At 36.1% G+C, this 144,179-nt stretch overlaps 1 protein-coding gene and 1 pseudogene across 1 annotated transcript; one reads left to right on the top strand and one right to left on the bottom strand.

Annotated features, from left to right (window-relative positions):
* Positions 1-40,190: 40,190 nt before the first annotated feature.
* Positions 40,191-93,028, bottom strand: PRKX (protein kinase cAMP-dependent X-linked catalytic subunit). Its single transcript, XM_058186745.1, has 9 exons — positions 92,403-93,028; positions 68,157-68,325; positions 64,696-64,959; positions 53,665-53,784; positions 50,211-50,306; positions 44,785-44,842; positions 43,240-43,317; positions 41,791-41,941; positions 40,191-41,365 (listed from the first exon to the last, which is right to left on the bottom strand). The coding sequence occupies exons 1-8, from the start codon at positions 92,587-92,589 to the stop codon at positions 41,816-41,818; spliced, it is 1,098 nt and encodes a 365-aa protein (XP_058042728.1). The 5' UTR covers positions 92,590-93,028; the 3' UTR covers positions 40,191-41,365; positions 41,791-41,815.
* Positions 93,029-95,909: 2,881 nt separating this feature from the next.
* LOC131199954 (E3 ubiquitin-protein ligase RNF114-like) lies at positions 95,910-98,807 on the top strand (annotated as a pseudogene).
* Positions 98,808-144,179: the final 45,372 nt, after the last annotated feature.

Genomic DNA, 144,179 nt, shown 5'->3' with positions numbered 1-144,179 from the left:
CCCAGCATCTCAGTCAACCTAGTAGATAGTGGTGAATGTTGAGGGTTATTCTTCAGAAACATATGGGAGAAATATTTTGAGTCTTAATTTCAAAATGCTCAATCAAAATGGATATACATTCTATTTGGCTGCTCAGCCATGTGTCTTTTTAGTATATTAATATCTTGGTTTGCTTAACTGCTCATTTACCTTTTATTTCCAAAAGTCTGGAACTTTAGTGATGTGCGAAATGACTCTATGGAAACCGGAAGGTCTCTTAGGAAAATGCACGGCAGTTAAATTATTTCAAAATGTTTCTTACTTCTGCTATGTTCATGCCTTAAAGGACTGCGTTAGGTATAGCACTATGGATGCAGAAAAAAGTTCACATGTTTTGTACACGTGGATTTCTCTGATCCAGGTTCATCAACAGTTTAGCTTTCCACAGGAAATCACTGAGTTGACCTCTGTATTTTAGAAGGGAGCCATGCTGCCAGACAAAACTTCTGCTCTCACTAGGCAGTGTGTAAAATGTAGTCCTCCCCCTCCCCCCAAAAAATTCCTTTGTTTAGGCCTGGTGCACATCCAGGGAAAACAATGGAGCCATGTGCAAAACTAGAAAAAGGTCTGACTATTCCCTGCCAAGAGTCAAATCCTGATGGCTTCCACAGCTTCCAAGTGCAGCACAATAGAACAGAAATGCAGACAGAGAATTACAAACACAGCTCCATAGCTCATTTTTGTCATTTGAAGGTCATTTTATAAAACTTATCTATGTACTTTGTTGTAAGCTAGCTGATGAAATACTTCCAAGGACCAAAATATGATATCAACTAGAGTCCTTCCATAGTGCAGAAATGCAAACTGTACATTAATCAGGTTTGAAGAACTAATGGTAGGTAATCCCCCTCAAAAGAAAAGAAAAAGAGAAAAGAAAGGAGGCAAAGGAAACCATTTGGATTAATTTTAAAACCAAAACCACATCATTCACTCAATGAAGTTTTGGTGAAGCTCTACTTCAGTCTGCTACTCATCCCTTTCTGAAATTTTGCCAGGGAGTTCAATGAGAAAATATCTTCTAAAACTACATTATACTTGAATAAAGGCGGGTAATTATTGAGGGAATGAAGATGCACTTTCAGTCCTTTTTTCTTTTTTAATTGGAGAAGATAAAGATAGTGACAATTCCATACAAATACTCCAAAGACTTTATTATGTTTTTATTCTGTAACATCTTCTTTCCTTTTTTCCATTTTAAGCAAATTTGAGTAAGTAATATAGACTATATCATTAACTTTCAGAGTCCAAAGGGTAGATAGCAATAACATGGAGGAGGAGGAGGAGGAGGAGGAGGAGGAAGAAGGAAGGAAGGAAGGAAGGAAGGAAGGAAGGAAGGAAGGAAGGAAGGAAGGGAAGGGAAGGGAGAGGGAGGAGGAGGAGGAGGAGGAGGAGGAGGAGGAGGAGGAGGAGGAGGAGGAGGAGGAGGAGGAGAAACAGCAGCAGAAGCAGAAGCAGAAAAAGCAGAAGGAGAAGCATAAATCAATATATCTGGTTATTGAAATGTTGCTATCCACCCTTCAGTTGATTTAAAGTGAGACTTATATGGCTTAGCTACAAATCGTAATATAGAACATTCTACTGAACAAGTAACAAGTAGAACAAGTAACATTCTTACTAAACAAATAATGACTGTAATTGAGCCTGGAATTTGCATCGCAAATCATGATGGATGTAAGTCAAGACAACCATTTGACAGGACTTGACTTTATGACTTTTTTGCAGTGCCCGAGAAGTGAAACTTTTTTTTCAACCCGAATGCAAAAACAGATGCTGCAATGAGATTTGGGGTGGAATTTTATGCTCAAAAATGGTGCTGCACGCTGTTTTTAAAAGTCGAGCACTTTGGGTGTTTTGGGAATAAAATTCTTGATGCCGAGGGTCAGGGATGTGGGTGTCCAGTAGTCATTTTTTTTTACCTGAACACAAAAACCTGGGATGAGATTCGGGTTGGAATTTCATTTTTAAAAATGTTGCTCATTGCTGTTTCTAAAATTTAACTGTATCAGGTCCCAGGGGGAAAACCCTGAAGCAGGGGTCAGGGGTGCCAGGAGGCCTATTTTTTTCCCCCCAATCTGAATGCAAAAACGGGTGCCAGGATGAGATTCTGGGTGGAATTTTAGGCTTCAAAACAGCACAGGTTTTGGGGTGGTCAATCATAACTTTGAATGTTCACCAAGTCTCTGGTTGTTAAGCAAGAAGTATCTTAAACAACATATTGTATATGTGAATTATATTTGTACATAGAGAAATCTAGTGTTATTTCTGATTAGTCAATCTTTTTTTTTCTAACACTAGAAATTTATATTATATATTTCCAAATATATAAGTATGTATTCTACCATGCTTTCATTAGCTTTCAATAGCTGTTGTTGGGACGTAATTTAGAAATACATGTTTAACAATGTCACACTACTCTAATAAAGAAGTGAAAGTGAGGTCATTCCATTTGGGGACCAGGTGGGTCTATTTTAGGAGATCAGCTGTACAGTGTGACCAAATACACAAATCTTTAGGCTGAGAGAGAACCTTAGTTTTCCCTGAACAGAGCTCAAGACTGAATCTGGCAATAACCGGTTCATTCAGATACGAGGACATGATATTTGAATTGCTCTCTAATGCTGATACATTAGATACATCATGCATTGTGAAGTTTGGAAGGGGCTCCTTGTGTTATAAAGTAATTACACCTTGGCTGAATTGTTGCTAGGCACTCATCCAGAACAGCTGCAGGAATAGGCTTAGCAGATAATATTCTTTGATACCCTCAAAGGGACTGTTTGTGGGATGATGGCTCCTGTAATTCAGGGTTATGAGAAAAAATGGTCTGGACAAAACAGAAAAAAGAACGAGGTTGAATTGATTTCATTTATTGACAAAGGACTGTACAGGAATTGTTTGATTTATAATGTGAAGTTCTAAGGACTGTTTCAGGACTGGTGTAGACAGACAGGGTTGTTTTAAACAATATAGTTCAGAATGTAGTTTTCATAGAGTTTTAAAATCCTCTGTTCTCTGATGGGTTTCACCATCTGTCTAAAGAAGTAGCAAGGTTTCTTTGGGAAGGGCACCTGAATTTGAGAAAGTTAAGCAGTCTTTGGACCAGTCATTACTATCTGTGCTCAGAGCTAACTGAACCTCTGAGTGTTATTTGGAACTAGTTTAGGTGACTTGGCTCATGTTTTATAGTAGGCATGAGAAGCTGGATAAGGGAGTCACAAAAACCCATTTTAGGTTTTGAAAGGATATATTTTTTCTCTTAGCATGAGTGGGGTAGTTGAATTCAGTCAAGAATCTTAGAAGCTGGTTCATGGCTTCTGGCTTCTGGTCTTAGACTGATAGAAGCTGGTTTATGGCTTCTGCATATATGTGGAGGATTGGAATTCAGAGCACCTGGCATATAGAATGGTGGGTTTACAAGAAGTCCATCTATGTTGGTTAGTGATGCCGTTTCCAGCAATAAGTAAGAAGTTGTCGGTGCTTTCAAGTTGCCTTCTGATCTCACTTGCTTTATTGGAGCTGTAGCAGTTTTTCTTTAGCACTTTCTGCTCGTCCACTGTATTTTTAAAATCTAGTTTTTACAGCATTCTTTATGATATTCTTTCCCCCCCCCACATACTTATTATTGTCAGAAAACAGCTTTATTTCATTTTATTCCACTTTACTCTATTGTACATTTTACAATTAGAAGTTTCCGTCTAAAAAGCTCATTTCTGGACAATTTAGATGTGGGAGACAAAACTCAAATACCAGCCATCTGAGGCAGCCTTACAACTACTGAAAATTGACAAGTTAATACCAACCTAAATCTGAGAAAATGGGGACCAGTTATTTGCTTTAAATAACCATTTAGACCCCCTACATTTAATAGGAAACAAATGTGAAGATCTCCAAACAGCGACAAAAGGAGCCTCTCCCCGTCTTTGCAACTGGACTCACAGTCAGAATCTACTGAATAACTCAGGCACAGCAGCTTCCCTGTACCTGGCCTGCTGGCAAAACAGGGTTTTTAAATCGCTGATGGTGTCTTTGATATATCTGAATCTTAATGCCATGAATGAAAAATTTGATATTCTGTACAATCTTTAAATTACTCCTCTGACTGCTGGAGAATTGAAAGGCTATACTTTATATATGGGGAGGACCAATTTATTGCTCTTGGAAAAATAAACATTGTAAATGCCAAGCTTTTTCTTAGCTAAGTTAGTGTCGAGATCCACTCACAAGTTTCCCATGTAATCTGCATTTTTACCCTTTGAGGTATTTAATGTGTTTTGCAAGACTCTCAAGAGAAGTATTTCTCCATATATGCATGCACACACGCACATAGACACACAGGCTGCTTATAGACATGTCAGCAGATGTTCAAGAAACCAGAGAAAATGGTTGCATTAAAAACTTTACGAAAGATTCTCAATTTTCAATATACTTCTCTTCCTCTCTTTTAAGCTTTTTAAAAGTTCCTAAACATGAGACTTTTCCCCCATGAAGACATGAAGAACTACATGATTCAGCAGATGCAATTTATAGTTTCATTGAACAGTTTTTAGTATACTGTACTTTTAATTGTTCCAAATTACTCTTTCCTTCCTACCCTAGTTTTGTGTCTTGCTCTTAAACATGGTGATGATGAATACACCACAATGGCATAAGACTCATGACCCAAGATTGCTTTTAATTAAAATCTTCTTACAGCAACAAAAAAGTCTTTCCCCCAAATTAAATTGGATCCATTCAGCATGATTTATAAATTACCTATTATTTAAAAAAATCATGCTCTGTATAATATGGTACATAAATTTTGCTTCTTGCCTGTCTCAGATTAATTTGGGATTGAAGCCACTGGAGTGGTCTACTTTCAACAAGCCTAAAACTGAAATGTATGCATCAGAGTAAACTGGCCCAGTTCCTCACTCATTTTTAGATTTATCTGTTCTGCCACATAAAAGCCAATGGTCCACACATTATTATATTAAAGTCTGTTGTTCTCATCCATAATCCAACAATTCAGGTAGTCTCTGATTTCACTGCACATATCTGCACATTAGAGACCCAGTTTGGTGTAGCAATTAAGACATCAGGCTAGAAACTGGAAGTTCATGAGTTATAGTTCTTCTGTAGGGACAAAGCCAACTGGGTGATCTTGGGCCATTCACTCCCTTTCAGCCCTAGAAAGGAAGCAATGGTAACCACTTCTAAAAACCCTGCCAAGAGTACTGCAGGGACATATTAACTTGTCCAGGCAGTCTCTAAGAATCAGATAAACAATGGACGAGAAGAAAGAAAAATTACATGTACATTTTATTATATTATGGTTTATATTCTTACACATAGAGATCAATGAGATTATATAAAGAATGCTTATTCATCACGTCACTTATTATTAACATGTAATTAAAGCTTCTGTATTAATACCAGACATGACAGTTTATTAGTACAGCTGCGATAGTCTCATATTGGATATTCATGTCTAGAATTACCGTATTTTTCAGAGTATGACACACCGGAGTATAAGATGCACCTTAGCTTTTGGGGAGGAAAATAAGAAAAAAGCTTATTGGCAGGTGGATTGGCCTCCCGGAATACCCCCAATCAGCTGTTCCCAGAGCTGAAAAAAAGCCTCTGAAGCTCCGTTTGGGAGCTTCTTTTCTGAAGCTCCATTTGGAGCTTTGTTTCCTAAGCTTCATTTGGGGCTTTTTTCCTGAAGCTCCATTCGGAGTATAAGATGCACCCAGATTTTCACCCTCTTTTTTGGGGGGGGGGGGGAAAGGTGCTTATACTTCAAAAAATATAGTATGTTGTAGTTTGATAGACACTCTGAAGTGACAATATAAACATATTCAGCACTCTAAGCTACCTGAAAATGGATTAATTTGGGCCATGGAAAAATGTCTTAACCCTGACCCAAGTCAAAAAGGTCATTAAAACTGTAGCATTCAGATTCGACGTTTCATATAACTTAAGGGGGAACTGAATTCTATTACAGTATCTCCTGCCAGACATATTTTCTATTGGTTAGGACTTGAACTGCAAAGTTGTTACAAGCCCCAGACTGTGAATCAAAATGAAGATTAACAACAGTAATAATAATGATAATAATTAAAAAGTCTACCTATCATAATTGTTCTATAACAAACCTATCTTTGTTGAAAAGTTTAGACCAGGGGTGTCAAATGCAAGGCCCGGCAGCTGAATCCGGCCTCCAGGATGCTTAGATCTGGCCTGCAGGACTGCACGGAAACAGCAAAGGACTGGCCCAGAGTGCCTCTGCCAGCAAAAATTGTGTTTTTGCTGGCAGAGTATTGCAGGAGGCCATCACAGCTGGAAATGGAGCTCAGGAGCCTGTTTTCACTAACAGAGTGCTCAGGCCACCACAGTGACACGAGTGACATCGAGTTGGCCATGTTTACCTTGGCCATGCTTACTCTGGCCCCCCAAAGTCAAACACAATCCTAATGCGACCCTCAATGAAATCAAGTTTGACACCCCTGGTTTAGACACATTTTGGAGCATGCAGAGGACCTTAAATAATATCCGAAATATATCATCACTTACTTAGGATTTTTGCTCTTTCTGTACTCTTATGCATGTATGCCTATCTATATGAGAGATCCCAGATACAACTACAGAGGTTAGTTGCAAATTTATGAATGATCCCAGTTTTCAACAAATGAGCAAGGCTGGAAAATGTGATTAAATTTCAGTTGATCTGCAGCTCAGAGAAGACTAGTGAATTCTCAGACATTGCCTCAAGCTTCAGAGATGCACTGGTTTTCCTGCCATTTGTGTCTGTTCATTCTTGCTTAAATCCCATGTATATGTATCCAGTGAAATCTGATCAATTCCTCTGCTCTACTGAATATCACTCTGTTCTATGCACACCATATCAAACCTGGCTATTGCAGGTTCAAAACACTTGCAAGAAAGAAGCTGTGAATGAAAAGAGAGAGACGCTTTCTTATTTCAAGATCCTGATTTGTTGGCTTTGAAAACTTCTATAGCAAAGAGGACTTTTCAGCCTGCAAACACAACAGCTCAAAGCATCTTTTTAAAAACATCATCATCATCAGAGCCAATTTGTAGTTAAGGCATCAGGCTAGGAACCAGGAGACTATGAGTTCTAGTCCACCTTAGTCATGAAAGCCAGCTGGTGATCTTGAGTTAGTCATAATCACTCACAGGGGAAAAGAAGAGAAATGAGTACTATGTATGTCCACATCCTTGAGTTATTTATAAAAATAATAAAAGTGGGGTTAAAATAAGCAAATCATTATCATTATCAATAACAACATTTTTCTTTAAACATAACAAGCAGCCAGAATTGATCTGCATTGTTCCAGTCGATTATACAGCCTTGTTTCAAATCCGCATAGCGTATCCTTCAAAATATTTTTATTTCTTCTGAGGTTTTTGAAAATCTAAATTAGGCATGTCTTGCTTTAATACATATCCACATTAAAAGTACTTTATTTGTCATCTGCTGGTTTACCTTGTGCTTTCTTTGAAGAAACTATAAAACTAAAAATTGATAATCAAACAATAAATAATCATTGTCCTTCTGGAAATGCAGTATTCTTGTGGTCTCTTTGGACATAATTTCTCCACCATTTTAATTGCCGCTAAATCACAGACATTTTTTTCAGTTACTTAATAGTAGGAATGGGAAAACTTCTAGATCCAAATTAGCTCAAGGAGAACTTATTCTGAAATGAGTATATAAATGATGGTGGCATTGTTGGCTATAGTTACTGTGAATCAAGTAAATGAGACCAGTGATTCAAGTTATAGAAAAACTAAAAACAAGGAAAATGTAATTTTCATCTGTATTGGAAAAACATTTCATAAGATAAGAAAATTCGTTTGCTACATGTTGTATCTCCCTGGGATGCTGACATAGGAAACACGTTAGTAAACTGGAAAGCTGGGGAAATACAGGAATATAATAAGACATGCTAAAGAGTTTTGAAAGCATCACATCTGAACTGGATCACTAATTTACATTTATTTTGTAAATTAATCTGTATCCGAACCTATTCTCATTTAAAACTCAGGACAATATGTGTATACCTGACATTTAAAACTTTTTCAAATTGAGTTGCAAAGGATCATTCAAAGTTTATTAGGAATTTTTTTTAAATGAGAATATCAGCAATTGCAGATATTGTTTTGAAAAAAAGCTTATTCACTGTTGCCAACTTTCTTTGATAAGACAAAGATATAACAAATGCTGCACAGAGTCAGTTCCCTCTTACAGCCTATCTAGTTTATAACATAAAAAGTTTGTGTCCCCTTAATATCACCACTCCTTTGCAATCTTTGGAAATCAACAATATGGCTAGAGATAACAATCCCCAAGGCATACATAAGCATTCTGTGAAGGAGAAATAATTAAGCAGCTAGCACAAACTAGTATAAAACATAGACAAAAGATTCTTCTGCAAAGTGCTAGTATTATTTATTTATTTATTTGATTTCTGTAGCCACCCATCTCAACAAGTGATTCTGGGTGGCAGACATCATAAAATATTAAACAATGAAAACAGTACAAATAAATCTATATGGCACTGAGTAAAATATTTCCACAGTTGTGCAAAGTTACTGGATGCCAAGTCAACCTGAAAAAGTATTCAGAGGACAAAGAGCTTGAAAGGTTATTATTCTAAAGTTCCTAGATAGAATTTACTGTCTACCTAATTTGCCAAATCATGGCTAAATGAGATTTTATTTGTAGTTTGTGGACAACATATGAGCTTTTTCAATTACCTCTTTAATGGGGATCTTTGTGCTCTGTGTGCCCATGTGCAGTTTTGGTTTAATAAATTCAATCTACTCTGCCCTCTAGAATTATAACAACTGATTCAAAAATATCACACACTCACTTCTCAACACTGTTTCCAAAGGCTATTTTCCCCCCCTAAAAAAAAATAAGTGTATCATAAGCTTCCTAACAGACAGGAAGCAGCAGGTGAAGCTAAGCAGAATCAAATCAGATACCTATACAATTAGCATAGCCCCCCCCCCAAGACTGTGTGCTCTCCCCACTATTCTTCTCTCTATATACCAATGATTGCATCTCTAACGATCCATCAGTTAAACTACTGAAGTTTACAGATGACACAACAGTGATCTGTCTCATTCGAGACAATGATGAATCTGCATACAGATGGGAGGTTGAACAACTGACCTCATGGTGTGATCAGAACAATCTGGAACTGAACACACACAAAACCATAGAAATGGTGGTAGAGTTTAGGAGAAACCCTCCCATACTACCACCTCTCACAATACTAGACAACACAGTATCAACAGTAGAGACCTTCAAATTTCTAGGTTCTACCATATCTCAAGACCTAAAATGCACACCTAACATCAAAAATGTCATCAAAAAAGCACAACAAAGAATGTTCTTTCGGCGCCAACTCAGAAAACTCAAACTGCCCAAGAGCTGCTGATACAGTTCTACAAAGGAATTATTGAGTCTGTCATCTGCACTCTATAACTGCCTGGTTTGGTTCTGTAACCTAACAAGAAAGACACAGACTTAAGAGGATAATTAGAATTGCAGAAAAAACAATTGCTACCAACCTGCCTTCTATTGAGGACCTGTATATTGCACGAGTCAAAAAAAGTGCTGTGAAAATATTTCCAGTTTATGTCCAGAATTTGCATTCTGGACATAAACTGTTTCAACTCCTACCTCAAAATGACGCTATAGTGTACTGCACACCAGAACAACTAGAAACAAGAACATTTTTCCCCGAACGCCATCACTCTGCTAAACAAATAATTCCATCAACACTGTCAAACTATTCACTAAATCTGCATTACTATTAATCTTGTCATCATTCCTATCACCCATCTCCTCCCTCTTATGACTGTATGACTATAACCTTGTTGCTGGTATCCTTACGATTTATATTGACTGTTTCCTAATATGATTTGATTGCTTATTGAATGCTATGACTATCATTAAGTATTGTACCTTACGATTCTTGACAAATGTATCTTTTTTTTATGTACACTGAGAGCATATGCACCAAGACAATTTCCTTGTGTGACCAATCATACTTGGCCAATAAAGAATTCTATTCTATTCTATTCTATTCTATTCTATTCTATTCTATTCTATTCTATTCTATTCTATTCTATTCTATTCTAAAAACAATTTTTCAGTCTTTTAATAACCTGTTTTATTTTTTCCAGATTGATAGCTATGCTAAAGAAATTTGCTCATTTTTTTCAATGAAGAAAGATGAATCATTTTTATTGCATTTACTCTCTTCAGTAAATGTAGGAATTCATTATAATAGACCAATTTTGATTCTTCACTGAGACACTGAGCTTTTCAAGCTGTAAAGCTGAATTAAGGTAAAAGCAAAACATGATTAAGCATGTTTCTAATATGTGAACCCTCATGGTTGGATAGTGATAAAGGAGAAATAGTAAACAGTAAATTCAAGGAAAAATAAAATGACAAAATAGTGCTCAAATGTTTTCCCATTTTCAATAATTCTTCATATTGACATTCTGTGTATTTTAGAAAGGTCAGTATGCCATTCAATTTCCTCTTTGATTTTAGAATTATTTCTGCAGGGTTGAAATTTACTCTCAATAAAAGGATAAAATGTTCATACAAATGACATTGACTTCACCCAGGATTACATCATTGTAGATGAAGTGTTTTGTAGCTTAGATTCAACTTTGGCTTACGTTGTCAAAAATGTTTACAAGGGGATATGAAAATGTGGGGATTTATTACTCTTATGATGGTAAAGGTAAAGGAGTCACTGCAGATTCTACTTCGCTAGCCATTGCTGAATATAGGGGGCAGTGCTCATTTCCATTACGATGAAGGGTTTTCAAAATGCATTTAATTTTAAAATGGGGGGTTGGTTTTCATCTTTTTTTAACCCAAGCTTTTTTTTCTTTTGCATAAAAAGACAATTGTACTAATCTTGTCTGTGTTTACATCTCAGATTTAACACAATGGCCTGGAGATTCCACTGACTCTGTTTACTTTTAAATGCTACCTTAAAGTAATTACAGTTTAAGTATCTGTTGAAGGATTAATATTTAGTATAATCATAGGGGGATTGCACTTTAATTTGTAATCTGTAATAAACACAGCTTGCAAAAATAATACTAATTATTTCTCATACAGTTATGAAAAATAACTGAAGCCATTCCCAGCAAACCTCAAAAACATACACAGGACATTCCACTAAGATACCATAAACTAAGCAGCTGTTCTTAGCTGATGCAAAAACAATGTTGTTCTGGCAGCTGCTTTATAACTTTCACCTTAACAGGACCAGGTGAATTAAATATTTGCTCCAACATTTTAAATGCATGAGTAATTTGCGCAACGACATTTTGCCTATATACAAATTACTACACAGCAATCTTGTTCTTTGCATGTTAAACAAAAGGATGACAGAATTAAATGCAAAAGTGGAAGAAACAAGTAAAAAACAGTGAAAAGTCCAGCCTAATCAGAGCCGTTTTGTTTAAGTAATTGTTTGCAATATAACTTTTAACCAGAGTGTAGTCTTCTGTTGTTCTTAGTTTTTGAGAAAATCAAACTGAGGTTGCTTTACCAGCAGAGAGAAATAATTGCACAACTGTATAAACACAATGTTACTGTTACTTGATCACTTTACATTTCTTAGTTGGTTTTAAAGACAACATAGATCTTTGAGATTCATGGTGAATCTGTGTTGGGACTGGAATAAATATGCTTAGTTTTCTTCTCCACAAAATAATAAAACCATTGTGGAGATAGCAAGAGGTTATTCTTATTTCATAATGTTGATGAAATGGTTCAGAATGTGTGTGTTTCTGTGTATGTGTTTTAAAGTCCATCAAATTTATAGCTATGCTGGGTTTTTTGAAGAAGAATTTCTTTCCAACATTTTCTGTCTGGTTGTGTTACTATGCTTCTACTTTGCTGAGGCTCAAAGTGCAATAAGATCTTTAAGGGAAGAAGAGGAAAAATGAAAGTGAAAAACAAAACATTTTACCTCTCATATAATGCATATCAAATACATACAATTTTCATCTGTCCCAGGCCAATCTATGAACTTTCTTATTGAGTTTTGAATTAAAAACCAAATAAAAATTAGCAAGATCAGAAATCAGTTTCCATTCCCTACAGGGAAATCAGTTTCCCTGTAGACAGTGCCCCACAATGTGTTACTGTAATCCTGATACAATAATCTCTATAAGTGACAGTTCTAGCAACAAAAACAGGATGGCTTGCTAGGAGTTTAGTGATGGAAAACCACCTTACAATTCCACAAAGGCAACATTTTTCCACATACAGTATATCTAGAGGTTTATCATTCATTGGCATATCCATAAAAGGATAGAGCAGATTCGCCTGTAACTAAGCAACTTCTCGGTCCTAGCTTTCTCCAGGATTCATCTCTTCCTAATTCTGAAGAAATGTTTTTGTAGTAATATATAAATATGCATGATAAGAGTAGCAGTCTACTTTAATTCATTTGTATTTTATAGCAAATGATATATGTGTGTGCAAGTGGATATTTGTGTATGTGTGTGTTAAGTTCTAATGTATCTTTCTTTCTATACACACATATACACAGAATGCTACAGAACTTGGCTTCTATGAATGGAATTGGTTCAAGAATCCAAAAGGTATCATATAAATCACTACCTTTCAGGGAATACTGTATAAATGTATGACATAAAAGATAATATATGGCTTAAATGATGTCACCATTAAGCTATCAAAAACATTTGAATCGAGTTATTTGCTCTGAAAAGTTCCTGATATTTCCCATAAAAGAACTTCAGATGTTTGGCATTATTTTTATGACTTTTGCCAGAAACACATTTCTTATTTCGTGGAGAGTTATAAATTTTAAAATTATTGTTGACTTTTAATAAATTGAAGGACTTACTTCATATTTTAAACATAGACTGTTCATAGAGCAAGGATGTGAATTATCAGCATGGTGGATTAATGCCACTTCTTGTGAACCAAAACGTTACATAAACCACATGGAGAAAATAAAAAAGAAGCACCTAACATTTTAATCAAGTTTTATTCATAACAATTATGAATTCATGTTTAGTGTTTATATTTGCTATGAAGAAAATTTTAGAATTAAAAAAACCCGAGAGATGATGATAATGATGATAATGATAGAATGAAGATTTAGAAAGTAAACTTCACTAAATATCTGGGTTTGACAAGTAACTTTAATAATTACATAAAATTAGCTTAAACAGGAAACTTTCATTTGGTCTCAAATTTATCTTCCAGATTGATAAGAAAGAATGTTAGAACATTTCTATGAAAAAAGAAGCTTCACTTTCATATCAACTAAGTTGTGTTTACATTTTTTTTTTAGTTAGGATGTATACATGTACACAAGAAAAACGAATCTTGTGAGTTTACCAGTGGGATGGCATAGGGAATATCCCGCTGGTAAACTCACTATAGAATCTGGTAGTCCTGCTAGAAATACTTCAAAACTTCCTCCCAGAGGGGAGCAATAGAAACAGACCTTGAAGTGGGTGTGTGGGGTTTCTAACAATGCTTTGAGCTCTAAACACATAGCGCTTAGAAGCAGTATCCTGAATGACAGGAAACTACCTTCTTCTCTCAATGGACTTTCTCTCTGAGGTACTGTAGCCACCATCCGATGCAGGAAATGCAGGCACTGGTTTGCATAGTTCACTAAGGATGAAGTGTGGAGAGACCAGTTCAGATTGTTAGTTATCTGCATCCCCAGATACTTAATACTGTTGACCACCTCTATAGCTGCATCCTTGATACTGAATGGAGTATGACTATGCCGGCTCTTTCGAAAATCTATGATGACTTCCTTCGTTTTATTAACATTTAGAACCAGATTACTTTTATTGCACTAGTCCACCAGAACCTTCATCTCTTCAAGAGTGCTTTAACTTGGAGTGCTATATAGGTAGTCCTCGACTTACAACAGTTCATTTAGTGATCATTGAAAGTTACAACAGCAATGAAAAAACTGACATGACCATTTTTCATACTTATGACTGTTGCAGCATCCCCATGATTAAGTGATCAAAGTTCAGATGCTTGGCAACTGATTCATATTTATGACAGTTGCAGTATCCCGGGATCATGTGATCCCCTTTGCAATCTTCTGACAAGCAAAGTCAATGAGGAAACCAGATTAATTTAACAACCATACTACTAACTTAACTCAGTGATTCACTTAATAACTGTGGCAAGAAAGATCGTAAAATGAGGCAAAATTCATTTAACAAATGTTTCACTTAGGAACAGAAATTTTGGGCTCAATTCTGGTCATAAGTCAAGGACTACCTGTATGAGTTAGACTTGAAGCCTTAAATACCGTATTTTTCAGAGTATAAGACGCACCTTAGTTTTTGGGGAGGAAAATAGGGGAAAAAATTCTGCCTACCAGGTATCCATCTAGCTAGTCCTTAGCCTGGTTTGCTTCAGCACGCTAGTTCTCTTGCTGGTTTTGAGGTTGGGGCTAAAAAACAGGTTCTAAAGAACAGCTGACTGTCGGAGGGAGCAGCAATTAGAAAAGCAGGCAAAGCACGGAAGATCGCATTGGTGCTGAAAAACAGCTTCAAAAGCACAGAGGGTCTTCAGAGAGAGGTCCAGTGACTAAAGCAGGTGAAGGTGGAAGGGATAAGAGAAGGCAGCATCTGTTCTGGGTAGCCATTTTGGGCACCGTGCACACGGGGTTACATTCAGAGTATAAGATGCATCCGAATTTTCAGCCTCTTTTAGGAGGGAAAAAAGTGTGTCTTATACTCTGAAAAATATGGTAGTTCCTTCTAGCTTTATGTTTCTATATGGTCCTATGCTTCTCTTCCTGTGAAGATAATAAAAGTTAGTTTTTATATCTCTCTTTGTATCTTCCATTTGTTACACACACACTTTGGCCAACTTATACCAAAAAAATAAAATCCAGTTTTGTAATACAATCAACTTGAATGTTAGTGCAATCAGAGAATTCCATTTTCCAGATTGATTTCTCTGCTGTCAATCAAAAGCCAGTCCTATCTTAGTTCACACCAGAAAGCATCTGTATTAGAATTTCCTGTTGATTAAAGTATCACCTTCTGGTAATGCTTAGCGAAGACTGTGACTTCTTGGCTGTCATACCCAGTAATTACACAATTCAGAATTAACAGATGTTCCTGATTTCCTGAAAGTGATCTCATTCTGATACATAGCTTCCATTTTGCATTTTCCCTTTTGTTCCTTCTATAAGCAATGAAGTCAGCTCTAGATCTTCTGAGCAATGGAAAGACATGTTTAATGATGAGAAACTTACAAACTTACAAACTTACCCTGTTTTCATAGCATGATGGAGAGAGATAGAAAACTAGCCAAAAAACTCATTTTCTTTTTCCCAATAATGCATTTGATGAAAGGCTATAGAATTTTCACTTTGCATCTAAATATATCAAAAAGCTAATTATTATTTTATTTGAAATGATAACTGATGTTTAACTATCGTAGAATAATGCTCATGGAATGTACAGTTATGGCTTGAACTGAAGTCATTAAAATTGTTCAAAAATTATTATTTGAATCTGAAACTCTGACAAAGTCTTAGAAAAACATGCATTATTCATATATACCAGAAATACCTTCAGGTGGCTGCTAAATGTATTCTTGTAGTTCAACCACAGGATGCACATTTAATTTTAAATACAACTTCTATGTTCCAATATCACACTATTCCCAAACAACTAATCATATTACATCTTAACACAATGGCCTGATTCATTCAATATGGTAATATAATGTTTGTTCTTTACCATAGGCTGAAGCACAAATTAGTATTTTAATCTTGTTAATATGTTGTACAAAGCCAAGTCTATTGGGTCTTGAAAATGCTGGGAGTCTCATCTCAAACAATGTATCTGGGATATTGATTTTCAAAAAGTCTAAGTCTAGTATCCAACACCACCGTTCATGGATTTTTTTCAAGTGGGCATGAGACCTCAGATAATCTCTCTTCAATTTTACTTCTGAAATATCATTGAATCTTCACCTTGCTCAGGTTAGATGCCTTGTTCTCCATAGTCCTTTGGGGACATTACTTTTCAATGGATTTATCTCCATATGGACATAGCTCTGTGGAATCCCAGAGCCACATCCTCCTTTGTTGAACTCTTTACGGGGAATCTTGGAAGACATATCTATCTTATTTTTAATGAACTACTTTGGTAAGAGAGTACAGAGCTTATCTCTCACTTCTATCTTACCAGGATACTGTTATATTTTGTGCCTCCATTTGTCCTATCTGTCTAACTTACATCTAAATATTAGTTGAAATGTTGGTTATTGCCACTTTTATTTTATATTATTGTTACTATATTATGAATCTTTATGTTATTTTATTGCATTAGTTGTCTACTTTTTATTGTTATGCTTAATGTTAATTCATCTTTTTTTATTGTAAAAGGACATAGTAAATGTTTTCATTTTAAACAATGCCAAGCAATCAAAACAATTTGAGAAATCTAGGATCATCTGCAAAATTCAGACCGCCGTAATCTCTGTTTTAACCATTATTTGGCTGTTGAGAAATAAAATGACAGTGATCCAAAAAGAGGAATTGAAGATCTATTTGCATTCAAGATCGACATTCTGAATAAGAATATAAATCTCAAGTGGTTACTTAATGGATTTTTACATGCAGTTTTGGAAACCAGATGGCTAAAAATTAAGGTGGAAATTTCAAATAAAAAGAAATGCAATACATTTTTTAATTAAGAGCTGTGGTGGCATAGTGGTTAGAATGCAGTACCGCAGGCTACTACTGCTGACTGCCGGCTGCCTGCAGTTTAGCAATTCGATTCTCACCAGCGGAAGGTTTAGCATTCCATTTTTTCAAGGTCGGTCACTGTTGGGAGCAATATGCTGACTCTGTAAAATGCTTAGAGAGGACTGTAAAGCACTATGGAGCGGTATATAAGTCTAAGTGCTATTGCTAATCTTTTCTCAAATAGCTAAGCAATCCAATAATATAAGCTTAAATATCTCAGATGCATGTAAGTTTTCTTATGGACCAGAGTAAAATCTCCAGAGTGTGTTTGCTTACAAAAAATACAATCCTGGAAAGAATAGAGCCACTTTAATAATATTAGATTGACTGAGGTTTATAAACTGTAAAGATTCAATTGCCTTGAATCTTTAGGGGAAATGGGCAGTGTATACATAATGGTGGAAGTGAGAAAAAAAGGAAAGAAAGGAAAGCATCTTAATAAAACAAATGAAGTTATTAGGTTTTGACAATATATATAAATAGTTATTGCCAAATGACCAAAATTTTACAATTAGACAATAATTTTCTTTATTAATACACATGTGTAACTACTTCAATGTACTATCCTGTATCTTCACTGAACCACTGAGCTGAATTACTGTCAGTTTTCTGTGTCTTTAACAGTATTAAATAAATACACAAAATGTACCATATTCAGAAATCCCTTTGTGAGTACCTTATCCTTTAACTTCTTATAGCTTATCTTGGTGACAAAGGTACTCTCTATATGTGATCCATGTCCAGTTGGAAATGGCAGGGTTAATATGGCAGGCTTAATACAAGGCCTTGTTTCTGTGGGAAAAGCAAATGTTTACTTTTATACTGTTAACAGATAAGTCAAAATAATATTAGAATTAAGAAAATGCACAAATATGCTTAATGTATATATTTTGTACAGATTATAGTGTTCAGCTATCATTGTCATAGAATTAGATGTAGCCTTGCATAAACCAAACTAAGTCCTGTACATTCGTAAGAATTTGTAAGATAAATTACTTGCATTGCTCCCTTGTCTATTTCTTATTTCTCTCCATCTGTCTTAATGTTTCTCTCCATCTTTCCCCATATTTTGTATATTATGAACTTTAGATAATGCTCTCTGAACCATTGTTTGCATCTGTACATCACCTAAAAAAAAAACCTTTGGCACATGTGGATCTTTTTGTCAAGAATTCAGGGCCTCTTGCGTTTAAAGGCCTCTTGCCTTTAAAGCGCTCCATGGCATAGGGCCGGGTTATCTACGGGACTGCCTACTGCGACCAGATACCTCTCACCGACCCGTGCGCTCTCACAGGGAGGGACTCCTCAGGGTGCCGTCAGCTAGGCAGTGTCGTCTGGCGACGCCCAGGGGAAGGGCCTTCTCTGTGGGGGCTCCCGCCCTCTGGAACGAGCTCCCCCCAGGACTCCGTCAACTTCCGGACCTTCGAACCTTCCGTCGCGAGCTCAAGACACATTTATTCATCTGTGCAGGACTGGCTTAGATTTTAAATTTTACAGGGGTTTTAAATTGATTTTAATATTTATATTTCTATTTTTAATAATAGGGCATTGGAATAAGTTTTTTAAAGATTATTTTAATTTTGTATATTGATGTTTTATATGCCTGTGAACCGCCCTGAGTCCTTTGGGAGATAGGGCGGTATATAAATTTAAATAATAAATAAATAAATAAATAAATAAATAGTCTTGGAATGTAAATACATTTTAATTGATTGACTAATCTTTCAATTTAACTATAGTAAACTTACTTCAGTTTTGAGACTGAGTCTTTTTTCCCTAAGCAACCTATACACACTAAAGCTGAAGGATACGCAATTTCCATTACCACCAGTATTTTGATATCTTCCCAAACATTACAATCCAAAAGAAACTTTCAAAGTTTATGTGAAGTATTGTAAACCACTACGTTAGTATGATATTGTCCTGATTTACTATCTTGCAGTATTGCAATACAATTAGATAAGAGCAACATGACAGACAACTGATTGTCCAATCTTTTCTTAAAAACCTTCTATGTTGGAGCATCCATAACTTCTGGAGACAAGTTGTTCCACTGATTACCGTATATACTCGAGTATAAGCCGAGTTTTTCAGCACGTTTTTTGTGCTGAAAAACGTCCCCTCGGCTTATACTCGGGTCTATACGGCTTATACTCGAGTTTTTTTTTTTTTAAGCCCCTCGGCTTATACTCGAGTATATACGGCTTATACTCGAGTTTTTTTTTTTTCTTTTTTTCACATTTTACCGGACGGCGCGGGGAAGCCCTGCCGGTGCAGTGAGAGGGCGGGGCGGGGGAGCCGCCAGCCTTCTCAGCTGAGGGAGGGAGGGTTTCCCCAACCGGTAGGTGCCTCATTTCCCACCCTCGGCTTATACTCGAGTCCCCAGTATACCCAGTTGGGGTAAAATTGGGGACCTCGGCTTATACTTGGATCGGCTTATATTCGAGTATATACGGTAATTGTTCTAATTATTCAGGAAATTTCCCCTTAGTTCTAGGTTTGTTATCTTCTTGATTACTTTCCATCCATTGCTTTTTGTTCTGCCTTCAGTGCTTTGGAGAATAGGTTGACCCATTCTTCTTTGTGGCAACCCCTTAGATTCAAATTCCTGTAATTGTTCTTTATATTTTTAGCTTCCATTCCTCTAATCATCTTTGTTGGTCTTCTCTGCACTCTTTCTAGTATCAACATATTTTTTATATAGTGGCGACCAGAGGCAAAATCCACTTACCTTTGCTATTGGTTTGTAAGTGTGAGCACATGCCATTGTGCAGAGGATCAAAAATGGTGCTATGGTGCCACTGACGCTACTGGTTTGCCCAAGCTGGATAGAACCACCTGCATTTCACCACTGGTGGTGACCAAAACTGGATGCAATATTCCAAGTGTGGTTTCACTAAGACATTATAAAGTGTTACCACTTTAACACTTTATGTAATCTTGATTCTATCCCTATGTTAATGCAGCCTAGGACTAAGTTGGCTTTTTTGGCAGCTGCAACACACTGAAGGTTCATATTTAAATGATTGTCCATTAGGACTTAAAGATCCTTTTCACAGTTACTACTATTGACTCAGGTACCATGTAGTCCCATGATGGCAAACCTATGGCACACGTGCCAGAGGTGGCATGCAGACCCCTCTCTGTGGGCACGTGTGCTGTGGCCAGCTGTTCTCCTGGTTTCTGGCACATGCATGTGTGCCGGCTAGGTGACGTTTGTGCACACCGGAGCACTGTAAACCCGAAGACCAGCTGGCCATGCGTGTGCCAGCCACTTGGTCTTCGGGTTTCCGGCGCTCCAGTGCATGTGCACGTACGCGCACACACATTCTGGCTTGGGAACTCAGTGCTGAAAAGGTTCGTAATCACTGACCTAGTCTATATCTGTATATTTGGTTTTTCTTGCCTAAATGTAGAACCTCATTTTTCTCATCATTGAATTTCATTTTGTTAGATAGATCCCAGTGTTCAAGTTTGTTGAATTCCTTCTGTATCTTGAGCCTCTCTTCTGGAGTGTTGGCTATTCCCACCAGCCTGGTGTCATGTGCAAATTTGATGAGTTCCCCTTCTATCTCCTCATCTAAATCATTTATGAAAATATTGAAGAGTACTGGGCCTAAGACAAAGCCCCTGGGTACCCACTGCATATTTCCCTTCATGTGGATGTACCCTGTTTCTCCAAAATAACCATCACCTGATGATAAGCCCAATCGGGCTTTTGAGCGCATGGCAATAAGGCCAAGCGCTTATTTCAGGGTTCAAAAAAATATAAGACAGGATCTTATTTTCGGGAAAACATGGTAGTTCCATTAAGGACTACATGTTCTGAGTTTAACTCATAGAATCATCTATATACAATGTCCTTCCTGTTGAAGACTACTTCAGCTTCAATTGCAACAATACACGAGCACACAATAGATTTAAGCTTAATGTTAACTGCTCCAATCTTGATTGCAGAAAATATGACTTCAGTAACAGAGTTGTTAATGCTTGGAATACACTGTCTGATTCTGTGGTCTCTTCCCAAAATCCCCAAAGCTTCAACCAAAAACTATCTACCATTGATCTCACCCCATTCCTAAGAGGTCTGTAAGGGGCATGCATAAGAGCACAAATGTGCCTACTGTTCCTGTCCTATTGTTTCCTTTTGTTATATCCAATTAATAAAGTTATTACATACTCATACTCATATATATGCTTATATATTGTATAATTATTTCATGTATATGCTTATATATACTGTGTAATAAAATAAATAAATAAATAAATAAAAATAAATAAATATTGAGTGCAGTTGGTCAGCTAGTTGGTGATGATCTATCTTATCAAATAGTAAGTTTGGTCTACTTTATCAAATGCCTAACTGAAGTCCAAGTAAATTATATCCACAGCATTTTGTTGGTCCATAGAATTAACAATATCCAAAAAGAATCAGGACACTTTGATATTGCAAAATATGTTTACAACTTCAAAAATTAATTTCTGATTCTCAAAATGTCTTTGTTAGCACTTGCAAACTAAATGATTACATTAAATCTAAGAAAACTTACATTCAAATATTAATATAACTGTAAGACTCACTGCATATTTTTCATATAATCTACCAATTATTGAATATGTGATTTACAGCATTGGAAGTTAAATTCCAAAACAAGATTAGTTTATAACAATTACAAATTCATAAATAAATGGTTAGAACAAGACCTAGAAATTGATTTTATCTGTAAGTTAACATATGTGTAGTTACCCAAAGTCTAGTGAGTAGACAGTATACAAATTATTGTAAAATTAATAAATATATTGTAGTACTTACATTATATGGAAATTATGTAGAATTTAATAATAGAAATTACTATTTTTAATAATATAAAATGTTATTTATTTAATAATTTAAACATTATTAAGGAATAATAATAGGAATATATAGGCTGTTACTTCACTGTAATTTCAAACTGTTAATCAAAGTTCTTTTCTATAATTAAAAAAAAATCTGTCCAAAAGAGGGTGGAACTGATTCTCATATAATTTAGAAAGTTTTGTATTGAAATCAGATTTCTCAAGCAGTAATCAACTGCCAAGCACAGGTTTTAATGTGGCAGTAATTTTTTTTTAACCAGTCTGTGTTATAAAAGATTGGAAATTATAAGATATTGTCAGTTGCTCAATAAATGCTCAGTAAAGATTTGGGGAATAATTTTCCTTTTGAAAGTAGGGTTATGCTAATTTTGATTTTTTCAAATGTGACAATTGGTACTGAAATATATTAGTCTAGTTATGCTTGAATAATGCTTAAACAAAATGAACATTTGAAGTTTCCAAGTGCAAGTATAATTACAAAAGTGCATGCAGTTAGACTAAGTGAGGTGCAGATAAATTTGCAATCTAAAATGCTCTTAAAAATCTCGAACTGTGAATAACTATAATTTGTAACCTTAAGTAACTCAGAAAGCATCAAACTGATTTTTTAAGATACACTGATGATGTGGCATTACATCAACAAATATAGATAGTAAATGCATATGGTATAAGTAAAAATACTTTGCTAGAGATAAATGCCTTTTAAGACACTTTTTAAAGATATTAACTTTTCTTAATTTTAATGTTATTTTTCTATTTATGCAGAAACTATTCTCCATAATATAAGAAATAAATGAATAAAAATAGTAAAAGTCCTATAGTAAAAATCCTAAACATGGTATATAATTCAAAAGCCTTCTCTACCTACTTAATGGTGGTGGCTCAAGGCTATAAGAAGCCTGTTATTAAAACCAGCTGCCTGCAATTACTGCAGGTTCAAGCCCCACCAGGTCCAAGGTTGACTCAGCCTTCCATCCTTTATAAGGTAGGTAAAATGAGGACCCAGATTGTTGGGGGGGCAATAAGTTGACTTTGTAAATATACAAATAGAATGAGACTATTGCCTTACACACTGTAAGCCGCCCTGAGTCTTCGGAGAAGGGCGGGATATAAATGTAAAAAAAAAAAAAAAGACTTATAGCTCATATTCCTATTTTAATGTAGTCTTTGAGTATCAAACCACTTCCCACTACTGCTAAACAGTCTGTAAAATATATTAGTTCTTGGTATTTGATTATGGTATAATAAATATTAATGAACACTCAGAATATTAGATATGATCTGAGTGGCTTTAGTAGTCACTTGGTAATCTTAGAAAAACAATTACTTTATGCACAAAGATGTTGCAAATAAAAACAATTCCTAATACAAATCTTTTGCTCCAGTTGTTTAGGTGGACAAATTTTAACACTGCTTCAGAATTTAAACTGTTGCTACCATCAATCAGACAGAAATCTTCCAATGAAATACATTATATGTTTCTCAAATGGGTAGATTACAATATTTTGATCTTGTAACAGCAAACCACATAATGAAAAGCTGTTGAATTAATATGTTAAACAATGCCAATAGACTTATAGTAACTGATTCCATGAAGAATAACAAAGATGGAAGAAGTATACTGAAATTTTGTACTGTAGAGAGTCAACATCCAAGATACCTTAGAACAGCGGTTCTCAACCTGTGGGTCGGGACCCCATTGGGGGTCCAATGACAATTTGCCAGGGGTCGCCTAAGACCATCGGAAATATGGGAAGTATACTTGCGAGTCGAAGAATCGCGCTCCAATGGTTGACTCCACAAGCCAGCTACAGGCTCTTCAAATCGCTAGCCGAATTCGGCTTCAGGCGCGATGAATTAAAAAAGAGAGAAATCTTTTCTCTGATGTCTCCCTCTCAAGCCAGCTACAATCACTCCCAATTGCTAGCCTAATCTGGCTTCAGGCACAATAAACTTAACAGGGGAGGAGTCTCTGCTTTAATGCCTCCCTCGTCAAGGCAATCGCAAGCAGTTCAGATCGCTAGCCAATACGGCTTCAGGCGCGATAAATTCAAAACGAAAATAATTTTACGATTGGGGGTTGCCACATCGTGGGGAATTGTATTAAAGGGGTCGCAGCACTATGAAGGTTGAGAACCATTGCCTTAGAAAATCATCCTCATTTCTAGAACATCTAGTAGCAGAAAATAAAGATTGGCACTCCAGTTACAACCAATTTGGAAAGATGTCCAAATTGATGGGATAAGTACAGAAATATGGCAAGCGATAGATTAAGACTTAGCAAATGTTCTAACCAAATCAAAATCAGGAGAATGGTGTAGATTGGTAGGGGTTAATCTATACCGGTAGTCAACCTTTTTATACCTACCACCCATTTTTGTATCTCTGTTAGTAAAATTTTCTAGCCACCCACTGATTTCACAGTAATGGTGATTTATAAAGTAGGGAAGTAACTTTACTTTATAAAATTTATAAAGCAGACTTACAGCAAGTTAAAGCATATAATAATAATAATTACTTACCAAATACTTTATGTCAGACTTTCACTAAGTTTGGCAGAATAAAACTTTATAAAACAACTTACTGTAGTTAAAACTATCTTGTTATTTATACTTTGCATACATAGAAGCATGAAGTCTAATGAAATTACATTTAATTAATTAAATTATTAATGAGATCCCTGAGGCTGATGCTGTGAAACTAAATACTGGATATCTGGCTCAATTTTTGTAAGGAACAAACGAAAGTCTCCTCTTTCGGAAATATTCAGGCGGTTTCTTTCTTTGATCATAATATGATTAACAGCGCTAAAGCCTGATTCCACAAGATATGAGGCAGGGAAAGGTATCAATAAACTGAATATCATTTTCCACATATTTGGATATAAGACAGGCATTTTTTAATTTTGCCATAGGTTTTCCTATCCACCATTATCAAATTTATGTTTACTTTCTTCATCATATCTAATTTCTAACAGTTCTTCTTGGCAAGTTGTATCAGCCTTTTCAATATTTGCGGTAAAAGGATTTTTCATCCAATTTCAAAATATCTTCAAATCGTTTTTCCATGTCCAATTTAAGATCGTTGAGGTGGCTACTGAATCTGTCAATATCCTCTGGAGTTACATCATCTTTTATAGATGATAATTCAGGAAACTGATGAAATTCTCTCTTCAATAGATTATAATGAAGTAGTCAATAAATAATGACACAGTACTTTGGCACTTTTTCCTTCAAATAAGCAACAAATCCACAGTAGCAACCTACCATTGATGTTGCTCCATCAGTATTGCATGCAACAATATTATTCAAAGGAATATTATTTTTTGTAAAGTGTGATTTCACAGTATTAAATATAGATAATCCTCTTGTATCTGTAATGAGATTTATTGCAAATAGTGTTTCTTCTTGTAATGTATTGTTTTCATCAAAATAACGTACATATGCCATCAATAAAGCATTATTATCTGCAATGGTAGACTCGTCCAATTGCATGGAAAATGAAGAGTTTTGGAGAATACGTATAAGTTGTTTTTCAACATTAACTGTCATTTCTTCAATTTGTCGCTTTACTGTGCTATCGCTTAGGGGCAACGTTTTTAAAATTTCAGGTATATCCTGATGCATTACTATTGAGATAAATTCTTTTATAGAGGGTATTATTACAGTTTCTCCAATATTATAGCTTTTACCACTTTTTGCAATTAATTGTGAAATGTGTGATGTAATTCGCTGCATGTGGTTTCTTAAATGATTCAACGATTGTTGAATGATTTTGACATTTTTTATATATTTCCTGAAAATATTCAATGGGCTTGTCCTTATCATTTGGATGCTTTGTAGAAAGAAGTTCTCACAATCGACTTGGCTTCATTGCCTCATTGGATAATGTTTTATGACAAAATAAACACATTGGATGTTGTTTATTTACAACAGATTCTATGAAACCCATCTTCAGATACTCTGGCAAATAGCCATGAGCGTATTTCTTTTTTTGAGACATGGGATCACAATATTTCACAATATTTTGTCTGAAGCTGTAGGCACGTGCTCACAAATCTAACTGCACACTGACTACTGCGACTGCAAATAAAAGAGATGACGTGTATCGTCGTCTGTGCATGCCTCTTGCACATCGTGGATTGGGTTTGGGGGGGAGGCACCGGCTACCAGCTCTGCTTGTCTATTACAGCTGGGTGGTGTGGGGGGAGATGTGCGAGCTATTATGGGATGAGGTTCTTTTGTTTGCGGTCGCACTATAGCGCCATTTTAGTTTCACTTACGTAACGTGAACTAAACTTATGCGTGGGCGATACAAATAGTATATTTTCAGAAATTTAAATTGTCACGGGGAATTTTATGAAAACTTAATGAAAATGTTATTAAATAATGCTATGAATTTTTTTTAAAAAAGTCAATTAAATTAAAAAAAAGGAAAACCCCTACTGCCCACCATGAAAACTGGAATGCCCACTAGTGGGCAGTAGGGACCAGGTTGACTACCGATTTATACTAATGTCAATGAAATGTAATTTAAAGTGCAAATGATCATATCAGTCTTACTTTCAGGTACTTTCACAAGATGTGCAGACATACACAAAAAGGGAGATACAAGATATTTTCAGCTAGATACTTTATTCCTATGTTATATCATGCTTCAGTCCAGGAGTCCCCAACCTTGGCAACTTTAAGACTTGTGGACTTGGGAGGACGACTTCCGGTGTCCGGTGGCAACGGACGTCTGGAAGGCTTCTCCTGCCTCCAGTGTCCGAATCCGGCCGCCGCCGAGGCCCTTAGGGGCCAGGTGTTCCGAAAAGGACACCTGCCGCACGGACGGCTCGCCAGGGGTCTCCCAGCCGATATACAGGACTGGGGGGACCGATGCTGGCGCGTCCTAGGCTCGGCGGGGTTCGGAGGCTACAGGCCGCGGCCATTACTTTGGTCGTCGCCTGGGCCGCTGTGCCCGGTGACACCGGGGCTTTGGATTTATAATTGCAGCAGCCTGGTGGTGAACAGGGAACGGAGAAGAATTGAGGAATGAAGAAGGGAAGGGAATATCGGCAAACGTGAGTGGAGTATTCCGGAGTGCGGGGGGGTTTTTTCTCCCCTGCGACTGGAAGGAGTACGAATCACTTTGGAGAGAGGAGAACTTAAAATAACAAGATTACCGGTTTTGTGGAGCTCTGGAGAGAAGAGGTGATGGAGAAATTTAGGAGGGAGGGTTTGAGGCCCCCCCTCCCTCTGGGGAACAATGGTGGCGTCCAGCTTCCGCCTTCACTATGAGAATCTTGATGACATCACTTCCCTTCGGCTTCCTGGTTGATTAACTGTACTCTGGACTCGTTGCTCCTGTGAGTGCCCCCTGGTGGATCCGGAGGAAATTATAAGGATACTGTGCTTGCCTGAGGATTTTGAAAATTTTTTTAAATGGCAAAGGTCAGAGACCAACTGCTGGAGAAATGGAGAATTCTGGAAAAGTTATCTAATATGGACAAGAAACTGGATGAAATAAGAGCAGAAATTGTGACTATCCAAAAGGATTTAAAGGATACTCAACAAGTCTCAGCAGAAAATAAGCAGAAAGTGGAAGGTCTGAGGGTGAGATGCGGGCAGTGCAGAAAAGAGGGGAGACGACAAGCAATGCTGTGCTTGGACTACAGATGGATAAAATGTCTTATTTCCTTAGGTTTCAAAATTTGGAAGAAGTGGACCAAGAAGACTTGAGAGATGTTGTGACTAAACTGTTGGGAGAATTTCTTGGGAGAGGTGTTGATTTTATGAATTGGGATGTGGATCGAGTTTATAGAGTTAATTCACAATATGCACGCACGCATGCAGTTCCTAGAGAGGTTCATGTCAAATTTGTGAAAAGAGACGAGAGATGAAATTCTTAGAAAACATAGGAGTGGGGCACTGACTTATAGGGGCAGGGAGATAGCCATTCTGAGGCAGATTCCCAGACAGGTACGTGAAATGAGAAAGAAATATTACTTTTATCAAGCAAATTGTACCAGAAGGAGTGGGCTTCAGATGGCTGATGCCAGAGGGATTGATGATTTTCCGGGAGGGCATTACGAAAAAAATTAGTACAATTGCGGAGGCTGCGGCCTACGTGGAGGAACACAAAGCCCTCCTGGATTTAGATGACCCAGGAATTGAAGAAGGGGAGGTTATAGACCATGGGGCGGAGGCGGCTGCCGCTGTTGCGGCCCTGGAATTGGGTCAGGCTGAGCCCAGAGTTCTGAGATCCAAAACTAGGAAGTGACAAAGATATTTGGTATTGTGTTGGTTTTCCTTATTCTCTTTCGTATGATATTCTGATTATTCTTGACCCTTCCTTATTGTGTATGTAAGATTGAAACTTAGCTACTTCGTATCACCTGCTTGCCATATGGCTGTTGTATGTGTTTAAAATTTTGAGTAAAATTCTTATCATGTATAAGAAAAATGAAAATTTACCATACCTGATATGTATTTGCATAAATCTTTTTTGACCAATAAAAACTTTTTATATAAGACTTGTGGACTTCAACTCCCAGAGTTCCTCAGCCACCTTTTCTGATTGAGGAACTCTGGGAGTTGAAGTCCACAAGTCTTAAAGTTGCCAAGGTTGGAGACCCCTGCTCCAGACTACAAAACCCTTTAAAAAAATTATTCCGATGCCATGTTATTTCTATACCAACAAAGATCAGAATTTCATAGGCAAAAGCTTTCTTATAAAAGTTGTAAGTAGTGTTGCTTTTGAGGTTTGGTTATGGGGAAAAAAAAACCTCCTGACATAGGTTGAAAGCACAAATTATAAATTGGAATACATTATGTGAAGACCTAACTCTTTTGAAAAGTCTATATTCTGGGAAAAGTAGAAGGGAAGAAAAGAAGTATATGACCAACAGCAGGGCGAATGAATCAGATTACAAAGGCAATGGGTGCACTTTAAGAAGATTTGAAGGGCCAAGTCTGAAACATTTGATCCTAGATAAGATCTGAGATTTAGCACTGACTTATGGCACACAATCATAACAAAGAGAAACTGATTATATCTGTTGTAGCTGTAAAGGAAGGCAATCTGTGCTATGAAGCACAAAATTATTCGAGGAGTATCAGCAAATATTGATCATAAATGCATGAACGTTTATGCAGGGACAAAGTTTATCAGCATATTTCTTTGAGAATCCTATGTTGGTTTTATTGCCTTTTTGAAGCTTGGGGTTTTTTTTCCGGTTGTTTCAAAATGTACCAAGAAATGTTAGAATTGTTATTAACAGATTTCATTTTTATATTTTAATAGAAACCAAAATGGATAGTGGAAGTTTAATGGCAAAGATGCCATTTTTTAAAAAAATTCATATTTTTATAAACGTATGTAATATGTACAATGTGTAAAAAAACAATCCTGGCATATTTATCTGTAGACTAATACATATATGAAGAATAAATGGTTTTGTACAGCAATTGGGATAAAAAAATCTCAAGGAAATATTTTACTAGCTTCAAATAATATCTAGCCAGTAATTTATCATTTTGAAAGTTTCAAATAACTTCCTTATCCAAGGAAGTTTATATCCATTATAATGGATTATATCCATTATATCCATTAACATTTATGTATTATCACTCCCTCTTACAATTCAGCAAAATGGTTGAATTCTTCATGTTCTTTCAAATAACTTATTTATATTCCTTTTTTGTTTTTCATGTCAAAGATATGAATTATAATGGAAAACAGAAAAGGAATAAATCTCCATGAATCAAAAACAGCACACATTGATCCCAATGGAAATGTAAACTTAACTTATTTATAGCTGGGGTAGAATAAGAGATTGCCTCCTTCAAGTGCAAATACTATAGCTACTGAAGTCATCTGGGTCTACTTCATTATTTTGGACCCTGTGGGATGGATCGAGTAGGTTAAAAGTCAACAGTAACCCATATACAAAGAGCAGAGAAGGTGAAGTAAGATACCCAATTTTTAGCTGGATACAAGGAAGAGAGATGAGTAAAATAGTCTCCCCCCTTAATCTGAAAATGCCTGGTTTTTGAAAGGAAAGAAGCGATAAAGTTGAATATCAAACTGATAGTGAATGATCTGATATGATTAAACTTCTGTGTGAATCCCATTGCATGGTTGTTTTCGGGGTGTTAGTTGGACAATAAGCCAGAGGTATGGTTATTTTTGCAGAGTTTTAGCTTTTTAAAAAAAAAATAGCATAACAAAGTATTTTGCATTTAATATACATGGTTCTTGCAGTAATGATATAGCAAATTCCGAATTGTCTGAAACGCATAATTTTACAATAATCTACGAAAGTAACTCCTATTATTTCCCACACTGCAAATGTGTGTGGGTGGCTACAAGAAGGGTGAAGCTGAGAGTTGCTCATCCAAAATGATAGAGTTATATCTTAAGCTTTCACACAAGGAGTTTATAACTCAGTCTCATTGTTACAGAGCTAAAAAAATAATTCCTTAACAGTAAATAATGATAATTTTTTCCCTAACATTTGCACTCAGGGTAGTTACAGAATTATGTAACATCACAATTATTTGGTAATTTTTTAAATAATATTTTATTGAAGTTTAAAAATATAAAGATAAAAAAGTAATGCAAGCTAAGAAAAAAGAAATATACAAAGAGAGAAAAAGAAAATATATAAAAGAAAAAATACTCTTTTTTAAAAAATCCAAGATACTTGAACTAAATATGCTTTCAATGACAGAAAATTGAGTCTCTATTTAGAACTTTGCTATGTTCAGGAATGTACCATTTTTTAATTAGAATTTTCTTGTGAAGTGTAACAATAATTTCAAACATCTTTTCAGAGAGTTTGACCAAGAAAACTTTATTTGTAGCATCAAAGTGCCACCTTGTGGTCAATCCAAAATATATTTTATTTTGGTTTTTTTCATTTTTAACTAATTTGCCAGCTTTTGCATTACTATGATCTGGACAGTATTCTGCAAAATACTTTCTTCTACATTGAATGTTTGCAATTAATACACAAAACTAGTACTTTTTAAAAAAGAAAATGAAGTTGATATTTCTCTATGTTTGTAAGTGTGATTTATCTCACAAACTGGGGAATGAGGACTGAATAAGGACAGTAAAGTTGGCTGGGGAATTCTGGGAGTTGAAGTCCTCCAGGCTTAAAGTTACCAAGGTTGGAGACCCCTGCTTTAGTCCAGTGTCCCCCAAGCTTTTGTGCACCAGGGACTAGTTCCGTGGAGAGAGGTTTTTCCACAGACGGGAGGGGCCGTGGTTTTGTGTGCTGCTTGTATCCCACAGATGGGGCTTCCCTTGTTTGCATGGCTGGTTTCTGCCATGCTGTGGACCAGTGCTGGTCCACGGACCAGGAGTTAGGGACCCCTGCTCTAGTCAGTATACTACTACACTATAGGGACAGAAGGTAATACAATAAATATTATTTCAGTTTCTATGTTTCAATCCTTTAATTACTAGAAAGGCAGCATTGGATATGAAAGCCTTATATGTCTTCTAGTCTTTGGGGAACAAGAAGTTTGGGAAACACTGCTTTCTCCTCTCTGAGCTTCATCAATCTGCTATAATGATTTAACATAATTATTCCAAAACTAATAATTATATAAAACAATTCTGATTTTCCAATATTTAACTTGGGAGAAGCAATCAGTTTAGGTACTTGACTTACAACCACAACTGAGCCTGGCATGTGAAAAAGTCTTCCTGAAGAGGCCGCCTCCTGCCATTCTGCCAGCAGGTATCTTGCTCATGATTGTTTGCAAGGCTTCTTTTCCAAATTGTGGGATCAGGGCTCACCATAAACTAATGAAGTATTCCACAGTGATTATTTCTCCTTTCCCACTGCCAGTGATTAATATACTTAGGAGATGAATCACTATGAAACAATGTCCCTTTCACATAATCATTGCAGGCTGATCAAAAGAATGTTATGCCTGATGTTATTAAAGACTACTGAGATGTTGTCAAGATCCAGGAGGGCTGCAATCCCTCCACCCAGGTCCTGAGAAAATCTACCCATTATATCAACCAATGTCATTTTTCCTAAGACTCAGATCTGAAACAATTTCCTCTAGATTCTAGAGCAGAGGTCTTCAAACATAGCAGCTTTAAGACTTCTGGACTTCAACTCCCAGAATTTTCCAGCCAGCTATCTAGAATGTCTGTAACTGCAGTTCCACCAATCTTGTTGCATTCCCTAAAAAGGTAAAAGTTGGAGAGTGACTGAAGTTTAAATTCACCAGGTCAAGGAGGAGTCTTTTTAGGAAAGGGCAAGGAGCATACAGGAGGCAAGCCTTCCCCCAGTTTATTCCATTTAATGAGATTGAACCATGTGAAATGAATCCCAGTTAATGTTCCAAGATGATTTTCCACTCACCTTGTCCAATTCTGTTCATGCAAAGTCTACACTAGAACAAATACGAGCTATTTCAGCAGACGATTTTTCCTTTCCCTCTACTTCATAAAAGGGAGTGAATTGCTTTAAATTGGTCTATATAAAAGGACAGAGCTGTAAAAAAATTTCACTATTCTGCATAGGCTTGAAATTGAACTCTTACTCATGTCCAGCCTGATTCAAACTTGTACTCCTGCTGGTGACTCATCTGTTGCTTCATTTGCCAGGGTCCAGTAAATGAAAAATTTGCCCAAGTCTGTTTGGAAGCAATCTCATTTAGTATTCCAATTCTAGACAAACCAGACATCTGCCAGAGCTACCTACCAAATTGTGGAAAACACCCATATACTTGCAGGAGTCTAACTGCATCTATTAGCTACCTATGTCGGACCAGCCTTACATATGAAGACTAAAACACATGAAGAACGGTTGCAGGACGGTTGGGTTTGGCTAGTCTAGAGAAAAGAAGGAATAGGGGTGAAATCAGGGGTGAAATCCTACCGGCTTAGACCGGTTTGGGCAAACCTGTAATGATGATTGGCATAGGTTTGACGTACTGGTAGCAATCATCCCTGGTGGCTCGCCCCCGCCCGGTCGCCCACTCAAAAGGGGGACACCTTGCCCGCTGCCTCCATGTGCTGCACTTGGAAGGCACTGCCGCCGCTCTCGCTGCCCCCCTGCTGGCTGCGGATGTCCACCTGCCCTCCTGAACCACAACTGCAGCGGTGCCACTCACTTTCTTCCTTCTCCCGCCACAAAAGGAAAGCAAACAGTGGTGGTGATGCTTCAGGATGGCAAATGGACGTATTCATTATAGTTGTCACCTGCACCGTGGTGAACAAAACAACCCCATTGTGCTGAGCCTCCTGCAGCCAAATGCACTCAGCCGTGCGTGCCCTTTCCTAAAATGGGCTGTGCATGGGGCGCTTGGAAAGAGAGAGAGCAAGAAAGCTCTCCAATCTATGTTTGTGTGTGTGTGAGGAGAGAGAGGGAGGGAATGATCTGAAGCTGAGCACCCAAACTTCTGGCAGCAGTGGGGAAAGCTTCTGAGCAGCCCTGAGTCAGCCAGCTCCACCTGACCTATCCTTGAGTCTCACTGTTTTCCTTGACACCCCCCGCTACTCAACGCCCCATGCGCAGCATCGCCCAGCCGTCAATGGGGATGGAGCAGCCAGCCCAGCTTGGGCTTGGACTGGCTGGTTGGAGCAGTGCTGCAGCCGAGCTGGGCGTGTTTGGTTGCAGGAGGAGGCCCTGCGTAGAAGGCGGCCTTTTCTGCAGCATTCCCCTCCCCTCTTTGGATAGCCCTGCGGTGGGAGGATGGCTCTGCCTTTGCAGACATGGGGTGATATGGGGTTTGTACAGAGGTTGGCGGGGAATGTGCGGCCCTCTGGGATTAACAGTGGGACAAGAGAAGGCTCCGAGGTTCACTTGGGCAGTCAAGCCAGATGGCAGAGGAAAACTTAAAGCATTGGGGGCTTCAGAAGTGCAGAATGTGTTTCAGAATGTGCAACTCCTGGCTCTAACAGTGAGTGATGTCATGTTGGCCGTGCTAGATGACCACCAAGCCACACCCACAGAATCGGTAGCAAAAATTTTTAGATTTCACCACTGGGTGAAATGATAGCAGTATTCCACTATTTGAGGGGCTGCCACAAAGAAGAGGGTTTATTTTCCAAAGCAGCAGAGGGCAGGACAAAAAACAATCAAGGAGAGAAGCAACCTGGTATTAAGGAGAAACTTTCTAACAGTGAGAACAATTAACCAGTGGAACAGCTTGCTTTCAGAGGTTGTAGATGCTTCTTCACTGGAGGTTTTAAAGAAAAGACTGGACAGCCACATGTCTGAAATGGTAAAGCAGGGTTCTTGAGCAGGGGTTGGACAAGAAGACCTCCAAGGTCCCTTACAGCTCTAATCTATTCTATCTCTACCCATTCTGTAGAGATCCAAAGAATATAAGGAGTGACCTTATTATAGCAAAGAATTGACATCCTCAAAATTCAAATACTCTACACGGCTTGGAGGTGATTTGGAGTTAGCATATGGCCATCAGAATAAATTGGACTCAGCATAGCCTGAGATAAACTCATTCATTTTTGGCCGTGAATTCCTTACACTTTTCCTGACTTTTAATCTCCAAAGAACTGAGATTCCTATCTCCCAAGACAAGGCCGGTTTAGCTCACGCTGGTAAAAGCCTGTTATTAAGAACACAGTAGCCTGCAATTACTGCAGGTTCGAGCCCGGCCCAAGGTTGACTCAGCCTTCCATCCTTTATAAGGTAGGTAAAATGAGGACCCAGATTGTTGGGGGGGCAATAAGTTGACTTTGTAAAAAAAAAATATACAAATAGAATGAGACTATTGCCTTATACACTGTAAGCCGCCCTGAGTCTTCGGAGAAGGGCGGGGTATAAATGTAAACAAAAAAAAGAAAAAAAGAAAAGAAAACATTGTCCACCCAGAGACGGATATTGCCATGCAACAATATGAGCACTATACTAGCAGCATCCCATGCTTGGCTATATCATCCAGAGTCTCTAACGGCATCCATAGACTCTCACCTGTGAAGCACTATCACTATCTTAACATCACCTCCCTTACATTCCCTGAGATCATTGCTTATGGGAGGATCTGAAGCATAAGTATGTATATTTCAAAAAGGGGAACATGACTGTTTAATCCAGCTGCATTTCAGTAATATATGTAAAGTCTGCTCACTTCTCTATGACTAAATAATGGACAAATATGGTTTCATTGCCTAGGGGCCTAGTGTTCATCAATAGCTTAAAGCTGTGGTTTTTACAAATCTATCTCCTAGTCCCAGGAATAAGAACCAGAAGAGATTGATAAGCAACCGATTGCCAATTTGCCTTCCCCTGAAATAGCTTGCACAAGACAATTCCCACAGGTCCCCACAGAATCCATCCCTTATAGCTCCAATTCTACTGTTCTCAATCACTCTAAATATTCAGTTTGCCAGGGCACTATCTAATCAAGTCACTTTCACTGTTTTATATGCAGTCTTTGTTTACTGACTCCATCTGCTTAACTAACTCCCCAGTCCATTACTGCACACATGTATTTTGTTACTGTAATCTGCATTTATGTAAGCAGAAAGTTGTATATATTTAATATAATATTAATCATGTAATCATAATATAACACTAAACAGAAATATTTTTGGCTGAGTTTTATTTACAAATCACAGTGATTTTCATTGTGCAATGAGGACTGATTTATGTATTTGTACAGTACTTAAACACTTGAGACAGAATTTGCAGGAAATATCTGATATCAGTAAATCTTAAATATTTTATATTATCAGTTTGATTTTGTACATAGATGAAACTTATTCATTTAACTGTACATCAATATTTATGAAGCAGATGTTTGCCGTAGAAAAGTGCAAAACATAGTAAATCTGTACATAGTACAATATGATGGAATTATGCTACATTTCTTGAAAGCTGAAAAATTCTGCAGTAAAAGACTTAATGGATCTTAATTCTTACATATACCAGAATGATGGGTTTGCTATATTCATGCAGTTTTCAAGATCCAGTCCTTTAGCTAAACTTGGTTTAGTTCCTAATTTTGATAGATTAACATTACTTTTATACAGAATAACCTTGCTTTAACTCAGTCTCATGAACATTAAATAAAGGTACATATAGCCTATGAAAAATTATGATATATCCAGATAGGATTTTCTAAACAATGTATACATTTTTAATGGTTAGTTGTTTTGGTTTTACTATCATGTTTTTCTAATGTGATAAAACTTCTGTTTCAAGTATAAATAGCCATAAAGAATTTTAATTCTAATAAAATAAATCTTTCTAGGATGATTTAAAAGAGAGAATATTCATTCTGTTTTCATAAGTAGGATGTTTACTATCCAATTATTATAAGGCTTTTGTTGACTCCAGTGGAGCAGTGGCCTCATATGCAGATTATAAAATGCAGCCCTGATGTAAATTCAAATTAGCTTCATAATGAGTGGAAATACTGCTTATAGCAGCTGTCCATTTACAACTAATTGCTGTGTATTTAATGATAATTGCCTTGATCTATTACACTCTTTAAAAGTTCTAGACAGCTTCAGTGTTACCTAAGATCCTGCCTTTCCCATTTTGATTAAGATCTGTAGGAAAAGCCCTTTTGAGATACTATCACTCACAGAGAGTTATTTGTTAGCTTTATAATCATTCTGGAATTATGGAATGCTTGCACTTCAGAACTAAAAAAAAAAGGATTTGAAAAGGAATTTTAGATACCCACCAATTTGTGATATGGCCTTTAGCAGTTTTTATATTTTAATTCTTCAGTATGGTTTTGTGTTTTACATGAGTTTCTTTTATTGGCATGGTTATAATTATTGTTCACTACTTAGATAATGTTTGATGGTACAGAAATATCATTTCTTATTTTGAAGAAAAACACTGAGGGACCCCTTGGACATTAATTCTACTCCTTTTGAGAATGCAAGTGAAGCAAGCAATACATGCATACTGTAAGAATCCTGGAAAAGTCCTTGAACAGGGGTGTCAAACTCAAAGCCCAGGAGCCAGATCCAGCCTGCAGGGTGCTTAGATTTGCCCCTGGGGCCACCCTAGAAACATTGAAGGAATGGTCTTCCCAAACTCTATTTTTGCTGGCAGAAGATTGCAGGATGCTCCCAGAGCTTGGGAGCCTATGTTTTTTCACCGGAAAAAACAGAGATCGGGAGCCCATTTTCACTGGCAGAGTGTTTGGGCCACCACAGGCACCCTGGACATGAATGACATTGAGCTGGTCATGCCCACGCGGCCCATGCCCACCCCATCACCCCAAGGTTAAACACAACTCTGATGCAGCCCTCAATGTAATTGTTCTGACCCAGGCTCCCTTAAACAGCAGGAAACAGAGTCTCGGTCCCAGCAAAACCTCTTTTATTTAAACAACTGTGAATTACTTTCATCCAGTCAGCAAGGCTTGTCCAAACAGTTTTTCAAAGGAATAGTTATCACACACCTTATCTCGCTTGGCAAGCTGCCATGTAACTTGTTTCCAAACTAGGCAAAAGGCAAAACTTGGCAGTCTCTCAGAGTCATGGAACAAAATAATTGTTTCCTGCAAAAGCTCACTCCCTGTTCGCCCCTCTTTTGTTTCCTATGGGAGAGGCCAATCACCTCCAAGGTGTGGCTTTACGCCTAAGAAACTTCCTGCTTTCTGAATTGTTCATCCTCTGGCAGCTTTGCACATGCGCACAGTGGGAACAGGCTCCAGATGTTCCTCTGCCTCACCGTCTAGCTCCCTTTCTGCCTCTGACACAGAGCCCTCCTCTGAGCTTTCACCAGCCCCCAGGACTGGCCAAGTTCCTCCCCAACCCCCTCACTGTCTGACTCTGCTGCCAGCTCTGCTGGCGGGTAGCAGGCCACAACAGTAATCGAGTTTGACACCTCTGTCCTTGAATCAACCATGAGGAATGTTTTGGGTAAAATAGCTTCTTTGATGGTTTGAAGATGTACTCTTTGAATGTTGTGCACTGTTATATTTATGATACTGATTGTAAACACTATTTGGCATTTTTTTTAAAAAAAATGACAACTGAATTCATAACATAAAAATTTCTTGAAGACCAAATTATCCAGAAAAAAAAATGGCTTTATATATCAATTCTGTTGCTTACTGGCTCACCCACTTCAGCTTTTTCATTAAGACACACAAATGAAATATATTAGGAATCAGCAACATAACCAGCCAGTAGAATAAATTAATTTGCTAATGGGAAAATGACACGAAGTTGTGTAATGACTTGCTATGTACAAGACTATTAGGATATCAAAGATAGTCCATGTTTGGCAACCACAATAGGGTTGCTAAACAATAGTAACTCAGTTGTTAACCAAAGCAGTTGCTAAGTGAAATCTCAGCTATGCTTATCTTCAGTTTTCCTTTGCTTTATAGACCTGCGAATGTCATAAATATGAAGATTAGTTGTAAAGATATTGTTTAATCATCACCATAACTGGGAATAGTAGATAAACAAGGCTGTCGCTAAATGAGAACTATCAGTATAATCATTCCTTAGTCCTCATATTTTTTACAGTGCATTTTAAAAACATAGTGTCCACAAAAAGTGGCGCTAAGGGCCGCGGTGTGACTCAGGCTGTAAGAAGCCTGTTATTAAAAAACACAGCTGCCTGCAATTACTGCAGGTTCTAGTCCCACCAGGTCCAAGATTGACTCAGCCTTCCATCCTTTATAAGGTAGGTAAAATGAGGACTCAGATTGTTGGGGGGTCAATAAGTTGACTTTGTAAATATACAAATAGAATGAGACTATTGCCTTACACACTGTAAGCCGCCCTGAGTCTTCGGAGAAGGGCGGTATATAAATGTAAATAAAGTATTAAAGTATTAAAGGTTTTTGGAGTGTTTTGGCTAGCAACCAATGTGTTATCAAGCAAGTAAAGAAGAGTGACTAGTATAATAAGGTGTTGTGTCTTGTCCGCTCTCACCGCAGCCGGGGTCTGCTTATCTGCTCCCGAACACGGAGGAATGTATGCCTCCCGGCCCCAGTCCTGGCTCCATGCCCAGACAAGCTGCAGAGGAGGGGGCACCTCCCGGTCCCAGCCCTGGCTCCATGCCCAAGCAGGCTGCAGAGGAGGGAGCATCCCCCGGCCCCAGCCCTGGCTCCATGCCCAGGCAAACGGAGCAGCTAGACCCCTCCCCCTCCTCCACAGCATGTGAGCCTGAGGAAAGTTTACTTCCAACAACTGATTGGAGTGACCCTCGCATGAGAAGATTGGATAGGCGGAGGCAACAGACGGAAGGGAGGGGCAGGCCTTAATGAGTGCTGAGTCATGGAGCCACACCCCATGGCCTATATAAAGGATCTGCTTTCTGGCAGTCTCTGAGTCAGGCAAAGTCGAACTTATCTTGCTGAAGTCACTTACTGGTCTCCTGCCTGCTCTGAGGACTTTGCTAGGACTTTGGGCAGAGCTGCAGAGGCAAGCCTGATTCGGATTTCCCTGACCCGGCCGTCAGCGGAGGAGTGGGACACGACATCAGGATATTAAACAACTTCTAAACATACACAGGTAGATCATATGGAAGCTGGGTAAGCTCAAGCCCTAATAGTAGAATTAGCTTTGAACCATGAAAATTAACAATCCTTAGTTTAATATTAGTATCTCATAAATATATACTCTTACTCTGGAGTTTATATCTACATTTGTTTTTGTTTTTTCCCCAGCAGGTGAAATGGCATGACTTATTCTCACTTATAGAGATTTAAAAGGTAGAACATCCCATTTCAGAAGGGTTCACAGATATTCATGCCCTAAAAATTAATGTGATCATACAGAGGTTAGAAGATTTTTGATGCAAAAGTCTTCTTTGAATTTTTGAGGCGCATACTTTTACAACAACTTCTTCATAAACGAGCAAGTACTGGTAGTTAAACTTCCAAATAAAACACTGGGCTGCCACCATCCCATCTATTTTTAAATTCTAAGAACACTTTACAGATGTAAAATACCAAAAGGTCCCATATCTTGGATATAAATATTATTTTGGAATTCAGACTTTGCTTTAAAACGTAACAATTTCTACTCTATTTAATATAAATTTAATTTTTTTTCTTTATTTTAACTCACGCCTTTAATTTATTTTGCTTGCCACTTCTCACTCATTTTCTGAAGTTTTGGATAAAGTTGCTTAAAGCAAAAAGGAATTGTGTGATGGGTCTGTATATAGGCATTTAATTAAAAGAATTTTAAAATGTTAAATGTGGGTAGGATGCTTGCCAGGTGCCAATATAGATATCAGAGGGCAAATGAATGGTAAGGGACACTAAGTTTATTGCTGAGTTAAACCTACTTATATAAAGAACATATCAAAGGTGATGTCAGGTAACACGGTACATTCAATCGTGGCTCTTAAATTGTTTTATCTACTATAGTTTTCAATATTCAATAATGGACATGCAAGTACCGTATTTTTCAGAGTACAAGATGCACCTTTTTCCCCCCTAAAAGGGGGTGAAAATTTGGGTACGTCTTATACACCCCACCCACCCACCCACTGGCCCCCACCCTTTGGCCTCTGCCTCCCAGCAATGTACCTCCTTGCAGCAAGCAGCAAGAAGAAAGAGCCCATTTCAGCTTCAGCACAGCCTAATTAGCACAAGTTGATTGTCTCCGACTCTCAGCTGTTTCAGGCTGCAGGCATTGCCATTGCCTATTGCTGCGCCGGCCTCTACTGCTTGCTGCAAAGAGGTAAATTGTTGGGAGCAGATTTTTTTTCTTGTGCTAATCAAGCTATGCTGAAAATGAAAATGAAAGTAAATCAGTCTGTTTGCTGTTTGCTGCAACAAGGCAAAATTGCTGGGAGGCAGAGGCAGATTTCTTTTTCTTGTTTTCCTCACTAAAATAAGGTAGGTGAATCTTACAGTCCGGAGCGTATTATACTCCTAAAAATACAGTATACATCTGTGTTTAGATAGGTAACTTGGTTTTGATGACATTCAGGTACCTGAAAGGGTAACAAAACCTAATCCCATTAACAGTATTTTGTTTCACTACAGTATGCAATCATGAAGAATTAAGATATATAGTCATGGCATTTTAACGTAATTTTAAAAGAAAATCTAATGCACACTGAAAAGAAAAATAGCACAATAAGTTGTGCAAGGTTTTTATTTTTCAGCTTTCAAGATGTATGGCTGGAGGTGTAAAGCACTGGAAATTTACCGTTTTCTTGAAACCTATATATATATTTCTTTTTACAAAGAATTATAAAATGTATAGAAGATGCTGAAACATGTATCATTTCAAGATCTATTTTACTTCTTGCAGCATCTTGGAAAACATTTAAGAATAAAAACCATAGACTCTGTAAAATACAAAAATTTACATTTCTGCACAGTTTCTGTGCTTTAGATTTACTGATTTCTTTATATAAATATACACTAACTTGTGCTTTACAGGACAATTTTAGTATCAATTTATACAACTCGGGTATGAAATAAGTATGCAAATAAAATCTGGGGACAACAAAACTAAATTCAAATTTAGAAACCCTATATCCCTGTATCTACACATCAGAGTAGGTGCTTCAGTATCTTTTTAACTGAATGAATGCCAATTCTATACTACTTTTCTTTATAAAATCTATGCATAATGCAGTAATATCCATTTTCAAGATATTTTTGGAAGTATTTTCTGTTCTTCTTTTCCAGTTTTCACCTATCACACCAATCTTCTTTCAATTTCTAGCAAACAGATAAAAATAAATATTCAATGTACTGGTATTCCACTGTCGTAAATATTTAATTTTTTCATTGAAGTTCAGAAAATAATATTTTCTGAATAATTATCATGTGCAAAGAGTTACACTTATTTTTATACAATAAAAAATGCAAAATAAAAGCCATCTAATAGTTGCAATTGTGTCTATAGAAGAACTCTATCTAGTCTTCAGAGTAGCCAAAATAATTACAGAACATTGTATTAATATTATATTTTTATTAAAAGGCAGTCATGGAGTCTTAAGGCATTTCCTTATATTTTTAATTTAAAAATATCAATGTGTGATATTATAAATTAACTACATGCAACAACGTAAAGATTTTAACATTAAGACTGTAAAGACACTGGTTTATAAATATGGTGCTTTTGGAAGACTAGTATCTAATACCTTAATAATTTGACGTATCACACATTTAGAAGTTTTTGAAAATTTCTAAATCTTTAGGAGGTACTGGTGGTATTTTGTTCCAGTCATCTTCAGGGTAAGCTTCAAAATTAGATGTATCGCCATCATTTGATACTTTCGGCACTATAGGAGGCTGAATGAAACAATAACATAAGTTTTGAGTAAATGAATATAACCTTATGTGAAGCTTATGTGAATCTTAAAATTTATATTTTATCCTACTTTTTGACATTCTACGACACAGTAGCTGTCAATAGCATCTGGGATGAGTTTAAGATACCTACGAATAATATTATTTCTCTGAGTAGTTATAGAACTGTAGATCTTGATCCCTTCCAATCAAGTTTCACACCCAAGTGAGATGGACCTGCTTGTTTTTATGGATAATATTGGTACCTGGAGGAAGTTCAGACCTCTTGATCCTATAAGAAGTCTACATAATTTTTTTATACCATACCATCAAGAATTGTATGTAATTCCAACTTTTAAAGTTGGAAGAAGGAAACACTGTTCTGCAGTAATTTCATTACTTCTTGATTGGACAGTTCAAGGTGGTGGTCATAAGAAGAGCGATTAAATTTGGCCATACGTTTATGGTCAGTCCTCTTTCCCCTATGGATTTAATATAAAAGCTTGGACTTGCTGACCATCATTAAGCACAGTAATTATTTGATTTCAACTGCATGCTGTCATTAATCATAAAATAATTAAGTAGTGATGTGCCACACACTGATTGCATTCTTCTCCCGGCTTCTTCTATATTAATTTGGTAATTAAACATATCATCTATATGCAATATGCACATGTTATTTCCAGCTGTCGAAAATTACAGGATGAAACTATGATTCATGGTAATCTAATTCCAAGTGTAGCAATACTCTAAAAATAATCTCCCTCCTGTATTTGGACAAATTATTCCATCATGAATGGGTAGATTGGAAGCTGTGCCTTCTGGCTATTCAAAAGAAAAACCTGAAGTGCAAATGTAGATGGGACATCATAATGGCACCTATGTAAACATTTTATCTTCAAGTATGAGATAGAAAAAGGCCACACTAGGTCTTTCACATAAATTTTTAAATACAAACTCCTCCATAATAATTAAATGCAGTAAATATTTCTTGAATGTATATCTTGCCAAGCAGAATCCGTGGTGGCTCAGGCTGTAAGATAGCCTCTTATTAAAACACAGCTGCCTGCAATTACTGCAGGTTCTAGTCCCACCAGGCCCAAGGTTGACTCAGCCTTCCATCCTTTATAAGGTAGGTAAAATGAGGACCCAGATTGTTGTGGGGGGGCAATAAGTTGACTTTGTAAATATACAAATAGAATGAGACTATTGCCTTACACACTGTAAGCCACCCTGAGTGTTCGGAGAAGGGCGGGATATAAATGTAAATTAAAAAAAAATCTTTTTTCATGGTACTTCACCTTTAACTTCCTCTGTGGTACAGCATCCCAGTCTATAGATCTGAACCATCGGTGTCTCTTTACATCATCAGCTCCATTCTTTGGAAAAACAAAAGTTTATTTAATACAAGTTCCTAAAAATATCGTGGCATGAAGTGGATATACTGAAATGGGCACTGATTTCTATTATGTGTAGTCTGAAAACATATGTCTAATGCACACTGTAGTTGACCAATTTTTCTGGTACTGAAAAAAAATACTGGATTTCCAGGAATTTCTGTAGACAGTATAAATATCAACATTATCAGGATGGAAAATAGAATGTTGTGATGCAAGTACCGCACCTGCTTTGTATACACATCAACACTGCAAGCATAGTCAACAGGGCTTGCTTCACAATGTTTTGGTCTACTATCGTGCCAATTTTCATCCTTTTTTAGCAGATATCATGGATCGCAAATAAAACAGGCCCTTCGACACTGACCACATTCCAATTTTAGGTGTCACTGTTAGAGCTAAGGTGTTATCTTACACATAGAGAATACAGTTCTTCCTCCATCTATCTGTCCCAATTCTGTATTTAGAAATTGTTTCTATATCAGATTTCACAATATTTACTATTTAAATATTTATTTTATTTATTTCACATAAATCACATTAGGTGACTTTATCTACTTGAGTTTTTCTTGGGTCCAGAACCAAATGTAATGGATGAAAAAAAATACAGTGGGACATAATTCTGTCCTTAATTTTACAGGTTTACATGTTCTCTAATCTCTTTAGATAAAGAAAAATGAGCTAATGTGACTTTAAGGGGCATGCATAAGAGCACAAACATGCCTACCGTTCCTGTCCTATTGTTTCTTTTCGTTATATCCAATTAATATAGTCATTACATACTCATACTCATATATATGCTTATATATTGTACAATTATTTCATGCTTATGCTTATATATACTGTGTGACAAAATAAATAAATAAATAAATAAAATAAATAGTATTATACAAAGGAGATTTGCAAGCTTCAGTGCTCAGTAAGCTCAGTAGATTCCATCAAGCTATTACTATACTGCAATGGAGGATGCCTCAAGTGTGTCAATTAAATCTGCAATTATTTTGTGCCATGTTTTATCAGTATTAATTATATCTAAATTTAAGAATCAAGGCTTAAGGCAAAGGGCTTACATGGCTGAAATCCACAGTATTAATACTAATATTAAAATTTAGTTCTTCTGATTGGCTATGTAGTATACATTAAAAAATTATTTGAAGAAAAGAAGGGGGGGGGCTTACTAGAAATTCCATTCCAAGGTCACCACATGCCTCTGTACCATGAAAATTTGAAAACTTATTTCAATTTTATATTTAAAGTGAAAACATCACATTGTTAGATGCTTGTCAAATACAAAACAGTAATTCATTGGTTCAGAGATTCGTTGTTTTACTGTAATGAAAACATGATCCTCCTCCCACACCGTGTCATCTTAATTTGAAATTTGTTCTTGAGCATAGAAATGTTTCCTTAATGAACGGAGGTAGTGGAAGAGTCTTCATTAAAGCATACCTTCATGTTTCCTAGTCGTCTTGTTCTGTCAACCACAAGAAGCTTTTTAATAAGATCCCTGGACAAATAAGGAAAGATGAGATTTTTTTTAAAAAAAAAATAAAGTTTGTATGGTTATCTTTTCACAGAATAAATTATATCTATGGAATGTTTCCAATACTGAGCTGATCAGCAATAACTTTGAGAAGGTAGGAAAAAATAAATCCACCTAACTCTGGTAGAAACTTAAATTGAGTAAACCATGTGTGAAAGATAATATGTCTTATAAACTATAAGGTCTGATTAAATGGATATTTAAAGCTCCACAGACTATCTGTAGATGTTTTAATATATAATCTTTTTCCAGAGAGGACTTTCATTTTGTTAAATCTTTGCTTAGAAAGTTAAGCAAAAATATTTAAAAAATTGGTTTTGCTTCCTTCCTTTTAAAAAAATCAGATTATATCAATTCTACCTTTAAATTTTCAGGCTCTTTTCTTCCAAGTTCTGGCTATTAACTGGAACTGCACAAACTTCCCCAGAGGCTTTTTATAGTTCCAAACAACTGCAAAGTTCTTAAGCAATTAAGCTAGTTGCTTACCATGTCTTTCACGGTTTAGGAAAACAAGTATAATCTTGAGAAAGCTTCTTAACTGAACAAACTTGCAGTTTGGTAGGGGCCCTTCAGTAAGGCAACCTTTACGCCCTTTTTATGCATGCAAAGATGGTCATCTAGAAGCCTTTGGAAACGCTACAAATAATTCTGCCTAAGAATTTTATTCCTAGTGGAAAATTTTCCCACAATTGGTCAAAAAATAAGTCTTGGAATTCCATGCCTTTTAAATTTATACTTTGAACAACCTGTACCAAAATGCCTTAAAATACACAAAAATGTATTCCTGTTTAACAAGCTTCAGCTACAACTACTCCAGAACTTGGATGACATGATCAGACACACCCACACCCTTTTTTTTGCAATTCATTAGTCGTTATGTAAAATCCCTCCCCATTAAGCATGTAAATTCTAATATGAAAATAAGGCCTAATGAAAATCTGATTCTTCAATTAAAATAGAATATATACACGCTATCACTCTGAACTTGTTCCTCTGAATATTAACACCAATGCCTGAAATATGTATGCTTTTGTCCGCCTTAGTTTCCAAGATTTAATTTAAGTTACTTTGTATCTATATGCAATGGCTTCTTCACACATTGCTATGACAATATTACATAAACAGATTGCCTGCACTGATTTTCATTGTGAGACATCACTAGCAGCATACCATCTTCTTTTAGACCAGTGGTTGTCAACCTGGTCACTACCGCCCACTAGTGGGCATTTCAGCTTTCATGGTGGGTGGTAGGGGTTCTGTCCGATACTGAAGCACTTTCCTTTTTTTAAATTTAATTGACTTTTTGAAAAATTTTCATAGCATTATTTAAAAACATTTTTATTAGGTTTTCATAAAATTCCCCATGACAATTTAAATTTCAGAAAATATACTATTTAACTAAAGTAAGTTGTTTTATTAAGATTTATTCTGCCAAACTCACCGAAAGTTCGACATAAAATATTTGGTAAGTAATTATTATTATATGCTTTAACTTTCTGTAACTCTGCTTTATAAATTTTATAAAGTAAAGTTACTTCCCTACTTTATAAATAACCATTACTGTGGAACCGGTGGGCAGTTAGAAAATTTTACTACTAACAGAGATACAAAAGTGGGCGGTAGGTATAAAAAGGTTGACTACCCCTGTTTTAGATGGCTGTGACATAATACCAGTTGAAACTATGAACTGATACTGAGCATGAGACCAGTCAGCATCTTGATTGGACAATGTAACTGATTGTTTGTGGAAAGGGGTAACTTTCACTGTAAAATCAGGTGAAAACCCCACGAACTTTCAGAGTTGGTTTTCATCAGCTTGTGCAAATATGCTATCTCCAATAAAATTGTTCTTTGAGGAACTTGCCTACCTTGGAGTTCTGTTTTCTATGGAGTTATTACTTGGAACCCTGACACTTATATTCTCCATGAAACTTTAAATTCTCACAGATATTACAGACCAATCTCTCTATGCTGCGTCACCTGCAAAGTAATGGAATCTATCATCAATCAATCCATTACCCTCCACCTAGAAACAAACAACCTACTCTCTAATAAACAATTTGGTTTCAGAAAAAAATTATCATGCAGCTTACAACTTCTCCACTGCAAAAACATATGGACTACTAATCTTGATCAAGGCAAAGCAATAGATGCAATCTACATAGACTTCTGCAAAGCTTTTGACTCAATAGTACATGATAAACTTCTCCTAAAACTAAAATCCTACGGCATTTCAGGACCTCTTCACAATTGGATAACTGCCTTCCTGTCAAACAGACAACAAGTGGTCAAAATTGGCAATGCTCTATCAAACCCTGTTCCTGTCAAAAGTGGCGTTCCTCAAGGCAGCTTTCTTGGACCAACGCTCTTCATACTATACATAAATGATCTCTGTGACCTTATCTCAAGTTATTGTGTTCTCTTTGCTGATAATGTCAAACTATTTAACACCACCAATAAGACTACTACCCTTCAAAAAGACCTTGACTTTGTATCCGATTGGTCTAAAACTTGGCAACTCCAAATCTCAACCAGCAAATGCTCAATCTTACATATTGGAAAAAAGAACCAAAACACTAAGTACAAACTTGATGGACATTACCTTACAGATGACCCCCACCCTGTTAAAGACCTTGGAGTTTTCATATCAAATGATCTAAGTGCCAAAGCCCACTGCAACTACATAGCAAAAAAGGCTCTAAGAGTTGTAAACCTAATTTTGTGTAGCTTCTTTTCCAAAAACGCTACTAACCAGAGCATACAAAACATTTGCTAGACCTATTCTTGAATACAGCTCATCTGTCTGGAACCTATACCACATCTCTGACATTAATACATTTGAACGAGTCCAGAAATATTTTACAAGAAGAGTTCTCCGCTCCTCTGAAAACAACAAAATACCTTATACCACCAGACTTGAAATCCTGGGATTAGAAAACTTAGACTTCTGCCGACTCCGACAAGCCTGTGTTTAACACATAGAATCATCTATTGCAATGTCCTTCCTGTTAAAGACTACTTCAGCTTCAATCACAATAACACAAGAGAAAACAATAGATTCAAACTTAATGTTAACTGCTTCAATCTTGATTGCAGAAAATATGACTTCTGTAACAGAGTTCTTAATGCTTGGAACACACTACCTGACTCTGTGGTCTCTTCTCAAACTCCCAAAAGCTTTAACCAAAAACTGTCAACCATTGACCTCACCCCATTCCTAAGAGGACTATAAGGGGCGTGCATAAGTGCACAAAAGTGCCTACCGTTCCTGTCCTATTGTTTCCTTTCATTATATATACGCTTACATGTTGTACAGTTGTTTCATGCTTATGCTTACATATTCTGTTGTGACAAATAAATAAAATAAAAATAAATATACTTTTCCAATTTGCTGTTTTCTACATATGATGGGCCTAGATTTTTCTAAATTCAATCAACAAGCCAAAGCCCTCCTGACTGAAAATTCTGGGCATTAATGTTCAAAATCAACTATCTGGCTAAAAGCCAAAGAAAATCATTTGTCAGAAATCACAAGAGCTGTAGTACATTTAGCACAAATTTGATGAGAGATGCCAACTAATTTGTTTTGTTTATTCCAAAACTAGCACAAAAACAAGATGACTATGTCGGTGTCTTAAAGATTTAATTAAAATTTTAATTAAAGGGAACATATGATTGAAAAAAACACACACCCTAATTTATCCAGAGCTTCTTGTTTTGTTTAGAACAGGAAAGGTGTATACTCAGCTCTACAGAGCCTTATGTAGTAGACTTTTATAAATCATTTAGAAGGTTGATTTGCTTTTGAGTTAAAAAAAAAAAAACACCACTCAAAGCATTTTTTTCCAAACCTTAGAATTACTAACATTCTCCCAAAAACTTGGGATACATGCCTTGAGGCCTTCAAAGGAGATTTCTTCATCATACATGTAAAGTATTTCTGCCAGAACTGGTGGTGAAGCAAATAGATATTTATCATGGAATACTTGGAATGCAAGTTCTGACCTATAACCCCTCTGTAAGCCCATGAAGACTTGGCTTTCCTCTCAGATCTTTGGGCCAAGATTTTAATGAAGACCAAAACATGTGTCTTAATGTTTGATTTATTTGACAAATTTTTGGTGTGATGTGCCTTTATCATTTTATTAGGTTCATTTTTTGTTGGCTTTATATATATATATATTTGTACTGGCTATTAGCCACCAAGCTATTAGACACCAAGCCTCATAAACAAAGCTTGTTTATGATGCACAACCGTATAAAATATCAAAATAAATGAAGGTCACCTTCTCTGCACTTGTTGCTTTGGTTACCATGCTAACTCAGGTATATTTACAATGTAATTTATGCTTTTTTACAGGTGATATAGTAATACCAAAGTACGTAAAATATAATTAATAATGAAACAGAGTAAATTAAATTTGTGCACTGCACAAGATGAATAATTGTAGGAGAGATTTGATGTATGCAAAGATATTTAAGAAAATATGTAAGGAAAATCAGCTCAAGGGTCCCTACTACTGGGTCATGGCCAGTTTGGAACCAGGCCACACAAGTGGCGGGTGCTTGGGTTTGTGTAAATGGAGTTATGAGTGCACCTGCCACTCACATGGAACTATCCCCTTCCCGGGACAGTGGTGGCTCATGTGGTAAGATGCTGGGCCTACCCATCACTGAGGTCAGCAGCTCGATTCCCATGAGCGAATAAACTACGTAGGGACAAGAAGAGTCTCTCCCGATTGCCTACCGTCATTCAGGCACCCCGTGGGTAAAAGGTAACACCCCCCAAAAAATTCCTCTCAGAGAGGCAGCTAGCCACCTCGGTGATCCCTCCCAGACATGCTGGGCCGCTAAGCCAAAAAGGTTGGGGACTGCTGAATTTGCTGAAGTGGAAGAATCCATGATGTTGGTACAAAGAAATGCGCTTCTCTTTTCCATTTGTTGTAAAGTAACTGCTTGGAATTTGTTGTGATAGGTCAGAGCTATGACTATGGTTTAGATTTTACATTTCATATTCTTCATACTTGATAAGGTGGTGTCACCTGAACAGCTGAAGCCATGATGGTCAGGTTTTAGGGAAATTGAAATAGGATATAATTGCAAACTGCTGAAATAAGCCTTTCAGATGATCAACTCTGCTATTATTGGTGGTTTTTAAAAAAAATTAAAAACACTTTATGTTTCAAGGTTGAATGCTAAATTTAGCAATGCAATCTGACTGGGGAGAGGATTGGTATCTATATTCACCCTGCACAGTGTTGTCCACTCCCACTTTAAAAATAATGCTGAAATAAAAAATAAACAAAATTAAGTCATTTTTAAGCTCACTTACTTTACATATAAATCCAGGTGCCTGGGGAAATCTATTTTACCAGCTAGAATCTTCTGATATATTCCAAATGGGTTGTCATCAAAAAATGGGGGAAATCTGTTTTAAAAAAAGTAACAATGTCAGACAGTTGTTTCTGAATGTATGAAAAATGTAGCTAAAAACCACAATACAATAAACTACAGTAAAATCTCATTAGGTGCAACAATTTTTACAACTATGGAAAATAGTTATTCTGATTTCAATGACATTACTTATGTCTGCCCTTGTGCAGAAAACAAAAACACCTGAAATATATTAGTATATTTTTGGAAACCAGCTTTATAACTTCTTAACTATTGTACTTCTATGTGATATTCCTAGTTACATCGGTATCTGATGTGACAAGGTCTAGAAGTTGATTTGGCAAAAATTGTTTTGATACTTGGTATATCACACAGGCAATATGAATAGATATGAATAGTATGATATAAGCAAACACAAGAGCGTAAGTTAAAATTTTATTTAGGATTATTAAAAATAAAATTATATGGGTGCCTCTGTTTTCTGCATAAGAGTTTTATATAAATGCTTATTTAGGAAGCATTTAAGTAATACAAGAACACATCTCAGTCAGTTTTGTTTTTGCCATCTTAAAGGTAGTTTTAAAGGAAAGGCATAGTTAAGACTAAAGCCACAGGATCTCAGTTTAATTTAATATTCCAAGTTCTCATTTTATTTATGGTTTACAAATGTAATTACTTAAAAGTGTATGCATTTTTGTTATTGTAGCTATTATAATTAATATTTACTGAATGGAATGGATAGAATGAAGTAAATCCCTGAATTTAATAGCCTTTTAGTCACTTACTTGTAAGAAAATCTCTCCCTTGATATTAAATTAAGTATAGGACACAGTTCTATATTTAAAATGCCTAACTAGCTGCCTGTAAGGCATATTATTGAAGGGAAAAATCATAAATAAAGCAGTGAATATTCACAAAAACTGTCATTGAAATATATTTTGCTATTCTAAAGTGACATAATAAAAATTCTTTATACATATTATTTGATTAATTACTTCTCATTTGAGCAACTGATTAAATAGCATTTTCTTTGCTGCTTTTCAGAAAAGAAAAGCAATGGGTCAGGAGCTACATAGTATGTAATTATGGCACATTCTCTTTCTCCTGTTTTACATTTACAATACTTTTCAACAACAAAATATATACAATACACTTAGCGCATTGTAGTGCAATGATCCTTGAAATGTTTAACTGTAATTTATTGGATAATCTAAATTAACTAGGCTCACTTGTGAGATCAAAATAAAACTATATTATATGAAGATGAGAGTAATGAACTAAATCAGGAGAATGGCACCACTGGCTTTTAGAGGACATGTAAAAAGGCAGGATATAGTCACCTACATAGCCACCTATCCTGAGAGAGGAAGAATACACTCTATTAGCTAGTCACAGCAGCCAAATTAACCCCGGCAATCAATGAATGATAGATGTTGCAGCAGGACTGTCTTCACAACCAGGAAATCAATAGATTCAGTTTTCAGCTCTTGTGCCATGCTACAATGTTGAGTGGCCATATGGCAAGCTGTGCCTTATATACATGACAGCTAAAGATATATGCAAAGTTATCAAGCTAGCGACTATCATAAATTAAAATGCATGTTTATAGCACAGTTTTAAACAGAACTGTATGCTTGAAGAACTGTAAAATATGTACAAAAATTTTATAGTTATTCATTTTAACAATGTATATGCTTCTGTGAAATCTAATTAGATTTGAAAGAGCTTATAAATAATACTTTGAAACAAACAAAAGCATTTTAAAATCATATATAAGGAGATGCTGCAAAACACTGTAACTCTCAAGATTTTATAAAGTTCCTACAATAATGCCTTGATTTATGTGCTTGTTGCTTTGTGATAGAATTGATTCAATTGTAAAAGATACTTTCTTTTACAAGAATAATTTTAAATTCCATTAACTGGAAACTGATAAGATAAAATTCATTTTCCTACATCTTCTTTCAAAGATAGTGTGCAAATAATCTACTTCGTGTCATTGTCAAGAAACTGTAACAAGAAAAAAACATTCCGTTCTAAATCCCAACTAAGTATCTGGACTTTTGGCCCTGGAAATTTGCTGTAACTCTTAATTCTCACAATGCTTGCAATTAAGCAAGGAGATCATCTACATATTGCTCTCAGAATGCTACCACTTAATGAATTCAATGTATGGCTAGGATTATATAACTTTCAATTTCTCTTCTCTGTAACAGCCATAGGAAAAAAAAAACCAATTAAAATGCTAGAAACTAAAAGTGGTAGCATTCTCAACCCAACAGGCAAAACAAGCTAGCAATATTTTGTTCGTTGGTAAATATAAGTCCCCAAAACTCTGAAACAGAATATATAAGATTATCTTAATATACTGGGTACCTTATGTATTTAGGAATTTTTTTCCTGGAACTGGGGCCAGTCCTAAATACATTGTATATTTACTACATTTATGTGTTGTAATGTGTAATATTGTTGGTTTCTGTCATCTGCACCTCTTTAACTGTCTGGTTTGGTTCTGCAACCCAACAAGACAGACACAGACTTCAGATGATAACTGGAACTTCAGAAAAAACAATTGCTACCAACCTGCCTTCCATTGAGGACCTGTATACTGCACGAATCAAGAAGAGGGCCGTGAAAATATTTACAGACCCCTCACATCCTGGACATAAACTGTTTCAACTCCTACCCTCAAAACAATGGTACAGAGCACTGCACACCAGAACAACTAGACACAAGAACAGTTTCTTCCCGAACGCCATCACTCTGCTAAACAAATAATTCCTTCAATACTGTCAAACTATCTACTAAATCTGCACTACTATTAATCTTCTCATTGTTCCCATCGCCCATCTCCTTCCACTTATGACTGTATGACTGTAACTTTATTGCTTGTATCCTTATGATTTATATTGATATTGTTTTCTGAACGCTTATTTGTACCCTATGACTATCATTAAGTGTTGTAACTTAAAATTCTTGATGAACGGATCTTTTCTTTTATGTACACTGACAGCATATGTACCAAGACAAATTCCCTGTGTGTCCAATCACACTTGACCAATAAAAAATTCTATTCTATTCTATTCTATTCTATTCTATTCTATTCTATTCTATTCTATTCTATTCTATTCTTTTCTTTTCTTTTCTTTTCTTTTCTTTTCTTGGTATTTTCTGAGTTTTGTTCTTTTCCTGTAAATATTTCATTACCAGCTAGATAACTTCAGGAATGTTTAGAAGAGTGAGGTATGCTGGATTTTATATATAGTAGCTTGACTTGCCATTCTTGATCTGAGTGTAGTTTCTTTTAATCTTTGCCTCCAAAACTGTTTTTACATACAATATAAGATTAAAATTTGAGATATTTGCATTTTCTTAATTGCAGATTTCCTTACCCAGACAACATCTCAAATATCAGAATGCCCAGGGCCCACCAGTCTACTGCTCTTCCATGACCTTTACTTTGTATGACTTCTGGGGCAAGATATTCTGGTGTTCCACACAGTGTCCATGTCCTAAAGAAAAACAAAACAAAACAAATATTATTATAAATAAATTCTGTAATGCTCCATAGTAAAACAAAAACCAACGATTATAGGTATTTAACAAACCTGTATTTCCTACGCAAAAATGCTATATTACAGAAGTAATCACGCTGAAGAAATAATCAATGAATTTAAAAACCTATGACTCATACACTAAATATTGAGAAACTATAAAGAGTTTAAAAGGGAGCGATGCTTGTTATTATTTAATAAGGGATTTCAGCATTCCATGCTTATCTAATTTATTCTAGATAAAACTGACTTCAAATAAAAGCGAATATATCTTCTGTATAGATTATCAGTTGAGGTTTAAGTTACTGTTGCAAGTATTGTCATACTTCCTTTTCCCTTGTTCAACTTTTATATATTCAACTTTTATTTTTTCTCTATAAATGAAGAACAAATGACACAATTTTAAGTGAAGAAAAACCATTTAAATAAAAAAAAAGTTGTGTTCTGACTAGAAAAATGGAAATATTTTTTGCTTAGATTTTGTAAGTTTCCAGGCAACAGGCATCTGTCTTCACATTGTCTAGACTATTTTTTAGGGTAATTCAGTAAGGAGTATTTTGTTTAGTGGTATCTAAGTCATTCTGAAGTATGACCTGTTTTCATTTCAGCCTGATGTAGCCAATCAATTCCTACAGTATTTTAATTATGACTTGCCCATTTAAAGATAAAGGAAACCTCCCAAGTTTAAGGTATCACACTGTAAATTCCAATTTTGTATACTGTGTGAAGTAATGTTTCCTCTCACTAGCAGCAGAATTTCCTCTATTAGCATATTTGTAGTTTTTTGTATCTTAGCCATATGGAATTTTATCGCATCTACTGTCAAGAAATTGGGAAGAACTACAACCATATAATTATGTTTGCTTTGAACTACACTATCTATGGAAGAAAAGCAATGATATTTTCATTAGCCTGATTTATTCAAAAAGAATACAATGGAAAGAATATTAATTTATTGGGAGATTAGAGTGGACATTTTGGAAGATTAGGGTGGACATTTCTAGCCTCAAGAGACTGGCAATTAAGAAGTTACAGAAAATATTAATCAATTCTACCTCTTTATTTCCTTTTTTTCCTTCAGATGATCCACATAGGACTGGGAAGTACCATCTGCTGCTAATTCATATTCATCATGCATATTCTATTTGGAATATTTCTTAATAATACTTTATAATATTTATATTCTACCTTTCCTCTAAGAAAAAAAAAACCCAGCCCAATCACTATTTTATCTTCACCAGAAGACTTTGAGTTGAATTTGGATGACAGAGTGACCCAGATTTACCAAGAGTGTTTCTGTAGCTGATGGTGAACTTGAATCTAGGTCTGACTCATTCTCATGCAATACCTTAACCACTATATAATTTTATACACGTACAGACTTCCCATGATGTTGCCTTTGAGCTTTTTAATTCTATCCTTGTTTATCTTAATATCTCACAGAAAAAAGTCTTCCATAAGATAGTGGCAATATGAATAGATGAAAGATGAAGACAACTGTGAAGAAAGATTCATACTTTTTGTATATATTACAAGCCTTTTACATGTTATGTTGGATTTGAGTCTGTGTTTCAACCAACAATCCTAAATCTGTCAGTTACACACACACACACACACACACACACACACACACACACACACACACATCAGTGGTGAGTTTCAATTTTTTTTACTACCAGTTCTGTGGGTATGGCTTGGTAGGCGTGGTATGGCTTGATGGGTATGGCAGGGGAAGGATACTGTAAAATCTCCATTCCCTCCCTAATCCAGGGGAAGGTTACTGCAAAATCCCCATTTCCTCCCAATCAGCTGGGACTTGGGAGGTAGAGATGAAGGTGGGGCCAGTCAGAATTTTTACTACCGGTTTTCCGAACTACTCAAAATTTCTGCTACCAGCTCTCCAGAACTGGCCATAATCTGCTGAAACCCACCTCTGAGATACACACACACACACACACACACACACACACACACACACACACACACAAAATTTACAGAACAATCTTAGACTTGGTTACTTAGAAGATAGTCTTTTTGTTCAACAGAGTATATACCCAAGAAAATATGCATATAATTAAAACTTTAGTATGCAAGGTGACTTGAAAAAATCATACTGGCAAGTGCTGATTCACCCTGCAGAAAGAGAGAGACCAAGTTTGTCATGTCATTCATAACCTGAAGGATATCTGCTGGATAGCATTCCATAAACATGATAATAGAAAGTCTTCTTAAACATTGTTTATTCATATCCTTTAAAAACAAACATAGATGAATGCTACAGGATGTCAACAGCATGAATCAAGCATGAAGTGCTCTTTAGTCATTTACATTCCCACTTTATTCTCTTCCACTCCTCAGGACAATTACAGAAATCTGCAGTGACTATTTAGGGAGAATGAATACTTCACATAGCCTTTGTAGAACAGCCATTAACACAGTTAATGCATTGGAAGATGCATAAGAATGCATTGGAAGATAATTCTGAGGCTTCAACCTCATAATAAAGAATACAGTCAGAAGCTATTTGTTAGTTCTTTTGTCACACAAGGATTTCTCCTTTATATAATCTGAATTACAACAAATCTCCAGATAAATGATACTATGGAATACTGTTAATACTCATGGAATGCAATTTTGGTCATGTAAAACAAACACGAAATTGAATGTTAAAAAAATTAAAAATATTTTGCTAAATGTATCCCTGTGGAAAATGTGTTACTGTTGTTAGTCTGCTATCAACAACTTTACAATCTACACAATGACTGGATATGAAATCCAAAATTTATTGTACAGCTGTTAGCAAGTCAAAAATTGTGATTGTAAGAGCCCTAACTTGTCATTCTTTATGTTTCTGAGATCCTACTCTATATATAGTATATCTTTGCTGAGTGGCACAAAATTAGAAAGTATCTTAACATTTTCTACCTTCTAGGAACACTTTTCATATAATTTGGTGTGCTAAAGCATTCATGTATATTTCAGAGAATCCTGGAGTTGATTCTACAGTACAGAACAAGGTTTCATATGGCTCTATGTTGTTGAATGTTAAAGACAGAGGGGAAGTTATTTCAGATAACTTTGCCTTTTGCTAATGTGAAAGCAATCCATTCAACTACATGGTATGTTGGTACTCATTACTAATTGGTTTTGGGAGCTGCAATGAGTATGAAAAACAATGAATACCAAACAATTTTTCCCATTGGGAATAATGTAGTAGGCCACAAGGCAGCCAATATTGACAAGTTTGTGTGTTGAGTACTGGGATGATGATGAGTACTGGGATAAAATTTTCACATCAAAATGAGTTGAGTACCAAATTTGATAAATTTCATAGTTTCATGTCCTAAAGGTGCTCTTTTTCAAGAGGCAACTAGACTTTCTTGTTCTTCTTTGAAGATATTTTGCTTCTCATCCAAGAAATTTCTTTAGCTCTGACTGAATGGAAGGATTTATATTCCTTGCAGGCAGCTGGTCATTTGAATTCTTTTAGAGAATCACTGAGGCCATTTGGAGGTTTCTCTGTGTCCTCAGAGTCACCTGAACAGTGCAAATTCAAACATGGCTGAACTCATCTCTCCCTGACTCCATTATTTCAAACAAAGAATATCAAGTTTTTCGATCAGATCGTGAAAACCGCAGAGGTGGTGGAGTGGCTATCTTTTACAAAAAATCACTGAACCTAAAAAATATTCAAGTTGCACATAAACTTTCTCTTCCTGAAACTATTATATGCGACCTATCCATTAATACCACACTTCGATTCTTACTATGCTACAGAACCCCTGACTATGACATCGATCATGCAAATATGTTAACCACACTACTAACATGGGCTACCTCTTGCCCATATCCTCTCATCTTCCTGGGTGACCTAAATCTGCCTTTTATAAACTGGATAACAAATGAATGTACAACTGAACCAATCCATACTACACTATACAACGCCGTTACAAACCCAGGTCTTGAACAACTAGTAACTAACAATACAAGACTCAACAACTGCCTTGACTTCATCTTTTGCAATAACACAAACTCAATTTATGGACTACAAATAAAAGAACCCTTTTCCAACAGTGACCACTGTATGATAGACTTTTGTCTCAATATACACCCTCAAATAAATCGTCATAATAGTACTCCTAACTACAATTTCAAAAAAGCCAACTATGACTTTATAAATAACGACCTCTCATCTCTTGACTGGCAAAATCTGTTCTCAACCTGTATCACTGCCGAAGACTATTATAGAGTTTTCCTACTTGAAATCAATAGAATCATCAAACTATACGTTCCACAAATCACCACAAAAATCAAAATCACCACAAAAATCAAAAAAAGCAAATTACCCATATCAATAAAAAAGCTTAAATCAAAAAAAAAATCCCTCTGGAAAAACAAAAAAGGCTATGTAGCTAACTTCAAAAAACGCTACAGAAATATTAGCAACCAAATAAAACCTGAATGCACCATTTACTACACCAAGCAACAAGAAGACCTTCTGCGCACAAATTCAAATTGTGTTTTTTATAATTTTGTGAACAATAAACTTAAAGAATCAAGATCCATCCCACCACTAAAAGAATCTAATGGCAAAGAATGTAATGATGAAATAGTTAAAGCAAACCTCTTTAACACATTCTTTGGCTCAGTCATTCCCCAATGGTACCAACAATGAGTACAATGACTTAACATGTATAGACTTCACAGAAGATAATGTTGAAAAAGCTCTTTGCAAACTGAAACCATCTTTATCTATTGGGCCTGATGGACTATGTGCATACTTCTTAAAAAAACTTTCCACTAATATAGCAGAACCCCTAGGCATAATCTTTGATAAAGCTTTCATGACTAGTTCCCTTCCCAAACTTTGGTCTCTACCCACAGTCATCCTATCTTCAAAAAAAGGAGATCCCAGCCTAGTTGAAAATTACAGACCAATCTTTCTATGCTGCGTCACCTGCAAAGTAATGGAATCTATCATCAACCAATCCATTACCCTCCACCTAGAAACAAACAGCCTACTCTCTAATAAACAATTTGGTTTCAGAAAAAAATTATCATGCAACTTACAACTTCTCCACTGCAAAAACATATGGACTACTAATCTTGATCAAGGCAAAGCAATAGATGCAATCTACATAGACTTCTGCAAAGCTTTTGACTCAATAGTACATGATAAACTTCTCCTAAAACTAAAATCCTACAGCATTTCAGGACCTCTTCACAATTGGATAACTGCCTTCCTGTCAAACAGACAACAAGTGGTCAAAATTGGCAATGTTCTATCAAATCCTGTTCCTGTCAAAAGTGGCGTTCCTCAAGGCAGCGTTCTTGGACCAACACTCTTCATACTATACATAAATGATCTCTGTGACCTTATCTCAAGTTATTGTGTTCTCTTTGCTGATGATGTCAAACTATTTAACACCACCAACAAGACTACTACCCTTCAAAAAGACCTTGACTTTGTATCCGATTGGTCTAAAACTTGGCAACTCCAAATCTCAACCAGCAAATGCTCAGTCTTACATAGTGGAAAAAAGAACCCAAACACTAAGTACAAACTTGATGGACATTACCTTACAGATGACCCCCACCCTGTTAAAGACCTTGGAGTTTTCATATCAAATGATCTAAGTGCCAAAGCCCACTGCAACTACATAGCAAAAAAGGCTCTAAGAGTTGTAAACCTAATTTTGCGTAGCTTCTTTTCCAAAAACTCTACACTACTAACCAGAGCATACAAAACATTTGCTAGACCTATTCTTGAATACAGCTCACCTGTCTGGAACCTATACCACATCTCTGACATTAATACAATTGAACGAGTCCAGAAATATTTTACAAGAAGAGTTCTCCGCTCCTCTGAATACAACAAAATACCTTATACCACCAGATTTGAAATCCTGGGATTAGAAAATTTAGAACTCCGCCAACTCCGACAAGACCTGTGTTTAACACATAGAATCATCTATTGCAATGTCCTTCCTGTTAAAGACTACTTCAGCTTCAATCACAATAACACAAGAGAAAACAATAGATTCAAACTTAATGTTAACTGCTTCAATCTTGATTGCAGAAAATATGACTTTTGTAACAGAATTGTTAATGCTTGGAATGCACTACCTGACTCTGTGGTCTCTTCTCAAACTCCCAAAAGCTTTAACCAAAAACTGTCTACTATTGACCTCACCCCATTCTTAAGAGGACTATAAGGGGCATGCATAAGAGCACAAATGTGCCTACCATTCCTTTCCTATTGTTTCCTTTCATTATATCAAATTAATATAGTTATTGCATACTTTTGCTCATATATATGCTTATATGATGTGTTGTTGTTTTATGTTGATGCTTGTGTATACTGTTGTGACAAAATAAAAAAAATAGATCTGGAGCCTTCTTTGAACTGCTGTGTTGTAGACTGGATAGATGATGTTGTATCCCTCCCCCTCTGTTGAGAGAGGGTTGTTCAATTTTGACACAGATGTCATCTTTGACCTCTTTCAAACCAGTGGTCCTTTCTGTCCAAAATGTGAACTTTTCTGACTTCAAAAGAGCGGCCTTTGTCTTTTAAATGAAGATGGACTGCTGATGGGTTTGTTCTTCTATGTTCAGATATTCCTGTAACATATGAAATGACAGCATTGCTTTATTGTTTTCTTCCTTGTCTATTATGGAGGAGCTCGTACTGGATCCTTTTTGGGATTTGATGAAGGTCACTTGGGATAGCCACACATTCTGAGGGCTTCCTTGATGTGTTTTAGTTCTCTCCCCCCCATCTTTGCTAGTAGGCAGGTCTTCAGCTCGGTGATCTAGGGTTCTGATAACTCTTATTTTGTGCTTCAGTGGGTCATTTGCATTCTTTTAAGGGAATCACTGAGGCCATTTGGAGATTCATCTGTGTCCTCAGAATCACCTGAGCAGTGCAATGTAAATATTGATATCTATGTGTGGGTTTTCTATAAACTTCTGTAAACTACAGCTTCTATCTTAATGTGTAATGCACAGTCCAGGAAAGCTAGACTATTTTCCTTAACATCTTCCCACATGAATTTGATATATCTGTCCACAGAGTTCATATGTTTGGTGAATGCTTCCAATTCCTGTGTTTTGATCTTGACCCAAGTATCATCCACATACCTATACCAATGAGTGGGTGGAATTCCTCTGAAGGTGTTTAGGGCTTTGGTGGCCACATCTTCCATGTAGAGATTGGCCAAAATGAGGGCGCAACCATGTTTTTGTCCGTAGAAATCTTCATTGTATTTAAAATAGGTAATGGTTAGACAGAGATCCAGCATGGCACATATGTTGTCTGGGCTAAGGTTGGTTCTGTCACCTAAGGTGCTAGCTTGTAGCAGTTGTTGTTTTTTCACTACCATGACAGCTTCAGTTATTGGAATGCATATGAAGAGGAAAGTCACTTCATAGGAATGCATATGAAGAGGAAAGTCACTTCATAGGAAACTATCATCACACCTTGCTGGTGAAGTACTGTGAATTATTGATATGATAGGTGTTGTCGCCAACTAGAGGACCTAATAAGGTGGTTAGATTTTTTGCAATGTTGTAAGTGACAGAATTGATGTTGATAACAACTGACAGTTGATACTGCTGACAAAAAACAAACAAACAAACAAAACCCCAGCTTTGGGACAAACATGACCTGGATGACTGAGAATCTCCATAGACTTTCAGAGCAGTTGAGTACCATCAACTATCAACCATTTCTAGGTAATATTCATTGTTATTGTTTATAAACCTCTGCCCAATTGTGGCTGACAATAAAACGATTAACTATATAGTGCCAGTAAATATTGTATTATATATAACAATGTCTCAAACATCTTAAGACTTCAGTGTTTCATATACTGAACAGGATAACTTGTAAAACCTAAACTTGTATTTTACAATTTTTGTGTATGATTCACTTGTCATACACAACTTCTTTGACTTCACTTAAGGCTACCTACTTGACTAAAATCTTAGTTCCTTTTGCTCAGAGTAACTATTCTTTTTTTTTAAAAAAAACCCAATAAATTCTTGTTCTTTGAGCTTAATATAACATTTATAGCATACAGGTTTCACAAACTTTTTGTTAATAATACAAATGAGCCACTCATGAGCCCATCCTGATGGAAAATTAGTAATTTCTTCATTTACTAATAAAAAGATGCTCGTCATTAGTTCAGGAAAAATAATAAATTTACACTGGACAGTTTATTCTTAAAGTATTTCTCCTTGCTAATAAAAAATTAAAAGTTCATATTAAAAATGAGGTAGTCAAAGGAAGTTCAACAGAAATCACAATTCAGCATTTAAAAAAGCATAAAATTTCTATTGCAATAAGACCAGCATTTGTGACATTTTAAGAACAAAAGGTAGACCATTCTATTGCAAAATATATTTACTATTTATCATTCCTAAAAAAAATTAACAAAATGTAGACCTTGATCTATTTTTCCATAGGTTTAATCCATGACTCTTTCATAAAAGACTTTTTTAGTGAACATGAAACATCATTTCTAGCCTAAATATCAGATAGAATAAATTTTGAATTCTGAACCTTTAATTATATTATATGTGCTTAGAACAAAAATCCCAAAGGTGCTTTTTCAAGAGGCAACTGAACTTTCTGGTTTTTCTTTGAAGACGTTTCGTTTCTCATCCAAGAAGCTTCTTCAGCTCTGACTGAATGGGGGAGAATAGATCGAGTTATACTCCTTGCAGACAGCTGCTCATTTGCATTCATTGCAATTACTTCATAAATACATGGTACAACATAGGAGAACAAACCCATCAGGACTAGATTCAGCAGTCCATCTGCATTTAAAAGACAAAGTCCACTCTTCTGAAGACAGCAGAGTCCACATTTTTGATTGAGAGGACTGATGGTTTGAAAGAGGGATCAAAGATGCCATCTGTGTCAAAACTGAACAACCCTCTCTCAACTGAGGGGGTGGGACACAACATCATCTATCTCCCATCTATAACACAGTCCTTTCAACAGTTCCAAGAAGGCTCCACACCCTTATACACCACTAAGGTGACCCTGATGACATAGATAAACCTCCAGGTGGCCTTAATGACTTACTAAAAGAATGCAAATGACCAGCTGTCTGCAAGGAGTATAAATCTTCCATTCTCCACCATCCAGTCAGAGCTGAAGAAGCTTCTTGAATGAAAAGTAAAATGTCTTCAGTTGGGACAACCATTATCTGGATGACTGAGAATCTCCATAGACATTTCAGAAACATGGCAACTTTAAGATATGTGGACCTCATTTCCTCAAATTCCCTAGCCAGAGCATATTAAAATTTCCAGATTTCAAAAGCACTGCTTTAGAACAAGATACTTCCACACAAAGCTAAGCAATTTACTATTTAGGAACAATATTTATTGGACAAAAGTTACATTGTAAAATGAACAAAATAAAGAAAAATAAAAATAAATTTCAACAAAAAAGCAATATAATCAAAATTGAGCAACAGACTTATAATAATCTGTCTCAGCTAACTTTAAGCTTCAGCCACAGAATCTTTACATGAGTAGGACAGCAAATTATATTGTTTAATGCAACATAAGAGTATATAGCAAGTTATACTGTTTCTAAACACAATTTTCCTGAGGAAGGAAATAAATGCCTTCACAACTCTTTATCTAGCTAGAAGGTAAAACTGATACAAAAATATCAATTTGCCCACAATAACATTTTGTTCTGTACAAAAATTTGTTCACTGTGTGATCCATAGCTTTATTTCTAAAACTGCTTCACCATTATGGAAAGTAAAATGTTTATTTAGAATTCAGATGGTTTGAAATACTTGTTTGTATAAAGTATTTCTTATATGTACTGAACTGATTTAATATTACTATTACCCCTTTTCATAATGGAATTTTGCTCAAGCATTCTGAACTATGCAATTAGATCACTAAACTAAGCATCCTCTTTTGAGAGTGAAAGTGGGGAGGAGAGAATTTTTAATATTTAAATAAATCGATTCTTTTTTGTAAATGATAAGTGTCTGACTGTCAATAAAGCTAAGTTAAACTTGAATATCAAAACATGGAAGTTCAAACACAAGATGAATTTGAAGTAAATTCTCAAGCATACCAAGTTAGTAGGGGAGCAAATCATTCAAGAAATTGTGAAATAAGCTTTCAGCCCATCAATTGTCATAGCATTACTGTATAATGCCCATAAAAATTAGCTTCAACATAAATTAAAAATAACTCAATCTGAATATTTTTACTCTAATTAATTGAAGAAAATAACTTTTCTTCAATTAATTATGGTAAATATATTTTTTAAAATTTCTCAAAAATTAATATTCAAAATTTTCTAAACCACTTAATTGAACGACATTATGGAATGATCTGCCTTCATGATGTTTGGCTTTCTTTACAATGTTTTATTACAACATAAAAGTGTTGGTGTATGAATAAAATTCTCCAAGGCCATTTAAATAAATTTAAAGCTTTGATATAATTCAGCTTATCACACTTTTATGCTAGTACAGCTTTTTTTTCTTTATGCATTTGCATTTGGAAAAATATTTCTTGAATATTTTTAAATATGTATGTGTGTTATAGGAAACAAAAGAGGAGGATTACAAGTAGCTGGGTAGATGGACTGTTACAATGTGATTGCAGCACTGGAATACTTGAAGGATCAGGTTAAGAGATGATACTGACTTGACAGCATATAATCAATTAATTAATGTGTGCTAGGAATCTTCAGAAGGTTAAAACAAACAGTACAAATCATTATATGTTTGATGCTGTCAGTCTGATGAAAAAAATCATTTTCTATACCCATTTTCCCATTTTTCCCGGGAAAAAAGTCAAAGTCAGCATCAAATAACTTACCTATCAACAAGCTTTTTAGCAAAGCCAAAGTCTGTAAGTTTGATATGCCCCTCTTTGTCTAATAAAATATTTTCTGGTTTTAAGTCTCTGTAAACAATTTCTTTTGAATGGAGGTATTCTATTGCACAAATTATCTCTGCAGAGTAAAATAGTCCAGTGCTGTTATTAAAACGTCCCATATTGCGTAGATAGCTAAAAAGTTCACCTCCAGGTACATATTCCATCAACATGTATAGAAATCGATCATCGTGATTAGTCCAATATCTGAAATAATAAAAGCACATTCAGTTTTTTAGAATTTTTTTTTAAAGCAGCATATTAGTAAAATGACAAAAATTATTTAAAGACCTGAAATGGACACTTAAAATTTATAAGATTCAATTTCAACTGCATACTTTCAATTAAGATCTAATATTGCCTCCAATACAACCACTGGGTTTACTCATAACTTGACTAAATTTTGACAGAAACATTTCAGCTTGGCCTTGAAAAGAAGTCCCACACACTTACAAGCAAAGGAGCAAAGAAGTCTGAAGCCACGCAGAGAAATATAATCACTGCAATTTTTAAAGATTAATTTACAAAGATAGATGCTTAATTCACTGAGTCTCTGATTCTGCATCAAGGTTGAAGTAAATTACCAGAGAACAAGACAAGAAGAGTTTAATGAAATACAAAGTTGCTGAGTGGGTCAAAACCTGCTATAAATGATACAGTTCCCAAGCTGAGGACATAGATGAACTGAAATACATGAATTTCTCCACATGTATTAAAATTTAATATGTATTTCCTGTATGAAATTCTCTGTATATTTATAGTGTTGTTTAAAAGTTTGTGAACTCTTTGAATGTTGAATATTGCTGCATAAATTTGACCTAAAATATGATCTGTTCTCCACACAAGTTGTAAGACTAGATAAAGTGAACCCAGTTAGACAAGTGAGTAAAAATATGCTTTACAAACATTTAAATATATGAAGCTCTGAATAAGGGAAAAAAAACCCTGAAGTTCAGTTTCACAAGATATAGTAAAAAATAATCATAAGGACCAGTGTCCAACTCTTCCATTGAGGACAGATCCATCACATTTAAATGTTATTACTCTCTAAATATCTTAGCAGGAATGTAACACCATATATTCTGCTAGGAAAGCAAGTTATCCATACAAGAATGCTACCAAGTTCAAACCCATTGGTCACGATTTCCATGTCCAATTTATTTTATCTTTGTCATGTGTTTTTATAAATTTGTTACGTTTTAAATTTTTGCTTCTGATTTTTTGTATTATTTTTGCTTTCATTTTTGATGCAGGATTTCCCAATTCCACATATACAACTGGAACAGTTAAAAATAAAATGTTCTGGCAAGAAAATAAAATTCATTCTCTTACTATGAAAAGTTGTTCAGAATATTCTATACCATTTTGAGATTTGGGGTTTGGTAAATTTAAATATCTTCCACAGTTGTTTATACAAAGCTGTCCTTCCTTGGGTAGATCCCATTGTATATTTATTAAAGAAGGAAAACAACAACAACAACAACAACAGAGGACATTGGCAGCTGTTTTAGCTGTCATTTCCTTTTGTTTCCATCTTTAAAATATTTTTTTTTAATTTGAATTTATATCCTGGCCTTCTCTGAAGACTCAGGGCGGCTTACACAGTGTTAAGCAATAGTCTTCATCCATTTGTATATTATATACAAAGTCAACTTTTATTGCCCCCAACAATCTGGGTCCTCATTTTACCTACCTTATAAAGGATGGAAGGCTGAGTCAACCTTGGGCCTGGTGGGACTTGAACTTGCAGTAATTGCAAGCAGCTGTGTTAATAACAGACAGACTTAGTCTGCTGAGCCACCAGAGGCCCTTATATTAACAATTAAAATATTAACAATTTCAGAAAATATTCAATTCAAAAAAAGTTTGTTTTGCCTAAAGATATGGACAAACAATAGACAGACGTAGTAGCTCCGTAGCTTTTAGAAATTTTTAGATCCAAGTTTCAGCATTGGATCAACTCAGTTAATCACTATAGATGACAAGATCCAAATGGCCACAGCTTGCCAGATCCTGCATTAGCATAAAACTACTGCTGAAAATAGTCCAATAAATTTATTATCCCTGTGTACTTCTATTTCTTCTCTTCACTCTTAACAATCAATTAATACTTGAACAATTTGGGGGGAAAATGGTTAAGGAGGACTCAGAAATATAACTTGTACAAAAATTAATTCTGCCATCGGTTTTACATGTTTATTTCTCAGAGTCATTACTGGTAGGCAAGATATGCATTTTTAACTGTGCTTGCTATTCTTTGTTCTCTTTGTCAGTTTCATCTTATCAGGATATAATCTTGTTATGTTGAAATTACTTTTGCAATATGTACTTATAACTCCTCTGTTTATAGTTTAACTTGTGAAATTCTGACATTTCCGGTTGTATGCATTACTCCACCCATTACCACAAGGTATTTTTAAAAAAGTTATGAGCCATTTACAGAAACAGATTTCCTGTAGTTTCAGACAGAGGGAATTGTAATTTTGTGCACTGTCAACACAATGCATTTATCAGCAAATAATTTATTAAAACACTGAATGTGTAACCATTTTCCTGAAGCTTAAAAGAATCTCTAAATTATTTCCTTCTAATGAAGAAAAGTGCCAACTCTTAACGCTAAGTGTAGGAATGTAAAACACATTCAAAATGGGAGTAATTTTGCTTATTAAAAACATGAACTTTCATTCATGTACTCATTTCTTATCTAAAAAAAAAAGGAATAACAGTACTGTCAACTGTCACAAAAGTCTACTAGAGATAAATCATTCTTGGTTTCCATCCAAAAATTATTCAAGTGGAATTATCCTGTGGATATTCTTCTTGTAAAAAAGGGAAAAATGATATTTACAGATTCTACTTTTGCTCTACAGTATCCATTTAAACCACTTCAGATGTTTACAGAATTTTTAAAAATGTTTCAGAACTAAACCAGAAACACAGAAAACCTTCTTTTCTCTTCTGGCAGGAAAACGTTTGAGTCTCTCCTAGGAATAATAACAAGATTTATGCCATGATAAAATTATGTCAAAAAGCAAGCTGATTGCACAAAAAAGGAATATATCTTTCAGAAAATACTATATATATATGCATATGTATATGCATTCATATGCACACATATTTATCCATGAAAAATGCTTAAATATATACATTATACAGAAGTATAACAATTACTGTATTCTGAAGGATAGTCAAATATATCCTGAGGAATGCTGTAAAAATCACATATCACACCTTTTTGGAAAAGCAAACTGAGACAAAGTGTTTATAATGTATATATTTCATTTTTCTTATGCAATAGGCTTCCTAGCTACTGTTGAATATGGAAATAAAAATTTGAAAATTTGTCTCCCAAAGATTTTGACTGCTACAACTGATTGTGATCGAATCAAGATGATGAAGCTTACAATCTGATCAGAAATGGATGATTCACTTCTTTCAAAACAGATTTCTCATTGTGTACATGTTGTTCTTGTTTTAGCCGAATAACATCTGGAATGCTCATTACTTTCAATGCGAAGTAGCATTTAGCAGCCTTCTCTCTCACCAGGTGAACCCGCCCAAAAGTGCCTGTCCCTGGAAATCAGAAAGGAAAAAAAAAGTTAATGAGATATATAAATAAAAATTGGTTACATTTCATAATGAAACTTATATACTGTAAGAAGAAAAGATCAATCTAAATCAACTGATAATTGTCAAACATTTTTGTATTGCTTGAGCCTCATTGACACAAAGTTCAGTGTTTAAAAAGAAAGAAGATAAACAGGTAGCCACATCAGCTCTGCTAGCTGATTCACTTCTACTTAATTCATGGTAAAAGGCTATTTAATGCTCTTTTCTCTAGCATGACTATTAACAAGGGCTGGAACTCTCTGAAGCAGCCCTTCTACCTTATGAAGTATCACCTGACACTCTCAAGATATTTAAGACTATAATGGCCATTGCCTTCAAAAAGCATGATCATTCTGTTTTATTGTTTAGGTTTGATCATAGGAACATTCGTCATTTGGATAGTTCTGCCAAATCATTCTTATTGTTAGCAATAAAACTTCCTGTGTTAATATAACTGCCGAGGTAATCTTTGTAGGGACTATTTGCACAATGGTAAATAAGTACTGTACACAATGTGTTCTAGTCATGTATTTTAGAAATATTTTTCTTTGTTTGATGTTATTTAAAGACACTTCAATGACACAACATTTGTTCTATTTTTGTGAATATACAGTTTAAGATGATACAGTAACTCAGAATAGATTCATCAGATCAGTTAGTGGCTAAAACCAATTAATGATATTAGTGAAAATACTGAAACAAACTGAGAACTTCCCTGGACTCAGGAAATAAGAACAAAAATCTACCTAGACCTCATTTGCACCAATACCATTCACTATAGCCTTTCATACTTTTCTTTGCATCTACATAAAAAATATAATTTGTATTTTATTTCTTGAATTTGCTGCTTTTCTTTTTCTGAGGATCTAAAGTTCATCCAACATTATCTTTTTCGGCTACCTCTTTCTTTTCACTCTTTCTTCATATATTTTATTATGATTTGATCCTCATTCCTATTCAAAACTCCTCAATGGTCATTCACTTTGTATGCAATCCACATAGAACACTCATTTTACTTATTTATGTTTTAATACCCACATTACTTAAGTATTCAATTCCCATTGCATTCAGTCTATTTCTACCCTTTTCCTGTTTCCAACTACAGTTTTATTACCATATAGCAAAGGATCAGTCTTGTACATTCATTGCTTATAGCAGACAATATATTCCAGTATCTGCATACTTTAAATGTATGCATCCTTTTTAGCATTTTAGTATGGGAGAGAAATTCATATATTTGCTTGATTCTTGGGTAGAGGAGATGGGTTTTATTTATGTCTAAATTGTAATGGTTAGATACAACAACATAGTATTTGCAGTAAAGTGCTTGAGTTCTCAGTCACATGAGATGAGTACACAAACTCACATCTAATACCTGTAACATTAAAAAAAAAGGTATTAAACGTGTAAGTAGACATCACATTTTTGTCTCTCTCCTTGCTCAATGTTCAACTATTTACTAAAATATTCATTTATCTACATACCTTTTACTTCCATTGTATTGAATGCTTACATTTAGCAAACCCCAACTTCGTATTTAAAATATCTGTTAGCTTATCTACCTTAAATACACATTTTTAAAATCACAAATATATACATGAAGTTTTTTACAAATATGAAAGAAAGCCTAAATAGTACCAATCAACTACAAGACTTCCTAAAGTGCTAACAAATTCTTTATAGATCATTTGGTAGCTGACAACATGGTACTATTGATGTTTACACCTCATTTTTCCCATAAAGCAGCACTGTTTGTTTCGTTTTTAAATTTTAAACTCATACCAATCATTTTTTTAATTCATAAACAGTAAAAGCTCTCTAATACAATTGCTTTTTGAAAATTATTATGTCAAACATACAATTTAACTTAGTGATTATAATCATTTGACAATATCCTGTTTTTTAGAACAGGTAGATAAAATTTGTAAGTCCAGAAGCAAAGGACAAAATCTTCCCTGAGGTAAATATATAAAGGCTAAAAAGGCCAAACTCATCATACTCCACTTGTGTATGAATTTATAAGCCATTATAAACCATTCATACACTTATGTATGAATTTATAAGCCATTCTCTTCAAAGATATTAAATAAATTCAGATGATAGAACAGTTACTGCACATTATAACAAATTACTGTAGAAGAATTTTCAGGGATTTTAAATGAAATATAAATATAAATTCCTATATGAAGCATTATTAAAGAGGTTCTTATATAAATTATTAGAGACAGAGTGATATCAGAAAAGACATACAATAATCAAAAATTTTCTAAATGGAAACTTAATCGACAAAAATTGCTTATTTTACTACGTTTGAATTATAGTGCTGTGAAGTTAACCTAGAAATTGTAAAGAGTTTCTAGAAAATGCCTATTAACTACTCAACAATGTCATTTAACCACCTTGAGAAATTTTACATGTGATTAAATCCCTCAACACTGTTGTTACATTGCATAATATACTAGTAAACAACCTTGTTTTCAAGGTGGGCTTACAAAACAATACTAATTTGATTAATGTAATAAATTTGTAGTTTAACTGGAACATAATATTTTAAATCATGATACGGTTGATAGTGATAGAATTATGCTTTTGATATTTTGTTTTTTGTTATGATTATAGTATTTGTATTTTGCTTCTTGTGAACTTCTCTGAATCAAAATGACGGAACCAACATAAAAATCTTTATAATAAAATGAATGCAATAGAACATTATTTCAAGATTAAAGAATACCATTTTTAATAATATAGTCTGGCTAGTAATTGCCAAAAAGAAGTTATTACAAATACGACACTACATCAGCTAAGAAATATAAAAGAGCTACAGCACTATAACAGCTGAGAAATATGAAACTAAGAAACACAATACAAAAAAGGTGTCTGAATTTGGCTACTAGACGCATTGTAAAAAGCAAAGGTCATTGATGAAAGAGAGGTCAAACATACTTTTAGCTTTCCTCTGTAAAACTCAAAGTTTATTTATACATAAATATATAATATTTACCTTTGGCTTCAGTATTTGGAAGGCTCTTAGGCAAAACTATTCAAGTATGACATTCCTGCTTTGCAAAAGGGAAAGTCAATTTTTCTCACTGATTGCCTATAGTAACATATGCAGCATGACAATAAATCCTTTTTTAGAATTTTATTTAAAAGTCATTTTTGCTATCCTCAGGGTAGTATCAAATTATGCTTGTGATAATACACACACACAGAAAGACCTTCACATGTGCATGTACAGGTAGTCCTCGACTTAGAGCAGTTCGTTTAGTGACTGTTCAAAGTTACAATGGCACTGTAAAAAGTGATTTATGAGAGTTTTTCATACTTATGACCAGTGGTGGGTTTCAAAATTTTTACTACCGGTTCTGTGGGTGTGGCTTGGTAGGTGTGACGTGGCTTGGTGGGCATGGCAGAGGAGGATACTGTAAAATCTCCATTCCCACCCCACCCCAGAGGAAGGATACTGCAAAATCCCCATTTCCTCCTGATCAGCTGGGACTTGGGAGGCAGAGAATAGATGGGGGGGGGCAGACAGAGGTGGTATTTACCGGTTTTCTGAACTACTCAAAATTTCTGCTACCGGTTCTCTAGTACTGGCCAGAACCTGCTGAAACCCACCTCTGCTTACGACCTATGCAGCATCCCCATGATCATATAATCAAAATTCAGATACTTGGCCAATGGTTCATATTTATAAGAATTGCTGTGTACCAAGATCATGTGATCCCCTTTTGTGAATTTCTGACAAGCAAAGTCAATAGGGAAGCCAGATTCACTTAACAACCGTGTTAGTAACTTAACTACTGCTGCAATTCACTTAACAACTATGGCAAGAAAGATTGTAAAATGGGGCAGAACTCACTTAACAAATGTCTCACTTAACAACAGAAATGCTGGGTTCAATTGTGGTCATAAGTCGATGGCTACCTGTAGTTACAGTATATGAATGGAAGAGGAAAAAACAGAATTATTGCAATTCTGTGATTTGTGGAATTGTGAATATTTATTGCAAATATTCAGTTTCATCTTATGACTTATACTGTGCTAACCATGTTTTGATTACAGTTTAAGAGAAATTTTCAGGCTTTTTAAATGATATAAAATACTCATTTATTTACAGTGATACAACGTAAAATTATAATATCTATGATAAGATCCTTGTTTACTCATTTGCATACTACCCCCTTTCCTCTTCTCTTATTTTATATTCTCTTAGACTTACAGATATCTAAAATCTGCATTTTAACTTTCTGCAAAATAACAAACGACTGAGCCCTGGCTAAGTAGCTATAATATTGAGTTGTGGAAAAAGATTTTATATAGAATGAAACTTTTGATGTTAACAATTAACATAGAAATTGATGCATTACTTTATTGTCTTGCACTTTATTGTGCACATCAACATTATCCGTTTACCTGAAATTGCTACAGTATGTTTGATGTATGCTCAGAATTTGCTATGTTTGCAAAAATGCAAATGGTTGAGGCATTCAGCAGCATACAATTAAAATCTCAGTTTCTAAAGGTGTATGAGTGGCCACTCTTATCTGCATCTATTGTCATCATAATAGCAACTTTGCCTTTGGCATATTTAATAAACTCTTTGATGTATTTTCTTTAGAGGAAAATAAGTTTATATATAATTAGCTTAATCCTCAGGAAAAAATTAGCTCCAGACAGACACAAAAATGTGTTATATTGTTTTTTTGTTTGGATGGTTGGTTTTGTCACTATTGGCTTAGACACATATTTTATGTCGTGCCTAACAACATTAACATAGTGTTTGTTTTTATTTAGAACTTAATACTGTCCTTGCTAAATCAGATCAAGACCCATCTTTTTCACAGTGACCAACCAGATACCTATTTTTCTTAATATATTTTTAATTAGAATTTTGAAGAAAATCTTTAAGTTAACAAGCACCATTAACAAACTATAATGTCCACTTGCTTTAAACTTGGACAGCTTCACTTACCATAAAAATATTCACACTTTCTATTTTGGAAATTTTTTTAAAAGAGATTTTTCAAGTCGTAAAATAGGTTACTGTTAAAAACATTCATTTCAAATTATATTTATATGTATTGTGGCTGAGTATTTTTAAAAATTGAAGTATATTCTGCTATTCGTGTGTGTGTGTGTGTGTATGTGTGTGTGTGTGTGTGTGTGTGTGAAATGTGTTTCTAAGTAAACTGAAATAAAGCACCACATCCAACATACCTTTTTTAAAAAAATCTATTTTTATTTGAACTGGATGCTTCCCTGCTAAGCTTTACAAAGCATCCAAGAGGCATTTCACAAAACATGTTAGTGCAAATGAAGCACCTGTCATCAAAACATTAAAAACTGCTGTATCTTTTGGAGGGCTCCTTAAACTTCTTCAAAAGCTGTCTTCCGATGACTAAATGCATAAACCTACTAAAGCTTGACAGGAGCATTTCAAATAATAATCTTTTATCCTTTGAAAGGAGATGCTGATTTTAAGGTACAGAAATTTGTGGCCTACATCTTTTGAATGCTTACACATTCCATATACCATCTATAAAGCCAATATGCTTCTTAACAATAAACAGGACAATTCTGAATAATGTACCTGAATAGTGTACCTGCTTTACTATACCAAACAATCCTAATTAGTTTTTAAACCATAATACATAAGAGACAAATTATGTTCTAAGTAGTGATTAGAACTGCATAAATATTCAGTCTGAAGGTAATTCAAAGACAACACTATGGAAATTAAGTTTTCAAATCAAAATGAGACTTCATTTAATAGTTTAATTAGACAACTTGGAATCGACACTTTGAAATCACAAATATATTTCTAATCTGAAAACTAATCTAATTCAGATTATTAAAATGAATTCAGATATCCAAATAGAAAATTCAGATCAATGTAATGATAAAAACTGAATGGATGATATGAAGACGTAATCTAGACAGTATTTGCATAACAGAAACATGGACTAAATTAAAAAAACCAGTTTACATTGCCTATACATCATTTTTCTTTCATTTTAAACTTTATTATACATTATTCAAATGCATAAAAAGTACTGTTGTCAAGTCATTACACACACACAAAAATCAATCTACTATGTCTTTTTTTCTCCAAATCATTATTTTCAGGCTGAAAACTAGTTTTAAAAGTACAATAACTTTTAAACAAAAATAGTCAACCAATGTATACTTTTGTCTCTGTTGAGCTTGCAAGCAGTGAAGTTTATAAGCTAATTTAAATGCATTATTGGAAGCCACTTTTCATATTCAGAACAAATTATGCTATGAAACACTGGCAACAAATTGCTGAGAATTGTTAATGTAATGTTTTCTAATTTTCTAAATAAGTTCCCGTGGAAGAGTAAAATAGACAATGTACATGAGATAACTAAATAAAGAAGTTTTAAAGAAGCCTTCTTATTCATGGCATAACTGCACCAATTCCTTCATTTTAATATTTGAAATCTTATGCAGGTACAAACAGGGTGAATAAAAATCAATTTTTAATTTTTTTTTTTAAAAATCAGATTTTTAAAAAATTTAAATCAGATTTTATTATTTAAATTGGATTTATATTAATAAAATTCTTTTGGAGTAAAAATCTATCTGAAGATAGTTTTCTATTTAAGATACATTAATAATTTAGTTTATTCAGCATGAAATGGAGCTTAGTTATATAGCATGAGTCTGTATAGTATGCAATATATTAGTGAGACAACAGAGGGTCAGCTGCAGTGGGACAGAGATGACAGTTGCTCTTTAAAATTATGATTTAAATCGATTGAAATCAAGCCTTTTTACTAGTGATTTAAATCACGATTTAAATCGTGATTTAAATTGACTTGATTTAAATCAAATCCATCCTGGGTACAAATGAGTTGTGTTTTAAATTATGATTGAAGTCTTTCAATTATACCCTTCCAGAAATAAAGAACTTTCTTGAAAATTAAAATTTTTTTAAAAAATTTGAACAATATGAATTGTTTCAGGGAGTTTGAAGCTAGTAGATTTTCAGAACTATTTCCAAAGTTCAGATAACTTATTTCTGCTGTCCTCACAAATGATTACAATTTTTGAAAATGCTCTCTATCAGCCCATAACTTATCTGGAAAATAATGGTAAAAAGGCAATGGTGAAAAAGGCAACGATGAACATTTTTGACAAAACAGAAATATCTGGCTTGTTGTTTTCTCACCTGTAGAGAGTTCCACAGCAATTTGTTCAATTCTTATTATAGTATGGGAACATGTTTTTACACTAACTTCAGAGTTTACATTGTACTGCAATATTACCCAACGGGTTAAGTTCAGGAAAAATCTTTCCCACTTCTGCCTATTAAAACCACAAACTTTGAAAGAAAAAAACATCATGTGACTCTTCTCTGAAGTATTTGCTTACGTGTTTTTTAATTAATTCCTGTAAATTCATCTAGATTATATTGGCTGTAGAAAACTATTCAACTTTACTGATTTTCAGTACAAGTAGTGTTCATTTAGCAACTGCTTCATTTAATAACTATTTGCAATTATGACAGTGATGAAAAGATAACTTTAATGATTAATTTCTGCATTTACAACCTTCACATGTCTATAAAGCAAAGAAAAGTTGAAGTAAGTTCATAAACAGTTTCATTTAGCAACTGCTCTGCTTAGCAACAGTGTTTCCAGCCCCTAGTGTGGTCACTAAATGGACTTCCTGTACTGGGACATCTTAAGACATGTTGCAGAATCCTTCTCTTTAATATGCTGTTTTAAACAGCATTTTGTAACTTAAATCTTTTTTTTTTGTTTGCTGAGGTTTGTCAATTTTTTTAAAGTAGCCTTTTTTATTAAGTTAGGAAGAGCAAGCAGAATTGGTTTCTGACGTTCTTTCCTGGCCCTGTGTTGTGGATCAGGTAGGATTGAAGTTTTAGAATGAGCTAGTGACCAACTCTTTTCATATAGAATAGATTTGTACCTTCCTTTCTTTGTGCCTGGCCAGGTCTGCCCCATGTTCAAACTCTTTGCTAGATTCTTCCCATGCCAAATTGGTCCAGTTATTCCAAATTTCAGAGAATTATCCAGAGAATAGACAAACAAATAAATGGAAGACAGGATTCTGACTTTCTTTACAAAATTTTAACTCCACATGCTGTTGGACTAGAAAGAATATAAAGACTGTAAGATGGTCATCCAAAAAGGTCATTCAAATTACATTGAACGTATCTCTATCTACAAGGGCTGCAGGTAAATTTAAAAGTAGATGTGTACTTTATATCTATCTACCTATAACCATCTGACTTAATAATCAAATATACCAAGTACTTTTAAAAATATTACATAGATTTTTTCCACCTTTTTCCAGAATGAAGTAATTGCATACTTTATATTATATTGGAACTACAATCTGTTTTACTTGTATTATCATTTAGCTGCTACATTATGTCTAACTCTTTGCAATCCCATGGACCATAGTACGGCAGGTTCCACTGTCCTCCACTGTCTCCCTGACTTTGCCCAAAATCATGTTCATTGCATCGATGACACTGTCTAACCCATCTCATCCTCTGCTGTCCTCTTCTTCTTTTGCCTTCAATCTTTCCCAACATCAGGTCTTTTCTAATGAGTGATTTTTGAGTTTCAGCTTCAGTATCTGTCCTTCCAAAGAACAATCAGGGTTCATTTCTTTTAGAATTGATTTATTTGATCTCCTTGAAGTCTGAGGGACTCTCAAGTGTCTTCTCCAACACTGTAATTTAAAAGTAACTCATGTTGAACAGAAGCTTAATTGCAGAAACAATTAAAATAATATACTACCTAGTGTTCATTGTAATTAAACACAGGAATTACATTCCAACAGAAATAAAAATTAATCCAATTCTTAATAAGCCAATACATTATTGTTGAAAATTGGCAACACTCATACACTTCAGTGCTATTATGTTTGGTCTATCACAATATTAAAATTGTTATTTAAATAATCAATGTTACTTAATTATTTACCTGAAAATTTTAAGTTTGAATCTACTTTTTTTTTTGCTTGGACATTTATGATTTATGAACTTTTTTTACAGTAGTCAAAATTAGCTTTTTAAAATGTATTGCCTTTATATTCAAAACTGGCAAATGTCTGCAAAAAGCAAAGAAATAAATTACCAAACTACAATTCAACAACATGGGTTGTTGAATGATGCTGGCTATTTTGCATGGCCATTAAACATACTAGAAACTCTATTGCTTCATTTGTCAAGTAAGAGACAAATATAAAATCTAATTCATAGAGAAAATAGCTGATGGTATATTATATAGAATTACCACATCATTCCACATTCTGTACATCAAAAAAGATTTACTCTTTTTCAATATAAACATGTACCGATATGAATTAAAATAGATAAAATACTTTGGAAATAATAAATCTTACAGGGTAGGCAACATGAAGCAATCAATATGTTTGGATTACGTCATCATCAGCCATTCAATTGTGTCCAATTTTCGGCCACTCTATAAATCAGCACTCTCCATGCCCCTGTGTCTCGCACAGCCCCCTTCAGATCTGGTCATTCCAGTGTCATCTTTTATAGTGTATAACCAGTGGGTACTAAGGCAGCCCCTTCTCCTTTTTCTGCTAATCACTGATTTTTCGAATGAATCACTTCTCATGATATGATCAAAGTATGACGCCTCTATTTGGTGATCTTGGCTTTAAGTGGTATTTTTGGTGAAGAACTATAACTGCTATCAATACTAAGGCTGTAGAGAATTATGATTTATTCCCTGAGTAAAATTCAGTGATAATGATATTTTTGTCATTCTACATATATTAGATAATATGTGGGTAAAACTGACATTGAATGTACTATGGAGAGAAAAAAAACCAGGGGGACACTTTTGAAAGTCACAAGGATCAAACCAACGAATGTATATGTATATTGTACATCATGTATATTCATTGTACATCTATTCAGCTTATGCCATTTGAAGAATCTCATTTTTATAATCAACGAAAACCAGGAAATGGCTCTCAAGACAAATGATTGTGATATGATTCAACCTGCATTCATGAAGATACAAATAAATATGGAAATAGTTCTTTGGGATGTTTGAGTTTAGTTTCCAGCACAAGTGTTTTTTGGAAGAAATACATGCAACTTTTAATAATACCAAATTAGTATTTTTGATTTTTCTCTCAATCACAACAATAAGTACCAAGCTGATAGTTTACACACATTCATTTGTAAGCAAACACAAGAATGTCTTTGAGCTTTAAAATAGCTGACTAAACAAACATCAGTAAAACATTTAACATAACAGGGTGGGCAAAGCTTATACCATTTCACAGGGGTCTTCAAATTAGTTTACTTAAGCATTTACTTTAACAATGTTCTTCAGGCGTTTTCAAATACTTGCCAAATCACCACAGCAGTTCATATATTTGTTTCTAACTGCTACAGAATATAGCACTCTTAGGAGTACTGAGGTTTTTAAGAAATCACTAGCAACCTGTGGAAAGGTTTCCCCTGCCCCAATATTGTATAGGGATTAGAATTTAGCTTGTGTTAGGACATAAGGGACATGGGGGCTCAAGGGCTAGGACATTGAGCTTGTCGATCGGAAGATCAGCAGCTCGGCGGTTCGAATCCTTAGTGCTGCCGTGTAACGGGGTGAGCTTCCGTTACTTGTCCCAGCTTCTGTCAACATAGCAGTTTCGAAAGCACGTAAAAATGCAAGTAGAAAAAATAGGGACCACCTTTGGTGGGAAGGTAACAGCGTTCCGTGCACCTTTGGTGTTGATTCATGCCGGCCACATGACCAGGGAGACGTCTTTGGACAGCACTGGCTCTTCAGCTTTGAAATGGAGATGAGTACCGCCCCCTAGAGTCAACGACTAGCACGTATGTGCAAGGGGAACCTTTACCTTTACCTTTAGGACATAGCATCAATATCAAGAGTAAAGGGCGTAATATAGATATACACATCCCATTCAATATACTACTACTTACTAAAACTTGTTTTGTTCAGTAATGGTATTATTAAGGTACAGCATACTTATTTCACCTTGGTGAAGCAGGAAGGTGAGGTAGTTGAATGGCTGCTTATTTGAAAGGAGAGTTGACTAGCAAGCCAAGTCAGTATTTTAGGCTCTATTTATTTTTCTCAAACATTCGAAGCATTTTAGCATATTCTACTACAGTATTCTATATCTAATTATCTAAAATACAGTTTGTCCTCGAGTTACAACCACTAATTCACCAACCATTTGAGATTACAGCTATGCTGAACGAATGGTATTTATGCCTGCTTCCCCAAATTACAGCCATTGCAGCACTTGTGTGCTCACATTCTGAAAATTAAGGCATTTAAGGACACTTCAACTTGTACCATGCTACATTTTATACCTTAATCTCTACTATTGCGACATGTTATACATGTAGTTGCGTTTGAGTACCACTTGGAAGCCACAGCTGCTGTAAGTTGATGCATTTTCTATGCCATGTAACATTGCTGCTTTGTGAGTTGCACTGGTTGCCAGGTGCTGTTCAAGTTACTGGTTATCACCTACAATGGCCTTCACGGCATCAAGTCGAGTTATTAGATTTACTGCTTCTAATTAGCATACTTCATGTTCCATTATTAAACTATTATATCTTATGGGGTCCAGGAGGCCATGCAATCTCTGCCACCTGCTTCTGCAAGTTGCCCATTGCAAAAGTATGATTTCGTAGTCAGGAGAGCTTTGAAGAACTGGCTCTTTCCTTATCACATAAGGCCAAGGGTTTGTCTGTTTATTAGCAGTTTAACATTTAATATGGGAAGATCCTAGAGTTATTGGTGAGTAGGCAGTCTAAAAATTTAAATAATAAAAACTTCATATTTATTAATACAAAGAAGTCAAATAAGACTAAATTAAATATTCATGCTCCAAAGGCAAAGTAGTAGTAGAATTACTCAACCAAATCATATTTTCCATAAGCATAGAATGTTTATTTCTTTTAGTCTGATAGTAGTTCTGAAACTTATACTCTAAATTGTATATATGTTCTGTTCTCTTTCTTCTGAATGTGAATATTTTCCATATTTAAAATGGGTTACAGGGGTGTCAAACTCAAGGCCCGTGGGCCAGTGCTTAAATTTGGCCCACTGGGCTGGCCCGGAAACAGCAAACGAGTGGCCCATGGTGCCACTGCCAGCAAAACCGGAGCTCAGGGGAGCTGCATGACCCCCCCGTGCCCCATTTTTGCCTGTGATGGCCTCCTGAAGGCCTCTACCAGCAAAAACCACTTCCCCCCAGCTCCATTTTCAGTAGCAGAGGGCTGCAAGAGGGCATCAAGGCCAAAAATGGGACATAGAGGCCGCCTGCAGCCTGAGCTTTATATTGACTGGCAGAGGGCTGCAAGAGACTGTCACATCTGAAATAAGGGCATGGGGGGGGGGGCATAATGCCTCTCCAAGCTCTGTTTTCAGTGGCAGAGGGCTAGCAAAACAAACTAAAAACAAAACAAAAGGAGAAATGTTTCCCTTTTTGCATTTGAGCATGCAAGGAGGGCAGGAAAAGAGAAAGGAAAATAGGAAAGACAAAGAAAAAGAAAGAAAGATTTGAAGAGAGCAAGGAAGGAAAAATAAGGAAAGGGGAAGAGGGAAGGAAAAAGAAGAGAGAGAAGGAAGGAAGGAAGGAAGGAAGGAAGGAAGGAAGGAAGGAAGGAAGGAAGGAAGGAAGGAAGGAAGGGTTATAATGAGAGTGACGGAGGGTCTCAGGGAAGTCTTGCCTTAACACCTGACCCACAGGTGCCCATGACATGCGTGATATCAAGCTGGCTACACCCGCCATGGCCACACCAAGGCCCGAGGTCAAACACGACCCTGATATGGTCCTCAATAAAATCAAGTTTAACACTCCTGGTCTAGATTGCTCTTTTTGGGGGGAACTAATTTCATTAATTTTCCAGAATATGCTTCATATAAATTCATTTATATGTTTGCAACTGTTTGCAAAACATTTAAAATGAAAACATTATCAGGAAAACACACCAACCTTCTGTCTTTCTGTCATTTTTCCAAGCAAATTTTTCCCTAATTAGTATCATCTTGTTGCAGAGACATTTTTGTTCCCTTTTTAAAAAAATTAAGATAAAGAATATTGGAGAGATAAATATGCATTTAGAAAAGAGGTTAATTCTATATTTTAACTTAATTTAAAAAGACCATATAAATACAAAGATAAGGCTCAGCTGAGATATGAAACAAAGTGAAAAGACTTCATGAATTTACAAAATTTCATGCAAACTTTATAGTTATACTTCAAAGAAATTATGCATCAATTCCAATAAAAAAGATCTAACAAATATATTTTCAGAAAGTATCCAAACTCTTGAGATTGGTGTTGCAGGCAGTAATTCCCTGTCTCTTCTACAGCTCCAAGCTGGCATTGAAGTATTTTTCTGTTATTCTGAAACATGGACCTGACTCAAAAGAAAGGCAGAACATCTCATTAGAATAAGAGATGCATTTGTAAGCAGAAAACATCTATCTTTTACAACCAGTACCATGGAAAGTATCCAATAAGACTTTTTGACAAAATATAGCCACAATGACTCTATTTATCTGCTTCTAAGTAGGAATTACAATGGGAATCCAAACTAGTGATGAATCCAGTGGTACAACATCAATAATGGATCTCCCTCAATTTCATAATATGTTCTCAGGACTAAATATTCTACAACATAGCTAATATTTGCTCCTCTTCTTCTCCCAGCTCCTCCTTCTCCTCCAGTTTCCTAAATACTTGGCATTCTGATGCTTTGATGTATTTCTATGACAATGAATCACAGAATGAATTAATTTCCATAATTTCCCAGGTCTGTGTGGATTCTAGTAAGATTTGTAACATTATGATAAGTATTATAATGGTTTTGTCATTCCAGTAAATAGGGAGATTCATCTAAATTAAAATAAATGATAAAAAAATAAACAGTAAGGCATAGTTCAAAATGCCACTCTAGCCAGTTATTAATCACATTTTAATTTCAAATTGGATTATGTACTCAGTTTGGAAATTAAGCTTGAACTGATAATGGAGATACTAAGAAACATTTTTCTCAATGATAATTTGTGAAAAATAGCTCTCTTGAAAGTGGGTAAAATTTTAGAGCAAAATATTGCATACGTAGTCCCACATTCTTGACTTCCGCAAAGTCAATGAGAAGATCTCAGCAGTTTTTCTGCATGGTGAACTATATTCATACTATATTTATACTGTATATGGGTAAATGTGATTATTTCAGACCTTTTACTGAACATATGGGGAACTGTAGTCCATGGACCACTGGTGGTCCACAAGGAAATGTTGGTGGTCTGTAGAAAAATTATTTGCATTTCTTATATGGCACTAAATATTATTTATCTTTTTTAAAAATTCATATTAGTGGTCCATGGGATTTAAAATTATGAATTTAGTGGTCCCTGAGGTCTGAAAGGTTGGTGACCCGTTTTAGAAGGCAGGTATGTTCCTGGAGAGGCAACATAGCTGAAGCACAGTACTGAAGCTTTGAGAAGAATACTGAAATCTGGGGTCTCAAGTACAGGGGAAAAAAATAAACAGTCATTTGCCTAATGAAGTATGTTGAGTAAGAGTTGCCTCTAGACATCTGGAAACAGTGGATAATTTGTTTCCCCTTTTTATGCTAGTAATGAGAGTAAGTTCATGGGTTAACAAAAATTATTACAGGCTGTAGATAAATTTGCATGGTGTTTGTCTGTCTATCATCTATCTAGCTCCTGTTCCTGTATAAAAACACATGCTTTCCAATTCCTTTCCCACTTTTCCCCACTTACATTTGACGTACAATAACTTACCAAGACTGATTTATTTTTGTTTCCAAAATGAATACAATGCTTCCATAGTGAATTCAAGCAGCAATCTTTAAATCAAATAACCCTAATGAAATGTCAGCCATGTGCTGCTTTTTGCAGAATGTAATACAGATGTAACACAGATAAAATACTGCTGACATTGTCTGTCTGTCATCTATCTATCTATTTATTGTGGGTCTGTCTGTCTGTCTCTGTGTGTGCGTGTTTGTGTTCATAAAAAATGAGAGGTATTCCATCTAAGTGTCATGGATATCAGTCAGGCAGAGACAATCTAAAATATTTGGTAACTTTTAGGTAGAAGATAAGAAGACACAAACTATATATCGTGCACTGAAGACAGTTGGATTAACATTTAAATCTTACTTATGCACTGATGAAAGGATACTATGCTCTTTACACAGCACAATTCTGGAAGAAAGCTAAATATATAATATAAGGGAATGGCCAGGAGATAAGGCTGATGTTTCAGGCTTCTTTTCAAAATTGTTTCTTTTGTGGCTTTGCCTAACAAGCAAATGTTTTATCGATCTCTTTCCTTCGATTTGAAAGATATGTATCCTCTACTTTTTTCGTCAAAAGGAAAAAACATTGTTAACTAAGAATCCTTCTCATAATTATCAGTTTTAAAAAAATAAATTGCAGCTTAATTTGGGAATTTATCCTCGGCTAGTTAATTGGAGCTAGATGTTAGATGTTTAAACATCTAGCATTCAGAGTAAAGAAGAGATGGCTATTAGCTTTTAACTATAAAGAACTGAGTTCATGAAGAATAGGATTAACCATTATTTTTTACTCTTATATTGTGCCATAATACACATAGTCTGAAACAAGTGGAGAAAATACAATACACAACAATGCACACCAAATACACAAATCTTAAGTCATCATGTCCAGTCTCAATAAAGACACCAAAACTACTTCAGAAAATTAATGTCAGGCAAGACAGTTCTCTAACTGGGAATTCTGATACAAAACAATGTTTTTCTTTAGCATCTACTAGGACAATTCAAAAAATGGAAAATTTTTGGTTGGGAACCCGAAACAAAACATTGAGGCCTGGAAATTCTGTCAAACCATTCATTTATTCATACATTTACTTAATTTATAATGCCATAAAATCTCAAACTATTTTAGAACAGCCACAGCTAAATAGAAACAAAATCCAGAATCATTTCGTTATTCTGAGTTTTGGCTGCAACAATATCCAGAAACCAAGATACAGAAGAATTTTTAATTTTATGGAGAGCAAAGCTGCTGTACTTCATTGCCTCTGTCCTTGGCAGCTCCACTGCCTGCCCATAATCTGATTTTGTTCACTGTCTCCCACAGGAACTGCCACTAATGTGCTCTTACTCCCCTTCCCACTTCTTCCCACAAACAACAGTGTTTCATTTCATATCTTAGTTTATATCATGTTTTATGATCTGTAGGCTGCCCAGAGTTGCCTTATCAGGGATACAGATGGCATATAAATTTAGTAATAAATAAATAAATATTCTGAACAAAACCACTGCACTTCATTCCACCTAAGTGCTTTGGTTCAGACACTACTGCTTGAAACCAGCTGTTCCAGTTTTTGCACTGAATATCTTGCACAACTCTAATATTTGGGCATTTTTCCCCATGGGATCGTTCAAATTCAGTCTATGCTGGAGATCAACTTTGTATAGGCAATGCTAAACTATATGGTCCTAAGATAATTTTCTGTTTTCTTTTAGCTGTAGGAATCTGAGGTCAATATTAAACAATATTTTCATAAAATTTGTTCCCAAACAATTTTAAGACCCTAGCCATCAAACTAGCATTTAAAATATCTATATTTAAATGTTGTACAGAAATAATGTGGAATCACTATATCTATTGCCTCTCTTGTAAACTTCTTAGGGAAACCAAGCTAATGGTAAAAAACAGAATGTCCAAATGAACAAAAATACCATTATTGAAGTAAGAAATATTCTACTGTATTAGACTATTAGCATTTATTGGAACAGATCGCCATGGAGAAAATCCATGTAAGTAGTCACTAAGAGTGACTACCAATTTGAAGGCACATAATCAATCAATTTTACCATTTGCATTTTTGAACTTTGAAGATATAAATCCATATATAGTTCATAGCTATGTAGACATTCTCATATTAATTATAAGTTCATTATAAGTTAATTAAAAGTTAATTAAAACTTCTTATACTTAAATTCATATTATGATAGTATTTCTTCTTTTAATTGATTAAGAGAAAAGGCTGGAAAGAATTTTTCTCAACCTTTTCTCAACATTTGTTAAGTTATCCATGTACTATATACCATTTCTAAAAATACAGCCATGAATATTTGATATTGAGCTACATTGAAAGTCTATTAAAACAAATTATTTCATGGAGCTAATGTAAAGTTTATAGAAGAATCATGCATTTTAAAGTGGCTGTGTTAAACTATTTTTTAAAAAAAATATATTCTACTTGTTCATTATCCCACCAAACCTATTCCAGGTTTTAGGATTACAAAGAAGTTAATATCTGTTCTCAGTTTCAAGGTGCATGTCCCCAAATATAACAGTTGATTCTTAAAAATAAATACTCAGTCCATGCTGGTAAACAGGACTCAGGTGCATAAACAAGTTCCACATTTAGCACTATATGGTAAGAGACACAAACATGGGCACAACTGTGACATCCACAGAAATAATTTGAATCTGTAACTTAAAATTAATATGAAAATATGGCATTTCTTCTATTTTTTTCTATTATTCTAGAATATTATAATAAAATATATCAACATTTTATATTCTAACATATTAATTATTCAATGTATTATCCACTGTATGCACTAGCATACATAGAATAGTTTAAAAGTTTTGAGTGGCATAACAATGGCTATACTCCAAAAGTAACTTAAGCCAAGTTCTGCTTTTACATTAAAAATATGAATCAACCTTAAGTCCAAAATGGCTAAATTGTTGACCTATCTGCCCTGGGGGTTAAAAACAAGCATTGTTGGGTGCATGTAGCTCCCAGATCAAACACTTTGCCTTAAAAAATTGCTTGTGACCCTATTTCATATTATTTTATTTTTGCAGAGTGTATCAAGATTTGAATGCTAATTTATCCAAACTACGGATAGAAGAATTTTTTTAAAAAAATATTTATTATTTCTTAGGGTTTGTTCTTTTATGATCTTTTGGAAACAATGTTAAAATGATGAAAGTTTCACAGTCTTTACATAATGTCAATAAAGAGTCCTATAATTTATGAAATGTTGGTTAAAAAGCCTAATGTGCACATACGTTTTCCAAACAAGCTTCAGAAAACCAATAAGTCAGTTAAAAATATAAGTGACAAATATAAGTTTGCTGAGTAGTGACTACTACTTAAATGACGTGAAGATAGAAGAAACCAAACCCAAATTAAAAAAGCAAAGCATGTTAAGTTTATATATCAAATATCAAAATAGAGCAAAATATTACAAATAGACTAATTTCCTGTTTTAAAAAAGTATAGCAAAAGTTAAAAAGCTCCTCAGTATTTCATTTTCCTACTCATATGCTCCAAAATCAGATTTTCCCAAGCGAAAAAAGAAGGTTTCCAAAAGAAGAATCCTAAAAGAAGGATCCTTCTTTTGTGCTGGCTTAGCCAGGACTTTCTTTCACACACTGGCCTGGTCTGTGTTGTTGGTTTTTTTTTTGGTTTTTTTTAAAAAGGAGGCTCTTAGGCAGGGCAGAACTGGAGACCCTGGCCAGTGCACATAAGAACGTGGCCAATGTGCAAGAGAAGACCTGTCTGCAGTGGCACAAAAGAAGGCAGCATAAAAGAAAGTCTTGAGTGGTAGAACAGTTTCTCATAGTTCTGTGGACAGGCCTGGGCAGCACATAGCTGGGCAGCCAAAAAGGCAGATGGGGAGCGATAGGTGAATGGTGAGTTGAAATGGAGGCAGCCTTTGCCTTCTTGCAAGAATCTGGATCTGGTTGGATCCCCACCGAATGACCATGTGGCATTCACTCAATGTTTGCTTAATGACCATATTACTTAAGTGATGGAAATGTGAGTTCCAAATAGGGTCATTAAGTAAGGACTACCTATAATTCAATTCAGATCAAGCCATAACTAGTACATTATAACAAACATTTACAAACTTCTTTATATCCAGAATTATATTGAAGATTATTTTGAGTGTATTTTGTTAGCTGAAACAGTGAAGCTCTCAACAATATTGGAGGTATTCCAAGACACCTAATTTAATCATATCTCAGACTGGGCAACTTTGAACTAATAATTTCTTTCAGCCATCTTAGTTTACTGCACAGGATTCCTATGGGGCAAAAATAGAGAGTAAGGAACAATCATGATGGGTAGATGACATTTTGGACGAAAAGTTAAAATAAAAAAAAATATTTCTAAACGTATCAAAGTGTTTAGTCTATTATCTGAAAAAGTGCATTAAAATAGATGTCCAAAATATCTGTAAGAATTCATTTTCAATTAACCTATTCCTTTATTTCCTCTTCTGCTGTAATTTTCAGCATAAAAGAACAATATATTCCAAAAGGTTTCCTTCTACTGTGATATCTTACAAATATGCAAAGTTTTTGTTTCAGCTTTAGAATAAAGACAATCATCCAATTCATATTTTAAAGATCTTTTGTTTAAAAGCTATCAGTCATTTTTTAAGATTCTTGCTGTTCAGAGGAATGCCTGCCTGATAATTGAAACTTTATTTGTTAATAGTATTAGGTCATCAATGCTGCATAGATAGCTAGAGTGGCTAAAACCTAATAAAATCTATAGGATATTAATAAATTGTCTCAAGAATTGCAGGCCATTATATTTCTTTCTTGATGGAAACTTTGTAACATTACCACAACAGCAGTAACAGAAGTAACATTATAGGTAAACATGCAAAAACATCCTTATTTCCATACTTCACAATTTGTGGTTACCAATAACAACCATGTGTTTTAAAGCACAGCTTTTTGCTTATGTATCATCAGATCATTTTAAATCTTACTGTAGTGACCCCATAGATAGAAGTTTGCTTTCTAGGAGTCATAAACAAAATCTCTGGACAAAAATCCCAAACACAGAAAATATGGGATTTTTCTTCAATTTAATCAATTAAGTATCTTGGAGGGGGGATCTGTTGCCTGTTTATTTTATTTATTTACTAATTAATTATTCCTAATATGAATTATTAAATGAATATACTTTTGGCATATGCAACATAGAATTAAAGAAACAAATTTCTTAAAAGGAACTCAAAACCATTACTGCATCCAACGTGCATTACATATACATTCTTTTTGATCAACAGATAATAAATATATATTAATATATATTTAATTCTGTGAATTAAAGAGTACATAAACTGTTAAAAGTGATTGTCACTCAGATGATGTTTAAATGGCTATAATATATGTAATAAAAATATATTGTGTTTTAAAAATAATGGCACAGTGAAAATAACAATACAATATATAGCTATTGAAATATGCAATGAATCAATCTATTTTTAAGCAAATAGACAGACAGACAGACAGACAGACAGACAGACAGACAGACAGACAGACAGATAGATAGATAGATAGATAGATAGATAGATAGATAGATAGAACAGGAACAGAAATTATGAACTTTTTCTTTGAAAGTGTTGAAAATTATAAAAGCCACAAATTTCCAAAATGGCAGAATGTATGATTGGATTAAGAGTGCCAAACAATATCACTCAATGAAAATAATTTTATTTTATTTCAACAACAAATATTGTTTAAAACAGATATTATTTAAAACATTGTCTCCTTCAAAACCTTTTCTGTCTCCTTCAATAGACTTTCAGGCTGTCTTGCTAGCAATATTTCTTTCAAGGAAGTTCTCAGTTTCACCTACAACAAAGATAAAACCCTGAACCTAGTCCAGAACTCAATTGAGACAAAATTTAACTGTTTGTCTGGGAAATGTTACTTTGATCACTTCCAATGTTTATTATCTTTTTGTTCTTTTATCATGTTTCTGTACATTAAGGCTGACTTTATGTTCATATTACAACAGAGTCAAAAGTGATTCCCAGTATTAAGTTTTTAAAAATGAACATAAAACTACTTAAGGACCCAGATAAACACTTTGCAAGAAATCAAATACTGAAAATAAAGATGGGGCCATATTTTTGTCAAATGTCTCAGCATTGTATTTTTTATCCAGGCCTTATCTTAAGTTGATTCAGCCTTCCATGATCGGTAAAATGAGGACCCAGATTATTGGAGGTAATATGCTGATTCTGTAAACCGCTTTGAGAGGGCTATAAAGCACTATGAAGTGGTAGCTAAAGTGGTAAATTGATGGTGGTAAGGATTCTATAAAGTCAAATAATTTTTTAGAGATTCCCATTTGGAAATAGAGCTCTATTATTATAACAAAAATGTGATTCATTTTTAACAGGATATGACTCCACAATAATTTTTGCAAATTATTTATGAACAAGGTGTCAAATGAATCAGTGGCCCATAAGAAGGCTGTACATTTTGCCCAACTGAAAACATACAGAAAAATAAAGTAAAATAGAAAAATTCTACAATTCGAAAATTAAATATTCCTATTTATTTCTCTGTCTATATACGCATGCAGCTAAGAAGCTGTTTGTGAACTGATTAGCAAATGTTATTGTTAATATGTGCCACATATTTAATCCATTAATAAATAAGAAACAGGACATCGCTCTCATTCTCTGGCTTCTTTAGGGTTAGGATTAGTCATAGTCCTATTAGCACATCTGAGCTATGATCACCAAGGTATGGATAGCTATCACTACACCCACTTGTAGGCAGTACTAGCAGGTGTATGCAGTTGCTGTTGCTGATGAAATCAGCACATGTAAACCAGCTTCAAATTAAGGCAAGTCCAGGGCATTATCCTAAAAAAAACCCCAGTGGTATTTACATATTCAAGCTGACTAGATAAAAAGAGAGAAATTTCTTACTTGCAACTGAATTGGGGCTATACGATACTAGACAATGTCTGAAAAATAGTTGTAAGGTGATTGTTTTGTAGGCTGTTGTCATTATTATCAGAAAGAGGAGAGGTGGAGAATTGAGTTCCTTCCACACTGATATATTAGAAACCTGTATACATGTTCCTGTATACACGTTCCTTCTCAGGACAAATGAATTAGTTGTTAATACAAGGATGATGTAGTCCTTTTTATAACAAATGTGCAAAAATATCAATCAACATTAAATAAATTGGATGTATCACTGAACTACATCCAGTAAATATATTCAACAAATGCAAACATTTCTATTCATAGCTGGAGTCTACAATGGAATTTCAAACAGTGAATTCCAAACTGACAAACATCTGAATCTGGGTGGTGCATTTAACTAAAAAGTTTATTTTTATAAGAGCCTTTCCAGTACATATTTTACCTTAGATTTCTTTACTGCTGTATAGCACTGCTTTCATGCCTTCTGTTTCCTCTTTTCATTACACTCAAAACTTGCTAATACTATTTATGCAGATTGCAAGTAAACATCTGTCAAGAGAGGAAAGTTGGGGAAGAAGGCTAGGTACAAATAAAACACCTACTACTGTCACTGGATCTATTTCAAATGTCATGCATTATCTGCATTTTGAAAGGAATGTAGGAAATATTCCAGCTTATTATGTGAGCAATGCTTAAGTGAAGATACACTGAAACTTGAGCAGCTGAAAGGAAGAACACACCCACAGTTGCAAACAGTGTTATTATTAACAGGAGCTAGGATGGGATTTATGAACATTCTGTAAAAGCTTTTACAGGTAGTTCTCAACTTATGACAGCAATTGTGATCAGAATGTGTGTTGATAAGAAAGGTGGTTATTAACTGAAACACACCTATTTTTACTGACTTTTTTGCCACAATTGTTAAGCAAATCACTGCAACTAAATGAATGATGCAGTCCTTAAGCGAATCCCACTTCCCTTATTGGCTTTGCTTGTCAGAAGCTAGCTGGGTGATGGCCACCACATGATCTTGGGATGCTGCAACTTTTCTAAATGCAAACTGGCTGCCAATTTTGATCATGTGACTGTGACAATGCTGTGATGGTTGTAAGTGTGAGGATTGGTTGTAAGTGCAAAACTGATTGTAAATCATTTTCTTACATTTTCAAATGATCACTAAACAAATAGTAGTGGACTACCTGTATTCCATAGTCTTCACAAGCTTGAAGCTTTTTGAATGTATTATAACTTAACACAACTATTTCACATAAAATGCTTGGAATGCTTGGAAAACCAAATAAATTCTCTACAGCATAAAGCTATAATTAATGTAACTACTTGTGTTGGGCTGAACTCCCACTGATGTTGCTGGGACTCAAAATAAAAAGGTGTGTAAATTGTTTTTGTTAATCCAATTTATATAACCACTCATCTCCCCCAAAGGGGACTCTGGGTGGCGCACAACAATTAAGACTTTAAAGGCTGAAAACTCAGCATTTTTTTGTAGTGTCAGATAAACAGAACCACAGAATTTACAAACTGGTTTAGATTTATGCCATCATGGAGAGGCAAAATCAGAATCATTTATTCACATAGAGAGAGAGAGAGATTATCAGACTTGTTCATATTGTGCTTATAAGTTCTGAAATGACAGTGAGAACTGCTAGCTTTTCAACTGACATCTGTAAAACTCACTCTGCTTTGCCCAATAAAAACAGTTGCAAAAACCTACCCGGATCAAAATACAGGAAGAAGAAGTGACACTTAAGCAAAAGAAAACCTAGATGTCAAAAAGTAGTTGCTGCCGGGGGTGCACGACATATAGAAAAGTTGACAAACCAAGCGAACAGTGAGACGGCATTTTCACAGGGATGGCACAGCTGGCAACATCCTTTGGGGCTGTGCCCAGGGGAAGAAGAGCGCTGACAACAAGCTCTCCTGTTGCCTTGACTCTCAGTTCATGACTTCCAAGCGAAGGGACGCCCCACGACTCTCTTGCACCACACCTGCTCAAATAAGAGTGCAGCCTCCTAAACTGAGAAGCCTCGACCCTCCTTGTCCCGCAGGGGAAGGAAGGCAGGGAGGGGGGGGTCCCTTTCAAGTCAGCCAAGCCCGGCGAACCGAGTGGGTGGTCACGGAGCGGCGCGCGCAAAGGGCTTGGGAGGGGGGTAGACTACGTTCCACTCCCGCGTTCTTTGTTTTTCATTGTAAGCCCAGCCTCACTCACCCACAGTAGCCAAGGTCTCCAGGTCCTCAAGTCTATAAGCGGGGGAATCCGAGGCCGGCGGTGCGGGAGAGCCTCGGCTAGCAGGACCCGAAGAACAAATGGGTTGGGGTTCACCGGTCCCTGCCGCCTCGCAGCCAACAGGGCTCCTGGCTCCCACTTTAGCCCGCACGGCGCTCAAAGTCTCCATAGGTGGGGAAGAGGTAGTAAAGGCTCCTCCTGTCAGGGCAAACTTGGGAGTCTCCGGAGGCGGCCTAGCCTCTTTCTCCTTTCAGCAGCTGCAGAGGTCCCGAGCCGGGGCTACTCCTTGGTTCCGTCTTTCAGCAGAGCGGCTGCCAGCGCTCCGCATCGCGCCAGAACGCAGCTTCCTTCCTGCGGTGCTTCTGGTTTGCTCTGGGTGTAAGTAAGCGCCCGGGCGCGTCTCGCGGGGAAGGTTGTCGACGCTGCTGGCTTCGCTCCTCTCGCGCTTCCCGCCGGCGCCTCAATGCAGACAATGGGCTTGCCGGGAGGACGCCGAGTCTCATTCGCCAGTCAGCCGGTTGCACGCGGGGACGAGGGGGCGGGGTTTGGCTCCCTGCAGCTGCGGCAAGAACCCTGGAGTGGGCGGGGAGAAGAGCAGCCCGAGGAAGACGAGGGGTCAGGAGGCGCTGCCCGCCGGTCGGAGTCCTCAGAAATCATGGGTGGTGCTTGTGGTGGGGAGGAGGACGGGAGATGCTCGTATTTCTTGGAAAATCGTAGAAAATGTAACTGCTGCACCTGGGCGTAAAGGAGTTGCGTGCGAACCGCACGAAGCGCTGCTGTTTGCAGAGAACCACGCGCTGACGCGACAGCTTTTGGTATTCAAGGAAGCGCCCTCTGGGGTCATTTCCTCTGTCTATATACATATGAGATAGCTAATATTGCAATGAGAAAAAAGGTAGAAGAAAGTAGGAATAAAAGGAAAGATATATATATAAAAAGACAAAGGTATAAATAAGTGGCTTCTGATATCCTTTACAGCAGTTATAAGTGCGATTATGTTTTAACATCTCGCTAAAGTTACATTGTGGTTTTTTTATCTATCTTTTTTTGAACGTATCTTTTCTTTTATATACACTGAGAGCATATGCACCAAGACAAATTCCTTGTGTGTCCAATCACACTTGGCCAATAAATTCTATTCTATTCTATTCTATTCTAATCATAAAAACATAAATCACAAGTTCATTTTTTATTTTTTTTTAACACAGAAAGTCCATAGGAGGCTTTCTGTCTTTCTGTCTCAGGTAATTTTCAGGTCCCTCCTTGGCTCCCTTTGCACTGAAACTTAATTTTCTGTTTCTGATGGGTTTCTCTTCCTGACCTGGTGGAGTATAGCCACTATAACAGAATCTCTTTTAGGTGACTCTATTGAAATGAATGGCACCAGGACATGAAGGGCTAGACAAGGGGTCTGCCACCTTAAACGCTCAAAGAGCCATTTGGACCCCTTTCCCATAGAAAAGAAAACACTGGGAGCCACAAAACCCTTCCCGTGCCTGACTGTTTCTTGAGCGGCCACAAAACTAGCATATATAGTTAAATTAAACATTCGGTTTTCTTCTGAATCTTTTCTTGGATTTTTTCATGGTTGGCTTACCGGGGGATTAAAAAGCTCAGTAAATTGTGTGCCGGCGAGTGTCGCACATTGGTGGTTGTGACACATATTTTGAGTGACGGAGCCACAGCACAAGGGTGAAAGAGCCACATGTGGCTCCAGAGCCACAGGTTGCTGACCCCTGGGCTAGACTGAATCTCCACCTTTCTGTCAGATAGATGCAACAAGTAACAACAACAGAGTTGGAAGGGACCTTGGAGGCCTTCTAGTCCAACCCCCTGCCCAGGCAGGAAACCCTACATCATCTCAGACAGATGGTTATCCAACATTTTCTTAAAAATTTCCAGTGTTGGAAATTCACAACTTCTGCAGGCAAGTCATTCCACTTATTAATTGTTCTAACTGTCAGGAAATTTTTCCTCAGTTCTAAGTTGCTTCTTTCCTTGATCAGTTTCCACCCATTGCTTCTTGTTCTACCCTCAGGTGCTTTGGAGAACAGCCTGACTCCCACTTCTCTGTGACAGCCCCTGAGATATTGGAACACTGCTATCATGTCTCCCCTAGTCCTTCTTTTCATTAAACTAGACATACCCAGTTCCTGCAATCGTTCTTCATATGTTTTAGCCTCCAGTCCCCTAATCATCTTTGTTGCTCTTCTCTGCACTCTTTCTAGAGTCTCAGCATCTTTTTTACATCGTGGCGACCAAAACTGAATGCAGTATTCCAAGTGTGGCCTTACCAAGGCATTATGAACAAGATGAACAAGACTGTTTTAATCTGCATGAAGTAACACTCTGGATAGCTGAATTGGATATCCAGTTATGAGGTCACCGCCATACCCCCATAGAATTTTACCTATACTTTACCTATAGTTACAGGGATTCTGTACAGTATATACTATATGTTTACTGCTCTTCTGTGTTATATTCTCATGCTCTAATAATAACCATATTAAGAGAAAACTTTGATAAATGAGGCTGGTAGTTATTTAAAAGCATAAGAAGTTTGGAACTGGGTTTATTTAGAGAGCCAAAAAGATTAGATACAAAGAAAAGTCTTTTCTGTACAATGGTTGCTTTAAATACTTTTTTCCTTGGTATATTAGTTGACCTGACATAATAGACTAAGCTAAACAAATTGCCTTACTGTCTTAGGATGTGTAAGCCCAACTCTTTCCTTCACAGTATGATTCAACACACTATGTCATAGAATGGTACAAGACTCTGATCTAATGCATATTTTGAAACTTTTAAAGATTGTGTTTCACGCTGCAATTTTATTTGATTATGGTTTTAGAATGCTTTGTCACCTGAAATTTTATTTGGAAGAGTGGCTTATAAAATCTTAGAGGTATGTAAAATGCTCAGAAACAAAAATGGCCCAAGAGATCTAATTACACTAAGTCACTGAAAATATCCTGTGTACATTTCCTCAAAAATGTATGGACTCCTGTGTAACAACATACATTTATATAAATGCTAGAACAAGTATTTACAGTATATAAGTAAGCACTAAAATATATACTAAATGTTAAAGTAAATACTAAGTTTGCCACAATATTATCTTCTGGGGGCATTCAAGATGCTGGTCATCGTCTCTAAAGCCTTACATGGTGTGAGATCTATTAATCAGGAATTGCTAGCTTTTCATAGTTCTGCCCATCTGATGCCCTCCCATCATTATTGGTTTGACCAATGTCATCTATTGGACCTTCTCTGTCACTACACCTGTTCCTTGGAGCAGCATTCCCCAGAAATTCATATGGTCTGTACCTTGCCTGTCCCCGACCATTTTTTTTTTAAACTGACTTTTCCTCCATGCTTTAGGCTAGAGTAATTGCACAGGGTCTTTTAAATCATGGAATCATGTGAAAGCATAACATGTCCATTAGATAATGGTTGGTTTTATATAAGGTTATTTTTTAACTTTGTGAAATGGCCCGGAGTCATGTTGCAGTTGGTGGCCTAGAAAGGCTAAGTATTGAACATTTAAACAGTGCTGGAACACAATGATATATATTTGTTACAGCAGTCCACTCAGGATGCTATGTCTTTGCTATATTTAGAATCAAGGTTTTACTTGTGAAACTTTACATAGAACACATGGATGTGACTTCTACTTCCTTCTGCTACCTAAATAATTTTAACAGACTTGTTCATTATTCTTAGTATTTGTGATATTGCCACTGTGACATAGTGAGTTGGTCTGCCCACTAGACGTTTCTAAAAAGTTAGTCAGTTATTCATGGATGCTACTGGTTGTTTAGAGTAACGCAAAATTCCATACCATTCATTCCCTACAGGGAAAAATGGTTGTCTTCTCTCCAGTCCATGTTTTCAGTACCTGTCACATGCATATGTCATTTGCAAAGCAACCAACAAACCACAAAACTTGAATCATAATTAAGCTACCTAGCTATTCAAATATCATTGTTTTTATACTGATAGCTGTGAAAGATGCATTATATGTCATGAATTATGCAGTCAATTACTTTTTACACTGACTGTAACTTGTTTTATGTCACAATAGTGAAAAAGGAGACAAGGGGCATTCTTTATTCTACTGTTTTCATACCAGTTGAGTAACCAAAATACTTTTGTTTGTCCCTGTTTCATAAAGAGGGAGGAAAAAAAGAAACAATCTAAAAAGCTGGCATTTTATTCTGCAGAAGTGCTTTTGGGAAATTTAGACATGTTAGATGAAAAACCCAGTCTGAAAAACTTTCAGCTGAAAGCAAAATATCTTAAACCGTTGCATATTAATAGAGCAATTTGATGGAACTAGGAGAAAAAGGGATCCATAAAATTGCTCCTTGAAAGTTTAGGCCAACAGATCAAACAGGGGCCTCTGTGGCTCAGGCTGGTAAGACAGTCTGTTATTAACAGCAGCTGCTTGCAATTACTGCAGGTTCAAGCCCCACCAGGCCCAAGGTTGACTCAGCCTTCCATCCTTTATAAGGCAGGTAAAATGAGGACCCAGATTGTTGGGGGCAATAAGTTGACTTTGTATATAATATACAAATGGATGAAGACTATTGCTTGATATAGTGTAAGCCGCCCTGAGTCTTCGGAGAAGGGCGGGATATAAATGCAAATAAAAATAAATAAATAAAAAAGTTGTTTATGAAGATCTGTTTACTTTGGCCTCTTGAACAACCTTTCTTTTATAGGTTCAAGTAACAATACCAACTATATTTAAGTTGCTACATATTTTCTCATGTTCTATGGATCCATTCAGTGAGCCAGAGTTATGGAACTATCTTTTTCCCTTTTATAATAAAATAGTGTTAGGAGAATTTTTGTCCAGTCAATGCAAAGTCTCTACAGAAAGCCTCATCATCTCCCTGTTAAGAAAAATCAGGTATATTCTAAATTTCCTAATTTCTTTTTCCAGACACTTTCAGATCCAATGTAGATCATGATGGTGACGGTGGTAATAATAGTTAAAATATCTTCAGAAAGGCCTTGGTAAAGAAAATAATTTCTAGTTGCCTAAGCGACTGTTTATTCTAATGCAGCAGTGCGATAATGCAAATGTCCCTAAATATTTGAAGATGCCTCTCACCTTAGTAATTAACTTAATTACCTAATAAGCAAAGTACATTATATAGGTAGTGACAGAATAGAATCAAAATGTCAGCAAGAAACTTAAAAGGAAGTAGTGTTGAATTACAATACAGGACACATGTGAAATAAGTAAATAACTTCTTGTTTCAAATTCAGACATAAATCAAACAGGAAGACATGCTCCGTTCTTTAGTGAGATTTTAATCAAACAGCACATGTATTTATTTAACTGTAGTAACTGGTTTCCCTTCAGTTTTATTTATAGATTAACTTGCACTATTATCCCTGTATGCATAATTCCAGGAATATATGGGGCCAAAGGTAGCTTTAAGAGTCATTTGTTTATTGTATTAAAATTTGCATTTTAATGATAAAGATAGAATAGAATTACAGTGTTGGAAGGGACTTTGGAGGTCTTCTAGTCCAACCCCCTGCTTAGGCAGGAAACCTTACACCATTTCAGACAAATGGTTATCTAAACTTTTCTTTAAAACTTCCAGTGTTGGAGCATTTACAACTTCTGGAGGCAAGTTGTTCCACTGATTAATAAATAAAAGATAAAAGTTCAGTCTTTAGATATTTCAAATATAATAGTTAAACTTCATTTTGGAGTTTGCTATTAATTTAGGTTGGGTTGATGAGTTAAGAAAAAGTCTACTTATTTTAAATGCACTTAAAGTGTACTTATCCAATGTGCCTGGATATCTTTATGAGTCCTGTGCAGGTATGAGGTCCTTGTGATCATATCTTTTGCATACCATGCATTCAGGAATGTCTTAAGTCCCAAAAGCCTCTTTGTGGAATGTGCTGCAATACCCTGCTTCATGGAAGGAAACTCTGGATTTGGAAAAGCAAATTGACATGACTGGGGCTATATGGAATGACTGCCTTTTAATCATCTACTTCTTAGAGGCAAAATCACGTAGCTACTTGTTCAAAATACCAGAATTACATAACAAAAAGTATAAAAACAATGACTAAAGAACTATTGCAGAGAACTAGGAATGCCCCAACGTTTCTTTACCCTTATAGTAGTGAAAAACACCTAGATAAAAAAAAATGCAAATACTATCACGGCAACAATGCAAAATGAAAGGTTTGCACCTCTGTACATCAATACCATGGAAAGATCCTTCCTACAGAAATGCTAAATTCATGAAACAATTTTAGAGATGCTATCAATTTTCATACCCTTTTATGGGCTATGATGCTGGGGGAAATGATATGATGGCCCAAATACTGTTGCTTTACTTGAATGATTTATGAGCAAAGCAAGATATATTCCTAATTCTTGGATATCATAAGAAGAAAAATATTACATATTTATGTGCTGATTTTTATTATTTGTTTTTGGGGTTTATTGACATTTTTGTGAGCCACCCAGAATTGTGTCCATAAGATAATTGCCATGCAAGTCTTAAATAATAAATAATAATGTATTTTGTATTTAAGATTATAAAATGCAATATATGAGTTCTAAAATAACTGAATTAGTTTACTTTTGGAGTTGGTTCTAAACCATCTTTTATTCTTGAGATTTGAAGGATTGGACCAAAATTCAAAAGGCAATTGGAATTTCTTTTGAAATGTAGAAATACACTTCCAATTTGTTTTTGAAAGTTTCAAACCCAGTTGGGGTTTGAGAGGATTTTACACAAAGTACTTTTTCCCCTGAATTGATTAATTTGAATCAAATCAGGATAGAATTCTGTATCTTTACCAATTTGTATAATGGCACTTTTTGGATATAACAACAACAACAACAACAACAGAGTTGGAAGGGACCTTGGAGGCCTTCTAGTCCAACCCCCAGCCCAGGCAGAAGATACTTTGGTTTTAAGTTGACAGTTCCTAAATACATATTTCATCATTATTTCATATGTGTGTATGTAGTAGTGTGGTGGCCTAGAGGTGAAAATACTCACCTCCACTTGGAAGGTTGAGAGTTTAAACCTAGACGACAGGAAGAACATCCAGCCAGTAAACATTCAGCTCCATTCAGTCGCCCTGACTCCACCCCGAAGCAAGGATTACAGGGTTGTAAAAAGAATACACACACACAGAGTCTCCTGAATATGTTTATCTGCCTTGATAAGTTATGCTATCCTGAACAGGTGACACAAGTTCAGTAAATTCTGATGCATCACAAAAACAGTCTTTGGTCTATAAGTAATGGTTTAATGGCATCCTGTCACAATTTCATTTTTTCCAAACAAAAACGAACTAATTATCTGTTCCCAAACAACTAATCATGTGACATTATGTATCATAGGCTAGGGAAGCTAGGCGAGCAGGTATGGCAAGTTTATTGCCCAAAAAGAATTACTATTTTTCCCAGGTAATAATTAACTATAAAACTAGGTCTGCAATTCTATAAATTCACATTCTGGCAAAAACATTACAGAAACACAGAGAGATTGTTTTTCATCGAATTATAGAATGTATATATTAGAAGGTTCTTACAGAACATCTAGCACAATCATCTTTTGCCTTAACCTTCTAATAAAAAGTCATATAGTTCATTCCTTGGTCTCTCTGTCTCTCTCTCTCCCTCCCTCCATCTCTCTCTCTCCACACCTATCTATACACTAGAACTCATGGACTCACAGTTTCTAATCTGGTCCTTTGATATATTAAACCAACTCATTGGTATATTTATAAAGAAAAAAATCTATGAAGTCCAGGGAGGCATACTTTCAAGTAATATGGACCAGATTCACTGCTTTTTAGTAAATAATTATAGTTAACCCTAAGCTGGTACTATTGTTATAAAGCTTGCTGGTTTTACTGCTAGTTCTACTTCTCAGACTCCTCATTAGCTATCATTAGGTAAAGTGAAAAAGTGGTAAAAATTATATCTAAAGTGGGTTTATCTAACAGTGTAGTAGTAAAGCTTATTTGCTATTGGGAATGGCTATTTAGTAGATGAGAATATATGAATGCAAGCTAATGGCACCTGTTAGGTCTACATACATATTTTTTGTTTTATTGATACCCAAATAATATAAATATCACTTATAGTGACTCCCAGTAACCTAAAACAATATATGACCCAATCCAAGTATTTGAGTTGTTTGTGTGTGTTTGTGTGTATGTATGTATATATTATATGTATATATATATATAAATACATGAACAGATCTACATCTGTTTTTTTTAATTAATACTGTATTACAATATCCTTACAAAATACATAAGAAATCTTAATTTTCCTTCTCTGTGCGCAACCTATTATACTTTGTCTTCTTCCCTAATACTGTACAATTTAAACAAAATAAATATAAAATAATTTACTAAAGTATTCATAATTCTGATTTGGCTAAAATTTACACAATTGGCTTTTCTTTCTTGTAACCTAATTGGCATTTATCTTTATATACCGGTATTTCCAGTAGTCTTTCTTCATTTTCCCACCAAATTTACCAATGCAAAATTTAGGTTTTCAAATTTTGATTTGATTTCCAAATCGTAAGGTGAGATGGGTTCAGAATCAGTCCAAGATTGTTTCCCAGAATTCATTCATTTGCCTTCATTCATGAGAATTCCTTCTGTTCAGTGTATATCCTACATTCGGCAGTGCTGCTTCCATCATGTTTTGCTCTTGCATATGATTCTTTGTTTCATGTACTTCACGACTAGATTAAGTTTAGGAAATTGGAAGAAAGAAAATACCAGAGTGAGACATGCATGTGTTATGGCTGCATGAACTCTCCTTGTTTACTTTCATTTACATCATTATTCATTTCTAATTTTCTACATTGTTTTTGCTTCTGAAATCTGTTGTATAGGATTCAAAAATCTCAAAGAAAAATGATGGTTTATAGAGATTGTTCGGTGTTTTTTGTTTTAAAATCTATAAAGTATTTGAATTGTCCTCTTTACACACACACAAACACACACACACATCCCAAAGCAGCAAGCTAAAGGGATTTTAAGCACATTAACAATCAGGCTGTTATTTATTTAGAAATCAGTAAGGTTCACATGATTATAGGTGTAGGCAACACCATGAGGTTCCTTTTCACATATAACGAGAAATATGGAAATGTTATGTGTGGCATTCTATTCAGGATGCTGACTTGTTTGCCATTTGTGATTCATGAGATATCTCAAGCTCCTATCCAGTTAATCATGTAAACATAACTAGTAGACTCTGGACCTTGTTCAAACATAAGCATTTAAATTAATGAGTCAGAGTTTTTTCTGCATATGCAACTGTGCATATCCAGATAATACATGTGATTTTAGTTAATCCCTCTATTTTATAATTTAATATTAAGTTTAAATTGAATCAATGCTAATAAAAGGTGAACACAAAATTTATAGTTCTTAATTTTTGATCACACTTAAAAATGAACCTTCTTAATTTAAATTAATAAAACCTTTAACCCAAGGCCTAAAACAATTATTATCAACTTACCTTCCATTGAGGACCTGTATACTGCACGAGTCAAAAAGAGGGCTGTGAATATATTTACAGACCCCCTCACATCCTGGACATAAACTGTTTCAATTCCTACCCTCAAAATGACCTTATAGAGTGCTGCACACCAGAACAAGTAGACACAAGAACAGTGGTTTTCCAAACGCCATCACTCTGCTAAACGAATAATTCCCTCAACACTGTCACACTAGTTACTAAGTCTGCATTACTATTAATCTTCTCATCGTTCCTATCATCCATCTCGTTCCACTTATGACTGTATGACTGTAACCTTGTTGCTGGTATCCTTAAGATTTATATTGACTGTTTCCCTATGACTATCATTAAGTGTTGTACCTTATGATTCTCCCTATTCCTATTCCTATTCTATTCTATTCTATTCTAAGAAAAACACATCATTTTTGGTGTCTACATTAATGTGTACATTCTCCTGACAAAAACCTTATAGACATAATATTTATTTGATAGTTGTACGTAAACAGCCTGTATCTGATATGCAACAATATGTATATATTAACTAGAAGCACTTAGATGCTTCTAATTAAATGATACATGTTGGTAAATAGCTAAGTGACCAAATCTCAATAGAGTACAAAGTTTAACATTATATATTTCTGCGAATCTGAATACAGTATATACTTTCTATTTATGTGCAGTTGTTTACAGTTTCAAAATAGGAAAACAGTGAAAAACCACTAGCACTGATGATGTTACCTGATTTGGATAATGTAACATCTGCAAGAAAACTACCAAGCTCAGAGAACACCAAGGACACCTTATTTCAACCCTGAGTTACAAATATTCTCCTTATTTTGGAACACGCTATAGAGGCTGCCAGTTCACTTGAGGATTCATGGAAAAATGTAATTTGGCTGGGATGCCAAAATGATAGCACACAATTGTATTTGCATATATCTAAACTACCCTTCATCTTTGATTAATAGTTATTTAGATTATTATTACAATGTACATCCTTTGAAAACTATTCAGAAGAGATGTTTTGGATAAACATCTCTCTGCTATTTGTAAAAAACAAAATTGACCTTCGGGGGCTTTTGCCCAAAAAAGTTGTGGCTTCTTTAATTTACATATAAAAAGTTCTTTTTTGTTCTTGTTCTAATAAATGTCTAGACAATTCTTCCATATAATTTTTGATTTTGATTTTACATCATTCTAGTGATAACTTGATTCATCTATGTAAAATGCAACAATCAATAATAAAGTATACACTGATAAGAACAGAATAAAACATGAATATATAAATAGAAATGCTTAAAATAGCATTTAAAAAAGCAGCAGAATAAAAAATGGCAAGCTGAAAGGGGTAAGTAGCAATTAACCTGCAGGGATAAAGGGGAAAAAAAACAAAAACAAAGGGTGGATTTACGTGAAAGGCTAAGCCATGAGTTGATGACTAAGCTGAATTCATACAATGCAATATACCAAAACAAGTCATATTGTGGTTTAGCCCACGTGGGAATCATTCTATGCTTCTATGACGCACCCAGAATTTTAAAAATAATAATAGCTGAGTATGATGAAAAAAAGTTTGATGAAGTAAATAAAGAGCTAAATTTAGGTTGTATTATTTTCAAATAGAAGCAAGAATGAAAGGAGACAAAAGAAAAATAAGGTATATAGGAAACTGAAGACCAAGAGTTTAGAATAGAGGACAGGAATAACTGGAACAGTAACACAAAAAGGAGAAACTTGAAAGCAATAGAAAGCTATGAGAGCAGAAAAGCTAAAACTGGAATAAGAGGAAAGCCGCAGGGAATGAGTGGATCACATTGAAAACCAAATGGGTAGCCTTGGGCCAGTCACTCAATCTCCAACCTAGGAAGCAGGCAATAGGAAATCACTTCCAAAAAATCTTGCCAAAAAAACTGCAGGTTTCTTTTGAGAACTGTAAACTGTAGTGTTTAAGGCACTGAGCTAGAAACCAAGAGACCATTGCTAATGAGTTCTAGTCCTGCCTTAGACACAAGCTAGCTGGTGACCAATCACTCTCAAGTATAAGAAGCAGGCAATGGCAAACTACTACCAAATTTTTACAAAGGCAACTTCAGGGACTTTTCCAGGTTGCCAGGAGTCAACTTGAAAATACACAGAGAGATGTTAAAATCAAAGTTTCTCTAAGAATCCTTAAGAATAGAAATATTTTATTTCAGCAAAATAACATTATCTGACCATGTGAGTTAATACAGGTGGTTTGCAACTTATGGCCACAATTGGCCCCAGAATTATGACTGTAGGTTGTCACTGCGGTACCCATATGATCTCAATTCTGACTCTCCCCATTGCCGTTGTAAAGCAACTATGCAGTGCAAGGGGTATTTTGGGGTGGAGGAGGCATTGGGAGGCCTGGTGCAGGTCCAGACTTGCATACTGCACCTCCACAGCTTGTACATGGCCTAAGCTGGCCCTCTGGGCCTCCCCAACTCCCGAAGGCACCCGTTGCACAGCTTCCTGCTTCACTGGGTCCTACAACCTTGACCCTCCTCTGCATACCATTATGCCTTGCTCCACTTTCCTCTCTTTGAAGCACACCCACCTGAAGCAATCACAGCCTTCCTGCAGAAGCCACCCTGTGCCATTCTGGTAGCAGGCATCATTCACACAGTCTCTCAGAAGGGTGCAATTTTCCAGATCACACAATTCGGCCTTCTGAGATATTGTAAAAATTGCAATTGCTTTCAAAATGAACCCACTCCTGGGATAATGTGAGGAAGCTTCTGTATAAGAAGGCTGCCCAACATATTGATTCAGATTTCTATACCGAGCAGAACTTCGGATTTGATGGTTTAAATGACCTTTTGGTATTCTACAGGTGTGTTCTTAAAATTTCAAGTATGGGAGGCTAGGAGACCATCACTTTTTATTCTACATTTTCTCTTATTTTTTCTGGGCTGGAGCAAAACATAATAAAAAATTAGGGCATGATCAGATACCAATCAGAACCAATTACAGAAATATTTGAAAGTGTTTTCCCATCTGCCAAATAGCTATAGATATTTGGTAGAGTTATTTTCAGAACATTTTTAAATTCAGAACTATTAAATAATCCAAGAATGCCTCCCTACCCAAAGATGATTTATCCCAACTAGCCTCTTGCATCTATAGCCAAGGTTAAGGTTCTTGTAATGTTGTAGAGCCATGGTGGCACAGTGGTTAGAATGCAATACTGCAGGCTACTTCTGCTGACTGCCAGCTGCCAGCAATTTGGCAATTCAATTCTGACCAGCTCAAGGTTGGTTGAGCCTTCCATCCTTCTAAGATTGGTAAAATGAGGACCCAGATTGTTGGGAGCAATATGCTGACTCTATAAACCAATTAGAGGGAACTGTAAACCACTGTGAAGTGGTATATAAGTCTAAATGCTATTGCTATTGTATAGCTAAAATCTAGGAAAGAAAATAAAGATTATTGGGCCCCAATCCTGGCTGTGCTTTTTACTTATATTAATAGCACAGCACTTTTTCCTTGTGAGTGGAATGAGTCCATAGTTATGTCTCTGTATAAGAGCACATTAAATATATTTAATCCTAGGCCAAAAGCTTGCTTAATACAATAAACAAAGTATATGCAAAGTATATGTATTTATGACTATCGGATTGTCATATAAGTCAGATGTTTCCCTTGGAGACGTATTTCTGGAACATCAAAAGAAAGTGAAGGCAGGGTGTATTCTAGACCCCTTACTTTTTAATTAGTATATCAAAGTGAAAATATTCTTGTTGAGAAACAAACGGAATTTAGAAAGGACCCTTGAATCTTAACCACTGTCCAGTCTTGTATCATTTATCTGAAAAATACTTTTTATGACCGTTATAGCCTTTGTGGATTTTATAGCAGCTTGTGATTTAATTCTAATGCAGATGCTGTGGGAAAACGTTGGAAATTTTCAATGGATAAAATATTGCTCCTTCTTACTCATAGTCTTTACTCTAATATTTCTTTGAAAGTCAGATATTGCCCTTGGAGACATATTTCTGGAACATCAAAAGAAAGTGAAGGCAAGGGTGTATTCTAGACCCCTTACTTTTTAATTTGTATATCAATTCAATAATCCAGGCTCTCTCATCTTGTAATCATCCCTCTCCATTGTTATCAGATTGTGCAATTCCAGCCTTGCTGTATGCAGATGATGTAATAATTTTGTCTATATCCCAGATGGAAATGAGCCGGGCAGTGAGGGGCATTGGCTTCCTTTTGCATAAAAGAACAACTTGTAGTAAATTGCAAAAAAACCCCAAAACCTAAATTGCTGGTGTTTGCCTAACAAAACAATAGTTACATTAATGGCAAATTAATAGGACCCCAGTAGAGCAGATACATAATTATATCTTGGGAATGCAGTTCCAGGCTTCCTTGTCTTGGAGCATCCATTTCTCTGTATCAGGAAGTGTCCTATCATATTCCACACCATCTTAAGATTCTTCTATTCAAAGGGGGTATATTGCTAAGGTCATCTTTCAGCTTCTTAATGGTGATGCATTTTTACACAACTTAATACATGGAAGCTGTCCAGTCTAAATTTATAAGAGCAATATTATCAGTTTCAAAATGCATCAAGAATGCTTTTGGTCAGAGACAGATTTGGTTGCTAGACCTTGATTCTATCTCTGTAATTTCTGGTTGAAATTGATTTTTTTCTCTCCTGTGGTTGTGGCTCTACTGCTTCTGAGAGGCCATTTAAATCAAGCTAATGAAAGTTAATAACAAATTCTGTCCTTAGGACTTTCTTTGGAAAGTATCTTCCATTAGGGTAAAATATTCCAGGAGTCACCTTAAAATATCTGGGATATTGATTTTCAAAACCATTTAGTCTTAGTATACAACTCTACAGTTTATAGATTCTTCTCAAATGGACACATGTCATCATCTTACTTCTCTTTAATTCTAATTCTGAAATTTTGTTGGCCTTTCACTTTGGGCAGGTTGGATACTTTACCTTCTGCAATTCTGTGCAAATGGTATAAAAGCATCCCTTTTCAGCAGTGCTTATGTCTATGTAGAAATGGGTCTGTGGAATCCCTAAGCTAAATACTCTTTTGTTGCTCTCTCTTCCCCCCTCCCCTATCGCTCTCATCAAAGAAGATATATATTTAACCAATTTTAAAGAACTACTTTGCAAGAGAGTACAATATCCCTACTTTTATCTGACCAGGATCTTAGCACATTTTTCATGGTTGTTCCCCTGTTTTTTGCTATCATTTCTTGTATCCATCCTTCCTAACTGTGATTGAAGTTCAGCACAAATTCAGTGATTGCCACTGCTATTTATGCTACAGTTACTATAATCATTTGTTATGTAATTTTATTGCATTTTAAAATTTTATTAATAATTACACATTAATGTATTTTATTGTTATACTTTCTGACCCATAGGCCATTATAAAAAGGTTTCTTCCTAATCTTTTTTATCATTTGTGCTGATACTTTCTCCTCTCCCATTATAGTGTTGGAGGAAAACCCAAAGAGACATAACAATGGATGAGAGATCCACTTTTCACAGGGTCTTTCTAAGACTTTATCTTGGTGATAGGTAGCCTCATGTTTGACATTTCTCATGCTATGCCTGATTGGAAAGAACTACATGCTGAATATATGAATTCCTTGAGGCTCTGGAGAACAATAAAAAGGATTAAATGATATGTGTGTGATACATCATAGTGCAAATGATGAAACATATGCTTGCATAAAATGCCATACAAGTAAATTGGATCTTTTCCACAATGACATAATGTTGCAAATTAACTTTGATGCCCTTGTGGCTTGGATATTCCTTCTGACCACCGTGAAAAAGGGATCTAGTCCACCTCAACAGACTGCCATAACATGTTTCTTAATGTGAAATAAAAGTTCCATCCCTCAGAGTGGCAGTCAACTTGTAGGGACATTTTCATAGTTGGATTGGATTGGATTCAGTTGGATTAAAAGAAGCAAATTCTGTGTTTTGGTTTTCTGTCAGAGACCAAGTGCTTTCAAGTGGTATAATGTTGGCCAAGATAAACTTGTTTTAGTGCTGAGTTCAATACTTTTGGCCAACTTTACCCTTTGTGAAACTACCCAGATTTAATCCAAATGATAGCTTGGATTAGCAAATTGCTTGAAAAAACGCAAAGGAATTATGCATGCCTGTTCCTCATTGGAAATATGCTATGGCACATATATGACTTGATTCCAAACCAAGTAATGTATATAGCATCTACACGTGGAAAACAAAATGGTATTTAACATGAAAAAGTCTTCCTTTGGCAAATATCAGGAGAAATATGTATATTAAACATTCATAATAATTATTTAAATTTGTAAGAATTCTTCCTGCATCCAATTATGTAACTGAAATTTTAAAAACTTTTATCTTTGTGGGATGATTATATATAATTTTGCAAGTCATAGTGGCTCCCAATATATGTTTTATCTGAAACAATGACAACAATAAAACATAAGTATATATTTTATGCTGGTCTGATTGTAATAAAGAAGTGATTTGACTCAAGTATATATTAATGATAGCCTATCTCAGTCAGTAAAAAATATTTATGAAAAAATTGTTTTATTAAGTGTTGGTGTCCATCAATAACAGGACAGAACAATAATTTGCTAGACTAAAACAAGTTGCATTATAGTCCCATCAGGACAGAATGTTAGTATGATAGTAGAAACTTCAAAACCACATATTATATATTACTATCACAATAACATTCCGCACTGGGGAAGACTGCCTTTTTAGACATAAGAATCCAGTCACAAAACAAAGTAGAGGAAAGCATGCAGAGAAAGGATTCTGAATTTATTCCAAACTTTTACAAGCAAGGACAATATGTTTGTGAACGTATGCACTGGAAAGCATGGAGTAGTCTGCATATTATGTTCTCTGAGTCATGTGCTTGGGAGGAAGTAGGAAGTGAAAATAGAGCAGTTTCTAATATTCAACCTGCTTCCCAATTGGATTTACCATAGATAGGCATTGAGTGAAGTTTTAAGAGTTTTTTTTTCCTGAAGCCTCTAGCTTTACTTAATCTTTATCATTTCCTGTCAACATAAGCCCTTTCAATAGAACTTAGAAATGTGATTCAAGTATAATAGCAATAGCACTTAGACCTATATACCACTTCGCAGTGCTTTACAGCTCTCTCTAAGTGGTTTACAGAGTCAGCATATTGCCCCCAACAAGCTGGGTCCTCATTTTACCAACCTCAAAAGGATGGAAGGCTGAGTCAGGAGTCAACCTTGAGTCTGGTGAGATTTGAACTGCCATATTGCAGGCAGCTGGCAGGCAACAGAAATACCTTGCAGTACTGCATTCTAACCACTGCGTCACCATTGCTCTTATAATAGTGGCCTTTGCTGATTTTTGCAAGGCTGTTGTATATGAACTGCCCCATTTTGGTCCCTAAGAGCTAGGACCAAGTTACTATTTGATTACAAATCATTATTTTTTTCCTGCTTCAAGACCCAAGGAAAAGAGAAACTGGAACTGAATGTACTTGAACTTCTGCAGCTTCCTGCACCCCAGGGCAGCACTCACCTTCACCTACAGACTAGCAAGAAGAAGGTCTGGCAATCTTCCAATAGGGCATATTTCTTTTCTTCTCAGTACATGTCTTTCAATGCACTTTAAAATTTTGCTCCTGTAGTAGTTAAATAAAAATGCACAGCAATGCCTTTAATAACACTAAAATATGGTCAATCGTAGCATTCATAACAACTCTATAAGATTCAACACACCTAAAAAACTAAATTTTTCACAGATTACATAGAAGGAACTAATCCATATATTGGGGTGCCTTTAACATAGTGTTGATTCTTGACTACTGCCTGAACAAGTCCTTCCAGTTTTCTTGGCAAGGTTTTTCAGGAATGGTTCCGCATTTCCTTCTTCCAAGGGTTGAAAATGAGTGACTGGCCCATGGTTACTCAGCTGGGCTACAACTCACACTATTCCATTTGATGCCTTAACTGGTACTCCAAACTGGCTCTCTAATCCACATGTAGCAATATCATATATGAAGTAAGCTGTTATGGAAATTTAGAAAAAAAGACCATAACAGTGGGAAAAAATAACTAACTGTTATTTCAATGATCACTGGGTTCCATCTTCAGAAAGTGAGAAATCAGCAATAAAAGGAAGGTAAGACTTTGTATAATTGCAGTATGGAAAATTCTTGGGCTCTGATTTGCTGTTAGGATCCTAGAAAAATTTAAGGAAAACCAGATAGGTTTAACTATATTTAAAAAATGTCATTTGTTAAGGAAAATGTTTTATGACCACAACTGAGCCCAAAATGTCCATTTCTAATAAGACAGTTGAGTGAGTTTTGCCACATTTTACAATCTTTCTTGCCACAGTTGTTAAATGAATCAGTGCAGTTGTTAGGTTAATAATATGATCTGCTTCCCCACTGACTCTGCTTGTCAGAAGGTCACAAAAGGTAATCACCTGTCCCCAGGACACCGCAACTGTCATAAATACATGCCAGTTTCCAAGCATCTGAATTTTGATCACATGACCATGGGGATGCTGCAAAAGTCATAAGTATGAAAAACAGCCATAAGTCACTTTTTTCAGTGCCATTGTAACTTTGAACAGTCACTAATTGTAAGATGAAAACTACTTGTATCATATTGTGAACACATTGTCTGAAGACATTGTCCATCTACTTTAATAATAGACGATAACAGAAGTGGATGACTAGCAGAACAGTCAATGGACTCAATTACAATGGCAACAGGTGAACTTTTAGGAGCCCTGAATAGACAAATCTTCTTGGGGAAGATCTATCATTGTGGTCACTAAGATTTAAGATCAACTTGATGACACAAAGTCTCTCTCCTCTGCACGTACATACATACTTAAATATACACTGGGAAGAGAATATGATGTGGGTATATTATGGGTGTTTAATTGCTTTCTACATCTTGGAGTACTTGGTAGAAGAAGATTACAAATTTAAATATAATGGAGGAAGGGTCTCTGAGAACATTAAATTATAATGCAGTTTCACATATGGTGGTACAATACATTTTCAACAATTATAATCCCCCTGATGAAAATTCAGTGTCTAATTTTTGCACATATGGAGACCACCAGATTGGGAAAGGCTGGTATGTCTCATAAAGAAAGATATGAGACCAGCGGGTTGTCCAAGTGTACTGGTAATTAATTCATGTTTCCAGTGTAATTGAACACCACTAATTAAAACTAATGAAACAATGTTTGATGGCTTTATTTGAAAATTGAATTAAATGCCCAGTGTCAGGAGGATGAAAACATTTAAGTTAAAAATTATTTCTGTCCGTAAACTTTCTAAGATCATAGATTCATGTCATCCACTGCAAATCACTTTCCAGACATGACTCCTATTATTAACAAGACCGGAGGGGATACTTTGAGGGCCTATGGAAACTTTTGATTTATTTAAGGAAGTACTGTGGATACAATCACAACATGACTTAAGTGGGGTGTGGCAATAAAAAAAAATACTGCTGTATGGATATGGCAAGGCACAAAAGTTTACAACCTTATTTTTTTCGGTGTCATGCAGAGAGAAACAGAAAGCAGAGAAATATGAAAAGATAGCAGGAGTAACCAATAGGCACAAAGTATTTGTCCTTATGCAGGTAAGTTTCTTCATTTAGAGGTAAATAGAAAGCTAAATGAAGGACAATAAGGAAGGGGGAACAGGTGCAGGAAGAAAGAGAAAATAAGGAACATAAAAAGTATCCCAGAGGGAGGATAAGCTCGTTTCACGAATGATCCTGTTTCTACCCCTATTTTCAGAAAAGGAGAAATCATTCAAATGAATTTGGAATGGGTAAGTGAATTTATAAAAAAAAAGCAGTAGTGTAACCTGGCAGATATAGGGCATTGTTAGCACTTTATTGAAAGATTTCAAGGATACAAAAAAAAAAATTCTGGGGAGAAGAAACAGAGGTTTACTCCCTGACAATACTCAGAATATCACTCTCACTTTGTCAGACACACTTGTTGAGTAAATTTATAATGAAAATTCTATGCTTGTCTGTATTCAAAAGTAAATCCTATTGAGCTTACCAGTATTTGATTAATAAAGGTATTTGAATTAAAGTACTTCTGACAAATGTCATTTAGCCTCATATAATTCTTATTTCATAGGCATTTTACAATTCAATCCTTATTCAATCCAACAACTTCAATATATTTTCATACTATTTTATTCAATCGATATTCATTCAGCACTCATTTATTTTTTTTTATCTTATTCCACTTTGTTTCATTATTGCAGTAACCTTTTCTACATAATTGAACATTTTCCTTTTATACATATTTTACATTTTTATCTACATTTTGCAGCAATCATTTTTTTAAAATCACCCTCAGATCCTTCATCTTATCTTTCCACTAGGGATCATTTTTTAGCCTATTTCATACACCTTAGTGGCTTTCCATACACTTTTCTTCTATTTAACATTGCAATTTTCACTGTGTACTAGGCCCTCCCCTCCCCCCTCCCCCCTCCCCCTCCCCTCCCCTCATTGAATACAGCAGTGGAAGGGATCTTTACTAAAAGGCGTGTCTCTGGGGGTATTATTGCTGCATAACTATTAGGTGGCCAACATCAACTTGTGTGTCTGCTAATATCAAAATCCAACAGTTATACTGCTGCCAAGCATGTCATAATCATATCCCTTTAACAATGTCAACAGAATGTCCTTGCCTCATTCAACATGTTATATATCTCAGGATAATGAACCTTCTCTGTCTCAACCACAGCACAGTACCAATGTTTACTTAAATATACATCAATTGTCTGGGTTGAACTATGCAATGATAATAACAAAAAGTAACATGTAGTGTTGGTTTTACCTCATGCAACAAAGAATTACAACATGCTTTTTACTACTCAGGCAAGAAGTGACAAGTTCTCTAACTAACAGATACTGTAAGAGGAATGCATGTAGGCAGTATATAAAAATAGCTCTAGCTTTTTGATCTCATTCCAGATTGGCTAGCAATTAAAGTCCTGACTCAAATACTATGGAATTTTTACTGACTAATAATTTTCTTTGTGTGTATATAATCCTTCTCAAAAATTGTGTAATGCACACTTTGTCATGATTACAAAGCACAGAATACCCAAATAAAACTGAGATAACATTTGTAAGGATTTGCTTTGAAATTTGAATACATTCCCAAAGTTACCAGGGTGTCTGATTCTGAGTTGGAAAATATGATATGTTTTAAGCATACTGGTTATACGAAATGAAAAGTTCTTCTAATTTAATGTTTTCTTCATGAAGATGACCAATTATTGGAAATTACATCCATCTATTCAGTTTGTTAGGATATAATTACTCATTCTACCAACTGACAATTGCCATTACTCTACACATTAAGAAGATAAATATTTGGTACTTGCATTATTTCAACAAATTCATATGACCTCTGGTGAACAATTGAACAAAAACATTTCCTTTCAAGGAGCTCTTTCATAATCCTCAGACTTAACTCATTTATTTTTCCTTAAAAGAACTCCCATAAATAAAAAGGCACCAAAACTATAGGCCTATCCTTCATTGACATCACATCATTAGTCATGTCCCTGAAGATGTGTGGGGGCATAAAGTATGACTGGTAACTGAACAAAATCACCTGCCCCCCCCCTCAGAAAGATATATGTCTATATTTTATTCCTAGAACAGCACTTATATACCTCCACATAGTGCTTTCAAGATCTCTCTAACAGTTTACAGAGTCAGCATATTGCCCCCAATAATATACTACAAAGTTGAGTGATGCCACAATTGATAAGGACTTAAGTATATTATAACCTTGAAAGGAAACTTAAGGAATACTATAGGCTTATGATTTGTGGCCTCTTCTGCTTTTTCTTCTAAAAGGCTACCAAACCATTTTGTTCAGTCTCAGGATTTGAAAAGCCAGCTGGCTTTCGGGGAAAGGATTATTATTTCAATCCAATTGTATGTTTCTAAACTATTTTTTCATAAAAGGATCTTGTACTTGTAATCTCTTTGGTCACTGCCTGACCTCCATTCAAAATGCCAAGAGTGATGAGGTTAAAATACGGCATTTGACTGAGCCAGACCAAAGTGCTTCAAAAGGCAAAAAGAAAAGGTGGGCTGGGAGAAGAAAACAGTATATATAGAAGAACAAAAGGAAAGCATGGCATATTTAGCCACCAGTGGTAAGATTTTAAATTTAAATTTTAAATTTAGATTGTAGCTGTGCTTCTTGCCTAGATGCGAACTGCACAATTTTTAACCATGGTTATGAAAGTCACTCAATTATGCGATGGCTAGCTATATAACTGATGATTTTTTTAAAAAAATGAGAAGCATGTGCATATTGCATCCTTTCAGTTTTAAAACAGGGCTGCTATAGCTAGGCTTCAAATGACCACTAGATGGAATATAATCAGAAATCTGAAAACCATTAACTCTTTCTTGACATCTGGTGGTGATCTTGATTTGTGCAGTCCAGATCTTTCATATAAGCTAGCAATTTCAAGTAAGATCTTTCATATAAACTAGCAATTTCATAGATTAGCTTCCTTGGTAATAATACATTAGTGGTTTCTGACTTTTTTCAGGCATTTTAATTAACTGGCTGCTTATTTATAGCTTCCTATTGAAAAATTGACTATATCCACCTTGCCTAGTTTTCCAAGGTCATTCAGGGTCAGCCAAATGCTGCCATTACCTGCCCTTTGTCCGCTGTTCAATTGAAGAATTCCATATCAGTTTTTCTCAGACTCTGTAAACAAGTTGTGTCATATTACATACTCTATTTTCATTATCTTATTTCAGGAAGGATTCGTTTACAAGAATAATGAAGAAGTTTTTAGAAGAGGGAACCAAATCCCATTCCATCACAAGCATTTTTTATTATCCTAATTTTCTATAGCTTGATTTTTAATATTTTAACTTATAGGCCTGCTCTCCAAGCATAGCAGGATTCAAGAAAATTAGATTAAATGATAAGCTGATGTGTACTGTAAATATTGGATGTGCAACTTGTGGGCCCCACCAAGGCAATAGTTACTAATTATATTACTGCCAAGTGTAGCGAAAGAGAAAATGTTTGGGGTTAGGGTTTTTCTGCCTCATTTGCAAAAATCCTATGTTTCACCTTAGCAACTTTACACTTTTCCTCAGAGACCAGATGCATCTTTTTTCCTGGATTCCCTCAATCACAAATTGGCACAATATGCACCAGGCTCTTTCCAACAATTCCTGATCAAATATATTTGATTTGTATGTAACATGGCTTCTATTCCTGCCTTCAGAATTAGTTTGCCCATAGGTGTACATGTTAGCTAAATTATGAATATTCAGTAAATATGAATAGTTGTATCTGAAATACCAGTGGATTTATATTGCTGCCTATTACCTGTCTGTTTTGTTTTGCTTTTGTTCATTTGGCTTACAAGAGTAGTCCACTTCATTATTGAAAACACACATAATAAAGGGACATGAATTGTATTGTCAATTTTATCAGCAAAATACTTTTCAGCCAATTCTGTGTTGTCTGTATTGACTCAAGTTGGGTGGTGGTGTGGGTTTTTTTTTTAACCCAGAATCTAACTGAACTTAGCAGCACTGTTAAAGTATAAATAGATTTTCCCTCTCATTTTGCTTATACAAACCTGTAATGGACAGTTTTTGTACTCCAAAGTTTTAAGAATCCCTGTTGTATATAGATAAAATTGTTAAATCATTATTAAAAGCAATACAGTATATTTTCTGCCCAATCCTAACACTTATTAAATCATTGTTTTTGTTCATGGTCGAGGTATAACTCAGTTTCATATATCATTTTAAATGGTCATTGTAACACAAAGTTGCTGAACTCCACTAATGTACAAGTATTTATCAGTAGTGCTGATGTTTCTGGACAGCTCAGAAGTTTGACTATCTGAAAATATGCTTGCCACTAAATATGCATGCCAGAAACACAAACTTAGATAAAATAAGCCAGTGACTGATTAATGTTAGAGATGGATCAATTTACTATAGTTATTTCAAGGCATGAACAAATGTTTCTCATTATCAGTTGGATAAATCTCAAAATGACGGTAAAGAATTGGAATGACTTTCTTCAGAAGTACAGGTAGTCCTCGTAAAAGGGGAGTTAAGGCTCTAGGGGAGGGATGGGAGTTTATGGATAGTTAGCATATTCTAGCTTATGATTGTTAGATGTTATACCCTGTAGTTTGCTTTGGGAAGTCCGGAGGCGGGGGGTTGGGTCGAGGTGGGAGGGGAATGGGGGAGGGAGGGGGAGGGCAGGCATTTGTGGAAATTTTCTGTAAAACTTTTTAATAAAAAAAAAGTACAGGTAGTCCTTACAATTGTTCATTTAGTGACTGTTCAAAATTACAACAGCACTTTAAAAAGTGACTTATGACTGAAGTAACATCCCCATAGTCATGTGATCAAAATTCAGACACTTGGCAACTGATTCATATTTAAGAGGATTGCAGCGTCCTGGGGTCATGTGATCACCTTTTGCAACCTTATTTGCAAAGTCAATGGAGAAGTCAGATTCACTTAACAACCATGTTACTAACTGCAGTGATTCACTTAACAACTGTGGCCAGAAAGTTGCAAAATAGGACAAAACTCAGTTAACAAATGTTTTATTTAACAACAGAACTATTGGGCTTAATTGTGGTCATAAATTGAGGACTACCTGTGCTTTTTTCTCCCTTACACTTTGTGGTTCAAAACTATTGATGCTGATGGGACAATAATAAGCCAAGAGCTTGCCTGGTGGAAAAGCATGATGGGTGAAGAATGAGAAGGAAGAGGATTTGAGGTATATGGAAAAGCAATGTGATGGATGACTTATACTATCTCAATCCAGCATCACAGAGCTGAGTAAGAAAAACTGGCAACTGGCTCATAGAAGCAGAACTGAATAGGCTAGAAAATAGTATGAGTGGAGTAGCCGAAAATATAAATATGTAAATATTAGTACTTGAACAATGATATGCAGCTGATCCTATGTTCTGTGTGAAGATTTTAAAATGTTAAACATATTTGGAAGTCTGACTAATAAGATTTGCTACTTTTTCTTAGCAGCTTTCAGACAACCAAGTAATGGATGCTTGCCAAGATTCAGCCAGCTGCATGATGGATGTTTGACATTGTTCTTGCAAATCCATCAGGAAGCTTTTATCTCCTGCCTTTTGCAGAATCATTTTGGGCTAATCTCATTTTGTGATGCTTAAATACTTCCAAAAGACTGAATGCATTTTATATGTTAGACAGCTGTTATAGTTCAAACTTTATACAGCTTTACATTCAGCAGTGGTATAAGATAAATGAATGATAGGCAGCTGCCTGCTGATATATCTAACCCAGCTTTCTACAATCTTTAGATTTCAACTTTTGTAATTTCCATATTATGAAAGCAGATGCACAATGCATAATACATGTGAAGCACAAGTCAGTGAAGTTGTTAGACGTAGCCAGATTTTAAAAACTAAATAAGGTTGGACCTGATAAGTACTTGAATCATGAAGAAATACCAAGGATAATAACTATATTTGGAAGTAAAAAAAAAAACCTTAAGCAGGCAGTGACAAATCACTTCCATGCTGCTGCCAAAATAAGCATGTGGTGTGTCCATAAAATCACCACAAGGGTAAGTTCCATTAGAAAGAGTCAAGCTTTACTTTTAAAAATGTTCAAGCTGTAAATCCATACTTGCATATCAGCATTGCCTGGTATTGCTGGAATTGGGGAGGCAACAGATCAGTGTAGTATTACAGCAGCCATCACCTTGGGAGAGGCAGTTCTCAAGTGAAAGCAGATGTAGCCACTTGTATTCTAAAATAAGATTTGCCAAATGCACGAGTAGATTCATAGTAGATTGGGACCAGAGTGGAGGGAAGCTATGCTGGTGGATCTGAAAGGAAGCAGAGCTGGCCAGAGCAATGTGTACACCGATCAGTTCCTGTGCTCTAGACCAGGGGTCTCCAACCTTAGTAACTTTAAGGCTTGTGGACTTTGCTGTCTGAGGAACTCTGGGAGTTGAAGTCCACAAACCTTAAAGTTGCTAAGGTTGGAGACCCCTGCTCTAGACTGAGGCAGATAATTGTGTATTATCACAGTTTCTGATGGTCTTTCCCTTTATGTATGTAATGATATTGATCTTTTTTTAGATGGTGCCAGTAATTTTCACATCTGAAAACCCCAAAGAAGCTTAATAAAAATATCCGCATAGGACCAAATTATGATATTTAAAATTAATTAGCATAGCTTCCTGAAGAACAAAGTAACTTGTACATTATAAGTTTAAACATATCATGTTATATGAGTTGAATTCTGTTAATATAGTAAGATTTCTGTTTTATTACTGTGCTGGGAAAGAAGTATTTAAACAAACAGCAGACTGATAATGGCACCCAGCAATAGTAGAAAACATGCTGTTATACGGGTTATGCAGACAATGAGGAGCTAAAACTGAAGACTGAAATTTCAGCTGTAGAGGGGTAGACCACAGCTGCATCCATAAAAGACTACATCTTCAGTAATTGACTCAGATATTCCCATGCAGTAGTAGTATTTTAAAGTTCTTGAACTAAACTATAAAAACATAATTTATTAACTATATCTGTGGATGCATCTTTTTCGTGCTAGATATTTGTTGCTCATGTTTTGTGATTGCATGTTTATGGAATAAGCTTGTTATTGTCACCAGGAGGAGATAGGAAATAGCACTTAAGACTATATGTTATGACTCCCTTTCAAATGTGTGGCACATATTTAATGATTGATAATGATAATTTAATGATGTTTTATTATTTCAGAACCTTCCTATTCATTTCATTGCAAATGAAGTATCCTTTCTGACATTTCTGGCACTTTTTTTCAAAATGATTACAGGCATTAGAAAAGCCATGTGGATAAGACAAGAGTATTTGCGCTGTAAACAGCAAATAAAACCAGCCTCATAAATTCTCCACATCTATAGAAGCTTCACTATTAAAATACTGCTACACATTGCAAATGCATTCTCTGAAACAAAAGGCTTACAAATATCTGAGCTAAATCCTGAATTACAGAAATGGTTTAATGGCATTTGCTTCATATTAGATATCTGCATGACATTTATGCCCAAATACTTTGGACTTATCTACAAGGTGAGTTCTCATAGAATCTTTAGAATCTTCAATGATGACAAAGTAATTGAAATATCCATCTGTACCAGGAGTGAAATGCTCCCGGTTCACACCGGCTCGCCCGATTAGGTAGCGATGGCAGCTGCTGGTTCGGAGGACCGGTAGCAAAAATCCCTGCTCCCCCCCGCCTCTGCTGAGCCACACCATCAGCAGAGGGTTTTTTTCCTTTACTTTTAAAAGTTTTTTTTCAGCCGAAAACATGCCTTTAAAAGTAAAAAAAAAAACCCTCTGATGATCGCAGGGCTGAGCAAAAATCATCAAAACCATTTAAAAGTTTTTTTTAAAAAAAACCTCTTCAGCCGAAGGGGAAAAAAAGAAAAGAAAAAAACCCAAGGTTTTAAAAGCTTCCTCTGGCGATCCCAGAGGAGTTTTCTGATCCTCACAGGCTTTTAAACTCACTTTTTAACAGCCCCCACTTACAAGAACCCCCACCCATGCCCAGCCAATTCCCCCTCCTCACTTACCTATAATTACTGCTCTTTCGGGCTGGCAACGCCATGCTTTCTTCAGCTGCTGAAGAAAAAAAATGCTTGCTTTGACTTCCTGCTTTGCTGAATGATGAACTCTGGAAGTTGAAGTCCACAAACTAAGTTACTAAGGTTGGAGACCCCTGTTCTAAAAAAATAAATAAAAATAATAAAATAAAATATTTGTGCAGCTTTCTGAGATTTGACGTGCTTCTGTAGTGTTTCACTCTAACTACACAAACACACAAAATCTCACAAAGCTGTATGTGGCATTGTGTGTGTGTGTGTGTGTAAAGTGTGAAAGTGTGAGGTTCCTGCTTGTTGCAGGGGCCATTTTGGGTGAAATGCAGCTGCTTTTACATTGTGTGTGAATCAGTTGTGTTGTGTGTGTGTAAAGTGTGAAAGTTGGCTTTTGGTACCTCTTATTGTTTTGTATACCTTATTTATTATTTTTATTATTTATTGTTATTGGCCACGCCCACCCAGTCATCTGACCACCAAGCCACGCCCACCAATTAAGCCACGCCCACAGAACTGGTAGGGAAAATTTTTAGATTTCACCCTGATCTGTACTCAGTATTTTTTTAAAAAAATTACCTTAACTTTGTGTATTTTGGGGGGGATAGTTCATCCCACCTCTTTGTAAAGTGACCACATTTATATGCATATTTTTACTCATCTTGTTATCTGGAACTTCCTGTATCTAGCTTATTCACATTGCTAATTACAGCTGACTTTTCTGCACCAAAAATCTCAGGAAAAATGTATTTCTTTATTAACTGTTCTATTACACTGGGCTATGTGCTGAATTCTACTAAGGAAGATTTTATATTTTTGTCTTATGCTTGTCAGGACCTATATGACTGTTAACATAATGAAGATATTGAGGAGATATATGTGTATTATATATATATATATATATGTGTGTATCCTTTTCCGGATATATTTTAAAAATTACCATCCTCTATGGAATAGGACAAACTTGAGTGTGAATGTTATGATGCTTTTGCTTTAAGCATAGTTGAATAGGGACTGATATAAAAAAACAGGGTTTTTTTTTCTCTTTTGCATTTAAGAGACAAGGCACATTATTCATCTTCACTGTGAGAAACACTATTTCAGCTCCTGTACAATTACTAATACCAATACCCATTTGCTGGATGTACATGTATTCCTTGACTTATGACCATAACTGAGTCCAAAATTTCTGTTGTTAAGTGAGACATTTGTTGAGAAATATGACCTTTCTTGCCACAGTTGTTAAGTCACTGGTTTCAAACTCGCCATGTCACATTGCCATAATGTGACATTTTGCAATGTTTTTACCATTTGTGGAGCTGGGGTGGGCGTGTCCTGTACATCCTGCAGGCACAGGTTGCGGGCTGCCAGTCTGTGTTAAGTGAATCAATACGATTGAAGATGTTAAGTGAATCTGGCTTTTCCATTGACAGAAGGCTTGTCAGAACACAAAAGGGGATCGCATGACCCTGGGACGTAGCAAAGATCATAAATATGAACCAGTTGCCAAGTGTTTGAATTTTGATCATATAATCATGCTGAAAAGGTTGTAACTATGAAAAATGGTCATAAATCACATTTCTCAGTGCTGTTGGAATTTTGAACAGTCACTAAATGAACTAAGTCAAAGATACCTTTATCTCTTTAGGCTTGAGATATGTCTGTGTACACATAATACATTTATTGAGATCAAATGGTACATTTGCACAAGGTAAGCTGTGTTAACATCCATTACTTTTTTTAATGTACTGTATACAGTTCAGTTGGATATATAACCCACCAGAAACCAAAGAATGGCTAGTTCATTAACCAAATTATGGGCATTATGCAAATACATCTAATGCATATTAGGGTAGGCAAAGGTGAAAACAATTATGTCTGTGTACAGTCTCTATATAGAAATTACTAACTGTTTGGAGCACATTTTTCTTTATGTATCCTCATTCTTTTCAAAAATATTTTTACTTCACTTCATAGTTCACTAAATGATCTGTGCTCAAAGTAAAGACCTTAGTTTTTGAAGTTTGCTATTTTTTCTGGACTATCTGTGATTTGCTGTATTTCATAGGTTGAAATTGTAATTGCATCTAGTTCTTGGTTAAAATTAAATGGTATCAGAATACTTTGACATTTATTTTTTTATTAGCTTTTTAGAGTAATATACCTTGAAAGTTAAAAGTTGAACTAGGAAAAAACCCCATTAAATAATAAAATAAACATTATTTGGGAAAAGGTTTTTATTTTTATTATTGTATATTTCATAATATTTTTGAGAGTTTTGACAAAATCATTTGTAGGAGAATATCTGCAGCCCAGAATCACAGAGAGAAAGTTATCACTTCAACAGGGATTAAAACCTCAAACAAGAAAGCTGGAAAACTGGCATGCAGTTAGGCTGAAAGCTGGAAGACTAAGTGAAAGGTTCCAAGCTGAGAAGAATAGAGTGCAGAAGAGTGAATGAACTTAGAGGAAGAATATACTGTTGAGTTAAAATTGCATAAAATCAAGGAATATTAGAAAGAAGAACAGATAAGCAGAAACTTAAGAAAGAAACTTAGTGCTATAGAAATGGCACCCAGAAGACCTTCAGGAAGAAAGAACATAGTGCTGATAGAGATGAAACTTAAGTGCTAAATAGCATGGATGTTGGATAATCGAAAGGAAATGGAACATAATAGTTTAGTTGGCTGAGAATCAGGGTTGATGAAATTACTGGCGATGAAATAATGAAGTGGAAGAAAAGGAAGCTGAGAAGAAGTTTGTGATAGAAATGCATACAGGTAGCTGAGGAAATATGGAAACTGCAGGCAAGTCAAACCTTGCCAGAAAGACAATTAAAACTTCAGCTACATCTTAGAATTTTTATTACTTTCTAGAGTAGGGATGCAAAAAGGACGATCCTGAAGTCAGATGTGACCCAACAGATTTCAGCATTTAAATGATACTTTAAGCATCTGTCCTGGTCATATCTATTTTTGGATTTCAGCTTGGCACTCAGAGTCTGGAGAAACCTTCAATCCCCTGGAAATTGTGTGGTTCTAGAGCATGGGTATCAACTGGCAGTCCACAGATCAGATGTGTTATGCGCAGGCCATGCCCCCCCCCAGCTCCTCAAAGGGAAAAACCAGCATGGTACATCACGTGAAGCAAAGAGATGCAGTGTGTTTGACCCCTGTTGTCTAGAGGTTCATATAAAAGAAGACTCATGATAATGAATATTCTGAGCCACTTTTCCAAAGTGGTGCACAGCTATGATAAACATTTGTATTTGTAGCAAAATTGTCTTTATGATTCTTTTTCTAAACAAAGAATTGAACCTTGCCATCTACTTTTACTGAGTAAGAATGTTATGGTATATGCCACCAATTACAGTTCCTAGAAAGAATTATGCAACAAAACTAGGAAAGACATGATACAAGTATGATGTTTTCTCTTATGTACTTCATTTTTTTCTCAAAAACATTTTTCTATCCAAAACCACAGAGACACATGGGCATTTACAGTCTGAATTCAAGCTGTTATTTTAAAAATAGAAATAATGTAAACTGTGTGTTTTGTATTTCTCCTTTAATTTGCATGCTACCTGAACTACTCTGAACTTCAGATTAATTGCTGTGAATTTAAGGCAAGACATAAAAGGCTGGCAGCTGTTTTTATAGACAAAGAAAAGGGAAAGCAAAAAAAAAGTGTAGCTAAAACAAGCAAGATGCACTTGATTACTGATATGTGGACATTTTTGTCGGTAGTGAAAACACGGAATAAGACTAATAGTGTATTACCATGTATGTAATATTTGTAAACCTACTTATAGATCTTATATTTACAAATTTGAATGAATTGTAGCTATTATCGTATTTAAAAAGCCATTCTAATTTTGGATAGCAGACTCTAGATTTTTGTACTACAATTAGTTACAAGAAGATTATTTATATCTAACTCACATACTCAATTGCATAATATTTGTATAACTTGTTTTTAAATTTGCAATATCCCTGTGTGTATTTATTAAACTTATATGGCCACTAATGTGTTACTCAGACCAAAGCATACACACTTAAAATACAAGTCATAATTACCACTAAAAGCAATCACAAATTAAGAACTGCATTTAAAATGCAAAGATGGAGAGTGCATGCTAACTATATACAGTACAACCATTTAATGGGTTCCATTCTTCCTCAGGCTCTCCAAACATTTGAGTTTTAAGGACATTTCAGAAGGTGGGTAGGGTTGGGGCCAATCTTACTTTGGGGAGAATGATGTTCCAGATGGCAGCTGCCATAGCAGAAAAAGCTTTCTTTATGGATCCTACCAAATGAAGCTCCTTGGCCATAGGACTTGCAACATGCCCATTCTGACAGACATAATGGGATGGGTAGACGTAATTAGGGTGAGATGATCAGTTCAATAAGCTTTCACCATATCATTTGGCTTGCTGAGTTTTTTATCAGATGAAGCTTCCAGATACTCTTCAAGAGAAGCCACATTTCAGTAACCTGCTTGAAAGTTGACTAGAGCATGAATGACAAATATTGGGGCCTCCTGATCCAGGATGCTGAGCAAAGGTATTCCTGGCCACAGCTGATACCTGTGTTTCCCTGAAAATAAGACCCAGTCTTATATTTTTGGGGGGCTACAAAATAAGCACCAGGGCTTATTTTCAGGAGATGTCTTATTTATGTATGTACTTATGTATCGGAGACCCACTTCTTCTGCTTGCTCAGAGGCACAATGGGCCAGGAGGCCACGTGGTGTACCAGTGCCACGGGCATGAGATGAAGTGGGGTGGAGCTGCCCCACGCACCCTGCACTGGCTTACCTCAGAGCCCCCAGCCAGGCCATGCAAACCCCGATACCTGACTCGCCTTGTGGCTGTGGCACTGGCTCGGCCTCCTGCTCCTTTGAGGCTGCGAGCAAGCAGAAGAAAGTGGGCCAGCAGCCATGAGGGATCCTGCTGGACATGGTTGCTGGTGCTGTTGCCATGACACATTTGTTGGGGCATGGATAGTCTGGCTGTGGGAGCCCTGAGGTAAGCCGGTGCAGGATATGTGGGGCAGCGCCACCCCTCCATCTGCCTCGCCTCACCTCGCATTGGCAGCACCACAGCAACCAGGCAGAATGAATGAGTGGCCGGCTATGCAGGCTCTTAAGTAGGGCTTATTTTGGAGATAGGGCTTATAAAAATCATGCTAGGGTTTATTTTGGGATAGGTCTTATTTTTGGGGAAACACAGTACTTGTTCTTTGTGCAGTAGTCATGAATCCAGAAAGACCCTCAGATTGTCCACAGGGTCTGTTTGGAATAATGCAACTCTGTTTAGCACAAAATATGGTAAATACTTGGATACAGAAGATCCCAAAACCCAAAGCAACTAAATCTTGCCAGGGTTGAAGCCTGTTGTGCCTTATCCAAATCCCCACTGTCTCCAGGTATTAAGAATTATGTTAACAGCATCATTTAGCATGCAAGGGGTGGAGATGTATAACTAGATATCATTAGCATATTTTTACTACCTCACCCTATGGTGAGGGGTGATCTCACCCAGAAACACTATGCAGATGACAAATAGGAACAGGAAAGCCCTGAGTCCTGTGGCACATCATAGGGGCCGAAGGCTGTACTTCTCACTTCCAATCAATGCTGGCTGGAATTGGCCTTGGGAAAATGAAGTGAACCAGTGCAATACTGTGCCGCACACTCCCTGCCCCCAAAGCATGTATCATGATTAATGGTATTAAAAGTATACACGTACACATTCATTTACAGAAGAACAGACATACATAATTGCTTGTCAGTAAGTATAGTAGGTAATTGCTGGAGATCTTCAAACAGAACCTGGATAATCATATATCAGAGATGCTGTAGTGAATCTTGGAGAAGGTGCAGTGATGGGTTGTTACTGGTTATATCCGGATCGGTGAACTGGTAGCGGTGGCAGCAGGAAGCTCCACCCAGCTATGCGTGTACAGAAGCATCATGAGCACGTGCAAGCATGTGCACGCACACGAGTGAACCAGTAGCGACAGGTTTTGCAACCTACTATTGAGTAGGTGGGCCAAATTTCCCAAAAGATTCTGTCATATAATCCTATGAAATGCTCTGGGGAATGCATAAATACAAGCAGGTGGGGAAGAGAGGGACAGAGAGACCAAAAAAACCTTATCCCCGTGATGCTTTCAAGCTGTTAATGCTCAAATTGCTGCATTCCATGTCTGATTGCAGTGGCATTTATTCATCAAGATTACTTGATACTTGTCTTTCTATTAAACTAGAATCCTAATCTAGCCTAAGAATCATTCTTAATTTAATTCCTGAGTAAACATATGAGATCATACCATTAATGTCTAAATTCCAGCTATGAGTTCAAGAAAGGTCCCTCCAGATTTTGCTGATTATGATAAATGGTGATGACATCCAGGAACTATTGTTCAGCATGATTACAGGACCAAGTTTCTCTCTATGATAAAGATACCCCGTCTGCTTTCTTCATATGTGTATTCCTACCGTATATTTTAAGCAAACACGCAGAAGTGCACACGTTTCACTATGCTAAATATGTTGCAATTGTAGATTGCATAATAGCATTAATCAGCATGCTGAGCTCAGCTGTTTACAATGCCAAATACACAATCTGTGATGAGGCTGGATTTGCTATTGTGGCATATCATTGACTCCTAGATCAAATCCAAACTTCACCCTTTGAAATGCCTCCAAATGCAGTGCCCCATTCATTTCTAAAAGTTCTGCAGAGATCCTGTTCATCTCTCATTTCTCTTTTCACCCACAGTCATTCTGGAGAATAAAAATGCCAGGAGAAATTGCAATGATTCATTATCTCATTTTTGAAAATCTACAAAATAGAAGAAAAAGATGAAGGAAAGAAACAAATAGGTTTCACTCAATAATTTCCAGTAGGTGAAACTTGGAAGTGTATTTGTGTGTGTGTATGAGAGAGAGAAATGTAGAGAGGACATTTGGACTGACTTCCAGAGATGATATTTTCCAGAATCCTTCCACCCTGATATGCCATTGGGCTGGAACTAACTGCAAGGCATACAGGAGCAATAATTGGAAGCTAAGGGATACATTTACATTTGTTTTTGGAACCTACTGAATCAAGTAGGTTTTTGGAACCTACTGAATCAAGAATAAAGTGGAAATGCAGATTTCTTTCACTTTGCAAAAATTGTACTGTATATTTACTCCATAAATATTAGATTAAAATAAAAATAAAGTGAACACCTAAACACAAGTCATAATTATTTTCATAATAAGTAAATAGAAATTAATTCATATGATAATGAAAGCAACCAAGCATGAATCAATGCCTTTTAAAAACACTTGCCTTCTGATGCTGTAAATCACAGCTAGAATTTATTAGCACATTACTTAGTATAATAAGTGGTCTTCCAGGTATTACTGAATTACAATTCCTGTGGAATATTTTAGTGTGGAAACATAAGGAAGCTGGCAGGTTCTCTATCACTATCAAAATCTTGCTTCATATTTATTTCATTTTGACAAATTAATCTTTCAACATGTATTTTATTTATTTATCAAATTTATCTTACCGTAGGGTAACTATTAAATAAATAAATAAATAAATAAATAAATAAATAAATAAATAAATAAATAAAACCTAATTTATTTTAAATGAATATTTTCTTTTCATTCTTAAAATACATCTCTAAAATAATGTCTTTGAACATATATGCATTTCTAAATACATTTGCCCACAAATGGCTTTAAAGCCAAAAATGTGTTAGTAATTTGGAAAAGGCAACAGTTGATAAACAGCTATGTTTTGATCTGGGCTTTAGTTCAGAAAGCAGTCCTTCCCATGCTAGAACTGCCAGATGTTTTAAAAGCTTTCACTTCTCAAATTCCTGGACAGCTGATAAATCATTTTCACAATTTCCAATAATAAAATCCTTCCAGCATGTCATGAACACCATTTTCCCTTTCTTATCCAAAAAGTAAAGTTAAAGTTATTAATCCATTTTTGAAAAAGCTGTATATACATATTTGTGGATGAGAAGTCCAGTTTTGTAGAACTCCTTCTCATTCATGAGAACAATGAAGATTTCATTTCTGAATAGCATTTATTTTCTGTCCCTGTTCTGTAGAACTGCATTTGCAAAGGGCTTGTTCAAAATTGTGGAAGCTTCCACTTAACATAATTAAAGTCTGGTTTTAAATTACCCAACAATTATATTTTCTGGATTATCTGCACCAACCAGAAAAACTAGTATGAATTATGACTACTAAGAGCTTATCATGGGAAATAAATATGCATAATCAAGGATAATAAATGTCTTAGTACAATCCAAGTAATTTAATTTAAGAATGAATCTGATAGCCAGACTCTCAGTAATTTGAATCAAATGCTTGCTTTGTTTGAGGGTGGATTCACCACTGAGTCAATTAATCTGCAAGCTGAAGATGTTCAACTTTTAAGCCTTTGGGGATGCCAAGTGCTCTAACATGACACTAAAGAGGGAAGACAACTTTCCAAAATAAGCATGCTGACGTCAGTGACTTCTATGTTGCTAAGAGAAAAGAGGAGCATGGCTTGGGAAAAGCATGCTGTTTCAACGCACATATTTGAGTTGGCAGCCAAACCTGGCTAAAGATTATGGAGGCAATTTATAGCAATATGCACTGGATTGTTACATCACCTTAAGTTAGAACAAGAAGGAACAAATGCAAGGTTACTGAAGATCATGTGAGAGAAGATATAATCCTTTGGTTCATGCTAAGATCATGTGAGAGAAGATATAATCCTTTGGAATGAGCTACCTCCGGGGCTCCATCAACTCCCCGACCTCCGGACCTTCCGCCGCAAGCTGAAGACGTTGTTGTTTCGACATGCAGGACTAGCTTAAATGTAGTTTTTTTTTTTTTTTTTACATTTATATCCCGCCCTTCTCCGAAGACTCAGGGCGGCTTACAGTGTGTAAGGCAATAGTCTCATTCTATTTGTATATTTTACAGAGTCAACTTATTGCCCCCCCAACAATCTGGGTCCTCATTTTACCTACCTTATAAAGGATGGAAGGCTGAGTCAACCTTGGACCTGGTGGGATTAGAACCTGCAGTAATTGCAGGCAGCTGTGTTTTAATAACAGGCTTCTTACATCCTGAGCCACACTGCAGCCCTTTTAAATTGGGGTTTTAAATTGGGGCTTTTAAATGCGTTTTTAATTGTATTTAAAAAATTTTAGGCCGAATATGGAATTAGTTTTTTTACACTGTTTTTAATCTGTATCATATGTATTGTGGTTTTATTGGCTGTGAACCGCCCTGAATCCTTCGGGAGAAGGGCGATATACAAATTTAATAAATAAATAATAAATAAATAAATCCCAACTCCATGATTTCTTTGAAAGTCAATCAGTTGCTCAAATAATAAGAGAGAAATGACTTATAAAACTGTAACAAGCATTAAAAGGGTGAGGACTGGGCATAAGGATTTTCTAGATTTACTTCTTTTAACAAGCAAGGTTGCCAAGTATGTCAAACATTAACTTTAAAAAACTATTAAATAGATGTTGACTTGCTTTTTCTATTTTGACCAAGTATTATGTTATGCAGATTTTTTTTCATTTTTATTTAAATGCTACTCTTGGGAGGGAGGGAGTTGTTTTTGTTTTAAAGGTTATGTACTCATGTTTTAAATAAGCGAAATGAAGGTAAAATGTAGCCAAACTCTAAAGAATTATACACCAGGGATCTGAATGAAAATAAAGTCTTCAAAATACACATGAGCTGGGAACTATATAATTCTGGCCCAGTTGTAAAAGTTGATACAATCAATCAATAATATTTATTTGATCAATGTTCAACTTAATTTATTTATATATATATATATATAAAGGGGTTTTCCCTGCCGCCTTGAAAGAGGCGGTGGTGAGACCCCTCCTCAAGAAGCCTTCCCTGGAGCCAGCTGTTTTGGGAGATTATTGTCCGGTCTCAACCTTCGCTTTGTGGCGAAGGTTGTAGAGAGTGTGGTGGCACATCAACTACCCCAATACCTGGATGAAGCTGTCTATCTAGACCTGTTCCAGTCCTGCTTCTGGCCCGGATATAGTAAGGAGACGGCTTTGGTCGCGTTGGTGGATGATCTCTGGAGGGCCAGGGACAGGGGTTGCTCCTCTGCCCTGGTCCTATTAGACCTCTCAGCGGCTTTTGATACCATCGACCATGGTATCCTGCTGCACTGGTGGGGAGTTTGGGAGTGGGAGGCACCGTTTATCGGTGGTTCTCCTCCTATCTCTCTGACCGGTTGCAGACGGTGTTGACAGGAGGGCAGAGATCGACCGTGAGGCGCCTCACTTGTGGGGTGCCACAGGGATCGATTCTCTCGCCTCTCCTGTTCAACATCTATATGAAGCCGCTGGGTGAGATCATCAGTGGCTTTGGGGTGAGGTACCAACTGTACGCTGACGATACGCAGCTGTATTTTTCCACCCCAGGCCACCCCAACGATACCTCCCGCCTACCAGCCATTTGGAAACCCACCCTTATTGACAAACGAGTCCCTAGCACGAGAATGACACCAGACCCACACTCACGAGGTCCAACACAGGATGTCACCACCACACATCCACCCAGAAAGCAGACCCAAACCCGCACTGATCAGGAAGCACGACCAAGGACCAGAAGCCAGACCACAGCTGCAACATTAGCCATTTCAAACCCCTCCAATCCATACATACAGCAGACAGACACCCACTATGAAGATGTAGCACGACCACAAACACGAAGCCAAACAACAGCAATGCAACTCGCCAGCTCAAATCCCCCTGCTACTCAGACTAATCTGAGCACAATCAAGCCCCCACCCAAACAGGACACACCTCCAGCCAATCAGAGCACAAAAAAACCCCCCATCCAATCAGAGCACAGCCAAGCTCGCACCCAATCAGTTCAAACCCCCACTAGCAGTTAAAAAGGAAGAAGCAGCTGCAATCACACATTGCTCCCAGAAGCACGAAGCTGAAGCCTCAAGATGATGAATGAGTTTTCGTCAAAACGTCGCCAAGACACTTCCAATTTTACGCGGGAGAAAACCCGAATAACCAAAGACCTACATACAAACACCCGCGAAAACCTCAGAAAACATATACACACACACACACACACACATATATATATACACATACATACATACATGCATACGTACATACATACAATACATATATACAAATAAAGGGAGACTAGTATAGATCTATTTCAAGGTATTTCGTTCTCATCAGGTAGCATACCCTTCTGGGATATGTATATGTATGCATGTATATGTATGTGTGTGTATACACACACACGCACATCATCACAATAAATCACAGAATATAAAACTCTTTCCTCTGTTACTATATTTACCAAGGTGATAAATCTAGATAAATATAAAACATGAAAAAATAAAAAACATATATCAACTATAGTTAATAGTTAAAATGTATCAAACCAAGTTTCATTTAAAAGAAAGGTAAATACTGACCAATTATATCTTGTTTTCATCACTGCAACATAAAAATTAACCACCACAAACACAAACAATGGTTTTAGATCCTGAAGGAAAAGGTTCTTGTAAGAGCTATCTGGCCTCCCAGGGAATTTATCTATTGGAGTAAAGCTTGATACAGGAAGTCCCTGACTTACAGCAGTTCATTTAGTGACAATTCAAAGTTACAATGGCACTGAAAAAAGTTACTTATGACCATTTTTCATACTTATTACCTTTGTAGAATCCCCACAATTGTGATCAAAATTCAGATGCTTGGCAAACAGTTCCTACTTATGACTGTTGCTGTGTCCCAAATTGCTGTGCAACTTTTTGACAAGCAAAATCAATGGTGAAGCCAGATTCACTTAATAACAGAAATTTTGGGCTCAGTTGTGGTTGTAAGTCAAGAACTACCTGTATATTTGTATATTTCTGTTGGAATGAGGATGAACATGGTTTCAGAACTTTGCACTAAATATGTAAAATTCTAGTAAGCAGTTTGACATATGGAATTCAGAGGCGAACCATACAGGTGTGCCACTTCAATTTAGCTACCTTCAAATGCCAGTACAGGATTTTAGTATGGCTTGATTATATCTTACACTTCCACACACATCTGTCTTGAATATTATACATTATTCTGAGTGGTCTTCTCTTTTTTTGTTATGGGACAGACTTTTATGCACTACAATATTCTTTGTGAATTTGAATGTGAGAATGGGGTGAGTACAGCATTTCTGTTCTCTGTTTCCCTTAATTTTAGAGGGCACATTTCCATTCTCTGATCATAAATTGTATGGAAAGTCTTTACTGGATTGTGCAGGAATTTGGTTTGATTCCACAAAGGTGTTTATAAGTACTGTACATGGGAACCATAACGTAGAACTTAACATACAGTTCTTTTAAGCAATGGAATCTTTTCCCAGGATCATATAGCTGATCTTTGTAGCTGTTGTTGATGTGGGGTCTGGGAGGAAGCATGGAGTCCTTTATACCTCAAATCTGAAGTACTGCACAGATTTAGTCTCACACACATGGTTAAAAGATACTTTGCCTTATAGTCATCTTCCAGCAGAACTACCAGATGTGGATTGCAAAATCTACAAAATCATTGAGTAACAATAAGGAGCTAAAGTAAACTTTAGTTCCTTGTGTTTATATGGAGTTTTGTAGCGCAGTTATGGTGAGTAAATTTCTAATTAGTGACTTTGCTAGAGCAAAATCTCTATTACTGTGTTCTTATTGGGGGATACATTTTCTAATTGTTGTTCAGTTGCTTCTGATTTTTGTGTTCTGATAGATATTGTTTTGCTAGGATTTGCTTTCTGGGGTTCTTGAAAACTCATATTTCTGTTACCAGGATAGTATCTTACTTCTGTGTCTTCTCTTGATGTCTTTTTCAATTGACTGATTTGATTTTGCAAGCAACAGGATCTTGGACAAGACTCTGTGACAGTGATTCTAGACTCCGCATTATGTCTTCAAAATATTTAACATTTAGCCTGCTAGTGAGTCATCTGATTTTACTTCATTTAGTATTGAATTACAGTAAAGTTCTTGTAATCTATACAGGTAAAAACCTTTATGTAATCAATAAAAGCCAAATTAGCTATCCCTTGGGAACCCCCTTGCCTTTTCCATTAACCTTGGATATATGCAATATCATTTTTTTTGTTTGTTTACATTTATATCCCGCCCTTCTCCGAAGACTCAGGGCGGCTTACAGTGTGTAAGGCAATAGTCTCATTCTATTTGTATATTTACAAAGTCAACTTATTGCCCCCCCAACAATCTGGGTCCTCATTTTACCTACCTTATAAAGGATGGAAGGCTGAGTCAACCTTGGACCTGGTGGGGCTTGAACCTGCAGTAATCGCAGGCAGCTATGTTTAATAACAGGCTTCTAACAGCCTGAGCCACACCGCGGCCCTTATTCCACACATGGTTGCAGTAAGAGGTGCAAAAGCTTAATAATTTTATTATTAGCATGTGATGTAAGAGTAGTTGATCATTAATTTGAAATTCTTTACCACTGTGTTTTTAATACAGTGATATGGAAGTAGTTTAAAAAAAACATTGAGTATTATTTACAATGGGATACATAAAAAACATTCTATTTTTGTTGGTTTGTATGTATTTATTTATTTATTATGAAATTTATTTATTGTGAAATTTATTTGCCTCTCATCTCATTTCAAAGCAACTCTGAGTGGCTTACAAGATGAAAAACATTAAAGCATCAAATATAAATATACTTAATATAATTGTATATTGGTATATAAACAGAATAAAATCATTGACACAAGATGGAGAAGCCGGGGATAAGGGAGGCTTAGTTCTTACTAACCTGTTAGAGGTTGAAGCTCCTTCCAGTAGGACCGCTGACCATCTTCACATGTTAACAATCTTTTAGGATCTTTTCAAATAATTTTCTTTATTATTATTGACATTTGTTTATATATATTTGTATAAATATGCCAAAATTCTAGAAAATTTCCAGCAAAAAGAAGTTTGTACAAGCTTGGTCAATATCTGATCCAGAGGTTATGCTTCTTTCTATTTTCTAGTAGCAAAGGCTATATCAGGTGGATGCTGTGTAATCTGAAACTTCTTTTGTTGGCATACCTCTTCAGATTTATTTTCCAGTGCACTCTCTGGTCAGAGATAAGGTGACATTATTCAAAGATATCTAATATCAAAATCTCTTGGGCTAGTGATGAGACAGGTTAAGGCAAAACCTTTGCTTTTTTCCTATGGCTGCAATGGTTTAGAAGTAAGATATTTTATTTTCAGTGGCGGAGGTTATGACTGTGTATTAAACAGAGGAATAATACCTCAGGTCCTCAATATACAAGGGGAGAAATCAGCTACTTTAGGGCCAGGTGCTTGAGGGAATGTGAGTCTGTTGCAGGCATAACCAGCCTGCTGTGTACAACTGGAAACACCTTCTTCTGTTGCCCTCTACACTCAAATATATCCCCAGGCACCCTTATTTCTGCTGCTATGAAAGTCCTCAGCAATAATCCCACATGAATTGATTTCATCTGAGTCACACTGCAGATGTAACACTATGCTTAATTTTTCAGTAATCAGAAGCAATATTTATTCTCCCAAACCCAAAGAAATAATTCAGAGAAAACAGCTTTCTTTTTGCTTCATGGATTGCCCCTTCCACTGTTTCACTTTCTTATTCAATTTTCCTAACAAATATACGCTCACTTGCAAATAAGATGGATGAAATACTCCTCTTAAACAAATACTATTCTGATTTTCGCAATTCAGCAGTCCTATGCTTCTCTGAAACCTGGTTAAATGAATCAATTGAAAATAGCAGCCTGAACATTCCAGGATTTCAAATTGAACGATCAGACAGGATTCCAGAAACATCTGGTAAAAAGAAAGGAGGAGGCTTATGCCTATATATTAATTCATCCTGGTGTCAAGATTTTAACATAATTTACAAATTCTGTGACAACAATTTAGAGACTCTAATTATCAACTGCAAACCTTACTATTCGCCTCGTGAATTTTCCTCATTTCTTCTAATTGCTGTTTATGTCCCACCACAAGCCTGTGTAAACGAGGCATTACGAACTCTAGCTGACCAAATCATGGAGGCTGAAGCCAAACACCCTGATTCACTGGCCATTGTTTTGGGAGATCTAAACAAGGCAAACTTAAGGAAAGAACTACCAAAATACTTTCAGCATGTCAATTGTCCCACCAGAGGCAAGAATACTCTAGACCACTGCTACACAACACTAAAGATGCCTATCAGTCTTTACCACGTGCAGCTGTAGGACACTCTGATCATTGCATGATTCACCTTGTACCTGCTTACAGGCAAAGACTTAAAGCCATAAAACCAATAATTAAATCAGTGAAAACCTGGACGGAGGAATCAGAATTAAAGCTACAGGCATGTTTTGACTGCACTGATTGGAATATTTTAAAGATACCTCTGCAGACCTGGATGAACTCACAGATACTGTAACATCATATGTCAGCTTCTGTGAAGACCTATGTGTACCTACAAGGAACTTGCGAATACACAGTAATAACAAACCTTGGTTTACACCTAAACTTAAGCAGCTACGACATTCCAAAGAGGAAGCCTACAGAAAAGGTGATAAAATGCTGTACAATCAGGCCAGAAATGCACTAACAAGGGAGATAAGAGCAGCAAAAAGAGGCTACTCTGAAAAGCTAAAGAATCAATTTTCAGCAAATGAACCAGCAAACATGTGGAAAACTCTTAAAAATATCACCGGCTATGGCAAACCTCCTTCCCAGGCTGAAGGTAATCAACAACTGGCAGATGACCTGAATGAGTTTTACTGCAGGTTTGAAAGGAAACTACAGCCACCTATCTCCACAACCCCATCTCAGACACACCAACAACAGCCAAGCCTCCTACAACTGACCCCATTTCATTGGGTTCACAACCCCTAGTGATCACAGAAAAGGAAGTGCAGGACCTATTTCACAGACAAAAGCCAGGAAAAGCTCCAGGCCCAGACAAGATAACTCCTTCTTGCTTAAAAGTCTGTGCTGACCAATTGGCCCCATCTTCAGCCATATTTTCAATAAATCACTAGAGATGTGCTATGTTCCTTCTTGCTTCAAACGCTCTACCATCATCCCAGTGCCGAAGAAGCCCACCATCAAGGAACTGAATGACTACAGACCAGTTGCTCTAACATCTGTAGTCATGAAAACCTTTGAAAGGCTAGTGCTTTCCTACCTGAAAACCATCACGAATCCGCTCTTAGACCCCTTGCAATTTGCATACCGAGCAAATAGATCAACAGATGATGCTGTTAATATGGCTCTGCACTACATCCTACAACATCTTGAGTCTCCAAAGACCTATGCAAGGGTCCTTTTGTAGACTTTAGTTCAGCATTCAATACCATCATTCCAGACATTCTTCTAACTAAGCTAAACCAGCTACAGGTACCGGAACAGACTTGTAAGTGGATCACAAGCTTCCTAACAAACAGGAAGCAGCAGGTGAAGCTAAGCAAGATCACATCAAATACCTGTACAATTAGCACAGGGGCCCCCCAAGGCTGTGTGCTCTCCCCACTTCTCTTCTCTCTGTATACCAATGACTGCATCTCCAATGATCCATTTGTTAAGCTACTGAAGTTCGCAGATGACACAACAGTGATTGGTCTCATTCGAGACAATGACGAATCCGCATATAGACGAGAGGTCGAACGACTAGCCTTGTGGTGCAACCAAAACAATCTGGAACTGAACACACTCAAAACCGTAGAAATGGTGGTAGACTTTAGGAGAAACCCTTCCATACTTCCACCTCTCACAATACTTGACAACACAGTATCAACAGTAGAAACCTTCAAATTTCTGGGTTCTATCATATCACAAGATCTCAAATGGACAGCTAACATCAAAAACATCATTAAAAAAGGACAACAAAGAATGTTCTTTCTGGGCCAACTCAGTAAGCTCAAACTGCCCAAGGAGCTGCTGATCCAATTCTACAGAGGAATTATTGAGTCTGTCATTTGCACCTCTATAACTGTCTGGTTCGGTTCTGCAACCCAACAAGAAAAACACAGACTTCAGAGGATAATTAGAACTGCAGAAAAAATAATTGCTACCAACTTGCCTTCCATTGAGGACCTGTATACTGCACGAGTCAAGAAGAGGGCCGTGAAAATGTTTGCGGATCCCTCGCATCCTGGACATAAACTGTTTCAACTCCTACCCTCAAAACGACGCTATAGAGCACAGCACACCAGAGTAACTAGACACAAGAACAGTTTTTTCCCGAAGGCCATCACTCTGCTAAACAAATAATTCCCTCAATACTGTCAGACTATTTACTGAATCTGCACTACTATTAATCTTCTTATAGTTCCCATCACCAATCTCTTTCCACTTATGACTGTATGACTATAACTTGTTGCTGGCAATCCTTATGATTTATATTGATATATTGATCATCAATTGTGTTGTAAATATTGTACCTTGATGAACGTATCTTTTCTTTTATGTACACTGAGAGCATATGCACCAAGACAAATTCCTTGTGTGTCCAATCACACTTGGCCAATAAAATTCTATTCTATTCTATTCTATTTCTTAAAAAAAAAAAAGGGGGGGGGAAGCACGATCTCACGATTGAATGGCTTCATCGGCGAATATTCACCTTTGTGGCTGCTAAATCCCAGTCAGAATGGGTGGTGGCAAAATTTTTGGCCTACGTTGCATTTTTTTTGATGCTTTAGGGATTATTGAACAACAAGCTTATTTAAAGCACAAGTTTTGTCACTTAACCCCTGTTGCAAGAAATGTCCATCTTGGTTCAGTTCCAAGTGGGGAGAAATCCATAATTGGATAACAGCATTCCTGTCAAACAGAAAACAAGTGGTCAAAATAGGCAATGCCCTATCAAATCCCGCTCCTGTCAATAGTGGTGTTCTGTCCCCCACCTCAGTCCGGGAGACACGCGAACTGACTCAATTAGCCAGCAATGTAGCCCACGGCAACTATCAGCTCTGGCAGCAAACCAGCGTTTGTCTGCCAAGGTTTTCTTATCTCCTTGATGCTGGTGTCGCAGAGCTTGTTACTGGAACAACCAGGAAGTCAAGAGCAAACAGCAATTCAGGCCAAATGCTCCGTCAGATAGTTCAGCTCAAGTGTTCTCCAGTCAGTTGATTTGTTCGTCACGAAGTAGTATAGCAGCCCCTCTTGCTTTTATACCCTGTGGGGTGTGGCTCCATGACTCAGCACTTTCTAGGCCTGCCCCACCCCTGCTTCTGTTATTCCCACCTCTCTTGTCTATGAAACCTAGGATCTAACCAGGGCTGATTGTCCACAGCTGGGTCTGGAAGCGTTTCCTGGGTGGGGGGAGATACAGGAGAGAGAGGCCTCGTCTCCTCTTCCACCTGGCCTGCCTCTGGCTCCTGGAGCTGAGCCAGAGAGGTGGGCCGCCAAGCCTGGGGTGGGGTGGGGGGCTGGAGCCACAACAAGCGGTGTCCCCCCAAGGCAGCATTCTAGGACCAACACTCTTCACATTATACATTAACGACCTCTGACTATATTATAAGTAATTGTGTTCTCTTCACTGATGATGTTAAACTATTTAACACTACCAACAATGTGGTTACCCTTCAAAAAGACCTTGACTTTGTGTCGGAATGGTCAAAAATTTGGAAACTCCAAATCTCAACCAGCAAATGCTCTGTCTTACACACTGGAAAAAAGAATCAGAATACTAAATACAAGCTTGATAGATGACCTTGTAGATGACCCTCACTCCGTCAAAGACCTTGGAGTTTTCATATCAAATGATCTAAGTGCCAAAGCCCACTGCAACTACATCGCCAAAAAGGCTTTAAGAGTTGTAAACTTAATCTTGAGTAGCTTCTTCTCCAGAAAGATTACACTACTAACCAGAGCATAGAAAACATTTGCTAGACCAATTCTCAAATACAGCTCGCCTGTCTGGAACCCACACCTCATTTCGGACATTAATACAATTGAGCGTGTCCAGAAATATTTCACAAGAAGAGTTCTCCACGCCTCTGATCACAACAAAATACCTTATGCCACCAGACTTGAAATCCTGGGTTTAGAAAATTTAGAACTCCGTCACCTTCGGCATGACCTGAGTATAACTCATAAAATCATCTGCTACAATGTCCTTCCTGTCGAAGACTACTTCAGCTTCAATCGCAACAATACATGAGCGCACAATAGATTTAAACTTAATGTCAACTGCTCCAATCTTGATTGTAGAAAATATGACTTCAGTAACAGAGTTGTTAATGCCTGGAATGCATTACCTGACTCTGTGGTCTCTTCCCAAAATCCCCAAAGCTTTAACCAAAGACTATCTACTATTGACCTCACCCCATTCCTAAGTGGTCTGTAAGGGGAGTGCATAAGAGCACCAGCGTGCCTACCGTTCCTGTCCTAATGTTCCCTTTGATTGTATCCAATTCGTATGGTTTTTTCATGCTTATACTTATATATACTGTTGTGTTTGAGAAATAAAATAAAAAAATAAAAAAAATAAAGACACTGGAAACATGGTGGCTGTTTGGAAAGATGGTTTTTAATGGTGGACAGGACCACATGGTTTGAGATCCTGGGCAAAAAGGCACATGGAGTGGAAAGAGGGATATATTTATAGATTCTCTTGGTCCCTGCCTTAGAGTTCCCCATTCCTGTACAAGAAATGTATCCCATTGGCTGTCAGATTCCCAGGGGGCAGGGGTCTTAGCTAACTTTGTAGGCTGTCTGTGTGCCAGGCTTGGCTGAGCCTTGCTGGGTAATGTAATCTTCCCAGGTGCCATGTGGTGAGATGGTAGAGGGCTAATCCTATCCTATCCTGAGGGCTATGTCTTAATCCCATCACCTTGGAGCTGAAGGGGGGGGCAGGGAGCTGCAAGAAGCTGCCTTGTCTTTAAAACATGTTTCTCCTTTTCTCATCCAGGGAAACATAATATTCTGCCTTTTTAATATTTTGTAAAATATTTCATTCTTCTAGCAGAGGGGTGGGTGCTAACTTCCTTCACCACCAGCCCCCAAACGGGCTATGGTCCTACCCATTCTTGAAGTAAATGTCTCAACATGCAGCAAGTCAAAAATCCTTCAGGTAATGTTAATTGTCCTCTTCTGATTTACAGAATTCCATCTTAGCTAATATGACCTGAGAGATATTGCTATAGGCTATGGTTTCTTTGAACAGAAACTATTATTATCTTATTATCTTGATTCATGCATCATATTAAGTTGAAGCTGGACAAAACATATAATCCGATATAATGAATGAATGAACTCAATCAAACAATTATTCAAATACGGGCAAAACCGTAAGGTGGTATAATGGTATGTGCAATCTTTATTAGTTAATGAAATCAGCATTTTTTTTCTTCTTTCATGGTAGACAACATGTAACTGTATATTGCTCCAGGAATTATATCTACATATACCATTCAACTGAAAACAAATTGAAGCCCAAGATATCTGAATGTCTTCGTATAAAAATTGTAGTCTGTGATTACAGATTATACATTAAGATTAGGTATATCTTAGAATGATGACAGCAACTGACTTGGTGGCAGGTTATTATAGAATTAATGACCCTCTACAGTGCACCAGATCTTCAACACATAAAAATACTTGTATTCAATAGGGAAATAGGCCTCTCAATCCCCCACAATCACTTCTCTCCCCTGCCTATAAATCCTAATGCTGTACTGAAATCTGCCTTGTAATTTCTTGAAAATCCTACAAAAGAGACTTTTGTTTTTCAACATTATTTTCACAGTACTAGTGCATTTTCTTTCATGTTCCTCTTGATAGAGCTTTTGAATTTATTTTCAAAATAAATTTATTAAGAGTTGGTGAAGTGTTGGTGTTGTTTTACATATCTTTCCATCACTCTGAAACTTACATATCTTTCCATCACTCTTGAAACTTCTATGGATGTGCATAATTTTTAAACTATCAAAGTTCACCAGAAGAAGTTTTGCTCACATTTTCACCTGAGATTTGATTGAGATATAAACAATCAAGGAATCTACAGATGGCTAGAAAGCTAATTGTAGACATTATATTGAACAATTTACATAATGTAATTAAAGAAGTACCACACCTCATCCTTAGACCTTTCTCCAATATTGAATTCTTCTTTGAAATAAAATTTTATAAACAATCATTCTTTCATAAAGTTGAATAAATACTGGAAAATGCAGAATAGTTTTTATTTGTACAGTAGAGTATTCTAGTTTGCTAAAATTATGTAAAACATTCATTCATTTATATATTTAGTTAATTAATTAATAATTGATTTTGTATTTTTTATGTAATATATTGCCTTGAGCTGTTATCCATTTTACAAATTCTAAGCATCATCATTATTATTATTAGCAGCAGCAGATTGGCCCATTTGTAATGTTCTGAACATGATGTGACAATTGCATAAAACAATTTCAATAACAAAACAATTTATTTACCAAAAGAAAAAGTGGTAGGTTTGCTTCCCACCATTCATACTAGATCCCTAGAATGGTCTCTTGTCATTTTAACTCATCTTTGTCTTTTTTACTGGGCAGGTGAGCAGACTTCCAGACACGCAGTCTCTTCCCCCCCCCAACTCGTCTATTAGAACTAGTGACATACAAAAAATAATGCTGAGCCTGATACAGAGATTGGTGTTTTAATTTGCATCATGCCAACTTCTTATATTTATTTTTTTAGTTTAAATATTCTTAAATAGAGAAGGAAGGACTCCAATCAACAGAGGTGTTGCTGGTAATATTAATGACTATATTCCTGAGATCTAGGGAATGGGTAGATCAATGGTCTAATTCAGATGTGGGTTTTACATATTCTTACCACTGGTTTGCTGTGCACACATGCTCGCTTCACGCACTCACCTTCCATGCATGCACCTGGCTTTGCTCATATGCGTGCCTTCTGCACATGCACCCAGCCTTGAAAACATGGCTAAATAGGATAGTATTATGCTGGGGTGGATGTGCGGGGGCGGGCCCACCTGCAGTCGCTGCTACCGGTTCACCCAAACTGGTCCAAACCAGTTGAATAACACCACTGGTTTAATTCAATTTTAGTATTTCTAACCAGAAAAAATCAGGATTTCTGCTTTCCTCTTCTTTCAGCATATACACCAGGGGTGTCAAATTCGCATCGTCACAGCGTCATCACGTGACGTATCGGGACTTTTCCCCTCTTCACTAAACCAGGCGGGGGCAGGGCCAGCACATGACGCATCTGGCCCATGGGCCACAAGTTTGACACCCCTGATGTACACACTCAAACGGGGCCCTCAAGTGTTCCTTTGCCTCAGATGATGTTAGCTCCTTTAAACAGTCACATTCCAGGTCCCAAATGGAAATGTATGTAAGGTCACATGAGTGTCATAAACGATCATAGGAACCAAAGTGTTTTGAGTGTCATTGGGAAGGTAAGGGACTTGAACATGGCCTTCTTTATACAGTGTATGTGAGTTTTTCTTGTTTATATGCAACATTGTGTTAGAAAGTATCTCCTAAAAAACTGGGTTTTTTTCCCCTGCCACAGACATTTTAAGCTATGAGAATTTCACATGCTGCCTACATTAAAAAAATAAAAGCTATTTAAATAAGAGCACGGCTTTTAAAATAATCCTCTTATTTCCTGCACAAATAATGGCTACATTATCATCCTGAATACTCTCAAATTCTGTTGCATCAAATTATGAGGCAAATTATGCTTTTGGAAGCAGGTAAAATTAAACAGACACATATACAACCAAGCAATATTTCAGTTGCTTTTTAAACCTATATTTCTTTAACTCATGGACTAATGCAGGATTTACTACTAAAAAAAAACCTTGAGTTACCCGAAACAAAAGATTAAAAAAAAAAAAGTCAATAAAGGAAGGATTTACTTTTAGCAGAAGAGACTGCCTAAAGGAAAAATCTCTTTTTCCTTCTGCCTTTTGAAAACTGCCACTATCCCTTGATTAAAAATGTTTTTTCCTCAGGGGACTTAATTATGACTTTTATCTACAGTGATTCTAAATACACAGCTTTCAACATAGGACCTGAATGATGCCAACTGATGTTAATGTACGGAACAAGTTGTGTGTGGGTTTGTATATGTCTTTCTCTCTCTGTGTTTGTGTGTGTCTGTGTGTGCATGTGGGCATGTTTGTGTCTCTTTATATAAACATTCCTTACTGATGAACTTAGTTCAACTTACAGAGTTGTGGCAGATGTGCATACTTCCTGAAAGTCATTTTCATCTAGAAAAGATACTCTGAAAATAGATCAGCTGAAAATATTTGTGCCTTAGCTATTCCAATGGCTCAGCTTCACCTATTAACACATTCTTCAAAACCTGGGTTCATGTGCCATAAATATATATTCATTGAGGAACATAAGCAAGTGAGAAAGGGATTATGCACATTGGTTTTGTATCTTTCTCTAAGCGCCTTTCCTTTCATCACTGTGGAGGCACAATGATTAAAATGCAGTACTACAGGCTAACTCTGTTGACTGCCAACAGTTTGATCCTGACCCGCTCAAGGTTGACTTGCATCCTTCTGAGCTTGGTAAAATGTGGATCCAGATTTTGGGGGCCAATATGCTGACCCTGTAAACCACTTAGGGAGGGCTCTAAAAGCACTATGAAGTGGTATATAACTGTCATTGCTATCTTCATACTACGACAGACAGATTGAGAGCTGTAAAATGTAGTTCACTCCCTGAATTTTAAGGGTACTTTTTAAACATCAGCAGGCAGGCTTTAGGAAAAGACTTTTTGCACTATCATGGCATGTGTTTCAGAATGGATTATACCAGGCTGCTTCATGTGAGTAAAGGTCTCTGCCTCACAATTAAAATATATCTTTCAACATCTCAGTTTAACGTTTACAGGACTAGAGAGTGAACACATGACTAAAACATTATCTCTCAAAAAAATCTGACTCTCTCACTAATGAAGTACTGTGACAATTATTTCTTGTGTTATAAAGAATTATGTGTGCTTGTACAGCAGCTTTCCCATCATCATGCACAACCATTAGCCATCAAGATCAAAGGCTGAGAATGACAGAAATTGTTATTCAACTTTAAGTGTGTACCTAGTTAAAGTTTTGCACCAAAGGCTGTGGAGCCTTACCATTTAAAAAAAGTATGTTGCTAATTTGTAATCTTATCCTAATTTACATGTTACAGGAACTTCTGTATCAAATGTATTCTTATTCAACTAATTTTGGGTTGAGCAGAAGTCTTCAATCATCATAAAGTGTACTTGCACATGGAACAGATTTCCCCATATTTCAACTCTAAAAACACAGGTGGCAAAAAATATTTATTGCTCTTCCAGTTTGGTTTTGCATAAATTCCCCCTTTGCTGTTCAGATATCTGACTGGCATGATGAGAATCTGTAGGTATTATGATAACTTCAAAAGAAGAAGAGCACCCTCTTCTGGAAAACTAAAGTAATAGTCTTTCTGC

The sequence above is a fragment of the Ahaetulla prasina genome, chromosome 5 (assembly GCF_028640845.1).
Source record: "Ahaetulla prasina isolate Xishuangbanna chromosome 5, ASM2864084v1, whole genome shotgun sequence".
Taxonomy (NCBI): domain Eukaryota; kingdom Metazoa; phylum Chordata; class Lepidosauria; order Squamata; family Colubridae; genus Ahaetulla; species Ahaetulla prasina.
This window is presented reverse-complemented; position numbering and strand designations above follow the sequence as displayed.

Bases quoted from the DNA above. Each gene is read 5' to 3' on its own strand.
- PRKX (XM_058186745.1), bottom strand. From the start codon at position 92,589: ATGGAGACTTTGAGCGCCGTGCGGGCTAAAGTGGGAGCCAGGAGCCCT. The intron at 68,326-92,402 runs GTGAGTGAGGCT...TCTGATTTCCAG, and splicing joins GGAGACCTTGGCTACTGTGG to GGACAGGCACTTTTGGGCGG. The intron at 41,942-43,239 runs GTGAAGTACCAT...TGTTTCATTCAG, and splicing joins TACCACAGAGGAAGTTAAAG to CCTCCTATAGTGCCGAAAGT.